The sequence below is a fragment of the Thamnophis sirtalis genome, unplaced genomic scaffold (genome assembly GCF_051295495.1).
Source record: "Thamnophis sirtalis isolate CommonGarterSnake01/CBP01778 unplaced genomic scaffold, rThaSir2_p1.2 scaffold_2, whole genome shotgun sequence".
NCBI classification, from domain to species: domain Eukaryota; kingdom Metazoa; phylum Chordata; class Lepidosauria; order Squamata; family Natricidae; genus Thamnophis; species Thamnophis sirtalis.
The window spans coordinates 127,153,156-127,295,172 of NW_028261382.1; the positions used below are offsets into that span (position 1 = coordinate 127,153,156).

The 142,017-nt window shown below is 38.4% G+C and overlaps 3 protein-coding genes across 8 annotated transcripts; all 3 read right to left on the reverse strand.

Annotated features, from left to right (window-relative positions):
* Positions 1-39,337: 39,337 nt before the first annotated feature.
* Positions 39,338-91,553, reverse strand: SLC26A7 (solute carrier family 26 member 7). Of its 2 annotated transcripts, XM_087706869.1 has the most exons (18): positions 91,093-91,553; positions 80,463-80,573; positions 78,073-78,242; positions 73,779-73,943; positions 71,171-71,323; positions 68,417-68,499; positions 66,314-66,461; positions 65,720-65,833; positions 64,006-64,083; positions 61,136-61,231; positions 58,956-59,062; positions 56,131-56,197; positions 54,697-54,837; positions 51,729-51,777; positions 49,347-49,483; positions 44,500-44,554; positions 44,299-44,402; positions 39,338-39,782 (listed from the first exon to the last, which is right to left on the reverse strand). In XM_087706869.1, exons 1-18 carry the CDS (start codon positions 91,283-91,285, stop codon positions 39,747-39,749), a joined length of 2,007 nt encoding a protein of 668 aa, XP_087562995.1. In that variant the 5' UTR covers positions 91,286-91,553; the 3' UTR covers positions 39,338-39,746. The 2 variants fall into 2 exon arrangements, with proteins under 2 accessions (XP_087562995.1, XP_087562996.1); XM_087706870.1 differs by lacking the exon at positions 64,006-64,083.
* A 12,781-nt stretch (positions 91,554-104,334) lies between these two features.
* On the reverse strand, positions 104,335-121,509 carry LRRC69 (leucine rich repeat containing 69). Its single transcript, XM_087703854.1, has 8 exons — positions 121,327-121,509; positions 118,597-118,723; positions 117,585-117,657; positions 115,333-115,528; positions 113,075-113,146; positions 111,854-111,955; positions 109,527-109,706; positions 104,335-104,448 (listed from the first exon to the last, which is right to left on the reverse strand). The coding sequence occupies exons 1-8, from the start codon at positions 121,507-121,509 to the stop codon at positions 104,335-104,337; spliced, it is 1,047 nt and encodes a 348-aa protein (XP_087559980.1).
* A 2,457-nt stretch (positions 121,510-123,966) lies between these two features.
* OTUD6B (OTU deubiquitinase 6B) lies at positions 123,967-135,292 on the reverse strand. Of its 5 annotated transcripts, none has more exons than XM_087706872.1 (7): positions 135,135-135,292; positions 132,194-132,348; positions 130,309-130,401; positions 127,427-127,739; positions 126,613-126,674; positions 124,889-124,995; positions 123,967-124,293 (listed from the first exon to the last, which is right to left on the reverse strand). In XM_087706872.1, exons 1-7 carry the CDS (start codon positions 135,259-135,261, stop codon positions 124,209-124,211), a joined length of 942 nt encoding a protein of 313 aa, XP_087562998.1. In that variant the 5' UTR covers positions 135,262-135,292; the 3' UTR covers positions 123,967-124,208. The 5 variants fall into 5 exon arrangements, with proteins under 5 accessions (XP_087562998.1, XP_087563001.1, XP_013917596.2 ...); XM_087706875.1 differs by lacking the exon at positions 135,135-135,292 and adding an exon at positions 134,880-135,086; XM_014062121.2 differs by lacking the exon at positions 135,135-135,292 and adding an exon at positions 134,807-134,831.
* Between the last annotated feature and the right edge of the window lie 6,725 nt (positions 135,293-142,017).

The following is a 142,017-nucleotide window of genomic DNA, read 5'->3' on the forward strand; positions in this document are numbered from 1 at the left end:
TTCCATTGCTAAGCAAGGTCATTGTTCAGTGAGTTACACCTGATTTATGACCTTTTCTGCTAGTTAGAATCATTGCTAAATGAATGCATGAAGCAAATCTAGCCTCCTCAATTGATTTTGCTTGTCAGAAGTTAGCTGGGAAGGTCACAAGGGAAATCACATGACTCTGAGATTCTGCAGCTGTCGTAAATATAAGCCAGTTGTCAGGCATCCAAATTTTGATCACATGACTATGGGGAAATGCTGTGATGATTGTATGTGGAAGAACAAATCATTAGTCATTTTTTTCACTGCCATTGTAATTTCAAATGGTCACTAAAGGAATGGTTGTAAATTGAGGACTACTAGTACATTCCTCATTCCTGCTTTAGAGAATGCTTTCATTTGGAAGCTCCATCAAATCCAGGGGTGTCAAACTGGCAGCCTATATGCCAGATGTGTCAGGCGCTGGCCACTCCCATCCCAGCTCCACGAATGTGGAAAATGTCATGAAACGTCACATGATGGCAACATGATGCGGTTTGACACCCGTGATCAAGGCAATCCAAAATTTGTCAACGGATTATTTCCAATTTTTATTTCTAGGTTAAATAATTTATTTAATCTTGTTAATAAAAGCAATAGGCTGGGGGTGGGTCAGGGATGTTACCGTAACTTATTTAAAAATGCAGACCTCTTACTTTGCCCTCAAGGTGAATGATTCCTGCATTGTGTACCACTGGCAGTAAAATCAGCTTTATCCTCACCAGTCTTATATTTCTGGAATTGCCTGCCACTCAACAGCCATGGCTCTAACCATTAAATCATGTCAACACCTGAGATAATAATTAGACAAAGAAGCACAGCTGTAAGTGTTTCAAAAGGTTGCAGTTTGCACATTTGAATAGTCTTAAGAAAGAAATTAAATAGCCATGGAATCAGTGTTCACAAGGAGAATGCAAATCAGATGCAAATTGACTCTTACTTTATCTGTTCTTTGTTTCTATCTAATACAAGTCAAGGTAATTGATTATGTGCATTACACCACCTCTTAAAGCTCAGGACCTCCATTATTCAACAAGATTGCCTAGAAGAGGAAGGAGTGGAAAGTTTTTCAGAACAAAATTGTTCTGTTTCTTTTAATGGAAAAAAGTATGAACATTAAAATGTAGGAATCATGTGCAGCTCAAGAAAATGATTGAAGAATTCCCATTGTAACATTTTCCAGAAAATTTTTGCCTTTTATATTTTATCCCAAGGTGACTATACTTTCTGGTGAGATTGGCATTCAGCAATAGAAAAGCAGAATTTACTAGGCTTTCAACTTTTGGAAATGACATCTCATTATTATTGTTGTTTTCTGGGGCATCTTCAACATAGTGACCAGGTTACTGGTAACTTAGCAAGACCAGTTCAATGAGGTCACAGTACCTGCAGCCACAATACATTCCAGAGAAGTGTGACCTCTAAGCAGAACAACAGACTGAAGTGGGTTAAGAGCAACTGAGAGCACCAAAGAGGTTACAGGAGCTTGTCTCTGTATGCTTAAACCCATGGGATTTAGGGTTGAGAAGGGCAGATCCTATTAGCTATATAAGATAGACTTGACTAAAAAACTCAAAGTCATTTTTATTGGATCAGCAATAGTTCCAATAGATTTTTCAAGTCTGAACGGTTCCTCCTTACCTCATTTTACCTCTGTGAATTAGGGAAAGGCTTGTCTGAAACATTTTCTCAAATTAGCTTCTTGGGATGGACTCAAGACCTATTTATCTGATAATTGCGTTGATAATAGATCTTCCTCACATCCTTCACGGTCATTCCCTATGCCCACTACAAGTCTATCCTCAGGGAAACATAACTTTTTATTGATTGATTGGTTTTTTTATTTTTTTAAGCATGAATTAGATAACATATAAATATAAATATGATTATGAATGCAAATACAAGGGAATATTAGGACAGGGACGGTAGGCACGCTGGTATGCTTATGCACACCCCTTACAGACCTCTTAGGAATGGGGTGAGGTCAACAGTAGACAGTCTAAGATTAAAGTTTTGGGGATTTGAGGAAGAAACCACAGTGTCAGGTAGTGCATTCCAGGCATTGACACTCTGTTGCTGAAGTCGTATTTTCTGCACTCAAGTTTGGTTCAGTTTACCATAAATTTGTACCTATTGTGTTTTCATGTGTTGTTGTGGTTGAAGCTGAAGTATTCATTGACAGTAGGACATTGTATAGCAGATAATTATATGTATCACGCTTAGGTCAGATTGAAAGAGGTGAACTTCTAAGTTGTCTAAGCCCAAAATATTAACCAACAATACAGACTAATAGATTTTTCCAGTGAGTGTTTACCCATTGCCTATTGTAGCTTCGTGTTAGTCAAAAGGAAGAGTGGGCTACCATACTTTTTGGAGTATAAGACGCACCTTTTTCCCTCAAAAAAGAGGCTGAAAGTCTGGGTGCATCTTATACACTGAATACAGCATTTTTGTCTCCCAAAACTCCACCCCCTTCACCAAAATGGTCATGCATAGCCTTTAGGAGGCTTCCAGAGTGCTCCTGGAGGCTGGAGAAGGCAGAAATGAGCAAAAAATGGGTCATTTTGGTCAATTTTTCCCCCTCACCCCCCAGGAGCACTCTATAAGCCTCCTAAAAGCTATGCATGTCCTTTTTTGACAAAAAAATGGGTCCATTTTCATGAAAAATGGGCTGGTTTTGCTTATTTGGGGGGGCACCCCCCCAGGAGCACTCTACAAGCCTCCTAAAGGCTATTCATGCCCTTCTTTAAAAAAGAAATGGGCTCGTTTTCACAAAAAACGGGTCATTTTTGGGAGGTCTGCAGAGTGCAAAAACTTTTTTTTTAATTTGCCTCTTCAAAGACTTGGTGCGTCTTATACTCCAGTGCGTCTTATAGTCTGAAAAATATGGTAATTTTCAAGAGGCCAGCTCCACCATAAGTTAACATAACATTGTGATAGCCAACAAGCAGGTTGGGCTAATAGGGTCATTCAGTTAAGCAAGATTTTGCTGTGTGTTAAATCTTCTATATCAATATAGTTGGTACAGACTTAATTTTGGGTGTATGATCTATTGTATTGGATTTTGGAAGTATAGTTTTAAAACCACATTTTGCAAGACTCCATCTGCAATTTTAATCTTGGTCTGAATCATGTGTTGGATCAGACTCTCAGATACTTCAAACCATCCCTATATACAGTATAACCAATAATGAAGGCTTCTCTGCTCCTTTGAGACTAAAAAAGAAATACTGACAATGGAGTCATGATGAGCCAGTACAGCTAAGATTAAGAATAAAAACAGAGGCCATATAAAAGAAATGTTCACACGCATTTGATGAGTTAGTTTTCTCCAAGGAAATCCAGCCTAACTCTGCTAAAATGAACCTTGCTCTTTCACTCTGAAATAACAAAAGAGGAGTAATAGATTGGAACTTCACTAAGATGACTTTTCTGACCAATAAGAAACAATTTTAGCTATCTATTCCAAGCTTCTTTTGCACCAACAACTCTTACATCAACCAAAGCAAATATTCACATATTTTTTTAGTGCTCTTATGCTCTTTCTCAGCAGAATCTAGATTCCTGCAGATTCTGCTAATGACAAAAGACTATTTATGGTTCTTTGCAGAACTGCAAAACATGATATTTTTATTCTGTTCTTTCTAACTTAAGCAACAAAAAGTACATGGAGTTTCACTGGATCTATATTTTGAGGCAAGATTTCTGTTTTAGGGAAAATATGATGGGCAAGTGTGTTTATTATGTATCTCACTAAGAAATAGATACATGTCCACAAGATGAGGCAAAAGAATGTGTATATTAAAACACAAATTCTGTTCCACACATACTTGCATGTGATTCAAACATGAAAGAATGGAGATCTTGACATCACAACACATATTTTATCGTCACTGCAATTAAATGCAGATGCTTATGATTACTATCAAGCCAAGATAAAAGGGGTTTGTTTTTTTATAATAAAGTTAATACATGATGGAGAGAACAAGGAAGTCTGGCTGGCAGAGTCCAGGAGAAAGGACTTTTCTGCTGTGGGTCCCATCCTTTGCCCCTTGTTTGCCCCTTCTTGCAAAGCTTCTTCTCCGGTAATATTGTATTGCAAACTAGGGCATATAAAACCTTTGGTATTCCCGAATACAGTTCATCTGTCTGGAACCTGCTCTGCATATCAGACATTTATACAATTGAGAGAGTCCAAAGATATTTCACAAGAAGAGTCCTCCACTCCTCTGCTCACAACAGAATACCTTATGTCACCAGGCTTGAAATTTTGGACTTAGACAACTTAGAAGTACGCTGCCTTCGGTCTGACCTGAGCATAGTACACAAAATTATCTGCTACAATGTCCTACCTGTCAATGATTACTTCAGCTTCAACAGCAACAATACACGAGCTCACAATAGATACAAACTTAACGTAAACCGCTCCAAACTCGATTGCAGAAAATACGACTTCCGCAACAGAGTGGTCAATGCCTGGAATGCTCTACCTGACTCTGTGGTTTCATCCCCAAATTCCCAACACTTTAACGTCAGGCTGTCTACCTCACCCCATTCCTAAGAGGTCTGTAAGGGGCGTGCATAAACGAACCAACGTGCCTCCCATCCCTGTCCTACTGTCCCCACTTATTAGTATCCATTTCCTGTATTCATAATCATGTTCATACTTATATTTGTTGTCTTATACATGCTTGATAAAATAATTTTTTAAAAAAAATTGCCTCCACCTTCTTGGCCTTCCAAAAGAGCCTCAAAGAACCTGGCTCTGCCAATTGGTCCAGGGCTCCAACAGAGGTGCTCCGTGCTAGAGGTTATTAGTGGATTAGGAGGAATATCCCACCTCCCTCTTCATTGTATCTTTATTTTTGACCTGTTTAATCTCTATTTATTTTAATATCTAATCTGTTAATGCTTTAATTTTTTGTACTTGCTTTTATAGCGTTGTAAGCTACCCAGAGTTGGTTGGCAGTGAGATGGGCGCCATATATCAGGGGACCCTAACCCCTCAGTCTGTGAACTGGCACCAGGCTGCGGCATACCAGAAACTGAGCTGCACAAACAAGCAAAGCCCCATCCATGGGATGCAGGCAGCAGATGAAGCCACACACCCTACAGTCCGTGGAAAAACCTCTCTCCATGGAACAGCTACTGGTGCCCAAAAGGTTGGGGGGGGGCACTGCCCTATGTGTTTCATATTGTGTGTATATTTAATAAATAAATAAATAAACCAGGTGTCTTGTCATTTCTTAGTGCCCATGAAAAATGTATTTTGCAACTCTGTTCTGGTTTTCCACTCTGGCTGGGGAAAAGAGGAGTTTAAAAAAAATGGATTTCAACATCCAAACAGCTAAGATCTGGATGGGGAGGGATGTCTTTTCCTTTCCTTTCTCAGGCTTAATATAAACATGTGCTTTGATCTCAGAGGATGGCCACCTGGGCAATCATGTGAGCATCTGTTGTGGCCCTGGAAGTCGGAGCACTTGCGTTTAATTTTGCCAGAACTTTATTCAGGCAAAAATGATAGAAACTAAAATAATAGAATGTTGCCTCTGGAAAGGATCTTGTTCAACCTGTACTATATTAGGATTTAAGCTGAAGATGACTGATTTAGTCTTTCTGGAAGAAAATAGCCATGAGGTTTAAGCTTAAACACATACACTGCAAGCGAAGTTGTGTTTGTTATAGCTCGTCATGCTTCCGATTCTAAAGCCAGAAAGTACTTTGAAATCTATGGGGACACTCATACAGCACCTGCCTCCCTCATACAGCAGCACCTCCTTACAACAGCTGCATCTTTTCCCAGGACCATGTGATTGCCTTCCAAAACTATAATGCAATCTCAGAAAAAGATATATTCACTTTACAAACTTGCTGACAGATGCTTCCTTCTAGCCTCCTTGTACTCACATTTTTTGCCTTCGAATATAAAGTCTTACACAGCTTTAATGTTCACTACAGCGAAAAAGAAGGGGGTTACTTAAAACTTGCAAAATGAATGCTTAATGTTCCCAATTTAAATCTAAGAAGGCTATTTTCAACAGAGAAGTCAAGGGGGCAGCAGAATTGGTTTACACATTGCCAGCGTTCTCTTCCATTGACATTATCTCTTAAAATTGTCCTTTTTTTGTTTAGTTAAGGGACAAGCTAATTAATGGACACTGTCAATAGAACAAAACACTGGGAGCAGCAGTACTGCCTGTTTCTCCGAGAATAAGACCTCCTCGGATAATAAGCCAATCGAGCTTTTGAGTGCATGCGCTAAAATAAGCCCTCCCCCAAAAATATGACCATGCTCACCACCTCCTCCACCTCAAAAATAATAAGACCTTCCCAAAAATAAGGCCAAGCGCTTATTTTGGGGAAACATGGTAGATCAATTCAGAAGCATTTATGAAGGGAATAAACATCAGCAAAAATGTTCCAATCTTTTTCTACTCTTTTGGGGGGTACTCCGAATTTAGGGTACCTTCCTCAGAACATTTAGTCACCCGAGAATAAACAGGTTGAAGATCAGCGTGAGGGAAGCACTGGTCAGCACTGAAAGCAAAAAAAAAAAAAGCCAAGAACTGAAGCGTTTTGGATGGTTGGAAGCAGGGGTGGGTTGCTAATCCCGTTCCAACCGGTTCGGTTGGAAAGGGGCCGGCGGCGTCCTCGTGCACGCGCACAGTTCACGCATGCGTCTTAGCGCCTGCGCGATGCTCCAGCTGCTCGCAGAGACTCGCGCAGGTGCTATATGTGCCATCCAGCTGCTCGTGGAGAATTGCACAGGCGCTGTATGTGCCATGCGCCTGTGTGGAAGCGCAGAAGCCTTCAAAGACTGGTAAGGAGCGCGGGTGGGCGGGTGGGCCCTTCGCCGTTCCCGGAAGTTACTTACTTCCGGGTTCACCGACCAACCGGTTCGCGGGGACCGCCGCAAACCGGTTGAAACCCACCCCTGGTTGGAAGAAAGAAAAAGCAAGCATTTGAGTGCAAAAACGTAAAATGGTTGAATATAAATTTTGCTGATGATTTAAAAAAAACAATGATTTTCTTTCATGCAATGAAAAGAATTTTTGGAATATTCAGTCACTGTTCGATCTTATTACAGGCCAGCCCTACTAAATATGAAAGGGTATCAGTAATGTTTTTCAAGTGATATTCTGTCCCACTTGATCAATCAGAAAACTGTAATATGTCAGCCTCTGGCTGTTTCTTAGGACTTGGGTCTGACGACTTCCGAAGGGTCTCTCCAAGCCACAGCATAGTGGCTCTGTCAAACGAGCAGGTAAATGCAGCTATGTTAGTGGTGACCGCATATGGAGTATACACAAGAAGCATCATTTTATTCTTCTTAATTAAGCAGCTTCTTAACTGAGGCTTAACTAAGCCAGGTATGTTAAATTAGGACTTCCAGGAGAAAGGTAGGTGGGTTCAGAGGTAATGGGAGGCTAGAAACTTGGCTGTTGACCTATCCATTTAATGGGTGAAATGTGCATGCATGAGAAGTAGGGCTAAACATGATGGGCTAACATGACCTATAGCCCATTGTACGTCTTTGCAAGCAAGTCCCTTATATTTGTTTAGTGGCCAGACTATATAAACAATGAGATTTCTCATGCTGCATTCTCCAGAGCATCGTTCTTGTTCTGAAGCATGGCTGAATTTTCCAAAATGAAATTAAAACTGAGCCAAGGAATCTAAGCACTAGAGGAAATGAAGGAAGAGAGGAAGGTGACTAATTGCAGTATAGAAATGTGAAGCTTTTTCAGATCTAGACACAAATAAACTTTAGGAGCCATAATCCAAGAATTTACTTGGGAAAAAGCATGGAAGGGGAGCCCAGAATCAAAATGAATGTAAATAAAATTATATTAAGTTAATTATATATAGTAAACATGATGACCCTCTATGTCATGGGTGTCAAACTCACTGCTTCATGTTGCCGTCACATGATTTATGGCAATGTTTTTCCCTTCGCGGAGCTGGGGTGGGCGTGGCCTGTGCATGACACATCTAGAGCACTATGTAGTTAATCATGTATTTTTATTTTCTATCATGAGCAGTGTGGTGGCCTAGAGATGGAGTTGTTGCCTCACAATCAGGAGGGTCTGACTCCAATCCTAAGGAGCGGCAGATATTTCTCTTTCTTGGCACAATAAGTAATTGCCTATTACGAACTCCATGGAAGCATCAGGAAGGGCATCCAGCCAGTAAACGCTCAGCTTCCATTAGTCGCCCTGAAGTAAGATTGCAGGGTCATTAAAAGAAAAAAATATATTTTTATCACATTAGAAATAGAGAGCCTGGATTATGCAAAGGGAGAATTATGTACTCATAAGAACTTTTTCACTGAAACCAGTTGAGTTGCTGAATGAATTGATTGAAAAATATAACTTTATAGGAATTATTAGTTTTACTTGTTTAAACACTTAGTTGGTGTGGATACTACCATTATTTAGTTTTGTCAACAGAGAGCAATAGATTTAATTTTAAAAAGGGGTGGAATCATCAATGCACATTCCCATTTTGTTCTTATTGGGGAGAAGCTTTGAGTTTATTATCTATCCGTCCGTCCGTCCGTCCGTCCATCCATCCATCCATCCATCCATCCATCCATCCATCCATCCATCCATCCATCTATCTATCTATCTCCTCTACCTACCTATCTACTTATCAACCAAGGCACACTGGGCAAGCATGATAGACTGTAATCAAAACCTTTATCCCACAGAATAGAGTTTTTATTAGAGTTTTTATTACACAGTAATTGATTTCATCTCATGAGGATAATTTCTTTTAAAAAAATCTATGAACAGACATGAATATATTGCTTCAAAAATCTGTTTAAGTAATAGAGAAATACTCTCAAATGAAATCACTGACAGCTTTACAGATTGCCATTTCCATACCTTACATTACCCTCTACACGAGATAATATTGTACATAATATTTTTATTAAATTGTATTTATAATTTTTATCTTTTAATGTGGGTTTTATATTTGTTATTTTCTCTGATTGCTGTTTATTGCCCAGAGTTGCTTTTTGTGTGATGGGTGACTGTGCACATTTGGCAAAAAAATAAGTCTTAGACTCCAAAATATTATTGTTTACATATTACATATTGTTTACATGTTAAATAACATAGTAAATAAGTGGCAACACTTTAAAAAATGAAGAGGGCGTCTTGCCAAAGATGATTTCTTATTTAAGCTTCAGTTTCAAAAAAATAAATAAATGCATCCACAGTACTTGATTCAATATATTTTGCTGCTGCTGGCAAATTTGTACAGCAGTTGTAATTCTGAGAATAAGATGAAGCTATTTTAAATTTATCTCACCAACATTTCTTTTCAACGAAGTAAAGGAATCATCAGGAACACATTGTTACAGCCTCAGTTAGGATTTCCTCCAAGAAGCCAGAAACAGGCACGTTGCGAATGAGCTTCCAAACACTTGGCACCATTCAGAACAAATGTGCATTCACCTGGGAGCCGCACTGTATCTGCCTTATGGCAGAAGCACAGCAAATGAACAATTTTCAAATGAACATAAAAATCATACTTAAAGACTTTCAATGAAAAATATCTATTTATTTTCCAGCCTCCTTCTATAAATTAATACATACCATCTGGGTTACATCTGGTGAAATGAAAGTGTTGTCTCATGAGTGGCTGATGTGCGAGAACCATGAAGCAAGACTGAATTGTGCTGGCAACGTTCAGGCTACAAAGGCAACAGTGCTCACACTTCACGTTGAAGAAACTCGCATAACCAGCATACCAGGAAAATTCCTGCACTCTTCTACTTCCACTCCTTAGGACAACTGTGTAAGACAGTGACAAACCGTCTATGATCTGGATGCAATGGGCAGTCCCTCAAGCTTATTTTTGATGTCCTACGGGCATTTCCCTGGTCCTGCCAGAAATGTGGGTGCCTCTAATTCAGGAGTGTCAAACACAAGTGGCACGAATGACATTAAGCTGGCCATGCCCCCTGGCCATGCCCCAGCTATGCCAGGTGAAACAGAACCCTGATGCGGCCCTCAATGAAATAGAGTTTGACGCCCCTGTTCTAAGGAGTCTACATCAAGGGCTGAATCAATTGCTTCAGTATCATTGAGGGCTAATTCTCCTTTCAATGATCTCAGGGCAATTGCAAATCAGTAATAAGAATAATTGAAAATAGGAAGATCAGCAATGCAACACCCAATGTCATTAGAATGTATATAATACCCCAGATGGTATCAACAAAAGCACATATATCTATTTTATTTTATTTAAAATTTAGAAATTGGTGGAATCTTGCAAGACTAGAAAATGTCACAAGAAGTCTATGGAGATTCTTAGTCATCCAGGTCATGGTTGTCCCGAACATGCTTCTCCTCCCCCCCTTCCCCCCCCCCCAAGAGGAAGCTGGACTTTCTTGTTTTTCTTTGACAATGTTTCTCTTCTCATCCAAGAAGTTTCTTCAGTCACAAGAAGTCAGAGATCTTAGGAGAGATTGCAAAATTTCATACATCCATGAACAATTTCAGCCACTTTTTCAATCACATTTTCTTTTCTTACAAGAACACAGAATTGTACTTGGCACCTAAAACTGTAATCATTATTATCCAGGAGGGTCAAAAGGAGCTGCTATACCTTCAGGGCTTACATCATCCAATACCAGTTATTTTGGGACCACACAGTTGGGTTTATATGTACCTTTTCACATCATTGCATTACCAGTGAACGTGGCCAATGGAGATGGGGATGGAAAATGTTATTATGTTAAGGTACACATGATTGCATAATGGTTCCTTGTGTGTGGTGTTTTGCTGACTTGTATGTGTATCTGCATGAATCATTAAGGCAATATACATACTGACTTGAAATCATTGTGTCTTGATTTGGGAATTTATTATTTTAATCATGCATTTGAGTGTATACCAAGGATTGGGGTAGTATATATGGAATCCATGTGATATTACATTGACATGTTGCATGTTCTCCTGCTGATAACTTGAAGATTGAAAACATGATACTCAACATCAAAATCCACCAATTAGATGTTCTAACATGTTTTCCAATAATGCAATTAATTTTTGAAACTCTGAAATAAATTAAACTTTAAACTTTAAATAAACTAAAACTTGGCAGGAGTTAATAGGGAAAAGAACAGTCCTAAAACAATGAGACTGCAATTGAAAGATTCTAAAGAGGAATGATAGGACTTTTAAATGTTTCCTTTTGATAAGTAAGCAAATTCCTAACTTCCCGCTTGCATATGGAAGGAAGGAAGAGACCTACCATGTTCATAATGGAATCACGTCTGTAGTCTTCTTGATACTCCAACAGCCCCAGCACAGGGGAAGCCAAGGGCTGTGTCCAGATAGGATGGTCATCACCACAGTGACATGGAAGCTCTGCCTGCTCTTTAGGTGCATTGCACCCATTTGGCTGAAGTCTTATCTCATTTTCAAAGACAACGTTAGTAATATTGTAGTGACAACATACTACTGAAATTTTGTTGTTCAGTACAATCTTACTAAGGTTGACTTTGAAAATGAACATAAGTGGAAGCAATGCCAATAATGCAGATCTCCTTTACCTTTTCTTAATGCATACTAATTCCAGTAACTGACTTTTTGTTAAAATGTTGGTAAATTGCTGTTATGTTTTAAATATATATACATGTATATATTTCTTTTTATGGAATTGAAGAGAATCCCATTTAGTTCTCTTTCAGAGAGAGACAAATATATCAGCCAGCTGAGGCATTCATTTCATTTCAGTATATTTTTTGTTCATAAAGGGCTGTTTTCAGTATTCTTCAGACATCAACTTTACAGTTTCAGCAGATGATTTTTTGTTGTTATATTATATTTACCTTTGTTTACAAATGAGATTATATTTGAGCTAGAATATTTTACCAGAAAATGTTGTATGCCAAATAATAATATAGGTAAAGGTAAAGGTTCCCCTCATACATATGGGGTACTCATTCCTGACTCTAGGGGGCAGTGCTCATGACCGTTTCAAAGCTGAAGAGCCAGCACTGTCCAAAGACGTCTCCATAGTCATGTGGCCAGCATGCCAAAATGGCGAAGGCGCATGGAACACTGTTAGCTTCCCACCAAAGGTGGTCCCTATTTTTCTACTTGCATTTTTACATGCTTTCGAACTGCTAGGTTGGCAGAAGCTGGGACAAGTAACAGGAGCTCACTCCGTTGCACAGCACTAGGGATCCAAACCGCCGAACTGCCGACCTTTCTGATCAACAAGCCCACTGAGCCACTGTGTCATATGTAATAATATAATAATACAATATAGAGAGTTTAGTCTAAGGATTAAGACACAAGGCTAGAAACAGGGAGACCATAGGTTCTAGTTTCACCTTAGGCATGAGGCCAAATGAGTGACTTTGGGCCATTCACTAGGAGACTGTGAGTTCTAGTCCCTCTTTAGGTATAAACATTTGCTGGGTGATTTTGGGCCACACACTCTCTCAGCCCAACTCACTTCCTAGGATTGTTGTTGTGGGGAATATAGGAGAAGGAAGGTGCATTATATATGTTCATCACCTTGAGGTATTTATTAAAATAATAAAGGCAGTATTTAAAAACAAATCTTTTAAAATATGCTATTCCTATTTACCCCCAAAAAATCCCAGGCCTCTCTGCTTAGGTGGTGTAGCCCTGACAATTCTGAATAATCAGCCATAAATCTAAAACTCGAGCAGCAAACAATAACTCTTCTTATCTTGTTTTTAGTGTCATTGGGTTGGGTTGGGCATATGACAAGCTGAACCTCTGGTTTGTATTAAGCTCACTGCTTACAGATAAGGACTAATAAGCAAAATTATCAGTTACTCTTTCCCTGATTCTACCTGTTTTCCTTATTTATATTTAATCTCATAACTATATCAACTCACATACAAGACATGGGTTTACTTTGACCTGAGTTCATACACCTCATTAAAGGACAACAATGGATATATAACTTGTTTCCTATGACACTCTAAATCACAATCAAGGACTCTGTCAGGCCTGCAGCCATCTTTTCTTTTGGATCTTCGGCCTGTCACATTTTCTATTATTCTACTTTGCATTTTCTATTATGGGAAAATGGGAGGGGGGGTTGTAGGAGTGAGACGCGATGTAGCCATAATAAAATTCTTTCCAGAAAGCCAACATCATCCTTTGTCTTTGCATTTCTGTACCTGACCGGAACTGAATGAGTGGAACTGCCAGCATGGCAGTGGATGATTGGACCATGTGAGGGACTTGTGGATGTGGGGTCAAGATCTTGAACTTTCAAGTGGATGAGGAAAACCGGGAAGCTTTCGGTTTTCCCAGATGTGCCAACATGGCTCTCTTAATACATTGGAACTTTGAGCAATACTTTGCCTTGGACTCTTGATTTAATTTTGGATGCTATTTGGAACCCTGACAGACTCCACATTACAGTTTAAGAATTATGTGGATCCAATTATTCTGATGGAATTTAGATGATAAAAAAACTCTTCAGAGCAAGCACCTGGTCTCTCTTTACTTTTTATTTTTTTAATTGACAAGATTGGTATTGTCAGTCCTTCAAATCTGTCCAGATCATGAAACAGATTCCACAAGAAGCTGGGGACTAAACTTTATTGAAATGGGCTACCTTAGCAGAATTTTGAAAGTCTGATTATGTTTCCGTCTCTCCTCAATCCAAAGACACTTGGAAGAACCAGCATAAAACTTTGCCTAATACTACTTCCTTTCCCAAAGCTTAAAGAATGCTTTGCATTTGTAACTGTTTCTCATTATTTCCCTCAAGACCATGCCTTTCTATACATATATTAACATCCACAACAGAAACCCTATTGTTATTGTTGTTATTGTCTTACAATTTAAAATAAAGCTTTTTAAAAATGATGTGCTGTTGGTATCTGACACCAGATATATATATATATATAACAGTATTTCTAATCACTGCTGGAAATATGAAAAACACGAAGGAACATTTTATCATGCATGTATAGGACTTGTGAAAAAGTGAAAAGATACTGGACACAAATACCCATGATGATGCAGAGAGTTTTAAAAATTGACATTCAGATGTAACTGAAACATTTCTTATTAGGACTTATGGACACTCCACTATTAAAAGTTCATGAACGATCGGTTTTGTATATGGTAATTGCGCTGAGATTATTATAAGCACAAAGATGGAACACTACAGAAATACCAATAATGGAAAAATGAATTGGAAAGATGGCTGAGTTTGCAGAAATGGCTAAATTGACTTATTTGATTAAGAAGGGGACTACAATGAGTTTTATAAAATGACTATTATTTATAGATCTTTTGCTTAAAATTGATAAAAATGAACTTCTGGTTTCAAGTTTTATTGATTAAAAAGGTTGGTTTACAGAAAAAGGGGAACTATAATATGCAATGTGGGAAGGCAGAAATGGTAATTACTATGTTTGTAACTGTTGCAAAGATCAGAGGACACTTCTTTGAGTATCTTTCTCTTTTGTATATTTCTTTTTCTTTTATCCTTTTATTTATCTGTTTCTATTTCTTCTTCTATGTTCCTCTGGTTTTTTTTTAATCTTTGTAAAGTTTTCTTTTAAGCAAAAATATTCATAAAAATGTTACATCTGAGAGGTAAAATGTGACATACTACAAGAAGACACACACTAGAAAGTTTTGCAATGTGCACTGTTGAGGAATATGAGCCACGGTGGCGCAGTGGTTAGAGTGCAGTATGGCAGGCTACATCTGCTGACTGCTAGCTGACTGCAATTTGGCCGTTCAAATCTCGCCAGGCTCAAGGTTGACTTAGCCTTCCTTCCTTCCAAGGTGGGTAAAATGAGGATCCAGATTGTTGGGGAAAATATGCTGACTCCAGTGACGTGCGGTGAGGTTTATGACTGGTGAGGCAGCAATTTAGACTTGTGGACTTCAACTCCCAGAATTCCACAGCCAGGCATGCTCAGTTCCGATTTAAAGCGACAGCATTTGTTTTTCTCCTTTGCTAAATAAGTTTCCTTCTTTCTTTTTCTTTTCCCTTCCCCTCCTTCCTCCCTCTCCCTCCCTCCCCCCTCTCTCAAACACATACACACACAAAGTTGCACCAGGAGGATGAAGTTTGAATTCCTCCCCCTTCCTCCGACCCACAGCTGTTCCAGCTGTTTCAGAGAGGATTTCAACTCTGCTTTTGCCTGCCATCATGAAAAGAAAAAAAATGTAAAAGGAAAAAGGCAAGAGCTGAGGTCAGGCTGGGCTAGTTGCTGCCAGAGTCAGCATGAATGACTCTGCTTAACTGTTTAAAAAAGCCTCTAAAAAGCACCCTCTATAGGAGGAGGCAGGAGAACGATGTGCCTCATCTACATCAGGAATTTCTCGGCTTTTAACCCTTGTTTAACTCTGCTCGAGTGATCATAAAAAGTCAGACTAGATGAGGCACGTCGTTCTCCTGCCACCTCCTGTAGAGGGTGCTTTTTTAGAGGCTTTTTTAAACAGTTAAGCACTAAGCAGAGTCATCCATGGTGACTCTGGCAGCAACTAGCTCAGCCTGACCTCAGCTCTTGCCTTTTTCCTTTTACATTTTTTTTTCTTTTCATGATGATAGTGGTGAGGCTCTGCCTTCCCTGCCTCCCCTGACTGCACGTCCCTGGCTGACTCTGTAAACCGCTTAGAGAGGGCTGTAAAGTGGCAAATAAGTCTAAGTGCTATTGCTATTGCTATTTGGGGGGAATTACATATTTGCTTAACATTTAAAATAAAATAAATTCATTTTATCCTGCGGCCTTAGTCACATGGAAAGTTATCAGGGAAGATGCAGCTGTTTTCTTAATGATTGGACTGGTGTGACTAAATTCAACAGAGGCATTGTGGGAAGGACATTAAAAATGCCACAAAGGTCCCACACAGATGAAATCAAAGGCTTACCCCTTTTCCACATGTGCCATAAAGGAGTTGGAGTTTTGATCACATGATCCAGGTTTTGTTAAGACTTCTTTTCACTTTCACCATTGCAATTTTTTATGCATCATGATAGCATACAGTACTGCTATTTTTACCTTGACCTAAGCAGCAATGCATCTTAGGTTTGACCAGAGATGGGTTCCTACCGGTTCAGTCCGGTTCAGCCAAATAGGTACTAACTCGGGTGGAGACGTGACCGTACCGGTTCTATGCTGGGTGCCACCATCTTTATTTCTGTTCTGCACATGCACAGAACATTCTTCGTTGGAAAAAAAATGTCATTTCCCCCCTTTTTTTAATGGTGTGCAGATGCGCAGATCTTTTTAAGTGCAAATGCATCTGGCAATTTTTCAGGCACCGAACCGTAGTAATGCTGGCAGGAACCCACCCCTGGGTTTGACCTATGTTTATAATGGACAAAGATGTAAAGTTTTCTGGGCTTTTTTGGGGGGGGGTACTAAGGTACAGCATAATTCTTAGCAAAACCAATGGACTGAGATTGTAATTGGCTGTGAGTATCCTAGTGGCATCTTCTTAATATTTTAATTGTTAAGTACATTTTACAGTATGAGCACTATAAATATGTATGACTGTTTGGAAATGAGTAGCTTAAGGAAAGGATTTTATTTTTTCTCTCTGCCCCACCAATACCACACAAGGAAGAATTTTTGGTTCTATCATTTCTGCCTTTTATTTAGAGTCAGAACTGATTCTTGGTATGATTCATATGTAAGAATGAATAACACCCCCCCAAAAAATAAATCTTGGCAACCTCACCATCCTAGGCTCACCAAACTGCTGTACTGCAGATCCTCATTAACTGATTAACTTCATATGTTACACACTTACAAGATGGTAATGCTTAGATACAACATTTTTTTACATTGGGAATGATGTACACACTTTCATTTATGCTCCATCTCCTCAGCCTTGGGCATGACCCAAACATCTGGTGGCCTAGATCAGAAGATCTCCCATCCTGGAGGGTAGTTTTGGGGTTTGAAAAGCCAAAAACCTCTCCAAACACAAAGGCATGGCTTGCAGAAACAAGAGACTTTGCAGTAGAGTGAGCGATGTAGAGTATTATTTTAAAAAAGGAAGTCCAGTTTTTATTCCGTTTGTGCTCCAGCAAATGAGGCTTTCCCTGAAAACACCAGGTAATTGCAACTGCTCCCAGCAAGACAGACAACCTGTTCCTTTGTTCTTTCACTCCCGTGCTTTCTTTGTCTCACAGTGAAACAAATATCAAACACCTTCACAAAAGTTATACATACATATTCCCACAGGTTCATGTTGTCTAGTTAAAGATGCTCTGGGTAAGAAGAGGCTCCAGCAAATATCCTTTGTGAATGAAGAAAAAAATTGAAGCTCTTGCACAGACTGAGGTTTAAAGAAAACAACAGCAATCATTGGCAAAGAGTGACATCTGTAGAATGAAAATTACCATATTTTTCGGAGTATAAGGCACACCAAGATTTTGAAGAGGCAAATAAAACAAAGTTTTTGCACTCTGCCAACCTTCCAAAAATGGCCCATTTTTTGCAAAAACAGGTGCATTTTTTGTCAAAAAAAGGGGCATGCATAGCCCTTTAGGAGGCTTATAGCGTGCTCCTGGGGACTGGGGGGGGGCAAAAACAAGCAAAAAACAGCCCATTTTTTGCTCATTTTTGCCCTCCCCAGCCCCCAGGAGCACTCTGGAAGCCTCCTAAAGGTTATGCACTGGCAGTTTTGCAAAGGGGGCGGGGTTTTGGGAGGCCAAAAATGCTGAATTCATTGTATAAGACGCACCCAGATTTTCACCCTTTTTTGAGGGAAAAAGGTGCATCTTATACACTGAAAAATATGGTAAATCTCCAGATCATTATCCTCATGTTCCTAGGGTTATTCCTGCAGACACAGAGTCCGCTTTTCAAATCGTCTAAAAGCATCTTGCACAATCAAAGCATCTGGGTTATGTTTGCATTTTGGCAGATTGTAGGTCCATTGGTTGTGACAAAAAAAAATCTGACCAACCGTCTTGTCACCTGGGCCTGATATCAATTTGGTTCGTCTTAATTCAGCACCGTCCTGACAGGTGGTCAATACCCAGCGGCACCACTAGGAGGAGCCGGTCTCACCACAAACCTAGTCTCTGCAGATGTTTCAACATTTAATCCAGAATGGGTAAACAATAATGAGGTAATGATCATATCAAAAGTGTCACTTTAGCACCCCTAATATTTATGAGAATAACAGAATAATAGAATTGGAAGGGACCTTTGAGGTCTTCTAGTCCAACCCCTTCTAGCCATGCCCACCCCATGCCCCTGAGGTCAAACACAACCCTGATGCAGCCCTCAATGAAATCAAGTTTGATACCCTTGGTCTAGAAAGAGTGCAGAAAAAGAGTGGATTGGAGGATAAAACATACAAAAAATGGCTGCAGGAATTGGATATGTCTAGCCCAGTGCAAAGAAAGACTAGGAAAGATACGATAGCGGTGTTCCAGTACTTGATGAGCTGCCACAAAGAATAGGGGGTCAAACTATTCTCCAAAGCACCAGAGGGCAGGGCAAGAAGCAATGGATGTAAACTAATCAAGGAGAGAAGCAACCTAGAACTAAGGAGAAATTGTCTGATACTTAAAACAATTAACCAATGGACTTGCCTCCAGAAGTTGTGGGAGTCCAACACTGGAGGTTTTTAAGAAGAGATTGGAAAACCATTTGTCTGAAATTTTATAGAGCAGTGGTCTCCAACCTTGGCAACTTTAAGACCTGTGGACTTCAACTCCAGAGTTCCTCAGCCAGCAAAGCTGGCTGAGGAACTCTGAGAGTTGAAGTCCACAGGTCTTAAAGTTGCCAAGGTTGGAGACCACTGTTATAGGGTCTCCTGCTTGAGCTTGACTAGAAGGCCTCCAAGATCCCATCCAACTCTGTTACTCTGTTAATGTCCAATCATGTCCAATTTGCAGAGACTTCATGAACAAGTCCCTGAAAATGTTATTAGCAAGATTTTCAGAAGTGGTCCTTCCAGGACTGAGAGAAAGTGACTGGTCCAAGGTCCCCCGGGTGGCTTTTGGTCTCAGGTAGGAGTAAAACTCACTAGATTTTCTAATTTCTAGCCTGATGCCTTAACCACTATGCGAGCAGGACGTCTGCCCTTAATTTGCCCCAGATCAACCGTGTAAGGACAGCATAGTCTACTAGCTTTGTTACCGAGACATTCAGCAAATGATGTCGGCATACTTCTATTTTGCTGCATGCCGGTGGAAATCTCTTTAAAGCAGCTGTCTGAATGAGCCAAGCTCAGGTCTGCTGTGAGCTGTGAAATGTACTGAAAACATCAGAATCAGGGTACAACTGGGAATAGGTTCAATGGCAGATTGTTGTTTGTTGCTGACAATATATTCCATGGCTTGACTCACAAATACATAAAGACAATGATTTTATTTTATGTCTGTGCTTTTAGGTCATCTGAGATGGCAGCCCCTCTGCTTCCTTCACGAAGAATCCATTTTGGTTTATGAAAGAGAAACAGCGACACCATGTGGGAGAGCTGGGTTATTATTTCTTCCTGGTCTCTTCTGATGTGAATAGACTGTATTTTGATCTGCAAGAATGAGCCGTTTGTGATTATTTAGGAATTGCACCTTGGTGAACTTACCAGGTAAAACTAGAACTTGGTTTTCAGTCTTGTTGTTCCTGATGACTTCCCATCCAACTACTAACCAGATCTGATCCCGCTTAACTGCATAGCACATTTAAACTTAATCCATGCTAAAAACCTTAATTTGGCATTTCTCAGGTATGGTTTCTAAAACATTTTTAGATAATAGGATAGGAGCCCAAATCAACCTGTAGAAATTGTTATGAATACAGTTAGGCAATCCTATGAGCCTCAGGTATGGGAAACAAACCAGTGGTAGGTTCCTACTGGTTCGGACCAGTTCGGCCAAACCAGTAGGGGTTTGGCAGCCTGGGTCACTGAAACTGACAGCAACCCAGGCCTGCCACGCTTCCAAACCAGTTCTCCTGGTGCGCCATAGGTGCTGCCATCTTGTTTTTGGCTTCTGCGCATGCGCAGAACAATTTTTATTGTACTGCGAATGCGTGCGCAGTGAGTGAACCGGGCAGTCGTGGCTGCCAGAACCCACCCCTGAAACAAACCATTATTTCCCCCCACTCAAACAGTAGCAGATATAGGTAGTTTTCAACTTATGACTACAATTGGGGCCAGAATATCTGTTGCTGAGCAAGACAGTGGTTAAGTGAGTCACACCCGATTTTATGACCTTTTTGCCATGGTTATTATGTGAATCACTGCAGTTGCTAAGTGAACCATATAGTTATTAAGTGAATCTGGCTAACCCAACCAACACCAACACCCATTGACTTCACTTGTTGGAAGTTGCCTGGGAAAGTCTCAAACTGTGATCACAGGATGCGGGATGTTGCAACTATGATAAATACACGCCAGTTGCCAAGCATCTAAATTTTGATCACGTGACTGTGGGGATGCTGTAATTGTGAGGATCAATTTGTAATTCATTTTCCAGCACTGTTGTAATTTTGAACAGTCGCTAAACAAGTAGTTGTAAGTCGAGAACTGCTTGCGATCCCTGTTCTTGCTGTTCTTGCTCATTGCTCTCATGTCCTCCTGAGCAGGGGTGGGTTGCTGCCAGAATTACTGCTGGTTCGGCGCTATAAAAATTGTGCGCGCGCACTCGCTTCGCTCCCACGCATGGCAAACGCATTTTCACCTAAAAAGGTCTGCGCATACAGACATTAGAAAAGGGGGAAAATTACATTTCTGTATAGGAAGATTGTTCTGCGCATGCACAGAACCTAGAATCAAGATGGCGCCGCTGGCAATAGAACCGGTTTTGGGGCGTGGCCTGCTGAGTTACTACTTACTCGGGTGAACCGGGCTGAACCAGTAGGAACCCACCTCTGCTTCTGAGCCAGCACAGTATATGTTCTAATTTAGTCCTTCTGCCCATCTTTTTAGTCATTAGTGTCCTCTACAAACAATATTTTTACATCAGATAATTTGGGAAGAAAAAACAACATAAAGAAGTGGTAATTTAAAAGAGTGCCGAAGAATCTCAAACACTATAGAATCTGTAGAGAAACTGATGGGGTATGGGTGGGGGAGATCTCATCCAGTGTTTGGGGGGGGTGTCATGTGAAAATTCTGCAGCCCCCTCCAAGCCATTCTTCATCTTAAAAGGCACTGGATGAAGGGATAGCAGGGCTCAGCTGCCAACAGTTAAGGAGAATCCACATTTTTCAAGCAATAAACACACATTTAATTGTTCCTACACGGATGCTGCTTTGAAAGAAAAATCACATGAATGTGGAGTGTAACAATTTGTCCTTTCTTGCAACACTTTTCTTCTTCCATTCACTCCAAAAGCCTGAATAGTATTCCATCATGCTATCAGGCAGGTTACTGCATTATCTGTTAAAGTATTTTTCCAGGTTATTCTTTATATACAGGAAAAAATGTTCAATGAAGTTATTTGAAGAATTACAAGAGCTTCTCTATGTAATTGCCACTCTGAGGGGTAATGGTTTGCAATACATTCAACTTGTTAGAAGAATGCAAACAGTGCTGAAGTTATTATGCATCTGGTAGAATTTTTACCTTTTGCTGTTAGAAGTATGGACCCGGGACTCAATTAGGCATAAAATGTAAATATGAGAGTTGCCCATGGAAACAGAAACAGCTTTTGGGATGCAAGGAAGACAAGAGAAAACTCTTTCCTTACTTGCAAAATTGCCTCCCCAACTATGCAATTAATATTGTTGCTGCTTTTCTTAAAAGGAACATAGCGGCTCTGAAAAGGCAACGTTAATAAGAAGCAAAACGTAATGTGTCCCCTCTTCCCTGTGAAGCTACTTATTGTACGTAGCAAGAAGTCGGCAAGATATGAATTCTAAATATATTTATGCAGGGATGGGCTTCAAAAATTTCAGCAACATGTCTACTGCCTGATTTCTGGATGGGTGTGGCCATGGTGGGCGTGGCCTAGTCAGCCTCCTAAACCATGGCGGTTGCGGGGGGAGGGTTGCCTTTCCCAGGCTCTGGAAGCTTTCCTTAAAGTCTGGGAGGGCGAAAACTGCCTCCCCTGGGCTCTGAAGGCCTCCCGGGAGGCCCGTTTTTCCCCCTCCCCAAGCTTCCGCGCAGACCCTGCACTTACCTTGCATCCAAAATGGGTGGCGTGTTGACTCCTGGGAGGAGAGAGGTGAGAGGGATGGGGTGGGGTGGACGGGGCCAGCCAGGGATGGGATTTGGAGGTTCTCTGAATCGGCCATAATGTTAGCTACAGGTTCTCCCGAATCCAGGCGAACCCGTAGCAGCCCACCTCTGCATTTATGCATTTAAGATCAATTTGCATTTGGTCCTTAAGACTAGATTTCTGTATTCTTGTAAGAGGCAAAGTTGGAAAAGCCACTTCACAAAAGTAAAATAGATTATTTCCATACTTCAGACCAAGGCTTAACTTTTGGCATTTTCAGGTGGGGGAAAAAATTGTCTTTCTTCCAGTACCTGTGACTAGTAAGTAGAACTGTACTATCAAACTACTAATGGACAAATGGCAGATTTTATAAACAATAATAATGCTTACATTTGTTAAACAATGTACAAACTACTAAACCAGGAATAGATGGATGGAAGCACCCCACCTCATCATTGCTGCTAGGAAATACAAAATATTGCATATATTAAAACTCAACTCTCCATTTCAATGAGCCCAAAGGTGAACTAAGATTATTTTCTTTTTAAAAGTAGCGATAAGAAATCTAAAAGCAGGGACTCTCTATAGGAAATTGAAATCAAGGCATGGTGCGCTGTAAAACCCTAGACCAAGTTGTTGCCAATTAGTTTTGGCCTAGAGGGAACCTGAAAATTGAGGTTTTCATCTCTATTTGCCCTTGTCACTTAATCTGTCAGACTTTGGGAAACTGAGAGAACGGGGGGGGGGGATGAAGACTCTGTTAAACAACAGGTTTAAAAAATTCCCCAAGGTCACCATGCAGACAGTAAAAGAGAACAAATGTTGGTTCCTGGGCAACAAACATCTGCATCCCACATCAGGCCAGATGTTTTAAATCAGGACAAACCAAAGCCAGGCCAAGCATTAATAAAAGAATGAAAGCAGCAGTAGCCAAGCATGTTTTCCCAGCGTCCTTTACTGTAGCTATAGTAAGCATTTCCAGCAATGGTGGGTTGCAGGCAGTATGCCCCAGTACGGGCGTACCGGAACCTGCCTGGAGCACCGGATACCATTCTGGTATGGTGCTCCGGAAGGGCCACCCGTCCACCCGCCCGAGCTCCTTACCTGTCTTTTAAATCTTTGCGCTTCCGCGCACACCCACAGCATGTACAGCACCTACGCGATGCTCCACTGAGAAGCTGGAGACTCGCGGAGACTCGTGGAGGCAGTAAGATGCAAGCGCGCGTCCATGTGGATGACACCGGGCCCGTTCCAGCTGTACCGGTTGGAACGGGATCCAGAACCCATCACTGATTTCCAGGCATCTTTTAGCCAACTGAATCACAGCTGGAGTTGTTGCTGAGCTGCCCAACACCCAAACATAAATGTCTACGAGGTATCCAATGTGTTTGCATGACTTTTCATCTGGAGAAAAGGGATCTTGTTTGCCGCGTAAGCATCTCAAATATCACAGGATATTTGTCTTTTCATGGATGTTGTCTATGGAGATTCTCGGTCATACAGGTCATGGTTGTCCCAAAAGTGCTTTTCTTTTCTTTTTCCAAGAGGCAAGTGGACCTTCTGGTTTTTATTTGAAGATTTTTCATCCAAGAAGCTTCTTCAACTGACTGGATGGTGAGGAAAGGCAGGGTTTATACTCCTTGCAGGCAGCTGGTTATTTGGATTCTTTCAGAGCAGGGTATCCAAACTTGGGAACTTTAAGACTTGTGGACTTCAACTCGCAGAATTCCCCAGCCAGCCCCTGTTTTAGAGAATCGTTGAGGCCACCTGGAGGTTTATCTGTGTCATCAAGGTCACCTGGGTAGTGCAAATGGGTGTAGAGCCTTTTGGGAATTGTTGAAATGACTGTGTTGTAGATGGAGATAGATGATGCCGTATCCCTCCCCCTTTGTTGAGAGAGGGTTGTTCAGTTTTGACATAGCTGGCCTCTTTAAGGAGCCGAGGTGGTGCAGTGGTTAAATGCAGCACTGCAGGCTACTTCAGCTGACTGCAGTTCTGCAGTTCGGCGGTTCAAATCTCACCGGCTCAAGGTTGACTCAGCCTTCCATCCTTCCGAGGTGGGTGAAATGAGGACCTGGATTGTTGGGGGCAATATGCTGATTCTGTAAACCGCTTAGAGAGGGCTGAAAGCCCTATGAAGCGGTATATAAGTCTAACTGCTATTGCTATTGCTATTTAACTACTCTTTCAAATCAGTGGTCCAAAACGTGGACCTTTCTGCCTTCAAAAGAGTGGTCTTTGTCTTTTAAATGCAGATGGACTGTTGAATCTTGTCCTGATGGGTTTGTTCTCACACAACTCTCCACAACCATTTGAACTACTCAGGTGAATTTGATGACACAGGTAAATCTCCAAGTGGCCAAATGCATTCATTTTCTAGCCTTTTTTATATAGATGAGGTCACCATGTCTGAGTTACAAAAATCCAGATAATGACATCAGTGGCAGCAAAGCTAATTGGAAAACTAGCTCACCACTGCCATCTACTGGTTATCAAGATTTTTTTGCATCCCAGATACAATAATCCTAATCTCAATTTGATTTTTTAATGTTCTCAGAACTGGACTTTACTATCACATCCAGCTCTCAAAGGTAACAAAAAATAGAAACACATGGAACAAACCCAAAGGTGTTTTTCAAGAGGGAACTGGACTTTCTTGCTTTTCTTAGAAGATGTTTCACTTCTCATCCAAGAAGCTTCTTCAACTCTGACTGGATGGTGGGGAATGGAAGGGTTTATACTCCTTGGAGACAGCTGGTCATTTGGATTCTCTTAAAGAGTTGTTGAGGCTCTTGGAAGTTTGTCTCTCAGGAGTAGTGCACCTGAGTAGTGCAAATGGGAATTGAACCTTTTTGGAATTGCTGTAAGGGTTCCTGCAGTTAAGAGGACCTTGGCCCAGCCACTTTCTCTCAGCTCTGAGAAGGAGGCAATGGCAAAACACTTTCTGAAATTTTGCTAAGAAAACTTGTTCAGACAGTCTCCAGAACTCAAAACTGAACTGAAGGCACACAAAAAAAGGAGAGAATTTCTTATGACACATTTTAAGAGAGAATTGTACCTGTAATTCTGTTAGTTATGGAGTTAAAATTAAAAACGTCCATGCATAATTGTAAATTATGCCATATCTTGGACAAAAACATGGATCTATAGTTTAAAATGCATTTTACCCTAGAAATATTCAGTGTCCATGAAGTCAGCAGAAGTGCCACTCAACGTAGAGAACATTTTTCATTCATGTCCTCCCAATCTTAATTGTATGTCTACCAAGCTATATCATGTCTGCATTAAGTCAGGTATTCTCTCTTTTGGATGAAAAGAAGCTTGTGTGCTTTTATGACTTGTAATAGTCTTAATATAATATAATAGTTGGAAGGGATCTTGGAGGTCTTCTAGTCCAACCCCCTGCTTAGGCAGGAAACCCTACACCACTTCACACAAATGGTTAATACGGTCTGATATTTGGATTGCTTTTTTCATTTATTTCATAGTATGTTGGTGAAAATCCCAATGTCGATTCAGAATAGCTTAAACATTTTACAAAATAAAGCCATCATTTTAAAGACCACCATCAGGGGAAGTAAGTCAGCATCCAGAGATGTTTTATATTAAAACATGTCAGTGTTCTATCACTGAATATTGTGTATTAATATGGGGAGGGGGAGTTACAGTACAGGCAAAGTGACATCTGAAAACTCTGGCAAAGCTTCTGTATTCTAGTTCTGGTGCAAAGGGAGTTCAGGAAAGACAGCAACAATTTAATGATTCCCTCAAGAAGCAGAACCAGAGAAGGCTTCACAGGGCCTGTTTGTCTGCAGCAAGCACTGGAGTCTTACCCAAGTTTTAACTCCCTTTCCTTTTGCAAGTGTTAAAGCATGAAAACTGGGTGGATGAGGTGCAGTTGGCATCCCTTTCATTCTCTTGGCACAAATTTTATCTTGGAGTCCTTGATGCTGTCTGTGGCTGGTTGTAGCAAATGTTTCATTACCTGGGTAGGTAACCACTTCAAGGCAACAGTTCAACCTTGAGCTACCTGTTTTCTCCTCTGTTGGTACAAATTTTTATCTCCCCATTTCTGTGCCACCTACCAAGTCCCAGATGTGTCTCCGGGTTGAGGAAGGAATCCGCAAGTCAATCAACAAGTTTCTTCATAAGGACCAAGGATCCATGCCACACGCAAGATACACACACACACACACATACTCCCAGTCTGCTCTCCTTACCTCTTTTCGGTGCCAAAGATGCAAAGGGGCGGGGGAACTACAGCCACGCTGGGGGGAGGGGGGCTAGAAAGGTGAAGAGCATGAGGATCTGTAGGCGGACCAAAGGGCCTTCCAAGCATTTTGTTGTCTTGCTAGGAGAGCCGTGGCGAGGGACTTTGAGCCTGGAAGAAATACGAGCCCGCTGATCAGGTCACGGTAACCATATCGGTGGGAGAGGCGCCCCCAACCATCTGCAGACAGTTCAGCAAAACCGCCTGGAACAAATTAAAGCGGTTGATTCGGGAAGCGCCTGGAAGCCACCTAGGAGGCGGGGGGGGGCACGTGGCTGAATGGAATGGCGTCCGGGGACTTTCTGGCTTTCGGCAACTTCTCTCTCCTCCTGACCCTCCGGAACATCGGTCTGAAGTCATACAGCAAGCCCGAAGGGGAGGGCTGTGGGGAGGCGCGGTGCCCGCTTGCCTCCTCCTGAAAAGCAACCAGGTCTCGTTGAAAGCTAATAATACTAGTCGCGCGCGTGGAGTGCGTGTTTTTTCCCCCCAAACGCCTCAAGTCAAGAGCCCAGAGATTGAAAAAGGCAAGGGGCGGGGGTCGGGACTAAATGCACCTTTGAATTGCACCAATTCTCTTATTTATCAGGAAGAAAAGGTAAAGCAGAGAAAGTAAGGGTGGAAAATTAAGAGTAGGGGAGAGGGTAAGAAAGAGGAGGAGGGAGGAGGAGAAGAGAAAGAGAGGGGAAGAAGAAAGGAGAAAGAAGGAAAGAAGAAGGCAGAGAAGGGAGGTTGAGAAGATGGAAGGAGTAAGATTGTTGCAAAATAAGATGGGGTGGCAAGAAAGTGACCCAAACTGTATTATATATGTGTGTGCAAAAATGATTATAGAGACTAAAGATGAACAGACAAGTATTAAATAGCAACTATAAGAATGTATATCTATGAATGAATTTGAAAGGGAAAAATAAAAAAACTTTATAAAAAAAGAATTGGGGTGCATGCCCAGTGCGTTTTCCTGCAGTGCAAAGAAACAATCGCTTGCCTATTTTTGTGAATCTGATATTGCGCCTGGTCTCTGGGAACCAGGGCAGGGCATAAGAGCACCACGCCTATTTTACGCAGCTCGTACAGATGTTGAACTTCCATCAGACGTGCCAAATGTAGTAACTGCACTGCGGTGTATCGCCCCTTTGGCAATTTTAAGAAGTGTGAACTTCCACTCCCAACTCATGCAATTCTGGGAGTGGAAGTCCACTCTCTTAAAAGTTGAATGCTGAAAATAGATTTCCACAACAGGGATTTATTTTTTTAAAAAAACAATAACGTGCCCATGATGGTGGCAAACCAAGCCACCTACGTTGCTGAATTGAGAAGCAAGGCAGGTCAAGTGTCTTCCCCAAGTGGTTATTAAAAGCATTTTGTGTACCACAATACCAAATTGCTGTCATTTCCACAGCAACATTTACACTGTCTGTCAATAAGAACTCCGTTTTTGAAGAGCAGCTCAAGAGAACGGAAAAAAGCAGTACAATGATAAAGCAATAGGATGCTTACCATTACATGGTCATACAAGAATCAATTCCACAATAATCTGCAGTCCCATCACCACCACAACATACAGTTACATTTTTTCCATTAACCTTTCTCTTACAACATATCAAAATTTGATGGAAGATCGTTGTGTTGTGTTTTGAAGTAAAAAAATATCTCTCAAATGTACACTCACCCACATGCAATCAAGTTGTTCAATTTTAACAGGGGAATTTAGCTTTAATATATGAGATTTAATGGTGCCAGTTGAGTCATATGAGATCCATAAACACATATACAAAACCAACACTTTAGGCGTACAATTTCATGAGGAAAAACACGAGATTATTTTCACCTTTCTAAAGGATATAAGTACACTTTCAACGTGTGGTCTATGACTTTATTGGCAAGCCTAATAACAGTGGGTAGTTGTGAACTAATCAATGATAACAAGAAAAAAAAAGAAAGACACTATTAAATGAGGCCTTAGTTACCCAGGAATACAAATCAAAATGTAAGTTTGTTAATAGATGACTTGAATCAGTGGTGGTTCCGGATCCCGTTCCAATCAGTACGGTTGGAACAGGCCCGGTGGTGTTCCCATGGACATGCGCAGCACGCACATGCATCTTAGTACCTCTGCAACCGTCTGCAACACTCCAGCTGCTCAGCGGAGCATCGCACAGGCACTGTACGCACCATGTGCGTGTGCAGAAGCGCCGAAGACTTAAAAGACCGGTGAGCTCGGGCGGGTGGGTGAACCCTCCGGAACACCGGAACAGAACAGGATCTGATGCTCCGGGCAGGCTCTGGTATGCCCATACCGGGGCATACCGCCTAAAACCCAGCACTGACTTGAATGTTTTGAATGGCCCTTTCATTCAAATTAAGGGCAAAACTGCTCTATTCAAGGGATCTGAAGTCTCCAAATGTTTGGAGACTTCAGTGAAGAAAATAACTACAAAATGTCCTTTCCTAAGTGTGTTTGGGAAAAGAAGATTTTTGAGGCACATGTGGGCCATATGGAGCCTGCCGGGATCCTTTCCGGAGAACTGTAGAATGAAGAACTGGAAGAATCTGTAGCCCACTGACGATAACAGAGCTGCCAGACACCAAAGCTAGAAATCCATGTGCCATTGATTATGACTTCCCAGCAAGAACAAGAAACATCTGGGACTAAAGTCAGCCCTTGCAAAAAGGAAACACAGTAGAAGGGTGGGAAATAGGGTGGGCTTTGCTAAGGATGGGATTTCACTTTCTTTTAAGGGCAAGGAGAGTTATTTTCTTTTGTCTCAAAATTGCTTTCTCTGGCTTTGAAACTTTCAAATATATTGGGATAAGAACTTCCAGTTGTTTATTCTGATATTATTGTAGTTCAAAGAATCCAAAATTTGGAAAAAGTTAGGGTTAGGGCATTTAGGCCATCAGCTCTTACATAATTAAAGCACCCTGTAAGGAAGCTTTTTGGTTCTACTTGAATATACATTTTCCTATGAATCCTGATAAACAGATTGCAATATCTTGCCAAGCACGGTCTCCATTGTTAACTAATGATGTACAGCTTCAATAGATGTGCCTGTATTATGATAAAGGATCATATGAGGTGTCAACTATGTAATTGAAGTGTTTCTATTCATAGTCATTGGACTCGCTAATTAAACGTGGACAAAGCTGTTGTTTAAGGAAATAGTCAATTTGTTCTACTTCCCCTGCAAAATCATGTATTATAGTGTCTCATATTTTCTCAACTTCACACAGACATGTCTGAAAACTAATTTAAAGGATTCACATTGCAATAAGATTTTTTTTTAAAAAAATCACAAAATATCAGGCTCACAATTTTTTTTGTACTGAAATATTGGAAGAACAAAGTAACTGAGAAAGTTTGAAATTTAAAAAGTCCTGAGGCATGATGCCTCACATCAGAATAACACTAACCAATTTTCATTGGAAGTTATGTGCAAATATCCAAAGAGAATATTCAGCATTTTGTGATTTAACATATTATAGCAGTACGTTTGATGGGTAAAAAAAAAAGCTACTATGACCAGACAAATCAATTATCTACTATTGTTGCTAGAGATTTTGGCAAGATATCTAGCTTGCATAATATTTTGGCTTTATAAACTACCTAAGTGGGAATATGACTGCTCAAAGGAAACAAAGGGAGGAGGGTGATAAATGGGTTGTAGTCCTCTAAGTCCTTCATGCAAATATAGGGACATCATGAAGTAAATGGATAAGAGGCCCTGCTTATCCATCTCAGTTTCAGGTATAGATATGAAGCTGTTCGTCACTGGAAACATATTCTACCATATCCTGAAAAGTTCTTTCTCTGTGTGTGTGTTTTATTCTTTAGAATCTTCCTTGATCATCATTCATGATGTGTTGGACATGTTTGTGTTAGCCAGGCATTTCCTTGGCTGCAAGCAACGTGGCCCACAGAGACATGAATGGTTATTAGATCCTGATGGTGGGAATTTGTTTTACTTTCAAAGGTTAGACAATATGCACATATCTGCTTGTGTTTATTTTCTTTGATTAAGATCAGATGCCATGTTAATAGGTACCAACTGCAACAAGAAGTCATATTTACTTCCTGTTTACATGTTTCTTTTTAATATAAATTGCAGACAGTAACTTTGAAACATGGTAATGACAGCTATGAGTTTGGTCTCTATGGTGTCAAATGCTTTCCCATCTGGTTTTGACATGTCTGTTATATATTAACTAAATCATTGCTACATTTCTTTCAGAACCTATCCCAAAACTACCCTGAATTTTATATTTATCTTCCTCAAAGTTATTTCACTGAAAAAGCAGTTTGAGAATATGTGTTGTGGGCTTTTTGTATATTATATTATTATTATTCATTAAATATGAAACTCAGACAACTGAACATTCAAAAATGAATTACAAACGCATTTCATTTATCACGTATCAACCATTGAATGGTGCTAATGGTTGATACGGGTTGCTGCCATCATCCTAAGTATCAATCAAGTACCTTCTTAAGATGTACGATGTTCCGAACAAGCACAGTTTTTTGCAGTTCTGCTGGTGTTATTGCAGGAAGCTGCAATTTCTTAATGAGTTTTATAAAATTCTTGGACATGGTATCAAGTGCCCTGATTACAATGGGTATCATTCTTGTTGTTGTTGTTGTTGTTGTTGTTGTTGTTATGTTTCATCACAGTCAGATGCTTTCTTGTAGATATTCCAATGCACCATTAGTATTATATTCATTATATATTAGTATTGATGCATTATATATTTCCTTCACAATATATTATATGAAAATGGGACATTCATGGTTAGGCATCAAATATATTTATTTATTTTAAAAAAGTATAACTATAGACCAAAAAAAGAAAAGAAAAGTAACAAAAACAATGCTAAATTACAAAACATTGAGGATGCAAAGTCTATTCACAGCAGGAATTAAGTATATCTGTCCAGTACTCTGACCCAACAGCAACCAAATTCTTACCATCTTTTTAGAAAGCCCTAAAGGTGTTTTCCCAAAAGGTGACGGGGGGGGGGGTTTCCTTGAAAACACAATAATACAATACAATATAATAGCAGAGTTGGAAGGGACCTTGGTCCTTGGAAGTCTTCTAGTCCAAACCCCTGCCTAGGTAGGAAACCCTATACTATTTCAGACAAATGGCTATCCAACATCTTCTTAAAGACTTCCAGTGTTGGGGCATTCACAACTTCTGGAGGCAAGCTGTTCCACTGATTAATTGTTCTAACTCTCAGGAAATTTCTCCTCAGTTCTAAGTTGCTTCTCTCCTTGATTAGTTTCCACCCATTGCTTCTTGTTCTACCCTCAGGTGCCTTGGAGAATAGTTTGATTCCCTCTTCTTTGTGGCAATCCCTGAGATATTGGAACACTGCTATCATGTCTCCCCTAGTCCTTCTTTCTCTTAAACTAAACATATCCAGTTCCTGCAACCATTCTTCATATGTTTCACTTCTCATCCAAAAAGTTTCTTCAGAGAACTACAGTCCATCAGGGGATTATAATAAATCAGCATTCAACCAGCCAGTCAACTTTTAAAGATAAAAAACAAAGAAAGGCAGAAACTTTAAAAAATGAAGTTAAAATCCAGGCATGCTTAAGAAAATGAACTGCTAAGAGGAAAGATGGGTGACCAGTGACTTTCTGACCACTCTCACAGGCAAATGCAATCTTCAAGATTCCTCCTCCCAGGTGGGTCCACTGTCATCCAAAAGCCATCTTGGACCACCCAAAACTTATCTTGGACCAAATCAGCTTTGGCAGCGCAATCAGCAGTTCATCAGCAAGAGAGAGAAAATCTCTTCCTATTCAGCAGCTGTTTTGGGGAGGAATTATGCAATCACATTTTATCGCTATTTTGCCAAAACCTGGCAGTAACTGGGTAGGCTCCACTGCAGTTATTTGTTGAGGACTACAGTATCTGAAACTCTGGTACAATTGAGTGATGATTTGATTTGTATGTTTTTATGTATCGGTATTTGTTTGCTGTAAGTTGTTGGGAGTCTTTGCAATTGAGCAATATATGCATTTACGCAAGAATAATTTCAATCAGCATCCTGCTTAATCTTCTGGACAATCAGATATAAACTTCTGTAAAGAATCATTTACTTGTGAAGGCTAACCTGAAGAATCCTTGAAGCAAAGGCAAAAAGAAAACCTCTGTGATGACCCCCCCAGACGTGTCCCCATATACCTCTCCAGATGACAGTTCAGAGGAGGATGAACCAGTCCCAAGCACATCAGGATGGGAGTTGGTCAATGGCTCTAAGCAGCCAGCTGAGAGTGATTTAGCTGAAGCACAGCTGCAGCAGGACAGCCTGAGGCTTCAGTTGGGGAAAGCATAGAGCTGCAACTGGTTATTGATGCGGAGGAACTGCCTTCTGTACTTGATTCAAGAACATGTAGGGCAGAGAAAAAGCAGGAACAGCGAAGATCATTCCAATTACTTGCAAAGAAGCAGCCTCCTTCCTCTTGATGGGTTGCACCAAAAGCTGGCTATTTAGCACAGCATACAGATAGAGACGAAGTTCATTTCCTAACTGTGGTTTCTGGTTGTTGTGATTCCTGCCTCGCTTTGGATTGACACCATGCCTTGACTTTGGATTGTGCCTTGTGAACTCTGGACTTTTCTGGCCTTGTGAATCCACTTGTGTTGTGGATTTAATTTTGCCCATCTTGATTGGGAAAATTTCAAGTGCCTTGAAAGACTCATTGGCCATTGCTCTGTGGACGAGCATTGGTCTGCTTTTGGCTGGACTTAATTGGGACAGTTCTAGGGTTTTGGCAAAGAGAATTGTGGGGAACATTAAGAAACCCACTAAACCACCATTATATGTGCATGCGAGTGAGCGGGATAGCACAGCCTCAAGTTATGGAGAAAATGGCTGCTGGTTCCATTATTTTCTTCCTTTTCTTAAGAAGGAAAGCATAAGTTTTGAGATTTAGACTAATGGAACTTTCAGCCTATGGATCCTGGTGCTGTGGATGATCAGCAGAAGCAATAGCAACATATGCCAGTCTCTGAAATGCCAGGGAAGAATCTGCAATTAGAATGGAGATGATTTGCACATCAGGTAAACTGCTAACCAGCACACCCAAAATATCTAAACTCATTGTGTAGGCAGAAAACCTACACAGAAATCAGCCCAATGCAAAAATGGGAAGAGATCTTTCCAAGTCTAGGGTGAAGGAAGATACCAAAATATTTATATTTCCTCCTTTTAATGAGCAAGTAGTCTTTCCTTCACATGTTACTATGGTGCTTCTGTCGCCTGCCTCAAACTTACTTTGCTTAGAGAATTGAAAAAGACATTTGGCCTCTGAAAGAGGCTGTCTGAAAACTTGTGTGTCCCGAGGAGAATATTGGTCTTTTGAGAAACAATAAAGTAACGTTGTATAGATAAATGGTTGGAATGGCTGAGTTAAATTTTATGGAGCAGATGTTGTGTCCTAGGGATTTGTAGCAGCATTCAGTTTATTCAGTATCAACCCCTTTGGTAACTCAGTTTTCATAATGAACTTAGCTGATAATTTACATAGAAAAATCTATGTTAGAATAATGTTAAAGGATTGTTTCAGTGTACCAAAGCAGCATTCCTCTGACAGCTTATTTGCAAAAGCAGTAAAACTGAAGGCTATTACTTATTTATTTTGGGGCAGGGGATTGATAAATAAATCATATCAATTTAGTTATTCAATTATTTGATACTATAACAATAAAAGAAACTAGAGATAGACAACATTCTCCCCTTAATTGCTGGGAGTGAAACTGGCTGGACTACTGTTCTGAATTACTACAGGAGAAGGGAAAAATCATCAATAATTTTCTCAAGGGGATAATTTCCTCTTTGTAATGATACCAGAACTGCTACTGATCTTCTCTCGTAAACTCTTTCCTTCGGATGTCATAGAAGTGTGGAAAATATAGAGACTGCCAACCTGAAAAAGCTTCTTATATCAATTGTTTCATAACTAAAAAGTATAATAACACCAGGGATGGGTTGCTGCTGGCATTAATGCCAGTTCGGCGCGAAAAAATTTACATCTGAAAGGGTCTGCGCATGCGCACATTAGAAAAGGGGAAAAAATAATTTTTTTCAATGAAGATTGTTCTGTGCATAGTCAGAACTAAAAATCAAGATGACACCACCGCTGATAGAACCAGTTTGGGGGCGTGGCAGGCCGAGCTATTACTTTATAGGCCGAACCAGTCCGAACCGGTAAGAACCCACCTCTGAATAACACACTATTCCACTCATAATAAGCGCCCATCATTAAGGTCCAAAATAGGAGAACAAACATAGGAGAACAAACACATCAGGACTAGATTCAGCAGCCCATCTGTATTTAAAAGACAAAGGCCACTCTTTTAAAGACAACAAAGTCCATATTTTAGACAGAGGATCACTGATTTGAAAGAGGAGTTAAGAGGCCATCTATGTCAAAACTGAACAACCCTCTCTCAACAGAGGGGGAACGGATACGACATCATCTATCTCCAATCTACAACACAATCCTTTCAACAATTCCAAGAAGGAACTGTCCCACACCAATTTACACCACTCAGGTGACCCTGATGACACAGATAAACCTCCAGGTGACCTTAATGACCCATTAAAAGGATGCAAATGACCAGCTGTCTGCAAGGAGTATAAATCCTTCCATTCCCCACCCTCCAGGCAGAGCTGAAGAAGCTTCTTGTATGAGAAGTGAAATGTCTTCAAAGAAAAACCAGAAAAGTCCAGTTGCCTCTTGAAAAAGCACCTTTGGGACATGTCAAAATGAATGATGACTGAACACACTGTACAAATCCACCAATTACTGCATGTCCAAATATCTATGAAAAGATTGCAGGAATAAAAGACTATAATTATGTCAGGGATGATAGCTAAATTTTACTTTGCTTTCTTTTAAGTTGGAGATAAAACCAGTGATAAATGGTGCAGGAATACATATATACTTAATTCAAATTGTATTCTTGGATACAAATACCAATAAAACAAATCATGTAATAGTTATTTAAAACTGTACCATACAAATAGAAAACATGTCGTTTTACTGCATCAAATGAAATGGAGTTGCAACGATTACAAAAAATTCTACTGTGGATAAGCATTTCAGACATATATTGCCAATGCAATAAAGACTGAAATTTCTACTTGCTACATTTTCAATGCATTTTTAATACAGTGCAATCTAAAGTTTATTGATTTCATGCGATAAACCCAAATCTCTCTTTATTTGAAAAGGGAAGTTTTTAAAAGGGAAGATAATCATACTGTAATAAAACTAATCATAAACTAAATACTCTTTGTTTGCAAAAATGTGATTATATGAAATTAGCCTGGTAAAAAAAGCATCCATTCTATTTTACTACATCAAAGCTTGTTTAGATCTGGTTAGTAATGAAGTAGTACTCTGATTTTTCTTTGGAAAGTAAAGAGCTGTTACAGTACATTTGTTCCTAATTAGAAAAACAATGTTCAAACTGATGTGCAAAATATTTAAGTAAAAATAAAAATAAATCCATGACTGTTTTGTTCCTTGTAATAATGGGAGGTAAAGAAAATTAATATCAAGAACACAGTTTTTTAAGTTAAACCATAGCAATGGTTACATCATCAGTGCTTAAATATCATAATGTACACATAATTGTTTTTTTGGTTTTTTTTGCTAACCCTTTCCCATTATGCCTGCAGAACTCTGGATTGGTTTCAAAAATATGGGATGTTGGTAGAAGGCTACAATTGGGGAATTGGCAGAAATTGGACACTTCAACACATGTACTTTTTATTGCTAACAGCTGTTACTGATTATAGATCCATAATGAAAACTGATGTGAGAAGCTCACCAATTCTGAATGAGCTTCAGAAGATAAACTAAATTTCTGATATGGACAACAGTTCAAATTATTTCATGTCCAGTTTGGATTATATTACAGCTCTAATTGTACCTGTATGTCAGGCGTGCCTCATTCAACATCCGTGAAAGAAAACCCCCAACTCCATTTAGTCAGAGAAGAGGTACTTTTACTGGATATGAAATGAAAACAGCGAAAGTAAAGCAAGATCTGAAGCAAAAAAGGGCCAACTTGTACATATCAAACATTTACCCACCCACCCACCCCGAGTTAACCCGACCCAGTCCAATCTCCAACTCCCAGAGGTGTCATGTGGGGCGCATCTTCAGGTGGCCTCATTCAGCTGGTATGCAGAGACAGTTGGCCTTGATCAAACCCAAACACGATCCATTAGCATGCGCAGAAGATGGTGAGAACAAAACTCCCTTTTCTGAGATGTCTCCACCATCACATTTCACCTCTCAAATACCATGAGCCCCCACCTTTCCCGTTACTATGGCAGCTGATAGCAAGCATGCGAGTTAGAGTCTGACATTGTACTGGAGTTTGATTATTTCCTTGAGAGACCCCTTCAACCGACTTACAAGTTTTCCAGAGTATCTCCTCTGTTATAGGAATTGTAATAAGACAAATGGAAGGTTTGGAAAAAAGAAGCCTACGGGACGATGGGACCTCAGTTTCTAAGTCCTTCCTTACCTGCATACTTTAGTGCAGAGTTTCTCACCATCAGCAACTTTAAAACGTGTGGACTTCTACTTCTGGAATACTGGATGGGCAATTTGGGGAGTTGGAGTCCACATATCTTAAAGCTGATGAGGTTGAGAAACACTGCCATAATGGAACCCAGACTGGGTTACGGCATATAAATAAGACAGATACAGACTTCAACGGATAATTAGAACTGTAGAAAAAACAATTGCAACCAACCTGCCTTCCATTGAGGACCTGAATACTGCACGAGTCAAAAAGAGGGCTGTATCTACAGACCCCTCACATCCTGGATATAAATTGTTTCAACTCCTTCCCTCAAAACGACGCTATAGGGCACTGCACACCAGACACAGCACTGCACAACTAGACACAAGGACAGTTTTTCACCAAATGCCATCACTCTGCTAAACAACTAATTCCCACAATACTATCAAATTATTTATTAAGACTGTATTACTATTATTATTCTCTTCCTTCCTAGTACCTATCTCTTCCCACTTATGACTATAACCATGTTGCTTGTATCTTTACAACTGATATTGTTTGTTTTCTAATACGATTTGATTGCTTATTAGTAACCTATGACCATCACTAAGTGTTGTAACTTATGATTCTTGATGAATGTATTTTATGCAGAAGAGCAAGAAAACTACGGCTTGGGGATAACGCAAAGTCCAGAATTCTGAGACAGGGAGGAAATTGAATGAGCTAGCCCTCCACACCCGATATAGATACATATTTTCCAGATAGTATTTTAATCAATATTATACCACTACTTTTACAAGTACACAACTGTTTTCAAAACAGCAAACAGAAATCTTGGATTCATTGCAGCTGAACCCTTTCTTCTGTACTGGGTTTAACTGAACTTCATCTTCGATAGCTTCAGCCTTAAAAAAAAAACAATGTAAAAGATTTAATTGGTGGACACCTGCAGGCTCTTGGGAATCACTGCCCCCCCCCCTCCTTGCTGATGAAAAGTAATGCAACCCAATGGGGGACCAGACAATAACATTTAATTAAATGAAGACACTACTAAATGAGGCATTTTTCAGGTTTTCCCAAGGATGGAGAACAAAGTACTTTTGTCTTGACTACACACAGAAAATGTTGATATATACATGTATTTAGTTTTATATTGTCTGCATATTCACCACATCTGATCATCAGGGTAGATCAAAAGCACATCTCCTGTTTCAAACAAACCATGGTTTCATTCAAACTTAAAGCTAAACCACAACCTTTTGATTACTTTTTCAGTTTTTCTATTGAAGGGAAGGTCTTACGGTTATAAAAATTCTCCCTGTGTAGCAGATCACTTTAGCTCTTCTCATGCAAATATATTGATATGAAAATACAGATGCTTTCCTTTACAATATAGTTTTAAAATAAGTCTCATTTAGATCCTCTCACTTTTTATTTGTACATTCCGATGAACGTAATGGTACTAATTTAATTTACATTCACAACAGCCCAAAATTAAAAAGGAGCAGTACATAATTTTGGGGAAAGGAGAAATACATAATTATGGGGAAGAAAGTAAAGTAAAACAAAGATAAATAAGGCATGGCTCTGTACCAATGGTGGGTTGCAGACGGTACGCCCCGGTACAGGCTTACCAGAGCCTGCCCGGAGCACCGGATACCGTTCTGGTACGGTGCTCCGGAGGGCCCACCTGCCTGTCTGAGCTCCTTAGCGGTCTTTTAAGTCTTTGGCACTTCCGTGCATGCACATGGCGGGTACAGCACCTGCACGATGCTCCGCTGAGCAGCTGTAGCATCACGGAGGTGCTAAGATGCATGCATGCACTGTGCGCATCCATGTGGACGCCGCCGGGCCCTTTCCAACCGTACTGGTTGGAACGGGATCCGGAATCCACAACTGCTCTGTGCACACTAAAAGTGTACTGTTTTTATTGCTTCCTTCGGTAAGGACATTTACTGGCTCAGCAGTTTTTGATGACGAAGTTTTAGATGCATGAAGTGCTAGATGCTTCGCTATAGCTACATTTGGCCTTTAAAGGTTGCAACAATCCCTTCACAACTTTGTGCGTGTAAAAATAAGAGCAATCTTTATAACCTTTCATGTATTTTTGATAGAAGAACAAATGCTAGTTAGACTTTGTTTATTGCAATGGTTTTCCTTGCCAGGATTCTATTATATAGAAACTTAAAAATTATTCTCAAATGAATATATAATAAAATTCTTTTATATCCCTCTTTAAAACATTGCAGTAAAGAGACAAAAATCAAAACAATAACTTCAGTGTATTTAGCAGAATGTGTAAGTGACAAGATATGATTGTTAATTCTAGGCATTTAACAGGAAAAAATGGCCTTTTATTGAAGTTTGCAATTGCACATAAAAAGGACAGATTTTGGATTACATACATTGCACTACAAAATTCAATGATGTTGCATTCTCTTCTGCACAAACTTATATTTTTAAATTGTAACAAGACAGCTAAAACAGCATGCACCACAGTAGTATCTTAAATTGCTTTCTATTTCTTAGCTCTTCATGCATAGAAAAATATGTGATCATTGAAGTTTATAAAAATATACCCTTCAGGAAATATAGGCAGAAAACACTGCTGCTGTTGAATTTGTTAAATATGCTTGGCAATTATCACCAACAAAATCCCATGTTTAAACATCTGAAGAAATTCTTTGGCACGATTCCTTCTGCAAGTGAGCAATTTGATAGACAGATGAATCAGACTGGCATCAAATCTCAGTATGTTCATTAAGCTTGCAAAAGTTCTGAAATGTAAAAAAAAAACATTTTATCATGTGCATATTTATTTATATTTCGTATTTCTTAACCATTGATCTCCCTCAGATGTGATGCATATTTCTTTCTATCTATCTATCTATCTATCTATCTATCTATCTATCTATCTATCTATCTATCTATCATCTATCATCTATCATCTATCATCTATCTATCTATCTATCTATCTATCTATCTATCTATCTATCTATCTATCTATCTATCTATCTATCTATCTATCTATTATCTATCTTCTCTCTGTCTCTCTTTTTCTCTGTCTCTCTCCCTCCCCCCAACTGAAATTGTTTGCAACTATGTTTTTAGTCTCTCTTTTTGGAAATTCCAGCCATCTTGGGAACTTGCCATCAGCTTCTCCTGTCATTAGAACTTATCTTTAACTGCTTAGACATTATTAAAATCCACTACAGGGCTTCAATTTCCACAATAAGTATTTGACTACACTCGGTTACTTTCCCTTAACATCAAGATTTCTAGTATTATGCGGGCACTTTCCCCAGGTGCTGCTACTTCTTTATTCTCAGCTGAAGTTCCAGAGATGGGAAAGGCAGTAGGTTTTGGTTTATAACTTCCCAGTGGTAGAAGAGAACAGTAGTTGCAGTATCTCTTCCAGAAGTCTGTCTTCTATCCTCTCATAGAAGAATAACATGGGGAGAATGGGGGGGGGCAGAATGGTGGGGGAGGTGGGATCTGCTGTTAATCAATCAACCACCTCCACTATGCTGTTCCCCCATTGGGGCCCAAGGCCAATTGGCAGAACCAGGTCTTTAGGCCCTTACAAATGGATGGGAAGTTTGGAGCCAACCTCACACCAGGGACAAGATGTTCCAGGGGACAGAGTAGCAGCAGAGAAGGCCCTTCCCCTTGACCCCGCCAGCTTTCCATTGGGCTGATCTGACCCACAGCATGCCTCCTCTGCTGGCACAAGTGGGGAAGGCCAATCCCAGTAGGGTGAGAGGGTACCTCAAGTAACTTGGCCCCATACCATGAAGGGCTTTAATTCAACACCTTGAATTGCACCTGGAAGCAGACTGACAGCCAATGCAGCTTGTGGATCAGTGGTGTTACTGGGGCCACTCTTGGGGGTTTCCTAACAGATTTGAAAATTTCAATTCCCAGAATTCTCAGCATTGGCTCCGCTGACTGCTGATAGCTAAGATTTGAAAGCCACAAATCTGGGGAAAAGGCAGTAAGATCTTGTATTTTGTGAACAGCTATCAGAATCAGCCATGCATCATGGATAACTAAACCCAAATCAAGAATATCTTATTTTATATTTGATTTTATTTATTTTATTATTTTATATATTATTTATTTGCCACCTATCTTGCAGCTCAAATTCATGACATCAATGAAGCTGGTTCCTACATTTCAAATCTTCAAGCTGCAAACCCCGAACTTCACTGATCTATTTATTTGTTAAGAAATCCATCCTTAGTAAGTTTTACTTTTCATTCCCATCATCTCGTTACCTACCAGGAGCCAACTGTGCTATTGAGTTAATTCATTCACACTTTTCAAACCTATTCCAGGCCTGTTTTGTGTTGACAACAACCCTTTCTCAGATTTTACACTCCATTTGCTAACGATACACAAAAAAAGGCATAATAATTTTTTTCAAAAATAGCGCACAAGGAAATGTCTATAAAATATATATAATCAGGAAATGAGCACATAAATCAATAGACATTTTCATGTTTGTTTATTTTTTTCCACTGAAATTGATGGAGAAACAAGATAGAATAAATATAACACTGCAAAAATGAGAAATTGAGTGAAATCCAACTTGGCAGATGTACAGTATTCACATCAGTTGCAGTGGGCCCTAGCATTTGATTGGCACTGGGCCTGTTCATTGAATTAGGTATAGATCTTTAGAGTCCCTAACAACAATTCACAATAATCATAATTGTGATTTCGAAAGGAAGGGATAAAAATAGAGTTAATTCCAATATTATTAAATGGATATACTGTAAATAACAGCTGCAGTATAATCTGTTCTTATTTTTTGCTACTAAGGGAATATTCAAAAACTTCTTATGTTTATGTAAGGAAAAGCAGAGGTCAGAATGATTGGATGGTTAAGTTTGATATGTCCTTCCTTCTGTAATACATCTAAACAAATGTCACTTAATTTCTTAACTTTGGTTGATCAAGTATGGTAACTTCAATGGGAAAGGCATAATAGTTGGGTTTGTTTGTTTTAGATAACAGGAATGTTTATGGTAATAGGATGGAGAAAAAGAAAGTAAAACATCATTAATTAGTTTTGCATTTTTCTTTTGGAGGGGACTCTGTCTTAAGCTCAGACCAACTCGTATATCTAAAACAATAAAAATGGAAATGCTCTTCATAGCCTAGAGATGTGGTTTAGTTACAGAAAATGAGCTTATAGGAGTTTACATTTCAAGGTAAATTTACGCCTTGTAAAACTGCAAACTGAAAAGCATACTTTATGTCCAATTATAGGGTTCCAACAGAAATATGCATAATGCTCCCCCCACCGCACAGAAGTTGTAAACTACTTTTATCATTTGGTGGGTGAAATGGAAACATTAATGAATGAAAGGGCAAAGCAAAGGAGATGATAGGCCCAAGCATCCAAATTGAGACCATGTGACCCTGGGGATGGTGCAACAGTCATAACTTGGATGAGGAGGAGGAGTCATAGGTCACCATTTCAAAGGCCATCATAACTTCAAACAATCACTAAACAAACAGTTGTTAAGTTGAGGATTACCTGTATCCTTCTGATCAGTTCTAGAGCCAGATGAGTGGTGCTGGCTGTAAGGAACCCTGTATTTCATTGCTAGAGAATTGTATGGTTTAGCCCTATTTCATTAGAGAATTGTATGGTTTAGCCCTATGCAATCAGAACTGACAGCAAAACTGTCAGCTCCCACAATCATAGCTCCAGTGTTGGGTGAGATGCCAAAAGAAGCAGATGGAAGGAGATGGTCTCTGATAACCACACTATTCTTGCCACCCATCCTGGACTGGGAAAAAGACTAAGGAAAGTGGCAAAAGAAAAAAAAAAAGGAATGAAATTGGTAAATACCCACTAACTCTCCAATACCATAGTGTACTTCCTGGTAACCGAAGAATTTATGAAAAAGAAAAAGAAACCTGGTTCCAGCTCTTAGAGGAGTAGAGGTAAAGTGGTGAGAGGTGGCTGTTTTGTATAGGGGAAAATCCTTGTTAGATAGAACTGTTCTCTGCCGGTTCCAAAAGCAAACAGAGCTGGAAAACTGTGCCCAGGAACCAGATAAGAGAGGTATATCCACAGCTACCTATTCTAGCAAATGGGAGATGAGTGGTTCTCAGCCACTGACTGCATCAGTAAGCCTATCATTGATGAAATGAAGATAATTTGTACGGCAAGGTAAGTGCCAGGAGAGGAAGAAAAGGCTTAGGGGCTAAGACGCTGAGCTTGTCGATCAGAAAGGACAGCAGTTTGGCAGTTCGAATCCCTAGTGCCGCATAATGGAGTGAGCTCCCGTTACTTGTCCCAGCTTCTGCCAACCTAGCGGTTCAATAGCATGTAAAAATGCAAGTAGAAAAATAGGGACCACTTTGGTGGGAAGGTAGCAGTGTTCCGTGCTCCTTCGACTTTTAGTCATGACGACCACATGACCACGGAGACATCTTCGGATAGCGCTAGCTCTTCAGCTTTAAAACAGAGATGAGCACCACCCCCTAGAGTCGGGAACAACTATCACATATGTGCGAGGGGAATCTTTACCTATCATCAGAAAGATAAGATAAGCCTGAAATGAGACAAAGAGGGTGCCATATTCTTCAACACAATGTCTTTTAAGTGGCATATGAGGACGAGCTCATAGATTCAGAAGGTGGCAGGACAGAGTGAATTGGAAAGCCATAACTCACCCTTCTCAACTCATAAACTCTCAAGACACCCAATGAAATTAGCAGGAAAATGTTTTTTTTAAAGTTCACATAATCTTTAATTCATGTCTGAACTTCACTATTGCAGATAACTATAGTCCAGTGGGGAAATTCAATTTTTTTATTGTTGGTTCTGTGGGCATGGCTTGGTGGGCGTGGCAGGGGAAGGATACTGCAAAATCTCTATTCCCACCCGATTCTTGGGGCCAGCCAGAAGTGGTATTTGCCAGTTCTCCGAACTACTCAAAATTTCCACTACCGGTTCTCCAGAACCTGTCATAACCTGCTGAATTTTCACCCCTGCTACAGTCCCACTGTCAACAGTCTAATGAGAGATGAAAAGATGCTATCAGGGGCAATGAACTATGCAAGCTAGAAACAGATCTGTTTTCTTAAAGTTCCTGAATGTTAGAGGATGAAAATAAACAAGTAAACACATATAAACACATAGACAGAAACAATAAGGGCTGAGCATTTCCTTTTTCCCTATCTGTAAATTGGATGTTCAGTTTAGAAAGAGGGACTCGAGGTAACCTCTGTTAACTTCCTAAGCATTTGTTTTTCTCATAGACTGAGACTTACCCTATTAAACTGAATGGACGCAACAGCCGAAGAAACCGATTCATAGAAGACAGAATTCTCTAATTCTAGCTTTCCGTTGAATTTCAGTGCTTCTTTCAAAGAAGCTGCAATAAGAGAAGATGGCTTTGTAAAAGAGGAGCAGGAACACCACAAGTTAAACATAATTCATAAAAATTATCTTCACTGGAAATTGATACCTGCCTTTGCAATTTGCCAGATAAACATTTATATTATTTTTTTGAGCATCCATATAAATCTAAAAGAGAAGAAATATTGATATATATTATTGAGGTTTATTAAGCATTTTTAAAACTGTTTTATGTAAATAAAAACATTAATAGAATTAATTCTTACAGCAAGTAGACAAAGGAATGAAAACATATCTCAAAACACCAATCTTTCTATTTTTCTAAATTATTATTTACCTTTCATTTTTCAATGGTATTATTAGCAATCTTTTTTCCCAAGATTCATAATATTCTTGCTATAGATAAAAAGCTCTTCAGATTTTACTAGTTTCTAAAACATTCAGCTCTTTTTTTGTTGTTGTTTACGCATTCTTTAGGTGTCTGCCTTGTTTTATTTTGGCGATAAGTGCTTGATTTCTAAATCTAATTTTCTTGCTAATTGTGAGGGTTTCTTTTTAATTACATTTAGCTGGTTTATTCATTCTCCTCATACTACTTGCTTCCATAGCCTCCTATCTCATTTGCTTTGCATCATTTTCTTTCAGAACATTTGTTAAGACTTAAGATACATTTTGTTCTGTTGCCTAAGGGCTAATCCAGGAATTTTTTTTTCTTTTCATACCAATTGCCTGGACAAGTCCACACATTTTCTTGACACATTCAGAAGTGCTTTGCCATGGCTTTCTACCTAGGCCTGAGAAAGTGAGAGTGACTTTCCCCAAGTCATCCAAATTGTATAATACAATGAATAGGTGTGTTTGAGAGGGAAAATGAAATGAATTACAGGTTATACTTACATGCAAAAAATCACAGTATTTTTAATAGTGTAGGAAGTTAGCATTCAACCCTCTCCTAGAATGAAATATTCTAGGAAATATTAAAAAGGCAGAATATTATATTTCCCTGGATGAAAAATGGAGAAACATTTTTTAGGCAGGAAGCAGACTCACTGTTAATAGCCCCCACCCTCCTCAGTAGCCCACAGCAGATGTCAGCACTTAAGAGATAAAGAGAGAGCTAGGTCTATTCATAAGCAAGTGCCCTCACCTAAGATCCAACAAAGGTAGGATTAGCCCTCTACCCATCTAGCAACAGAACTCACCACATGGCACCTGGGGAGATTGCATCACCCAGCAAGGCTCAACCAAGCCTGGGACTCAAAAGACAACCTACAAAGTCACCCCTGCATGGCCCCATGGGAGTCTGACAACCAATCAGAATACAAGCTCAAATTCAAAGCCGAACAGAGGGTATAAATCTCTCTCAACCATGTGCCTTTTTTTGCTCAGGACCTCAAAACCGTGTGGTCCTCTCCACCATTAAACCACCATTCCAAGCGGCCACCATGTTTCCAGTCTCTTTCTTCCCAATTGGAACTGAACCCAGATGGACATTTCTTCCAACAGTAGAATGTAGACTAATTTTAATATATGGATATTCTTACAGAAAAGTGCAGGTAGTAGGTGGCCTGTTGTTAGGAAAGAATGTTTGTCCATTAAAAATGGCTATGTATAAAGTATGACTGTAGTTTGGCCCCTTGTTATATGAAATGACAATTGGGTATAACAAGAAAAGTGTAGAGGTTGATGCTGTGGGAAACAGATGCTTAAGAAGTGTAAATGGTGAACAACACCGATGCTCAAGAAGGAATGGGTGCTGAATGTATGTGAATTAAATGCAAAACTAACTGATCAGTACCCTCCCCCCCAAAAAAATCATTGAATTGTCTGGTCACATGGAGAGAATCAGTGAGGAGTGAATGACAGTCAATTATATGAGATGGATGGGGTGCATAAAGCAATAATAATTCTTTTTAATGTCCGCCTCTCAAAGTTACATTTTGGCAAATGAGTACCTCATTCTGCATGAAGTTTATTCCATAATGAGACTCTGAATAAATGATTCAGCAGTCTCTCATATATCTAACATAATCTATGTTTCCTATCATGACAACTCTGTTATTCCTTGCTGAATTTGCTTTACAGAATCTTTCTTGTTTGTTTGTTTGTTTAGCAATGATTCATTCAACAAATGCCCATGAATTTCAAAGCAATGAGCTGAACAGGCACACGGTCGAAAGTCATAATAGCATCTACAGTATACTGTGTCCAGTGGTGGGTTCTGGCTCCCATTGCAATCGGTATGCTACAATGGGGCCGGGCGTCCACCATGTGCACACGTGCAGTGCGCACATGCATACCCACCGCCCACGACGTTCCAGCTGCTCGGCAGAGCGTTGCACAGGTGCCATATGCCCCATACGTGTGCGTAAATACCCCGGTCGGTTCAGGTAGAGGTAAGGAGAGCTAGAGTGTGGGCCCTCCATAGCACCATACCGGAACGGTACCTGGTGCTCCCAACAGGCACTGTTACGCCCGTACCTGAGTGTACCCGTCATATCCCACCACTGACCATATCACATGCTTTAAGTTCAGGAGTCAAAGAACAAAAAAAATCAAGAAATAATCTATCTGAAATCAGTTCTTAGGTGCGGAAGAAAGAAAGGCATACCAGCATTGGGAAGGATTAATAGAATGCCAAATATGTAGCTACTAAATGAAATCCGGAGACAAAATCTAGCAAAATATTAAGAATATGAAAGAGTAATTTGAATGGTAGTTTACAAACTAAAAAAAGGATGCAGTATTTGATTCAATGGTTATATGGTCCACTAATTATGTATATAAATATTGAAAACAATTAACATTTGTTCTGGACTTATTCGAAGGTCTTACCAAATACATTGTAGGTTGAGGGGGGTCACAAGCTGTATTCCAAATAGCCACTAGGGGGAGGTGTTCTATAATATAAACATTCTCTAAAATACAGCATGGTTTTTTAAAACTCAAGATTTAAAAAAATGCAACAGTACAGTAAATGGTTTGATGGAGGAAGGTCTGTTCTACCTTTCTCGGAAAGCCAAAAAGAGTGTGTCATTAATAATTAACCTGCAGTTGTTCCCTACCTAATCTGCAGTTAATATTCAAAATGTGACTTCTCTATTGAGTGACTTTAAATGCTGGCATAAGTTGTTGGTAGCTGTGCTGATACATGAGAATACAATTGGGGGATGGGGATTGAAAACAGATTACACCTATTCCAATGGTATACCAAGAATTCCCTCTACTTTTCTTCCCCGAGTTAAAACCAAGCCTAAAGTTAAAAATTAGACAGCTTCTGCTGGGACAATATATTCTTGAATATCTCCAATGGATGGGAACTGACAAATATTCAAATTATCATTTTGAAGGCTAATTGTAAGTTTTCAAGGAAATGTGTATGGCTCTTATTATTATCATTGCTGATATTTTCGGGGAGAGTGAAACTGCTCAGGCAAAGGTTGCTTAATGGGAAACTTTACCATCTTTAGACTGGCAAAAGTTTTCAGAAACACCCACCCCATATAAAGTTCTCCACAAAAACAAATAAAATACAAACAAGACATGTCATATGGCTTGAATCTTTGACTGTTTCTCTCTCACTCAATCACAAAGCAATAACAAGGACCAAAAATGCCATGTCTCACTCCTCAGATTTTATTATGTAAATTTCCCAGCAGCTATAAATCCAACCCAAGGAGAAAGGGAATTACTGGAGCAGAAACTGGAGAGGGGGGGGGGGCAAAAACAGATTTTGTCAAAAAGTAGAAGTCATCATCATTCAGAAACAATGAAGAGATAACCTATTGATAGGTTATTTCTGTGATCAGTTTCATGTTCATCCATTTCTGTTTTAGATTGTGAATTTGAAAATAAAATAAAATATGTATCTGATAATGTGTTTGGATAAAACACAAAACATATTCTATTCGCACTATATTATAGTATAAATTATATCAGTAGATAACTTCAAAATTTGATACAGTGTGGAGTTTAAAAGAAAAAAAGTTCTGGTATGCCTATTAATTTTACGATGCTTAGAACAGTGGTGGGATTCAAAAAAATTTACTATCAGTTCTGTGGGGGTGGCTTGGTACTGTAAAGTCTTCATTCCCACCCCACTCCAAGGGAAGGATACTGCAAAATCCCCATTTCCTCCCAATCAGCTGGGACTCAGGAAAAAGAGAATAGATGGGAGCGGGACCAGTCAGAAGTCATATTTACTGATTCTCCGAACTACTCAAAATTTCCACTACTGGTTCTACAGAACTGGTCAGAACCTGCTAAATACCACCTCTGGTGCAGATTTACTTGGATTCACTCTAATACCACTTTCTAGAGAAGGTGATTGAGAACCAGCTGCACTGCAGCTCCAGAGGGAATGAGATGGATTACCCAGATCCTCCAGTGAATTTCAGGCCTACATATGGGACAGAAATGACATTGGTCACACTTTTGAATGACCTCTAGTGGAAGCTATTTTGGCCTAGTGCATCCATCTCATATCTTCTTGACTTCTCAGTGGTTTTCCAACTGCTCTGCTCAATCAAATGTAGCTCATTTTGCAAATATACCTTTAAGATTAAGATTTCATTTCCATGTATACCTTTGTCAATTTATGTCATAAAATGACTCATAGCCTGAAGAGTAAATTATTCTCTTGAAGCATATTTTACACGGAAGAGGTAATTTAATATTGTGATCATCAAGAAATGAATCAGACTTTCTCTAAAATCCAATAATAAGAAATATCACAATAGTTCTATGACTATTTCAGGAACATCAAGAAATATGTGGAGTTGCAATATTCTTGAAGTAAAGATGAATCTTTCAATAAAAAAGGGAAGCAAGTGTATTAGGGCACTTCGTTTTAAGTACCAGTCTTCTGACTTCGGTGGCAGCTTCAACCAACTAAATGTAATGTAGAATGGGGTTTATTTAAAAACTAGATGAAAGTGAAGACATAGAAGATCATAAATACCTGAATAAGTACAGCGATACCAGTGTAGTCAAAGAAAGTCAAGCCACTGCAGTCAAATATTAGATGGTGCCTTTCACTGGAATGCTGTTGTAAAGATGAACATCTTAGATCAGCAAATGCAGGATCTATATTCCCTTCTAGAAGAAGTAGAAATTTCCAAATGAATAAACCTTTTCTAGAAATTGAAAAATATCTGCTTTTCTTTCCAAAATGAATCCAACCTGTGTTACTTTGGGTTTTCTTCCAGGTCACAGACTCTGTATGTTTGTTAAGCTGCAGAGGCCGCAGTGAGAACAAAGTTGCAGAGATAAGCCGTTTTTCTAATTCTCCACAAGGTCAGTGACATAGAAGAACTGAAGGATGAACAAGCAACCCATTGCTCCTAGAAGTGTAACCCATGAAAATAAACAAGATCCAGGCAAATATCTGCTTTAAGTGTGGATGCATAGCAACAGCAATAGCTCTTATATACTGCTTCATGGTGCTTTATATGCATCTCTAAATGGTTTACAGAGTCAGCATATTGCCCCCAACAATATGGTTCCTCATTTTACCCACTTCAGAAGGGTAGAAGGCTAAGGCAACCTTTGAATTGAACTGTTGGTTGTTGGCAGAATTAGCAGCAGTACTGCATTCTAACCACTGAGCCACCTCGGTAGTAGTCCAAGAACGTCAGATACTGATACTATTAGATTATTCTAAGCAGTAGGATTGTTCCACTAAAAAAGGAAATACTTCTGAAATTACTCTGGAGGACATGCTAGTCTGAGGGTTATATGTTATTGAAGTCCCCACTTCAGAATCGAAGAAGCTTCTTGAATGAAAAACAAAACATTTTCAAGGAAACAAAGCAAGGAAGTCCAGTTGCCTTTTAAAAAGCACTTTTGGGACTTCTCATACATGTTTGTTGCTCTTTCACTCAGTCTCAGGATTCTTCAGTTTTTATCATTTAAGAAAAACTTTAAGAAAAACTTTAAGAAAAGTCAAGCTCTTCTTCCACCACAACTTTTTCCTCAGATACAATAGGGATATCAGCTATAGGTCTACAGTACTAGGGAGGGTGGTCTCAATGAGAACACAATGTGACAATACTTCTAAAATAAACTAGGAAGAAAGCATACTTTACTTTAGCATATAAAATCCAATAAATTACAGAAGGAAGCATTTTTGAAAATCTTGTACATTTATACTTTGAAAATTTCCTATGTTGCACTTGGAAAAACTTTGAGCCAACCTTGTAAATAAGCGCACAAAGATATTTTCCTGGAAGAATGTTGAATGGCCTCCTGAGAGTTGGCATAGGAGAGACAGAAAGCTTTATATTCTTTTATAGAACTCCATTAAATTCCTATGCTGTGTGTTAAGGAGAGTTTTTTCTATCCATAACAGTCTATTTGGATTCTGGACTGCACACAATGGAAGAATGAATATTATCAATAAGCAATAGCAATAGAATTATATACCACTTCACTGTGCTTTACGGCACACTCTTTACAGAGTCAGCATATTGCCCCCAACAATCTGTGTCCTCATTTTACCCACCTCAGAAGGATGGAAGACTGAGTCAACCTTGAGGCAGTGAGATTCGAACTGCTGGCAGTCAGCCGTCAGCCAAATTAGCCTGCAATAATGCATTTTTAGCACTGTGCCATCACGGCCCTTACGTTACTCTTCTACAGTATGCTCACCCTTGCATTCCTTGTCTCCTATGACTTCCACATAAATTAATAAATAAAAGGCTCTTTAAATTGAATGGTCAGCACAATCCCTTCCCTCAACTGAGGGTACATGAATTACACTACAGGGAACAATCCAGGGGTGAAATTCAGCAGGTTCTGACAGGTTCTGGAGAACCGGTAGGGGAAATTTTGAGTAGTTTGGAGAACCGGCATATACCACCTCTGCCTGGCCCCAGAGTGGGGTGGGAATGGGGATTTTGCAGTATCCTTCCCCTGCCATGCCACCATGCCACTCCCACAGAACTGGTAGTAAAACAAATTGAATTTCACCACTGGAACAATCTGATATCCACCTTTTAAAAAAAATTCATACCACACAGACATGCCTTCTATGCCACTGTTTCCCAACCTTGGTAAATTTAGGTTCTGTGGATTTCAACTAAACTTCCAACATTGCTGTCTGGGAAATTCTGGGAGCTGAAGTCCACAAATCTTCAAGCTGCCAAAGTTGAGAAACCCTTTTCTAGCCCTTTTCCTTCCTATGCCCGATGGAAGATATGTGGACAGCAGTAAATTGGATTCTTTCCTATGATACAACAACCTGACAGTCTCCTTGATGGAAAGGGGCAATCTAAAAACATGAAATATAAATAAACAAATTAACAGGAAAATTAACTGATTATTTCTTGACTTATTCACTCACCATGGCAGTTTCCATTGGATAATGAAGTGAGCAATATGTTCTGTTCATACTGAAACAAAAAGCACAACAGCATAGTTGATTGCAATGCTATTTCTTATTTTCTGCTTCAAAAATGGTTATTCTGTTATGAATACAGTGTGTATTTGCCTTGCGAACAACCCCGTCAGTTATTTTTCCACTATTTTTGAATCCATCGAGTTTCTTTATGATAGACCTTCAAGAACTTGGCTGCCAGAGCAACAATATTGTCATTTAAAAGGGCATATTATATACAGATCAAACAAAAACAAAAAGACAATTTGAATACAGTTTCATTGGAAGCATGTTTACAGGAACAGGTTTCCAAGAATTGCTAAGGCTATGGGGAAAATTTACAGCATTGTTATTACCTGGGATGCAAAATGTAACCCATAATGAAAAATAACAATAGGAAAGCTGCATACTTCCCAGTGTTTGTTTATTATTATTGTTGTTGTTGTTGTTATTTACTGGCAGCAGTGTTGAAACAGAGGCAAAACCCAATCATTTTTATCTGATTTCTTTAATTCACTGTAGCAACATGGATGGAAAGTATTGATTAATTTTAAAGTTGACTAAGAGACTTTGCATGAAATAAGCAATATGCTTCCCTCCAGATGTAGATCTATCAGCATTCAGGCATACGCACACATGCCTGATTGATTTATAAGTAAAATCATGCTACTGTTTCTAGATCAAAAAGTCTCATGTTTATATATCCCACTTTCCAGCAACACTGATTCCCTAGCTCCATTCTTGCTTTGAGACACAATGCTTGATGTGTTTCCTTTGCAAAGGAAGTAAGTTTTTATTCTAGTGTTTAATCATTGTGCGCAGGTACATTTAAACCATAGTTTATCAGATTAGAACAATAAATACGTTTAATTAAACCTTCATGTGTAGACCTGGTCTTTCAAATATGCCTTGAAAGTATGCCCTGTCTGACAAGACATGTATCTTGCATCAATACTAACTGCATTTCAAGGGCACTCTTTTCTAGACAAAAAGAAACAATAAAGTTGTGCAGGCAGATATCTCCATTTGTGGATTCATATTTTGCCCCTCGGTCTCTTTTTGGAGTACAATATGCTTTCTTTGGTAATAATTGGACAATTGAAAAGCCACATTTAAAACTGTTACAGCAAAATATGCTTACGTTCTCAAGCTTTAAATAGAAAGAAACTTGCTTCCATTTGATTCTCTCACTTCTATTTCTATAGCTATCTACTACATTAAATGCCAAATCCATTAAGTTTTAGAAAACAGCTAAATCATTTCTGGAATCTCTGAAAGGTTATAAAGCACTTATTGTTGTCTCTTCAGTAGATAACATCCACTGGTATTATGCCTGAGGAAAATGACACTGACAGCTTCTCGTTCTATGAATTTGCCTAATAATTTTCAGAGGATAAATTCTGCCCATTAACAACCCACTCACAGCATCCCTCATGTTTAATAGAATTCTTGAATTTACAAGCTTTACAACTCATCTCAATTTGGACAATTTCAACAGAGGCCTTATCAATCTGCATGTGTCTGTGTATGGGTGTTCTTGCTGAGTATCAGAATTATCTATCTTAATTTCTTGCCCGATTGGATCCTAGCTGCTAGTTCTAATCAGATTACTGTTTTAGGGCCATTTCAAATCTTAATTGATTTAATTTCATATCCTCAAAAATTATTTTTAGGGATAGAGGGCATTTGTACAATCAAAGTCTTTGCTTATGATGATGATCTGCTGGTTTGAAAAATCCATCTTATTTTTTTACAACCATATTTAAGTGAAATCAGCAGAAACATTTCTGTAGCAATAGAATTAAATGCAGATCCAGAACTGTTTCACAAGAACAGAATTCATTGGAGAAGGGGAAAGAGGCCAATGCTTTTCTGTAATAGCCAGCATTGTTCCGCGAATAATTATCTATTTATACCTCCTCCCATATTTACACCTCCTTTAAAAGTAAAGGTTTTTCCTGCCCAATCGTGTCCGACACTAGGGGATAGTGCTCATCTTAATTTCTTAGACTACAGAGCCAGCATTGTCCAAGACATTTCTGTGGTCATTTGGCCAGTATGGCTATACGCGAAAAGCGCATGGAATGCTGTATCTTCCTACTGAAATGGTACCTATTTATCTACCTGCATCTGCATGCTTTCAAATTGCTAGGTGGCAGTGGTGGGATTCAAAACTTTTTACTACCGGTTCTGTGGGCATGGCTTAATGGGAATGGCGTAGCATGGTGGGTGTGGCTTGGTGGGCATGGCAGGCAAGGATAGTATAAAATCTCCATTCCCTCCCAACTCCAGGGGAAGGTTACTGCAAAATCCCCATTTCCTCCCAATCAGCTGGGACTCAGGAGGTAGAGAATAGGTGGGAGTGGGGCAAATCAGAGGTGGTATTTATCGGTTCTCCAAATTACTCAAAATTTCTGCTACCAGTTCTCCAGAACTGGTCAGAACCTGCTGAATACCACCTCTGCTAGGTGGGCAGGAGTTGGGGCAAGTAACGGGAGCTCACTTTGTCACATGGCATTCAGGTCTTGAACCTGGACTGTCAGTTTTCCAGTTGACAAGCCCATCATCTTAACTGCTGAGCCACTGCACCCCTCACATCTCCTTTAGTCAGATATTTCAGAAATAAAATTTGAAAGTAGGATAGAGTGAATAGGAGGACAGAAAATGCCTGGCAACAAATGAGTCTAGGTACAATCTCAGACAGATTCATGTAGGACTCTTTTCAGAAACTTGGAACCTGCTATAGGTCACTGTGAGCAAAAGTGAGCTAGGGCAGAAGAGAAGTCCAACTCAGCATTGTAGGCACCCTTTTGACCTTGTGTGAAATTTTTAATCATTACCTCTTCCCAGCAATACCAAATACAATCATTTAAATGCAACTCTAAAGGCCGAATTAATTTTCACTTTTCCCTTCCCTTTATTAAGTGCATCTTACCTTGTTCATATCTTCCGACAGTTCCCTTGCACATGTCCACTCCTTATAGATTATTTCTGATATATTGGCATAAAACTTCTTAGCATTCAGAAAGACTAATGGGTTATTCACTGACACTATTTTCACTGGTTGTGAAGATTCCTTTAGAATAAAAAAAACCCCAAACTTTAGAAAATAAAATATTTTAAATGCTTTATAACATACAACCCCTGCATTATCCACATGGATATTAGGAGCACAATCAAATGCATTTTCAAATAGGCCAATGACAACATGATTTAGATTAGTACTGGTTAACAAACATGTAAACACACAAACACAAAACCTAGACGTACACCACATTTACACAATACAATACGAACAGGAGCTTCCTGTTCTAATAGCAATTTATCAATCGATACCGCTCACCTTATATTATTTCCCTTTCTATTGTATTTCATTTGGATTTCACCATTCTTAACCCTCTTATTTTACTCATAACTATTATTTTTTGAGTTTTGTTATATTCCTTCATTGATTCTTGTTTCTTTCCTCCATCCACCTGGATTTTTTCCCTGGATTTTTTTAGTTAGTTTGTCCATTTCAGCACAATCCATAACCTTTCTTATTATTTCATCTTCGCTTGGAATTAATTTGTTTTTCCATTTCTGGGCAAAGACAATCCTTGCCACTGTAATTATATGTAGTATTAAATACTGGATTTCTTTTTTATATTTCGCAGACATTATTCCTAATTAAAAAACTTCAGGTTTCCATTCTATTTTAACCCCTGTTATTGCCTCCAGCCAATTTTTGATCCTTTCGTGGAGAAGTTTTTATATTTCTTGGAAATCTGGATTTTTGCAGCCTTGCAAAATCTGATATCCCTACATTTATTGACTGAACAATTGTTCTAGATACATAAATTCCTCAATAATATTGTTATTCTCTCAGAATTTGTGCTTGCAATTCTACATTTTTGTACAGCTCCTTTAATTTCATAGTTAGATTTGCTGTTTTATTTATGGAAATTACTGTTTATCATAAAGTTCAATAGACTATACAATATAAAATATTATCATCCAAACCCAAAGGAAATGAAGCAGAGACATCAATTCACAGCAAGTTGGCAGCCACAAGTTAAGAGATTCCAGACTTCTCCCCAATAATTTTGTCATACTTTAAGTTGAGGGAATGGCATGGATATGCCTGGAATTGCCATGAAATAGGATTGTCACTAAATTGTGAGTGAACAGGTGAGATGAATAAAGTCACATTTCTCTCATCACTTTGGAGTACATACAGGATGAGCAAAGCCTGAACACATACAGCCCTTGCATATTTGGCCATCTGGAAAAAGAACTGAAACCTTTACATTTACAACTTCAGAGGAGGAAGAGGAACAAATAATTTTTACCTAAGAAAAGAAAAATATAACAAAAAAAATAACCTTACAAAGTCTGCTTCTGTTTTGAATCTGCATTCTGTTTCATTCATGTGCTTCAAGCTCAGTGTTGTTGCTCTATAACAAATGTATAGAGGAATGTGAAACAAATACATAAAATAGAAAATATTTTTAAAATCAAGTATTTTTTTCTTGTGGTCCTTTTCCAAGTGTCCCAGATGCTGTAAATTACTTCCTAGCATAAGGTGCTTGCATGTGTAAACTATAGCATTCATATTATACTCTAAGAATGCTTAATATTTAAGTTAATCATAGAAGTGGTATATTTATTTAAGTTGTCTTGCTGGTCATGAAAGATAAGCATTCTCCCGGTAGATTTTATATAACTTTTTTATATTTCCGTGCAATTGTTAGGGTACTACCAATAGCAATAGCACTTCAGTGATGACAAACCTTTTTCGTCTCGGGTGCCAAAAGCATGTGCCCTTGCATGCTCACCCCCATAATTTAATGACTCCCCACGCTGTGCCCACTGCGCATATGCTCATAACCCTACCCCCTGCTGCCACACAGCCTGTGGGCATGGCTTTCTTGGAGCCTGGGGAGGGTGAAAACGGCCTCCCCTGCTCCCCCCGGAGGCCCGCCGGAGGCCAGAAACAGCCCATTTTCCAACTTCCGGTCTGCGTGTTGGCCTGTTTTTTGCCCTCTGGAGACTTTAGAGGAGCCTCCTGAAGCCTCCGGGGGGCAAAAAATGGCCCAACACACAAACCAGAAGTTCACTTTGGGTGGTTTTTCACCCTCTGGAGGTTTCTGGAGGCTTCCCTGAAGGGCAAAAAAATGGCCAAAAATCAAGGCTGAAATCAGCTGGCCAGCATGGGCATGCACGCTGGAGCTGACAGGGCAATGCCTCACATGCCCTCAGAAATGACTCCGCGTGCCACCTGTGGCATCTGTGCCATAGGTTCACCATCACAGACTTAGACTTATGTACCACTCCATAGTGCTTTACAACACTCTCTAGGTGGTTTACAGAGTCAGTATATTGCCCCCAACAATATTGACCATAGAAGGATGGAAGGCTGAGTCAACCTTGAGCCAGTCAACATCGAACTCCAGGCTGTGGGCAGAGTTAATCTGCAATACTGCATTCTAACCCTGTGCCACCATGGCTCCTTGGAGTAATAAAAATTTAAGATGTTAAAGAGCTATTTAGAATCACTATTTACTTTATTACTATAGTGCATTAGCACTACACAGATGTCTGAATTGGCCATCCTGAGATCATGAATCTGGAAAGTTGGCCTAACACTGGACTATAAAAAACACTGTTCAAAAGAGAAGAAGTGTAAATATGAACTGGTGATGGGAGATTAGATGAGCAACAGGCAGATGTTTAACCTTTTCCTTGATTACCATGATCATGTTTGAGTCTTTGTTTGCTTGGGAATCTCACATTTCACTTGCAATGCTTACTTCGATCCTTGCAATGGTCCTCTACTTTGGAAACTGACCTTCTGAAAAAGAGTCAAGGGCCAACTAATGCCTACTCAACTCATAATTCTTAGTCATTGTAGCTAAAGTCACACAAGTAAATGTGGGAATTAGTTCTCATGTGATCAAAAGTAAAAGATGAGGGATCAGGTCTGTCTGTTACCAAAGCAAGGAAAGATGGATATGGTTTCACTCACACCCCACAACAAGTATAAGTAGTCCTTGACTTACGATCACAATTGGAACCAGAATTTTGGTGCTAATTGGTACAGTCATTAAGTGAGTCATCGTGTGACCAGACTCAGTTTTACAATCATTTTTACTGCAAGTCCCTAAGCAAATCATGTGGCTGTTAAGTGAATCTCATGGTGATTAAGTGAATGTGGCTTACACAATTGACTGATTGTTGGAAGCCAGATGGGAAGGTTGCAAATTATGATCACCTGACTGCAAGACATGGCAACTGTCATAAATGCAAGCTGATAAGCAAGCCTTAAATTGCAAATTGTGTGAGGCAAGTCACTTTTTCCGAGGCCATGATATCTTTGAGCCGTTCTGCTTGAACAGTCTTAAGTTAAGGACTTAAGTACAAATAGGTAAAGGTGAAGGTTCCCCTCGCACATATGTGCTAGTTGTTCCCAACTCTAGGAGGCGGTGCTCATGTCCGTTTCAAAGCTGAAGAGCCAGCGCTGTCCGAAGACGTCTCCGTGGTCATGTGGCCAACATGACTAAATGCCAAAGGGACCCAGAAAGCTGTTACCTTCCCACTAAAGATGGTTCCTATTTTTCTACTTGCATTTTATATGCTTTTGAACTGCTAGGTTGGCAGAAGCTTGGACAAGTAACGGGAGCTCACTCCGTTACTCGGCGCTAGGGATTTGAACCGCTGAACTGCCAACCATTCTGATCGACAAGCTCAGCATCTTACCCACTCAGCCACCACATCCCTGTGTTTATATATGTACAAATTCAGAGCTGGAATTTCTAACCTCTTTTACAGAGCAGGTAGGAAAATGAGGCACAAGAATTTGAACCCTTATTGCAGTATACATAGAACTGGCTCTTGAAATACAGCAGTCACTGAAATTCTTCTTTAATACCTTCTTGACTTTGGTACAATAAATCAGAGACTCTTGGGTCCTTATGGGCCTATTTATCTGTTCTAATCAAACCTGTCAAGAATAAATCTGACTGAAATAGCAGAATAATTATACTTCCAACTCATTAAAACTTCCAGGATTATTTGTAGGAGGTAAAAAAAACAAAACTGAACACTTATACATAACAAAAGCAATTTGTAGTATACATTTGTCATGAGAAGAAGACAAATCATTGAGCATTTCCAGAGATTATTTGCTTCTAAAAACATTTTAAAAGTCCTGACCTTGAAAAACGGAAAACCACTATCAGTATTGTGCAGACGACACCATACAATAACCCTACATTAGCAGCAAAGCAGATTGTAAACACGTAAGTGCTGACCCAAATACTCTGAAAGATACAAAAGAGGAAAACATATTTCATAATTAGATAGACACAATTCTTTGTGCTGGTGGTTTTATTATATAATTAACATGTTTCATTACTTTAATTAGAAACAAACAAATGTAAAAGCTGAAAAGATATTTTACAAGATATGTATTTTAAGTTTAAATAATTTAACAATAATTTACCTCAGAAGATGTTGGCCTTCTAAATTGGTAAATGAAGAATATTTCATTCTCTAGAACAGGGGTGTCAAACTCAATTTCATTGAGGGCTGCATCAGGGTTGTGTTTGACCTCAGAGGGATGGGATGGGTGTGGCCAGGGTGGACATGGCCAGCTCGATGTCACTTGTGTCAGGGACACCTGTGGTGGCCTGAGCACTCTGCCAGCAAAAACGGGCTCCTGAGCTCCGTTTTTGGCTGCGACAGCTTCCTGCACCCCTCTGCCAGTGAAAAGAGAGCCCCTCCCAAGCTCCATTTTTGTTGGCAGAGGCATTGTGAGCTCCTCTTTCACTGTCTCCATGGCTGGATCTGGCCTGCGGGCCTTGAGTTTGATACCCCTGCTATAGAACACTGAGTATCTGCTAAAGCATATATGAAATTAAGGCTGTGCAAAGCATTCATAATGGGGTGCTTTGCAAACCAAGTTAATGAAGCCCTCCAGCCCTCTTTCTCAAAGCACTGAAGCAATTGCATCCTCTGAAAATTAGAAAAGCAAATGTGGATCCACATACATGTGGAAACAACCAGAGAAAGCATGATTTTATATATTCACAATATATTTTTATGCATGCCTCTTCTGCTTTCTTAGATCATGTCCGTATAAGGTTGACTGCTTGTACTCAAAGACTATATAGCATTCTGACATCCTTTTGATTTCTTATGAAACAAAAATATCATAGCATAGAAAAGAAGGCAAAATCACGAATGCAAAATTAAAAGTGCCTTTTAACAAATCTGGAGTTAAGCCATATTAATTTTTTATTTGCTTGGACATGTTCATATATTTCTTATTTTAATGCTACTGTATTTCAAAATCCTTGCTTTTCATTTCAAAGCATAATTGTCAAATTTTTACTATAAAGTCAGAGGGAACACTGAGTAAAACATTAGATTCTAATCAGAAAAACCAGCTATTTGTGTTTAGAAACAAAACAGAAGCTGGAATAGTCAGGAATTATGACGAAGATCTACTTCATCCCTAACATATGGAATTTTAAGGAAATCAAAATGATGGGAAATTATCCTCTGGTGAATAATTGACATTTGAATGAGGCAGTCTGATTATTTTCAATGTCATATTGTGGATTAATTCATATATAAATCATATTACAATGCATAGTCCTTAGAGCAAATTTGCCAAATTGAAATTATAATCACATCTGGAGTGAAGTCATTTCTTTGCAAAAACACTGAAGCATAGAACTTGGGAAAATGACTGGCTCAGCACTTACATATTAAAATGATGACTATGAATTTCAAGTAGAAGACAAGTAGAAGACAAGGAAACAGAGGCTCAGGAAAATTTTATACAAATTGTGAAGAGCAAAAAAAATAAAAATCCCAGTTTGAAACGAGAACCCTGGCTAAACACTCTAATGATGAACCATAGGAGAAAATTAATTTTGCAACAATATTCTAAGTGGTATATACAGGATGGGATCTGTAGTAGCTGCTACCTGATGTTGAAAAAATGATTAAAAAAGCAACTTTTGAGGCCTCCCAGTAATGTCCCAAAGCTGATTTTTCAAAAGGCAATTGGACTTTGTTTTTCTTGAGTATCCTTGAAGATGTTTCGCTTCTTATCCAAGAAGCTTCTTTCATTCTAACTGTTAGAACTGAAGAATCTTCTTGGATGAGAAGCAAAATGTCTTCAAGGGAAAAAAAACAAAGAAAAGTCCAGTTGTCTTTTGAAAAAGCACCTATGGGACACAAAAGGGAGGATTTATTTATTAAATTTATATGCCTTCCATCTCACTGTCAAGCAACTCAGGGCAGCTACAAGGATAAGGAGATGAAACTTTTAAGATTACTCCATATCCTGAAAAGATTGTGCAGTAAAGTTCAGCTTTACTTACCCATTCAGTTTTATCCACACTCCAGTATTTTTTTAAATCTCGGAACTGCATCAGCATTCCCTTCAGGCCCACCACAATAATACTTGCTAGCACACCCTGGGATGAAAGAGACATTTATTACAAGGTGAAGTTCATTATTCTGGAGGAGTTATTTGTCAGAATATTCATGAACTGGCAGAGACATGGTAACAATGGGAGATGATACAGTCTGGACTCTTGAACATGTTTACAATCTCTCCTCTCTACCACGTTGAAAGAATCTGCTGTTGGTATTGTAACAATGGGAGCTGAAACAGTCTGGAGTCTGGGTGTGGCTTAGCTCTGAACTGAAACTACAAAGAACTCATTCTCTGTATACCCTGTCTGTGTTTGAACATGCTTACAATCTCTCCTCTCTACTATGTTGGAAGAATCTGCTGTTGGTATTGTACATTTATTCATGTGTTTTTATGAATATAAAGAAGTTAATGAAACCTGCTGAATAAGTTATCAATATGTGCTTTACGGATTTGATTTTTGCAACAAACTCCAACAGAAGTATTTTGGAAAAACGATTGGCAAATCACAAGGCAGGCGCAGATATTGTTCATACATATATCTTTCCCTTTCCCCAAATATACATAATGCAAAATTAAAAATTAACCCAATAACTAAATATATTTAGCTGAATGCAATTGTTACACTTGTATCTACCACATGTCCCTATTTCTGCTCTGCCCCAGAACTCTGTTTGAACTTTTTTTAAAAGGTTTTCATCAGAAAGAGATTGGTCTTACATTCAGGTTCACCTATTTTCCTTTTTTTTTTTTTTTTGTACTATTATAGGATACAGTATCTGAACTATAGCTTCCTTTTCTCTGTCTGGACTTTCAGGACCAAAGTAGAAATACAAAAAGTTTAATACTTCTAATACATAGGGGAAAAAACAGGTTGGATGAACATTCCTGGCCCCCTGCATGCCAATTTCCAGCAAGCAACAATTTCCACAGGGCAGTATCGAATGTCTAGACACTTTAATGAAATTGAGGTTATGTTCAATGTGATAGGTGAACCCAGTCTAGCTCCATTCAGCTGGTTAATCACAATTCTCCCAATGAAGAGAACGATGAATTTTCATAGGTTTTTACAACTAAAATTGGATCAATGTTTGTTTTTATCCAATTTTATGTGCTGCTTTTGGTGATGTTAGTCAGAAATATCCATCTTGTTCAGTTCCAAGCTGGGAGAAAGACACTGGAAACATGAAGGCTGATTGAAAAGATGGTTTATTGATGAAGCAGAACCACATGGATTTGTGGTTCTGGGCAGTTGACAAAATGGAATTGAGAGTGGGTGGGTTTTATAGTTTATTTGGGCTTTCCATTTGAGCTTCCTGTTCCTGTGCAAGAATGTGTATATTATTTGCTGTTAGATTCCTATGAGGTCATGTAGGGGTCATAGCTAGGTAAAAGAGGAAATGCAAATCCTAGGTGTTTGTCTGAGCTAAGTTTGGTTGAGGCTTGGACTGCCGTGGGAGTGGTGCAATGAACGGGCTTGTGTTCTGAAAGGGTGTTGGGCAATTCCTATTCTGGCTTAATGGCTTTGTCCTGTGTTGGTAATCCTACCATTCTGGCTTTGTTCAGACTTTGCTGCAGAGAGTTTCTAAATATCCTGTCTTAAATGGGTCTGCATTTCTAAAAGTTGCCTCCTCAGTTTCTGCTTTGGGGCAGGGAGATTGGGGCTGCTTTCTGCCTCTAAAAATATGTTTCTCCATTTCTCCCTTTGGGGCAATATAATATTCTGCTTTTTAAAAATATTTCCCAAAATATTTCATTCTTCTAGGAGGGGTAGGTGCTGACTTTCTGCAGTGAGATCAGCAGCTAGATAAATTTGATTAATTAATCAAATAATGTTTTATAAGCTCCAGCTATTTCCTTTCTTCAGTGGTGGACAACCAAAAGCAATTCATGATTAAAATAATGAATTACCTGTTGGCAATCATACCTTCCACCTGTGTATCACAGCCTTCTTGAATTTTATGATTGTTCTTGAATGAATTTGCAATCTATGTGTACTTATATATGTAAAAATAAGCTCCATTGAATGCAGAGGGATTTTCTTCTGCATATTATAAAGAGTATTAATTCCTTTGAATCAAAGCTGGCTCTTGGCGACTATATTCAGTGCACCTTGATTTCTGATTGTTCAGTGCAACAATATTTATTATTTCCCTACAATGATGTCCCATCTTTCCACCAGAAACTTAAAACAACATATGACAAATGGCCATATGGAAGTGGTTGCTTCTGGGATTATTGTTTTTAAAAACTTCCCAATGTAGCCTATAGCTCGGGGATTTTTAGTGATCTCTCATCAAAGTTCTAAGCAAATCCAACCTAAACCAGAAAATAGCTGAAGTAAATTATCCTACAGTTGCTTTCATTTCTCCTGTTCACCTAAATCTCTTTGCAAGCATTTTTCTTACACAAAAACCATTTTCTTTCTTAAGCAAAAAAAGAAAAAAGAAAAAAAAGGCTTCACGGTTTATACACTGGAAGAATAAATTGTATTCTTGGGCTGAGGCCAAAAACCCCAGCTCAGCCTTACAGCCTATTTTAATCTTATATAGTAGGCACACAATATCTGAGCTTCTTATCCAAGCAAAATAAAAAGTACTTTTGCACATGTTTTTTGTTCTTGGTATGCAGCAATAGAATGTCCTTTCATGGAATCCTAAAGAAAAGTGGAATGATCATTTTCAGAAATAATAATTTCAGCTAAGTAGCTATGCAATCCAAATAATAATAGTAAAGAACTATAGTAATAAAAGTAGAATAGTAATTAAATAATAAGCACATAATAATAGTTAAAAGGAAAAAAAAGAATTGTACCATGGGTAGCCAGTATAACATTGGTCCTATTGCATAGATAACCACAAGAACCAATATACAAGATATCAGACAAGCCACCTAAAAAGAGTTGGAAAGAAAAAAGTATCATATTATTCAGATTCCAAAACTCCTACAAATAAAAGTTCTTGGTTTTCTCAAAGTTGCTGAGCATAACAAACCACTGCAGACATATAAAAATTAACAGAGATGAGAAAGGGAATTTTGGCTCTCTCACAATCTAGAATTGGAAACATTTGAGAATAAATTAATATTTTTCTTGTTATAGGTTATCCCTACATTACGCAAGAAGAAAATGCTTGTATCAAATAACAGGATATACAACATAAATTTAAAAGTGGCACATGTTATTTCGGATACCTTACCAAATAAGAGCTTTAAAGGAGAAAACTCAAGGATGTAAAGTTGTATTTTAAAAAAATAACAATGTGTTCGCTGTCTACTTGCATCTGTATAAATGTTGAAATCCACAGATATTGGTCTATACCCTCATTTCATTTAAATCATGTAGGGTGGATTTGCATTTGTACAGATGCAAACGTAACAAAACCATCTCTTGGAAGCTACCATGGCTTTTGACTGTGGTGAAAAATCTGGGAAATATTGTTCTAATATATCTATCTGGAAGTCTTCAGATAGAGAACCCACCTCTAGTTATTCCAGCAAACTAATGCCGGAGCTATACAATGTTTCTATATGTTAGTCAGGGGTGGCTTCTTGCTTCTGTAACTGCCGGTTCGTTCAGGGATGTGCGCATGCGCATGTGCACAAGCAAAAAACAAAATGGCAGCACCATAGGTGCCGCCGATACAACTGGTTTGGGGACATGGCCGGCTGAATTACTACCTACTTGGCCGAACCAATAGGAACCCACCTCTGATGTTAGTGAATTAAATCTTTACTTTAAAAAAAATATGCTTCAGATTTGATTTGTATGAGCATAATTTACATTTTCTTAAAGAAGTTTCCCTTTTGCTTTGTTTTACTCTGTCTACGAATAGAATAGAATTCTTTATTTGGCCAAATGTAATGGGACACACAAGGAATTTGTCTCCAGTGCATCATAAGCTCTCAGTGTACATACAAGCCGCAAGTGAGAAATCATGATCAAGCTGTATACCAAGTGGTGGAGTATGATAATCCCTAGTTTGATAGTGAAATGCCTGCAAGAAGACAACCAAGATCAGAAAGCACCAAGGACCATGCAGACTGTAGAGTACTTTGATATGACCAACTCACTCTTCATTTTAAGTAAACTTTGTTTTGACTTTAAGAATTTTACATTGGATGACACATTATGGAAGATATATGACTGTCATCAAAAACAAGTAGCTCTTGTCATTTTTTTCCTCTTTTTTCTTCTTTTTGATATTAAAAAAGGACTATGTGATGATTTTTGTGTCAAATGTTTCTCCAACATATAGAGCATCATTTTGGCAAAGAAGTAAGGAAAGGAAAGGAATTTCTATTTTTTATAGCTATATACCCTTTTCATAAATGTGACTCTGCTCTAAATGCCAAATGAATGTACTATAAATTTTAAAGTTTCTTTGTCATGCTGATTTGGTTCTTAATTACACTATGATTTGCAGGATTTTTAAAGATGATGTATTAAAAGCTAATACTTCTCTCTGAGTTGAATGATCATTGTATATAGGCCACTGTCCCTACCCATTTATCATGGCAGTAGGAATACCTGTGTTTTTGCTCCAGTGTTGTACAGAAGTACGGTTCGTCCCATGGCTGCTGCACTTGGTATGCAAAAGAAAAATGAAGGGATCACATTGCTGAGGCCATGAGCCAAGAACTCCTGAAAAAGTTGTTTCAAAAAAATAAAGAAGGGGCTAGGTCAAAGTGCAATCAAATATCCTCAACTGAAATCAACTTGCCTTCCCATCTCTTATACCAGGGTGTCAAAGTTAAGGCCCATAGGCCGGATCCAGCCTCCGGGTTGCTTAGATCCCAGGCTCCATTTTCGGCCACAATGGCCTCCTACAGCCCTCTGCCAATGAAAGTGGAGCTCGGGGGGAGTTCCATTTTCACTGGCAGAGGGCTGCAGTTTGGGAGCCCGATTTCATTGACATAGCGCTTGGCCCACCATAGCCATCCCCAACACGACTGATGTCAGGCTGGCCATGCCCACCCTGGCCATTCCCAACCCAGCCTCCCGAGGTCAAACACCATCCTGATGCGGCCCTCAATGAAATAAGTTTGACACCCCTGTCTTATACCATCGTCTCCAAAAAAATGTATCCTGAAGGCAAATTTTAAGGCTACTATCTTTTTTAACCTGGTTATCATCCACAGAGTAATGAAATCTTTGTGCAGAGTCATGGGCCAGAGCTAGAGATGCCACATAACCGACTAATGCAACTCCAAAAGCCTCTGTCACTACTTCAGGGAGGATCTTCAAAGGTGGAGATCTTGGTGCTGGTATCCTGCAAAAGTAAGGACACTTTTAGGTGGCAGAAAATGTCCCACTAAAGAATGTGGCAAAACTGTTGTGAATATTAAATGGATATCCCAGATTAATCAGATGTACTGTACATTATTCTAGTATTACAAATATCATTAGAACCTGCAAAGCACCATGCATTACAGGTACTGCATTTTTTTCTTCTGTTCAATCATGTCCAATTCTCAAAACTGAATCTATTTATCAGTTATCTGCTCAGTTCTGTACTCTTTAAAACTGTTAAAACATTAGCATGGCTAAAGATCATGATCTGGATTATGCAGTTTAAATTTGAACTCAGTCAACAGTTTAATTTGTTGATAACTGTATGCAAGTCTCAAAGTCAAATGCCACCATGTTTTTTCTAATGTTAGAATAATTTAACTGGTGTATCTTGCAGCTTGTTTTTTTGTTGATTGATTAGTTTTGCTCTGTTTCATTGGTGTCTCCATAGTAATTCTGTGTGAACGAAGTATGCAATTAGTACGATAATCTTTCACCTACAACAGTTCTTTCGAAAATCGAAATTACAAAGGCAATGAAAAAGGTGACATACTGTTTTTCACATTTATGACCGTTGAAGCATCCCCATGGTCACATGATCAAAATCCAGACACGTGGTAACTGACTCATCTTTACAATGGCTGTGTCTCAGGATCATGTCATCACATTTTGCAACCTTCTGACAAGCAAAGTCAATGGGGAAACCAAATTCAGTTAATAATCGTATTACTAACTTAGCAACTGCATTAGATTCACTTAACAATTGTGGCAAGAAAGCTCATAAAATGGGGCAAAACTCACTTAACAAATGTCTCACTTCACAACATAAATTTTGGGCTCAACTGCCCCATTTTACCATCTTTATTTGCCACAGTTGTTAAGTGAACCACGTTGTTAAATTAGTAACACAGCTGTTAAGTGAATCTGGCTTCCCCATTGACTTTGCTGGTCAGAAGGTCGCAAAAGGTGATCGCATCGTTGTACGTTTGAAAAACAGTCATGTTACTTTTTTCAGTGCCATTGTAACGTCAAACAGTCACTAAATGAATGTTTGTAACTCAAGGACTACCTGTATATACACAGAGAATGTAATTTTAAATAAAGTGACCAAGCAAGCCACGCAAAGGACACAAGGTTTTTAAGAAGCCAAAGCTTTAACTCGTCTCTTTCAAATGCTGCGCACAAGTTTTAATAAAAATTGTATTCTTATCTTATTCTTTGTCAAAGTGTCATTTAATAAAACCTAAATGTGGGTGCTGGGAAAACAAAATGTTCTGATAAATCCAATCCCTTGTCTGGTTATATTTTTCTTCTTTCAAAAAACATTCCTGCCCCCACAAGATGCAATGAAAGGAAATATATTTATAGCGACTCCTGAGCTTATTTCAATGCATTTCAGGTACTGGGTATGTGTGGGGGCAGAGAACATTCCATAGCCTTCAAATTTCCCACCACTGAAATAAATTACTGTAAAAGAAGCAGAGAGGCACAAGAAGTAGATCTAATGTCAAATTTCTCAACCCAAGATTAAGCCCCATCTGTGACCAGAAAGAGAATAGTCTATAAGTGAAAAACAAAGGACAGATTATTTTATTATTGAATGTATAAATTTAAAAGCATTTGATTTATCCCTTTGAAAACTCTCTGTATGAATTACAGAAAGTACACTCAAAAAGATGCAGAAAACATTTGCCAACAGTGATATGTTATTAAAAACAAAATTATTAGGTACCAGATTCTGATTTCATTTCTTCTCCTGAGATGTTATCATTTGTATTAATACAAACTGTGCACTTTTATTTTAATTCTTCAATTGTTTTGTTGCTTAGTTCACATTAACAACTTAAACCTACTGTATAAAATCTGGGTAAGAAATAACTATATTTCCATATGCGGATACATGTATATAAACACTATTTATAGAAGACTCATTACCCTTTTGGAATATGTCCCACAACTTCCAGGCCAAAACTGCGCTCCATGTCAGCAGAATAGCAGATGAAAGAGGTAGCAATTACCTATTGTCAAACAACAATAAAGATTAAGTGATTTGAAACAAGGTTATATATATTTTTTAAAAGTACAAGAAGTAGCATAACTGTTTTTCTACTTTCTTTGAAATATGGATTAAGACCAACTATACAGCCAACTATGAGATGGGATCACTTGTTGAATACCATAATGATCAACTCAGGTTATGGGTTCAGGGAGACATAAAGGAATGTTCTTTGATCCAAAGGCCATATGGTTTCTCGTAAAAAACAATGGGAGCCTTGTAGCCATACTTCCTTCAGTAACATGTCTTAATATGTTTCAGAATTCCAAAGGTGTTCCCTCCATATTCATCAGCATTTTACATAACTCATTCAAACCACTGAACTGCCGACCTTTCTGATTAACAAGCTCAGTGTCTTAGCCATTGAGCCACTTAACGGAGTGAGCTCCCATTACTTGTCCCAGCTTCTGCCTAGCAGTTTGAAAACATGTAAAATGCAAGTAGAAAAGTAGGAACCACCTTTGGTGTGAAGGTAACAGTGTTCCATGCGCCTTTGGCATTTAGTCATGCCAGCCACGACCATGGAGACATCTTTGGGCAGTGCTGGCTCTTCGGCTTTGAAACGGAGATGAGCATCGCGCCCTAGAGTCAGGAATGACTAATATGTGTGAGGGGAACCTATAACTCATACAGGGACATGCAGTCACTAGAGGCAGGGGAGGCGGGGCTTCACCAGTCTCCTCAGGAAAAGGAAAGAATTTTAAAGAATTTTTTAAAAATAATTAAAGCCAAGGTAGTTGCTACCAGACTTCAAGTCACAGTGGTTTGGAGTCTGCTTAGTGTTAACTATAGGAGGAGGCAAGAGAACTAGGGGCCTCCTTTGCATAAGGAATTTTTCGCCTTTTAAAAGTTAAGCAAGGGTTAAAAAGCGAAAAATTTCGTATGCAAAGGAGGCACTGATTCTCCCGCCTCCTGATCTGGGAGCAGCAAATCATGCCTTGCACTTGAGCGACTGCGCAATCTAGCAGCAGGAGCCGTGCTTGTAAAACGTGCCTGTGTGAGCAAGTTCAACTCTCCACTTCGCATCGTGGGAGCAGAACCATCAGAAGACTTAGAGGTCTCTTATTTCCCCATTAACCTGCAATATCTTTAACTAGCTAACATTTAATATACATTTAAATTTGTATTGAAATATTTGTTTTACAAGATTTTTTATATATCAATATTTATTTTAGTTTAAATTAATATTTGTAGAGAATGATTCTCAAAGTATTCATACAGCTATGGCTATGGAAAATGATAAGATGTTAGAATGCATTCCAAATAATTGTCCGGCGGGGCACTTTGCATCGCGGGAGCCGCCAAGACCCGGGTCTGCAGCAAAGGCGCTTGGCGGCTCCCGTGATGCAAAGTGCCCCACCGCCACTGAAGCTGACATTCACGCCGCTGCTGATGCTGCGAGTGGGCGGCGGCAGCGGCGTGAATGTCAGCCTCAGCGGCGGTGGAGCACTTTGCATTGCGGGGGCAGCCAAGCGCCTTTGCTGCAGACCCGGGTATGGTGCTGGGCTGGCCCGGGTCTGCAGCAAAGGCACTTGGCAGCTCCCGCGATGCAAAGTGCCCCACCGCTGCTGAGGCCGACATTCACGCCGCTGCTGCTGCCGCCACCCGCCTGCTGCCCGGCCTGCAGCCAGCCCAGCACCGTGCCTCACCAGCCATAAGCTTCACCGCACGTCACTGATACTCATATTACTGAAGAGAATCTCTAGCCTTCCAGAGACACATTCTGGAGTCCAGGTGGTTGTGGGACCTTCGAAAAGGTAAAAGTCATATAGTCATAGTACAGTCATCCTTTCTAAATATGTAAAAATCCAGGGGAAGGATATGGTAAAATCTCTGCCTGGGCAGCCCTAGACTAGCCTGCCTGAAGATGGTGATTTGGCAATAAATTTATACATCTTTACTTTGGAACCACAATATATATTGATTTAAAGAAAAAGTATCAATGTAGCTAGCTCATCTGACATTTTTAAGAGAAACAAATTGGGGCATTCTTCAAATTAATTACCTTAGCTTATATATCAGAACATTGCCTGACTGACATTAATGGGCACAAACAGTATGGATTAAATCTTTATTACCTTTTTCTTTCATAAGAATGTAATATTTTTCTCAGAAGTTTTATGAGAAACAATATACAAATCTTGTGGCAGTGGACTTTGAAACATGCTGCTTATCAACATCATTTTATTTGATTATTACAGGCAGAAGGAAAATATTTTTTAATGGTCAAGATTTCTAGAATTCTTTACTTACGGTGCTTCCTGGGAATTTAAATTTTTAACTATCCAGCAACATGATTTATTATATTATAAAATAAAATTGTAGCTTGTTTGTGTATTTGTTAGATATTTTTTTAAATCATGCCTTTCCTTTTAGAAATGATATATAGCATAGCATTCCCTCCGTCTTTCTTCCTGCCCTGTCGAGTACCTTCATATATGTCCATGTGCATGTATGCGTGTCGGTCGTTCTGGCAGTTGCCATGGCTGAGAATAGACTTGAACTGATTCACAGCAAATTTATTACAACATCATTACAATGATAAATCTATACATATTTGTTTCATGAAATAAGCAGAAAGCATCAGGAACTGTAGCAAATTATCAATACAGTACCTAAGAAGTCATACTTACCAGAACCAAATCAATAGGAAGCACTATTTTAATTTTCTTCTTAAATTTTTCATTTAGCTCTTTAACAAGAACTAGTATGGCAATACTAGATATAGACAATAGCACAGTTTCCAGCTGAATGGATCTGATGTTTTCAAAAATGTAGGCATAAATCTAAATGGAAAGAAAGATCATACCTTATAAATAAGCAATATTTAAAGATACATTCAGGTATGGAGAAGGTACTGATACTGAGACAAATTGGATCCAGCAATGCCCTCCACAAACAGTAGAGTTTCTTTTGTTTTCTGAAGAGGTGCATATTCAGTTCAAATCTTTATTAGAGAAAAGAGAGGAGCTTAACTTCTGCTAAATGTTTTATCTTTCCTGTAATTTCCAGGGGGCTCCTTAATCTTCTGGAATATAGTATGAATCCTTGATATTTGCTTTATATGCCTATAGAAGTTTAGATGAACACAAATAAATACTATTTAATAGGTGAAAGATATATGGTAGATAACTGACATGGTAAGTTGAATCAACTATGCTTGAAACAGTTTCCAAAATTAATATTAATTTTAAAAACATCAATAATTATGACATAGAATAGCAGGGCTAATAGCCAACTAGCAACAGAAGAATCTGCTATTAATGGCAGAGAAATAAGAATGCCTAGTTTAAGAAACGCAGTAATATCAAGCTCTAAGGCTCACCTTCAACATACACACAAATAGGATCTAAGCAAAGACAAAAGCTCCATGGGAATTCAGAGCAAAACAGAATAACGGAGCTGGAAGGGACCTTGGAAGACTTCTAGTCCAACCTACTGTTCAAGCAGAAGACACTATATCATTCCAGACAAATGGCTGCAAAATGAACCTAGATAGAATCCTAATGATAATTCCACTGAAGATAATCTCTAGAAATAAAAAGGTAATTTGGTGGGTTTTAGGTTGCTGTGAACTCTACCATCAAGCTTAATTGCTTACTCTTCTTATTAGCTATTGCTCTTGTCCAACAACACAAAGAAACTGAGACTGTCATTTCTAGTTTTCCAGAACTGAATTATAGAGGGATAAAATCTCTTTGTCAACCCATGCAAGTTGTTGCGGAGAATTTTGGACTTTTCAACAAAAATGCAATAAGACACTTGAGGACAACACTTGGTGAGACCAAAGGACAGCAAGGTTATTTTTTGTTCCTTGTTGACATTTAATTAAATCATAATCAATTCAACAGATCGTCACAGCAACACAAAAAGAATCACCTGTTGCATAGATAACATTTTCAAGACTAATGCAGACATGTGATATTCATCCAAAGAAAAGCAAATTCATCTCAGGACCTCAAATCAAAGTTTATTTTTGGAATGGTAATGCCCAAATAGATTTTCTGAACAGACAAAGGATAAATCTGTGGCTGATGAACATGGCAAGACTGAATTGGCAGAGTAACCCCCCCCCAACAGAGATGCACATTAGAGATCCAACAATTTTATAATTCAGCCACATAATTGAATAGTGTATACTAAGACATACAAATGACATCATAGAGTTAGTATGCCAAAAAGTATAACTGCAAAGAAAAGCAATTAAGGTTGAAGTTCTAAATGGGTACAGCTATCAAAGCAAACAGATTTATTCAGAAGATTGGAACCTATACTAACAAATCCAATTTTACAGGCAGAAAGCCCCCATTAAATTGCTAAAAAGTACTTTTCTCCAACATTTGGCAGCCAAACGCAACACTGATTTACAATGAAATTGCTTTACAAACATAATTTAAATCTAAGTCTTGAATCATCTAATTCAGAAACTTGTTCCTAAGAAAAATAAGAAATCAGGTCCTAAATATGAACATTCATTTTTAAAGAATTATTTATATATTATTTAGCTTGTTCTTATTTTTAGAAAATGTGCTACGCAGCATTTCAGCTGTCAAGTGGAATCCTGCCATGCCTTGTCTTGAAAAAGCTGGTTTGGAAGTTGTATACTTTATTTTTAATATTGCATATCTCAACATTCTGCATAGCCAAGTACAGCTGGAAAAAGCTACTTTGAAAAATGGATGTGACATGATCCTTTCCCATGTAAGTGGGAAAGGATCATGGTATCTTTCTGGAAGATACTTGCCAGGCTAATGAGCTCATATTTTTGTTTTTTTATATATATAATTTTTAGTAAGTCTTTTGAGACAAAGATAAAAACTAATAGGAACAAACATAAAGTAAAGAAAGAAAAAAATAGAAAGCCAAAAGTATAAGAATTTTATTTATTTATATTTCATATTTCTTAACCACCTGTATGTCTCTTAGAGAATGAAAAGAAATAAAAATAAGTTGCTTTCAATTTTCTTTTACAGCAATTATACCTAAAATTATCTCCTATTCTATGATTACAAAAAAGAAATCACTTTTTTTCCTATACCTGGGCTTCAGAACTCATGGCAAGTTCCAGATAGCATCAGATAGCAAAACTAGAACTGCATCCAGAATTGACTTCAATTAGAGATAACAGAGTCAGGCCTGATCCAAAAGGTCACAATAGTATTTAGAGTTTATCCTGCAACTTCAATAAGCATGCAAATAAAGACAAAACAGCACAGCAAACATTTATCAATATATACTCACGTAAAAGAATCCCAGAGGCCCTGAGATATATGGCATTTTCATTCCCAGGAGATACTTCACTTGCGAAGTCACAACATGCGTAGCTGCCCCAGTTGTCATTGCACTTATCACTGGCTCTGTTAGCAAGAAGGTAGCACTGCCCAAATGTAGCATAAACATTGCTACCTGAGAAACCAGAAATATAATAGAGATTGCCTTCAGACGCAGTTACTGATTCTAATGTAGAAATGAGAAACGCTAACTGGCATTTTTTTAAAAAAAAAACAAAAAGGAGGTGAGAAAGTTCCATGAGCCAGTCAAGTAGAAGTTAGTTTTTTGGGGGGTTTCTCTTTTGATTTTTTCTTTTCCCACTGGTGTGGGCATGTATTGTTTAAGAAACAAAAATTATTATTATTATTATTATTATTATTATTATTATTATTATTATTATTATTATTATTATTATTATTATTATTAAATAATAATTATAGTCAAATGAAAATGGATATATGATGATGGTGATATGTATGAATATTTGAGTTAAAATGCTCGAGTTAACATGAATTATGTTTGTTGACTGTGAAAGAGATGCACGAAAGTCTATTTGTAACCAACTGATATACTTTCTATAGCATGTAAAGAAAGATGTTGTATTTGTTTTAAATTAAAAATTAAAAAATTTTAATTAAAAAAAAAGAAGTTAGTTCATTACTCATTGCACCCATGAATAGCCTTTCAACCCATTTTAACTTCCATACATTTATTAAATGCTATCTCTCTTGTGTTTACACAATATGTATGTATGTATGTATGTATGTATGTATGTATGTATGTATGTATGTATGTATGTAGCACATTACCCTTAAAAGTTACTATATAGGTAATCCTCAATTTACAACCACAATGGCCCCAAGGTTTCTGTTGCTAAGCAAGACCATTGTTAAATGAGCTGTGCCCCATTTTATGATCTTTTTTGCCACAGTCGTTAAATGAATCATTGGAGCTGTTAAGTGAATCATGTGGTTGTTAATTGAATCTGGATTCCTCCATTAATTGTGCTTGTCAGAATCCAGCTGGAAAGGTTACAAATGGTGTTCATATGACACAGGACAGTACAACTGTCATAAATAATCTGATAGATAAGGATAACAGGATAATGTGATTGTGGGGATGCTGCAATTGTCCGAAGTGTAAAAACTTGCCATAAATTACTTTTTTGTAACTTTGAAAGGTCACTAAACGAATGGTTGTAAGCAGAGGTGGTATTCAGCAGGTTCTGACCAGTTCTGGAGAACTGGTAATGGAAATTTTGCGTAGTTCAGAGAACCAGTAAATACCACCTCTGACTGGCTCTGCCCTCATCTATTCTCTGCCTCCCGAGTCCCAGCTGATTGGAAGGGAATGGAGATTTTGCAGTAACCTTCCCCTGGAGTGGGGAGGGAATGGAGGTTTACAGTATCCTTGCCCTGCCACGCCCACCAAGCTACCCCATGCCCACCAAGCCACGCCCACAGAACCGGTAGTAAAAAAAATTGAATCCCACCATTGGTTGTAAGTTAAGAACTGACTGTATTCAATTTATAAAATTCAGACTAACCCATTTGAAATGTAAAAGGTTAGATTTCTAGATATCACAACTGGAGGGATAGAAGAGAAGTTGCCCTGCCGTTGCCAGCATGTTTTTTAGCAGGTTTCATATTCTTCATGCTTGCACAGAACAATCTGAACTGTGTGCGAAAGTGAAGCAAACCATTAGCAATGCCAGTAGGAACCCACCCCTGATAACTTCCACTCATTTTCCTCGACAACAGCCTTGTGATGTAAGTACTTTTATCAAGCCCTGCACCAAGGGTATCATCAAGGAAAGAAGAATCACACAGACTTCGGTAAGGCAATAATTAGAGCCAAAATACAGAATCCTAAAATGTGTGTTAGAAACCTCCAATCCTAATTTGATAGTGAGTTCATTAAAGCAGAGGTTGTTTTTTTTAAAAAAAAAACATTTTCAATCTATTCCTGAGCTTGGATTAAGGAGCCATTTTTGAGATGGCCCCTTAGGCCCAAAGTCTACTAAATCAAGGCCCATTAAACAGAATTCAAGGGCGGATGGAAAGCTTATATGAATTTTATTAAACATCTTCCATAAGATAATATTTTATTAATTTATTAGCATGCAATATACATTTACACAAACACACACACACACACACACATCTATCTGTTCATAGTTAAAATATGAAGATCATATTTTGGGAAGTCAAGAGCTTTAGCAGCTTGGATTTGTTCCAGATCCTTGCCATACTGACTTTGAATTATTTGATACTTTTTTAAAAGAAAAACTCTCAGCGGAGCATGAATGCAGCTATTCAGAACATCTCGACAAGTTTGGCTTTTGGCCTTCCTTTAGAACAAAAACATCATTTACCATTTGTGCATTGCGCTATCTGGGCTATGAGAAGTTAAAACATGATTTGTGATATAAGCCGCAGTTGATCGGGTTCGCATAACAAGGTTAACCATGAAAATGATGTCCAAAACAAATATCAGCGGGGATTAGTGAATATGATCCCTCTTCAATCACATGTGTTTAACAATTGTCTTTTGCTGTGTTTAAAACTATGGTGTGCTTATCACCGTTTGGAGATCTCTGGGAAGATGTGCTGTAGATGATGAAAAAAGAGAGAGTAAGGTAAAAAGAAAAAGACCAAAATGCTGAGAGAAGATTGAATAAAAAAAGAAATAAAGATTTCCATAATTCCGTACCCAGTGTAGGTCAATTCAAAAGCATTTCTCCATTGGATAAACAAAGATTAGAACAAAAAATGCTGATTAGTTTTTGTGAGAATAAAATATGTTTTCTTTCTGATAATATTTATCAGCAAGTAATGATAAGTCTTTTAAACATACCCGGACCTAGTGTAGAAAACAAAAAAGATAGCTAGTTCAACTGCTAATATATTTTCAACTTCTATTACAATAACATTTCATTCAGATATTATATTCAAAGGTGATTCAGTTGAATCTCATATTAGAAAAACTGAGTGCCTCTGAAACCAATGTAGATGCGCCTACACAAATACACTTCTTTTCCAATCAATTCTAAATATTTCATAATTCAATCGATGATTTGAGCTGGACGTTGTATAATTTGCAAAGCCTCTAATTGACCCAAAAGAAAGCATATAAATAGAAGCTTCTGAGACTCACTTATTATAAGATTTTGATAAAAATAGTTTTCATTGCAAAACTGGAATACTCTAATAGTTCATTATGGATATGATCCATGCACACATAACATTCAGCAACACAAATCATTCTTCATCTTTCACATATTCACATTTTTTAAAGACTGAATCTGTACCAGGAAAATGGAAGAAGCATAATTATCATTTCCAGATATAAGAGCATACATGCAACTGATTATTTGAGCTTATTTATAAATGATATAAGCAAAGTCACTAGAATTATTGAGATGATTAACCTTTTTTTATGAAATTGTGCATGGTAAGTGTGGAACATGCAGTCATACACTACACTAATGTTTACTATGCAAGGTGAAAGAGAAGATGGCTTTTCCATTCATTTCGTGTACAAAAGTCATCCAAATTAACATTGCTGATACAGCACTTCTTCTCAAACACAGTTGCCCCATTGGTGGGTTATAAATCATGCTAAGCCAGAGAATTGGCTTAAAAGTATACAGAGCAGAGGCATTTAGGATATTGAGAATTACAGCTTCCATCATACCTCATCGTTGGCTATCTTCCCTAAGAATGGCAGAGTATATAATTTATTAGCCTCTGGAATGCACAGATTATCTACTGTACTCCCACCAAGCAGACTTTGTTCAATTTTAGATCAGTGTGTTGTGAAAGCCTAAGTACTGTGATTTGTGTGCCATATTTATATTTATTGCGTTAAATGAAAGAAATCAATTTAAATTTAAATTACAAGTCATGATTAAATAATGTTTCAATATAATATGTGGTATATAATCCCAAATTATGTGGCCTGTTTCTCATGGAAACTGTGGTGGTGCAGGGGTTAGAATGCAGTACTGCAGGTTACTTCTGCTAACTGCTGCCAGCAGTTCAGCAGTTCAATTCTCATTGGCTCAAAGTTGATTCAGCTTTCCATCCTTCTGAGGTTGGTAAAATGAGGACCCAGTATGTTGGGAGCAGTATGCTGACTCTGTAAAACTGCTTAGAGAGGGCTGCAAAGTACTGTAAAGTGGTATATAAGTCTAAGTGCTTTTGCTACTTTAGTACAAGAACTAGTTTTCTATTTATAAAATTCAGCTTTCTGAAAATCTTACTTGAATCAGTCCTCCTAGTAGTGAAACTGCTGCAGCAACTCCAATCCTCTGCATCTCAAACTCAGATAAGCCCAATACTTCAGATGTATTGTCTGAAGTGAAATTGCTTATGGGAGGAACAAGACGCTCAACAGCATTTGCAGAAATCAAGGAGGTCAGAGCAAAGGTTCCTGCAAAAGAAGAAAGAATTTTTCATCTGTTTAATTCCTATAAGATGACTTTAAGTTGCTTAGGAAGAAAGAAATATCTTTACAGCTAAGCCATGATTCAGTTTGCTTGGTTTGGAGATGACATGTTGTGTGAACCCAACCTCTGCATTTAAATATGTCTTATTATGATGATGTTTGATTTTTCTCATTTATAGCACATTTAACAAAATCATGGTTAAATAAACCATAGCTATATGATTCCAGACTATGTCCAACTAATGCTAATTCTCACTTGAATTCTTTGAGCATGTTATGTTTTATAACCATTTTGAACTTCCGAAAGTTGTAAGATCTGGTGATATTGATTTATTAACTGATTGACTGAATTCTAATTATTGTCAGTACACCATAGCTATATCCACATATCCTATGTCTTTCCGGCATATTTTTCTTTCCTCCCTCAGAGCTGACGCCAGCCAGAGCATAGAAGTAGGGCCAAGATCAGAAGATGTGAAGAGACCTGACTCAGAGAATCGCCAAGAGTCAGACAAGACTGAATGGATAACATCATCATCATTTTGCTTTCTGCAAACATCACCTTTATACATGTTCTCTTGCCATAGACATTCATTTCCATATTGAGAACTCCATTGTACGTTATACAAATTCTAGGCAACAAACTGTTCACTGTTTTTTTTGTATGTACATGAGTCGTATGACTGCATATATATGCAATCTTTCTGCTGAAGCTTATCTGAATTTTTTTTAAAAAAAATTTCAGGGATAGTTGGATGTCCAGCAGTGGTCTAGACTGCATAAATATTAGCATAAAATAAGGACAAAAGAAATAGTTTAGAATGCCATAGGTAGAAGCTGATTCTTTGCATGAGAAATCAGTTGCTGATTGTGTGTATAAAAGAAACAGCATGCAACAGAAAAGACTTCTATCTCAGTTTTTAGAGGGTTCAGGCACACAGTTCAGACCAAGGTGGACAAATAGTTTAGCCTGCAAAACACACCTTTCCCTTTTCTATAGACTAAATTTGCATCCATCAATCATGGATGAAAGAATGTCTTCTTATATGGTCCCTTCGTAATGGGTGGAGCTATTAACTGCACATTTTTTATAGCACGACCAACAAGTATGTTAACTGAAAATTATGAAAGTTGGTACCTATAGAAAAAAAAGTCATAGAAAGATTTAATTTATATTTGCTTCATTTAAAATCAAATATCATTAACATGGTCCTTCCTTCCTTCCTTCCTTCCTTCCTTCCTTCCTTCCTTCCTTCCTTCCTTCCTTCCTCTAGTCAGACAATTACAATTTGGTAATTCTTAAAGATCTTGAGAAGTAAAGTCAAGGATTTTGAAGCCCCTGTATAGCCCTGAGGCCTTGGGCTATTCATCTCCGATATATCTGAGACTTTTACAATAAGCACATCCTTAATGAACCAATAGATACTTAAGAAAACATAGCAGTTAAAAACATATATATATTCATATATAAATATGAACATATAACATATTCTGCTGACTCAACATTATCATCACTTCCAAAGAACTCGCCACAAAATTCAAATCCAGCTTGCCAGTGAGTGGCAAGAGACCTTTAACGAAATGCTTTGGATACATTCCGATGCAAATTCTATGTACTTTGGATGGGGTGTTGCTATCCTAGCAGACCACATGGCTCCCACAGGGCTGTTAAATGTAATGCTGAATGCACTTTTGGCACACAGGCTATTTGCAAAGAGCCACACAATTACTCAAAAGAACACAACTGCTTCTCAGAAAGCATAATAATAACCAGAGAGAATGTGCATGTAGTTGAGCTTTTCAGCCCGAGGGTTTGGCTTTGTGGGAGGTTCCATACAGTTCGGCATTTTAAGTGAAGAGACACGGTCCCCAATATCAGAAAGACACAATTCTTTATCTTCCTCCATCATGTTCAACCCATATCAAATTATGGGAGACATGACCCCATACCCAGATCCATTGTTTTCTGCAACTAAGACCAGATGGTTTCCTCTTCCATGAAATAAGCCTGCTTCACATGCTAAGAAGTCAATGTCTTTAATTATGAAGTTGAAGACTGTCATTGTTTCAGAATAAATGAAATACAGAATAGTGCAACAAACCTAACTGATCTGTGCTTGTTGGTCTTCATTACATACTAAGATATCAAAAGGAAAGAAAGAGGTAAGATTGCTAAGTTTTTCAAACTGAACCACTAGGACTTACCTGGGGCAACATGACGACCCATTCCAAATATGGCATAAATAATAGCAGGAAAGAATGATCCATATAAACCAAACACCGGATGCACTGATGATAGAATAGCAAAAGCCAGCCCTGTAGAAAAGGTACATTGGGAGAACAAGATACAGTATAAGCCATTAGGAAAATATAAACATAACTGATGGGAAGAATTCCCTTCAAGGGCTATTTTAAGAGGTATAAATAGCTATATTATAACCCTGAGAATTCATATTTCCTGCAGTCTGGCCTTTTCTAATAAAAGATCATTTTTGGCCCTTGAAAATTTTTGCTATTTGGAATAATTAATGGCATTGCATGATATTGCACACAGACATTCCATGACTTACTCCAGATTCCAATATTTTTATGTATAAGGCTGCACTATTTCTCAAACTAGCCCTATATTTTTTACCATATATTTGCAACCCAGATCTAATATCCTAAATTCAATATTAAAAATACAAGGGCAGGTTATGTGAAAAAGCAAAAGAAATTATAGTTACACCTTATTCGCTCTAAAGAAAGACACATGCAAAGTTACTCATTCTGTAAGGATTTAAATGCGTGAATGAATATTCTAAATTACATAATGGAAAAGCCAAGTAATGAACTTTCATGAAGTTGGGACACAAGCAACAATAGAAAAAAAAAGGCTGTGGTAATCAGGACACTTGCCAAACAAAACTGCAATGCAATTTGCTGAAAAATACTTCCAAGTTGTCCGTATTCAAAGTTATAACTACAAGGGCAAAAAAATCTACGGTACTTAGAACAACATCCAGGGTTAAGGAGCACATTAGTCATTCATAATCTGGAATTTGGCCTTGTATTCTATAATTTTTAAAAAAAATCAAAACCTTAACCAGCTATAATTTAGGAGCAAGGGGAATCTTCTAAATTTGTTTTAAATTTACATTCAATCTCTTAATGTCTATAGAGCAGTGACGTGAGGTGAGGTTTATGGCTGGTGAGGCAGTCCTCTCCCCTGACACCCCACTGACTAAAGCACTTTCTTTTGCCCGCCTGAGCTCGTGGTAGCCCGCCTGAGCTCTGCCGCAAGCACAGGCGGGCGAAAGAAAGTGCTTTAGTCAGTGGCGTGTCGGGGGAGAGGAGAGAATGCCTGAGCATTGCATTTATTAAAGAAAAAAGAAAAAAAAGGAAATTTGAAGGAAAAGAGGGAGCGTGGGGTGGGGGGCATCAGAAACGGAGAAAGAGTGGAAGAAGAGTGAGCGCGATGCTGCAGCTTTAAACAGAATGACAGAGTTGAAGCCTCTAAAAATGCGTCCTCTACTATGAGGCAGGAGAACTGCGTGCCTCAACTATCTCGGGGTTTTTTAGGCTTTTAACCCTCGCTTAACTCTGCTCGAGCGCCTAAAAAATCAGACTAGATGAGGCATGCAGTTCTCCGGCCTCATAGTAGAGGACGCTTTTTAGAGGCTTTTTTAAACAGGCAGTTATTCACGGTGTGGCAGCAGCTAGCTAGCCTAACCTCAGCACTCGCCTTTTCCTGTTTACATTTTTTTTTCCTTTTCATGATTGACAGTGGTGAGGCTGTACCTACCCTGCCTCCCCTGACTGCACGTCACTGCTATAGAGATTCTCAGTTATGCAGGTCATGGTTGTTTCAAGAGGCAACTGGACTATCTGGTTTTTCTTTGAAGACATTTCGTTTCTCATCCAAGAAACTTCATTCAATCTCTAGAATGGAACAACTTGCCTCCAGAAGTTGTGAAAGCTCCGACACTGGAAGTTTTTAAGAAGATGTTGGATAACCATTTGTCTGAAGTGGTGTAGGGTTTCCTGCCTAAGCTGGGGGTTGGACTAGAAGATCTCCCTTCCAACTCTGTTATTCTATTCTATTCTTAATTGGTACATGTGCCAGGTCCCTTCCTGAAACACTTTTTCTGCGGTCGCCTCATCCTGTGGAACGTCTTCCCCCAATTGATTCAACAGGATCCCTAGAAGGCCATAAAGACCTAGTTGTTACCGCTGGAACTTGGGTAAACTTTGATGGGAGTCGGTGGATGGTTTTGGGGGCATCCCAGCAGGATTATTGAGCTATTTACGAAAAATAATAAATGTGAGATATGCAGAAATAAATAAGGGGCTTATATGATCCCAGGCTCTTTGATTTTGGCCCTGGCCAATTTAATTTTCTAAAAAAAATTTAAAAACTCACCTGGGAGGCACCACAACTTTGAACAACCTAATGCACATTTAGGACATCATTTTTAAAAATCCAGTTAAAATCAAGCTCGGTTTAAGCTAGGGCTCAGTCCAATGGAGTATATCTAATTAAATTTAACAGGGATTTTTGTTTGCTGAGACAAGTATAGAAATGCACCGTTAAGTATTTAATCCAACCAATTTCAGAAAAATGTAAACATTCCTAACTTCCTGCAGGTGATGCACTGAAGAATGAGAGAGCCAGCAGAGCTAACAAAAATGCTAGTATTTACAAAGAATATTCCGCTCCAGTTTTAACTCAAATGATTCCCCAGCTTTTTAGTCCTCACCTTCTAAAATGTCAAGAAGTTTCTAGGCAACCCATGTCTTGTTCAGTCATCATTTCAGAGATATTTGAATTACCATATTCCTCAATGTTTTCAACAATGTCAGAATTTCTAATGTACTGCCTCCACTGGAAAAATTCCTTAAAATTCAGGGAGATTTACAGAGATGCATCTGTCTTGAAAGTAGCCCATGGTGAACTGTTTATCACAATCAAACATCAGGAGTTGATCATAATGTTTTAGGATATTTTGTATTATAAAAATTATTTTAGAAAATTGGTTAAATTTCAGTTCCAGCCGAGTCATGGGTTCTAGATTTAGACACATGCTGTAAATTAATCTATTTGAGGAAATTTAATTCAAAATTTCAACAATGCATCCTTTCTCCCCTTGCTGACAAACTGAAGAGTTTTAGTGGTATATGCCATCTTTCATTTTCTGTATACAGAGTTCTGCAGTTCTCTTTTAAATGGACATACATGTTAGTACCGTGCTTAAACTGACAATTTGGTTACACATGTTTCAGATGACCAATGCACAAGGCAATTTATAGATTGAATGAAGCTCTCATGGATACATATGATCCATTTCTCTGATTTTTTTTTATAGATTGAATGAAGCTCTCATGAATACATGTGATCCATTTCTCTGATTTTTTTTAAAGTACACATTTCAAGTGGCCCAAGAAAGAATGCCTTTGCCAACTTATGAAGCCTTTAAATTCTTTGACTTTCTAAGAAACCCATAATCCAAAGGAAAGATAAGTGAGCTTCATTAGGTAGCTATGACTAAATCCTTTGCTAGAAAATTCTATTGTGAAAGCACAGATTAGGTGCTTTTAATTTAGTGGAAATTACTAAAGAGCAGGGATAGGAACTAGTGAAAACTTTAAATATATATATATTAATAAGCTACCATATTTTTCGGAGTATAAGACGCACCGGAGTATAAGATGTAGCCAAGTTTTGAAGAGGCATTTTTTTAAAAAAGTAGGTAGATAGAGGGATAGAGAGGGAGAGAAAGAGAGAGAAATAGAGTAGGTAGATAGGGAGAGAGAGAGAGTATTTAGGTAGGTAAGTAGATAAAAGGATAGAGAGAGAGAGAGAAATAGAGAAAGAGAAATACAGTAGGGAGGGAGGGAGAGTGTGTAGATAGGTAGATAGGTAGAGGGAGAGAGAGAGAGAAATACAGTAGATAGGGAGGGAGGGAGGGAGAGAGAGTAGGTAAGTTGATAGGTATATATGTAGATAGAGGGGAGAGAGAGAGAGAAATACAGTAGGTAGGTAGGGAGAGAGAGAGTAGGTAGGTAGGCAGGTAGGTAGGTAGGTAGGTAGGCAGGCAGGCAGGAAGATGTTTCCAGGTGTATTTATCCATGTGCTGGAGAAGGAAATAGCTGACAACCTGTAGCACCTAAAACTTTGTTCCTGCTGGGACAGCACTTGATCAATGTAATTCTCATCAACCACTCTAACTAAACAGCTTTCCGAAAAGGGGGGGGGTGTTGCACTCTGCAAACCTCCCCAAAATGGCCCGTTTTTCGCAAAAACAGGCCGGTTTTTTTTTAGGCATGAATAGCCTTTGGGGAGCTTGCAGAATGCTCCTGCAAGGGGGGGGGCAAAAACGAGCAAAAACGAGCAAAAACGAGCAAAAACAGCCCATTTTTCACAAAAATGGGCCATTTTTTGGTCAAAAGAATTGCATGCATAGCCTTATGAAGGCTTATAGAGTGCTGCTGGAGGCTGGGGGGGGGGGCAAAAGATGGCCGTTTTTTGCTCATTTCTGCCTTCCCCAGTCCCCAGTTGTCAGAAAGCCTCCATAAGGCTATGCATGGCCATTTTGATGAAGGGGACAGGGCTTCAGGAGGCAAAAAATGTTGTATTCAGTGCATAAGACGCACCCAGATTTTCAGCCTTTTTTTAGAGGAAAAAAGGTGCATCTTATACTCTGAAAAATACGCTATGTTACTTAAAATGAACAGCTTCAAAGGAATCTGGGGATTAAAATAAACCTCTGTCTCTGGCACCTATAGCCTATAACAGTGATGGCTAACCTTGTTGTCCTCAGGTGCTGAAAGTGCATGTGCGCGCACGACAGCATGTGTGCATGTGCCCACACCCATAATACCATGGGTGTGCAACACCCTACTGTGCTCCCCGCCACCTGCACATGTGCATGCAACCTTCACTACTCCCCACCCCACCCCGCACATGTGTGCATGATCCCCCGCACCCTGTTTTGGGCCTAGCAGGCCTCCCTGAAGCCTCCTGGGACCAAAAATGGGATGCCTCACTCTGTCCCCACCTGCATGCCTACACTGTTACATGTGTTATGTCCGCCTTGTATGCAGCTTTATTCCTCTCTAGCATTCATCTCCATTGTTCAGTGATGCATTTCCTGCCTCTCTAGGATTTATCTCTATCTGCTCCTGTGAGGCACTTCTTGTTCCTGTTGGACGTATATGGTTATATTCTCGATGGCTTGTATAGTGTTTTAACTGTATTTTGATTCAACAGCACTTGCTGCAGAGACCCGAAAATCAACTGGCCGGCAGGAGGTACATGCGAGGTGGAGCTCAGCTGGGGTGACGGCTCGCATGCCATTAGAGAGGCCTCTGTGTTCTACCTGTGGCACGTGTGCCATAGGTTCGCCATCACTGGACTATGATCTTGGAGAAAGTGATTTAGAGAAAAATCAAAGAGAGATATAAAACAATTCTATTTTATTCTCAAGTCAGAACATCTGGTCAAACAAGTGTTTGGGAATCTAGTGAACTCCAATCAAGTTAACATATACAATTAATTACTTTTCTAATCATAGGTCAATCAATGATGCCACAACACGAATCTCTCAAACAATTTACCTTCACCATTCTATTGGAACAGTTCGTATAATTTTTCTTGGATAAGAAAATGATTCAGAGATTTGTAGAACTGTATAATTGTAAAAATCTACTTAGTTAAGAATAAAATGATATATGATAATAAAAAAGTTAAAATAATATATTCATTTAAAATATTTAAGTCCAACTACTTGCACATTGCAAATTAAAATATCCCTGTTCATATCCTTTTCAAAGATACCTCTCATGGGTGGAAACAGTCTTTCTTGGGTCTCTATTCCATGAATTAATCATTTTGTTCAAAATCCAAATTAATTTAATCCTCTGATTATGGAAAGTGTCACCAAGCAGCATCAAAATTAGTTCTTTAGAGACTGAAAAAATATGGCCTATTGCATCATTTATCTGTTAAAAGATAAGCAGCAAGATTATTTTAACAACTATTCTTATAGTATTTATGAAACAGTTTTGATCAACTGATGTAAGCATGTTGATAGCTCTCAAAATGACACAAAGATTTTGGGGCTGGCGACAGAGACAGAGGAAGAATATTAGTTGGGAATTTTTTAAAAAAAAATCTTAACTCAAGAGATGAAATGTAATCATGCAAAAGAGCATGTTATATTTTCTTGAGGCATATAGCTTCATTTATTATGTATGATTTTGCTGAAGGAAGAATGCACCAATACACTTTAATTTGTTTCAAAACTATTGTAACTAACCAAAGATTGAATCCATTCAGGTACTACTAATTTTTGTATTCTATTCCATAGTTCTGCCAGGAAAGCAAAAGAACTGACCTCACAGTATCTTTAATATCTGCCTTAAATCTCAATTCTTTACCAATTACCTTAGCAGAACATATGCCTAGGCTTGGAGAATGGTAACTATTGTATGCGTTTGATTGCTTATCAACATTTGCAGCAGACAACGAGAGGATTTGAAACATAGTGGATGGCTATGGTTGGAAAGGCTGCAGGTGATCCTCCTGAGATCCATTTTCCTGGCAGGGGACTTCAGGAGGCCGTTGCAGCCACAAATGGAGCTCCGGAGCCTGTTTTTGCTGGCAGAGTGCTCTGGCCATCACAGGTGTCTCCCAACATGAGTGACATCAAGCTGGCCATGCCCACCCTGGCCACGCCCACCCCAGCCCCCTCGAGGTCAAACACAACCCTGATGCGGCCCTCAATGAAATCAAGTTTGACACCCTTGCTTTAGAGGATGTAATCAAAGCAATGCTTATTAAATTTTAATGAAACCAAACTAGTTATATTAGCTAGCACTTTAATACCTTATCTTAGTTTAATACTGTATGACTTCAACAGGCTTAAACAGCAGGCAAATTCAACAGGATGACAGTCAATGATTTTGTGTCCAAATAAGAAAAATCATCTGCATTATCACAACATTGGAGAGACCTGGCTTAGCAGGAGTACATACGAGAAAGATTCAAGAGTACCAGCTAAATATAAGTAACTTATGTGATTCAACAGTTAAAAAGTCAATATGGTGATAAAGTAGATGATTTTCATGAAATTTCCCAGGTTTAACACCTGACGTTTTCAGATTTACCGGAAAAGATAGACTGCAACTGATGAAACCAAAATTCTGCTGTGAAGTGTATTGCCAGTCAGAGGGCACAGCCAAAGAACTGTGCTTTTCAATCCTCTGGTTTTTGATTTGGCAGATGTATATGATAATAAATTATGCAATCCCAATGGATGAGCCCTAGACAGCCTCATTAAGGAGGCCATTAAAATGTTTAATGTGGGACAAGTTAAGGAAAGCAACAAGCGGATTCTACCAAGTATCAACTGCAGGTAGGAAAAATAAACACCTATCACTCTCTTTAACAGGGCTGGTAAAGCACAGTTAGGCAAGCATAGGTGAATGTTTTGAATAGGTTAGTCACCTGTCAGATCTTGAGTGTCTGACCATTTCAGAAACCCTCATCTCACAGATCACAGGGGCAGAGAAGGGATTGCAAGACACACTGGAAATTCTCTCTCTCTCCTACAGAGCTGCCTCCTGCTTTATCCCATGCCCATCTCTATGCCTGCAACCTGGCAAGAAGCATAGAGAGAAATGAAAACAAACAACTGATAACTAGTGAGTTCTGTTCTGAATAACTGTTGTTGTCAGCAACAGCAAATGGCAGAAACAAAGGACAGGCAATTCTGCTCATCTCCCCAAAGTAGTAAAAACAGTGCAAGCTACAAACATAAAACCTATTTTGGGGGTTAGAAACCCAGTTATGTATTTATTGGTGACATCAGTAACACATAGATGGCAGGTTCAAGTCATACAGCATAGGTTAGCTCATTCATAAAAGCAACAGGTTCAGTGCTCATTTTCAAAGGCTACTAGTGTGTGTGTGTGTGTGTGTGTGTGTGTGTGTGTGTGTATGTATGTATGTATTTCTCAACATATGACTATAACAAAGTCTGCCCAGTAAGGGCATAAGTTGTAACAGTTGTAAAATAGTTTGGTCATTTGACCATCCCAATTTTACAACTTTTTTGCAGGGATCATTAAGCAAACACCATGGTTTGCTATGGGCATAGTTTTGCCAAAATTTGGAAGTGCCAATTTTCAGTACAACCATCATAAAATATGGTCATCTGACTGCAGGATGCTGTAAACAACTGCAAATATATCTGGGATGCTGCGTGCTCAAAGTGCAGTCATATAACCATGGGAAATTCAACTTTCCGAACTTTGGATCTAGATCTTAATAGCCCCAAGGTAAGTCCATCATAATCAACCAGACCATGGTTGGGTTTCTGCCAGTTCTAACCTCTTGAGGTTCCACAAATCTTCAGTGCCGTTTAGAACCGGTTCCAGCTCCCTCCCCCCCACCCATCCGCACATCATCAAGATGAAGAGCGAGAGGAGGAATTCTGGGAGTTGAAGTCCACAAGTCTTAAAGCTGTCACGTTTGAACACCCTTGGGTTTTTTTTCTAAAGGGTTAGGAGTGCAAGGGTCTTGTAACTTGACAGCTTTAAGACTTGCGTGCTTCAAATGCCAGAGTTTCTGAGCCAACATTTTGGTTGCTAAGCAAGAGCGTTGTTAAGTGAGTTTCACCACATTTTACAAGCTGGCCATGCCCACCCATTCACATGGCTGGCAAGCCACTCCTACCTGGTCACATGGCCAGCAAGCCACTCCCACAAAGCAGGCCACACCCACAGAAGAGGTTCTAAAATATTTTAAAACCCACCACTGAACCAGACATAAGTTAAGAACTACCTGTATAAGGAACCTGTGTATGTTTTGATACCTACAATAATCCAAAATAGCAACCCAGTTGCCAAAGGTTAGATAAATGCCAATCCATGACCATATTTATTCTAAATTGGGTTTACAGCAAAATCTATGTTGGGGATAAAAAGGAGCATGCTACATCCTAACTGGACAGCTAAATATAACTTCCGGTTGCATTATCTACAGGCTGGGTTTATAACAAAATCATAGGACATATGATATAAAACATTTATTGGGGAATGTTTATGGCATGGTTAGGAAACAAACTCAGAGTAAACAGCACTGAACTAGATAAATGTAAGTATATAAATCAGTTTCTATGTTTTTAAGGAAATCACTTTTTTCCAGTATCAGATATGTTTTTTTAAAGTTTAACTCTTCCATTCATATAGTGCCTTTCTCACTGACTGAGAATTCTGGGAGTTGTAGTCCCAGCACATCTGGGAAGAATTAAATTGGGGAAAGCTGCCATAACTAGTAAAAATCCTGCTCTGTGGAAGTTCACAGAAAGGACAGAAATAAGTACCCATGTCGCCTTTTTTTAAAGCTCATTATTTTAGTTGGCTTCTAAAATATCATTACTAGCACCATTTAATATGCTATTCTTTGTATCAATATATCAGAGAACAAGGTTTTTTTTATAGTACTACAGTATTAAGGTCTTCAACTTAAATCATGTCAATGCAGATGTTACTAATTATTCCAAAAGTACAAGTACGTACACAAACCAGATGATTCCAGCTGCAGAATAATTCAATTAAAGGAGTGCTTATAATTTCCAAGACATGAATGAAAACTAGACCAAGCTGTTAGGGAATCTGAAAAAGCAGCCATCAGAAAGCTTTTGCTTCTGAATGATTTATATTCCATTTTAATTTTTGATCCCAGGCAGAAATCCCCCAAAATACCATAATGTGAGAAATCTTTAGCTATTGTATTTTTTTTTTTATCTATCACCTGCACACACACAAAATGGCATATATAGGCCAGGATTATTCTTATCAATGGTGATTAACTGAATTGGACTGCTATCTTTGTTTAGTTCTACAAGAAAAGATGTCATTGTGATGATGATATAGGGTAGTTATTTAGAAAAAATAAGGCATCACAGCCTTGGCCTTTTATATCCAGAAAGTTTATGGCTTGAAGGTCACCATTTTCAAAGGAATACCAGATAATGCTCAAAGTAATACTTTTTTTATTTTATTGTTTTCATAGTTTGAGGAAGAGAAGGAAAACTACTACATTAAGAATGAAATGCTGAATATTCATAAAACAGTGTTTTGCAACATTCTCTCTCTCTCTCTCTCTCTCTCTCTCTCTCTCACACACACACACACACACACACACACACACACACACACACACACACACACAAACACTATTTCAGTATAATTTCAACCTAAAGCATAAGCCCTTTCACTAAGGTTTAGATCAAAGGCATAATGCTAGGTATCTACAATCCTCTTTTTGATGTTGCACAATGCAGTTTTTCAACCACAAATAAAATAAAAGTAATAAGATTATGTAACTGGTTGCCTAATAAACTATTATTGAAGTTAGCCTTTCTTTTATAAAAACAAAGATAAACCTCTTTGCACAGATATGAAGAGAAGAAATTGAAAGACAAGCTACATCTATTATGTAAACCACCACAATGATCATATGCGTGTACATGTATGTACACAGAAATGTATGATGAACATTGTTTGCAAGTTATAGAGGTACACTGTTGTTCAATAGCCAGTCCATAAAACTGTTTTAAGTCAACAGAATCAAGAGTAATTATTCCCATTTAAAATTAAAATCGCCCAAAATAAGGCCCAATAAATATAATGCGAGATGCTTCAAGAGAAACAGAGGTTTGGAAAAGCAAAGGTGCCCATCTCCATTTTTAAAAACCCCATTAAGTCAGCAAACAGATCTTCTACTTTCAAGGCTAGAGCAGTTCAGTTTAAACAATACAAGTCACTGACACAGTTTTTAACACAGTACCTTGTGTCACCTGTTGAACTGCCAACATCATCCCAGAAACTATATCAGGCAGCAGGTCCATTTTCCAACAATAGTGTGGTGCCCACTCCAAAAGAGGCAGCCTGTTTACACACCAGAGTTTGAGGTTTTTGTAGCGAAAGGCATGGATCTTCCTCCATATGGCATTTTCCTGTTTCCTCTTTGCTTCTGTCATGCTTTATTTCCACTTTCCTCCTTCCCTTGGTATATTCCTTTTTTCTGTGAAGAAGGGGGGAAGGAAAACACACCTCTATGGAATTGCACCAGATTTGTGTGAAGCTTCTATCAGATTATAGTTTCAGACCACAAGAGAAACACAGCATTTGCTTGCTTGCTAAGTATATTTTCAACTGTGTAAGTATCTAAAGTCTTATAGACAACATAGAACAGAAATACTCCCAGTGCTATTACAGTTTATGGCTCGCTTTGCAATCATTCTCCTCCTTATATTCACTGTAGTGCTTATGCTTTTGGCCTGGATCCAGAATTAAAATGAAGTTGTGCTGGGCGTTTGTTCATGTGGGATGAGCTATGCTAATGTAATCAGGAAGTGCCCAGTTAGACATGAGTTTCCTTGCCAACCATTATTTTAAAAAAAAAACCTGTTACTGTGAGAAAAAACAAAAGCAAAAATTTGCCCATGGCAAAGATTCATCAGTGCATTAAATTCCAATGCTACTAAACATATTTTGCAACTTTAGCTGGATTCTGTTTTCTCGTTTTTTTTTTCTTTCCTGCAACATGATAGGTTACTTAAAGCATTCCCTTTTGAAAAAAAAGAGTTGAGATTACTTTGTTCTTGGCACAGTTGATACCTGTTGAAAAGGCACAGCAGTTTCTCTGGTAAATTGGAAGAAAAAGTAAAATGTTGGGGTTGTCATTTGGTCTGAAAAGATGAACTCTCACCTGGCCTGTTTCTGTGGGTTTAAAAAAAGGCTTGTTATGAAGAAATTGTCAGGCGCTCTGATCTTGACCAGTTCAATATTAATATGGTCATGTATCTATAGTTGCCACTGATTAAAGTATCAATAAAGGAACAACTTGAAAAGCTGCTTCAAAAGCTGCCAGGACAAGAAGTCACCTTATGCCAGAATCTGAGTCCTAGTCCATTTTGGCTGCTGTGAGGACCCAAGCTCTCTGCTCTGAGGACGAACTGATAGGGCTCAGTAAATTTCAAAACTGGTGTACAAAAAAAACCAGTCAAGCTGAGCTCTGACTCAGACAAAAACAACCTTAAGATCAACCAGTCATTTCCTTGTGACTTGGGAACAAGAAATTAGAAAATAAAAAATAATTGAGTATGGAAGACAACAGGCATCCCTACTTGCAAGGGTGAAATTCAACCAGTTCTGACAGGTTCTGGAGAACCGGTAGTGGAAATTTTGAGCAGTTCGGAGAACCGGCAAATACCACCTCTGGCTGGCCCCAGAGTGGGGAGGAAATGGAGATTTTGCAATATCCTTCCCCCAGGATTGGGGAGGGAATGGGGATTTTGCAGTATCTTTCCCCTGGAGAGGGATGGGAAAGGAGATTTTGCAGTATCCTCCCCCTGCCACACCCACCAAGCCATGGCCACAGAACCAGTAGTAAAAAAGATTGAATTTCACCACTGCCTACTTGTTTTGGCTTCAACTCTGTGACGCTGTAAAGTAAAACGTGGCGGGGGGCGTGTTAAATAAATGCTCGAAAGGTTTTTTTTTCATAAAAGGGTTGTTTTTTTAGTGTTTTAATCCACCCTATTTCTTGTCAATTCTGGAGGTATTTCTAACCTGAAGCTGTCCACCATAGAATATACCTGTTCTGTTTTAAATCAGGAAAAATACATTATCACAAGGTGTAAATGTCTGTTGTCATCTTAACCTGATACCTGCATATTATCCTTTCATGGTGAATTGTGCTTAAGATCGGCATTTTTACCATCTGTGATGGTGAACCTATGGCACGTATGCCACAGGTGGAATGCAGCACCTCTCTGTGAGCACACGAGCCATCACCCCAGTTCAGCCCGGCTACGCATGCGCCTCCCATCAGCCAGCTGGTCTTCAGGTCTCTGCCACACATGCATGGGGTGGGTCGCATGCACTTGGGGGCTGGAGCACATGCGGTGGGGGCTTGTGTACACATACATGCGTGAGGGGTGGGGTGCATGCACAGGCCCATGTGCACATTGCATTTTGGGGGTTCAGATGCGCGCACACGCATTCACTCCCACACATGCACATTTTGGACACTCGGTCCGGAAAAGGTTAGCCATCACTGATTTATGGTATTTCCAACACTGCAACTCTTCTTATCCAGCAGTAATATAGCCTGACAAAATTCTATACTGCTTTTCTGTCAATTGCATCCAGGCAGATCCAGCACTGATTCCTGCTCATGCAGAACAAAGTCAGCAGTTTCCCACCAACGTTGGTGGTACCTATCAATCTACTCCCAAACAATGCTTTCAAACTGCTAGGTGAGCAGAGCTACGGACAAGAGATGGGAACTCACTGTGTCCTGCAGAGCTAGACTCAAACCACTAGAGTGTTGGCAATTGATCAGCATATCTAGCATCTGCTTTTCCTGCATCAGATGAGGAGAGCATATCTTTCTCCTTCTGTTCTCTTTTCTGATGAAAGCAACTTTTGCCAAAAGCACCAAAAACTGGTTCAATGATCGTGGGATTACTGTGCTTGATTGGCCTCTCCATTCTTCCTCCATACTTTGGGTCCTTGGTTTCCAAATGAGATGCAAAAGTTGCTCTCATCAGAAAAGAGGTATTTGGACCACTGAGCAACAGGACTTTGGACCACTGTGCTTCATTAAGACTAGGGTCAACGCAGCTGTCTACCAGGAGATTTTGGAGCACTTCATGCTTCCTTCTGCAGACGAGATTTATGGGGATGCTGACTTCATTTTCTAGCTGCCCACACTGCCAAAAGCACCAAAACCTGATTCAATGACTGTTGGATTACTGTGCTCGATTGGCCAGCAAACTCACCTGACTTGAACCCCATAGAGAATCTATGGGGCATTGCCAAGAGAAAGATGAGAGACATGAGACCAAACAATGCAGAAGAGCTGAAGACTACTATTGAAGCATCCTGGTCTTCCATAACACCTCAGCAATGCCACAATCTGATAGCTTCCATGCCATGCTGCATTGAGGCAGTAATTGCTGCAAAAGGGGCCCAAACCAAGTACTGAGTACATATACATGCTTATACTTTTCAGAGGTCCGATATTGTTCTATGTACAATCCTTGTTTTATTGATTGCAGGTAATATTCTAATTTTCTGAGATGGTGGATTTGGGGTTTTCATGAGCTGTACGCCATAATCATCACAATTATGACAAATCACGGCTTGAACTATCTTGCTTTGCATGTAATAAGTCTTATCTCATATATCAGTTTCACCTTTTAAGTTGCATTACTGAAATAAATGAACTTTTGCACGCTATTCTAATTTTTCGAGTTTCACCTGTATTTAAAGCATGCATGGGGGTAGTTTTTGTATTCTTATTTATTTTATTCATTTACAGTATTTACTGAAGCTTCTACATCGCTTCAATCAAACTGACTATAAGCAGCTTACAAGCTGTTGATAACACAAGTTAAATGTCAGCTAAATATGGCAAAGTTACAATCCTCAGACAAAGAACATAGAAACATTGTAGGCTTCCCAGAGACTTTGTGGAATCAGGCCATCGTAACAAATCTAACAAATAAATACTTTTTTTTTCTAAAGCAAAGCAAGATGAAGGAAAATGATTACCTGGATGAAGTGCCTATGAATTACATGCATAAGAAGGAACACAGAATATAAGCAATGTGTAAATGATACCAGTCATTCTCACCTTGTACACCTATTTAACAAGAGTTTGTTAGGATTTTGAATTTGGGGGAATATCTGTAGCTATAGAACCTACTGTAAAGTGTTTAAAGTGATAAACTTATAAAAGTAAATATCAGAAAATGCTGACATATTAGTTTGTCTACTTGAAGAGATGGATATTGTATCTGTACCTTGCAATATATTTATAACTGTTAAGAATTACCAGGAGTTTAAAAGACATCCAGTGGAGAGAGCAATAGACTGCATTTGTTATGATGGAAAAATTGGGATTTACATAGTATAATAATGTAAATAATTGAAGATACAGTGTGCCTTGCAGGGTAACTAATCTAGCCTTGATAAGTACAGCTACCTAGCTACACAATTTCTAATATGCAATTTGCACCCAGCATGTCTTATTTTATAGCTATTTAATCTCCTCTCCCCTACTGGAAGTTTATACAGCTAATATGCTTTCCATGGAGACCATTCTCTAAATATCTTTGATGCCTAGCTATTTCTTATTGTCCCTAACTTAAATACTTTCTTCCAGATGTTATTCTATTGAATATATGATTTTACTATAAAAGCCTAGGCATTTAGGCATTGTACATTGTATACTAGCATCAAAGAAAGAAGGAAATAAAGGCATTTTGTTAAAAGTATATACTATCCTTTTGTATTTACATGTAATGGAAACGATTAGGTAACTTCGTGAATGTCAAATAATCTAGGATATAGAACTCATTAAGGATTTTCTCCACCATCCTAATATGTAATGAACAACATTCAAATTAATCTGCTTTGCATAAAAGTCATTCATCTTTTTCTAAACTGCAGGTTTTAATTTTGACAAACTTCTAATCTTAGGTTATAGGAAACACAAGGCATCACTGATGAATGCACACATAACATTGCAAAATACAACAAGAGACAGATTATGGAATATAGATGCAAAAAGAATCTGAAGTTTCTTCAGTCTAAGGATGTCAGAAAGATTTATTTCACTGTTTCTTATGCTAAATGCAATTTCACATGTGGAGGAAGCTGAAGATGGACATCCTAGATCTCTTTCAATCAAAGTTCAGACCTGGATACTAGATAGAAATAATACTAATTGTGCTTATACATGCTTTTCAACTGAGCCTCCTAGTTCTTTTAAATTTCTTAACAGCATATACAGAGGTGGGTTGCGACCAATTCGGCTGAACTGGTAGTGGCGGTGGCGGGAGGCATACGCAGAAGCATCACGCGCAACAGAGAGCATGCACATGCAAAAGTGAACAGGTAGTAAAACCGGTACAAAGCCACCACTGAGCATATAGTATAATTGACTATAGCACTATTTCTCAACCTTGGGAACTTTGAAATGTGTGGGCTTCAGTTCCTGGAAGCTGGTGGTGGAATTCTGGCAGCTGAAGTCTACACATCTTAAAGTTCCCATGGTTGAGAAACACTGGATTGGAAGTATTCTTCTGAATTGCCTAAGGATTAGGAATTTATTTTACTTCTTCCTAAATTTATGTAGTTCTACTGGTATTAATGGAAGAAGAAAGCTCAAAACTATGATCCAGTAAGGATCTTAGGCATTCTAGATTATGGCAAAAATTTACTCAGTTAAAAGAAAAGCTTTCTTATTGAAGACAAAAAATTTCCTTTTAAAAATGAAGCATTACAGAAACTTTATTATACAATAAATAGATAGACAGAAGTTTAAATAAGTGATGTTAGATAAGGATTTCTTAAGTAAGGATGACTTGTATGTGCAATATGTTTGGTTGTTGCATTATAATTATTGAATCCTGAAAGGCTCCACAATCATTTTAAGATTTCATTTCTTCTGCACAGTGCTGTGGCTGCATAAGGGCACATATTTCGTTTAATTAGAAATTATATGCTATATGTGTTGATCTATTCACCCTTAATCAAATGCCACCAAAGCAGGCAAATATATCCAAGTCTCAATCAGAAATTATTCTTTAACATTTCCATTAAAGCACTTTCACATATTGCTGTCATGTGCTCTTTTCATAAGTGACTTGGACATAAAACACCTAAGTACTAATTATTTACACAAGTTATGTAAGTATCAAAATGTAAATAGCTCAGCAGCTTAAATTATATCACAAAAGAACATAAACTATGTAAATACATCTCCCAAAAGTATTTGTTCATTATGCCATTGAGGAAGTCCTTTTCTGATAATGAAAGCATTTTTACCTACAATTACACAAATACTTGATAACTACATTTGTTCAGAATGCTGAATCTCATGCAAGACCACATGGCTTCCAGTTTTGATTACAAAAGTGGAACCAAATTAGAAATTTTCCTGTCAATTTAAGGCAAAAATATGAAAATTTGTCCTAGATATTAAATGTGGACATAAATATGTCCTAGTTATTAAATATCTAATGCTAAAGGTATCTGTCTTTCTAAACTGTAAGCTTTCATGAGAGATGAGCAACAGCGACATCCAGTGGCATTTATAGATAAACTGATTCATTCTTCTCTAAATCAGTGTGATTTCTACTTTTCTGAATCTTGAATCTTGAATTCAAGATTGTCCAAGTTTGACATCGTTCCCCAGCTATCCAATCTACTACCATCAGTTGATACTGGAGTGTGATCTATAAAAAGAAAGAAGTATTTACTTTTTTTTTAAGTGAGTCAAGTAAAATTAGTCCCCACTAAGAAAATGAGTCTTAGCAGGACAAAGAAAGAGCCTCTGGTATTTTTTTATATACCAGACAAGTAACGTTAATGAAACACAATTATCTAAATAATAGGATGGATCAAGAAATTTCACTTAACAAATACTGGTTGTCATGGGCAGAAGACTGCAGGAAGACAATTAATATTCTCTTTAAATTAAGTAAATTTTAGAACAAAATGCAAGGATTGCAGAATAAAAGGGGAATTAATGAATTATTTTCCTACTTATTTCTTTTACAGAGGAGTTTCATCTGGATGCCAGAATCTTCCCCCTCATTTAATGGTTACTTTTTGATTCCAATCAAAGTTAAGCATGCATCCTTTTTATATGTAAATGTATTCATGGCCAAACAAATGTTCAGATTTCTCTTATTAAATGAGTGTGCATGTTTCAAAAATGTATTTTGGAGTCACCCCCAGGGTCTGAAATGCTTTTGAAATATTTCATCAGAATTTCTGCATGATTCTTTTTTCCTTGAGATCTTGGATTTCCTTCTTTGTAATTACCTCATATAATAAATCACAACATCAGTTAAGCAAGAGAAAAACAAATCCCCAAACGATTATTAGCTATGAGAGTTAAATAAAATCTTATTATCTAATGGAATTTTGCAGTACTGTTACACATGGTTGTGAATAGCCACATCCCTGTCTTGCAATGATAAATGATGCCGGTCAACATTAATAGGATACTTCAAAATTCAAAATAGTCCATTTAATTATTCAGCTAATACCTTTTCTAGAGTTTTGGATGTCAGATTAGTCATGCCACAACTTCTTGGAGACAATGAACTAAGGCTGAAAACAATAACTGAGGATGATTTAACGTCTAGTATGCAGAACAATTAGAATCCTCTGGGCTCACAGATCTTCCTGTTCTGTTGATAAGTGTAAAAGACCACCAACTATTTTGGAGTAGATCAAAACATTTGGCCATAGCCTGCTCATTTATGCACATTTGTCATTATCTTGCCCATCTAGGAGAGGGTGTATTTCCTTTCTGTAAGCAGAGCATGATATTTTAAAATAAGGGAATGTCCATGGGGTATGGTTAAAAAAGTAAAGATGATAACTACAAGAGTGTGATACTTGTAAAAAACCAAGAAGAAAAATTTAATTGCATCATCAAGGTCACTATTTTTTTTTAAACTACCTCCTGTGAGCCCCACTGATAGTGTGTGAGGGCCCTGAAATTATATGGCCTTATAAATCAAATGATGACGTTAATAATGATAATAACCTATTATAAACCCTCTTTAATATAATATCTCAGGCAGGCAGTGGTTTAAAACAATAATTCTTTCCATTTGTCCTTTTAATGTCCTTTAAATTTCCCTCTACAGAGAAAATGACCCTTTAATTGTCCCCCTCAGAGAAAATATATAACCTATCTCAAATAATGTGAATTTGGCAAATTCAGTCCCCTTCCAGCTTCACCAAACATAAGTGGATAATACGAACTCTTAGCTGCTCTTCTTGAACAGCAAAATTCCCCACATATGGAAAACTAGTTCTTCAAGCAATCAACCATGGAGAATCAATATCCTCACATTTTCTCCCAAATTAAGTTTGTAACTAAGGTTTCCCTATCTCTATTATTCTCTTTCTTTGCTCCCTTTTGTCTTGCACAATCATAGTTTGGAAAATTAAACCCAGAGATCCAGGAGAATGAGGGGAGAAGAGTCCACCATAATCAACTCTTGATGACAGCCTGTTACCTTAACATGGATCAGTGGCAACTTCTAGCCTTCTGTCCTGGCTCAATGATTTGGCCATGATTTCATTCTTGCAGTCAGTTGACCCCAACAAGCCAAAGTTCATTAGGCCTTATGAGCATGGGGAATTCTGGGAGCTGGAGTCCACACATCTTTAAAGCTGCCAAGTTTTTTTTTTTAAAAAAATAGCCTATTTATTTATCTATCTATCAAACTTGTATGCCACCCGAGTCTCAACAACTCTGGGTGGCTCACAACATTTAAAATGAGGACATTACAATAAACCAACAAAAGTAAAGGGAAAAAAAGAATGCAAGAATGACAATTATATTTGCATACATTTTAACATAAGATTTTAGGCTATTTTGTAGGTGTCCTTCACTCAACCTGTTTACTAATGAAGTACTGTGTTTGATGAAATGTTTGTTTTCCAACTGCAAAATAAAATAGTGGTTGTTTGCTATTGTTTGACTGTTGCTTGACAGGCATGCTTCTGCGTCTCAGGAAATGATATTGTTTAATACAATGTTTCTTAAAGGATTCCTGAAGGTTCCCCCAATATTTTTCTCAGGGATCCTTGAAATCAAAATAACTTGCCAGTCCATGTTGAAAAATAAAGCATTATTAAAATCTCATCAGTTTTGAGCAGTAGCAGAAGCAAATGTGTCAATTTTAATTTAAACAGTGAATACCGATAAATATAACCTCTACAAACAAAACCTTTTTTGGGGTCATCCATAAGTGGAAAGTGGTCCAAATATTTAAAAAAACAACAACACCTGGTTTAATCAAAGGGAACTGAAGCACATTAACCCTGCAGGATCTAATCAGCTGGGAAGATACTATTGGAGACAGGTGGTTGTTTCAGTAGTCAGGCCTTGTGCCATGTAGGCCTTTATAGGTAATAACAATAATATCTTGAATTGTACCTGGAAACAAACTGGCAACCTATGCAACTTGTAAAGCAAAGGTGTTATTACATGAGCTGGAGTAGCCAAACAATACTGTTTGTAGCACAGCTTAATATTATATGAATTGTTCACAAATCTCTAGATCAGGGGTGTTAAACTCAAGGCATGGAGGACCGGTCTGGAAATAGCAAAAGATTGGCCTGTGGTGCTTCTGGCAGCCAAAATGGGGCATGAAGGGGCACACACAGCCCCCCTCAGCCCCGTTTTGGCCTGGACAGCCTCTTGTAGCACTTTGCCAGCCAAAACAGGGTGCGGGGAGGCTCTTCTTTTTTTCCTGATTTCAAAATCAGGCATTTTATATTTATTCATGGAGTGGCCACACGTTTTATTAAAAAAGAACAGTTAACTTATTTCAGGAAACCATTCACTAGATTTTTCAAAAATTCACTTTTGCCCTTTATTTTGCTCATTATTATACAGATGGTACCACACTTTCATATGCAGGTGAAAAATACAGAAAGTGAATTGTGTTTTTAAAATAAATTTGAATATAGTGTTTGATTTTAATAGAGTATGTATTTCTTGGTTTGGTACTTTGAAAAGCAAAGTTATAAACAAGTAAACTTTTTTATCCTTCTGAACCTCCGTCAGGTTTGTCCCTTTTTCAGGTTATATTTGCCCTTTATTTTTTTCTAAGAAAAGATATGCTCAGTCCTCCTGATCAATTCAGTTGCTTCTCAGAGCATTCTCCAGTTCATTAATTCTGTCCTATCAGGACAATAGTCCTCAAGAAACATGCCATTCCACCAGACTGTAGTAGACCAATACAGGTTTAAAGGTAGATCGTTCCATGAGCCCAGCTGAGGGAGCAGAAACCAACATAGCTTTCACTTTTGCAATTTTTAAGCTCTTTTCCATTAGATTACAAGTTTGATATTACAAGCATCTTTGATTTCATCAATACCATTTTGAAAACAACTGTAGAAGCAGAGATTGTCTGTGGAAAAAATTCCCACAGGCAAATTTACCATTTTCAATATTATATATTTTAGCACTTCATGCCTTGCACCCATATTTACCCATTTCCTATCCAACATAGTTTTTTATTGTTTTTATGTAAAAAGCAAAAAGGGAAAAAGCAATGAAAAAAATTCAGACTAACAGCAGAATAAGGAGTTATTTAAGTTTATTATTAAGTAATTATTTTATATTGCATTTACAGTATATCACACCTTTCCCAGAAGAATTCAAACCAGCGTATGTGACGTCTTTTCTAACTTTATCACCGTAACACTGCTCTCTGTAAGACAGATAAGGCTGAGAGTAACTAGCTCCAAATCATGCAACAAGCTCTGTGGTTGACTGAGAATTTGAAATTGGAACTTGCTGGTCTAAGACCAAACCCTGTTTTGCAATGAGGTTTGAAACATTAACCCCCAATAGGAGTCCCATATTTTGAAACATCTTAAAATAGTTGGCTCTAAGCAAAGCAACAATAACAGTGAATGTGCATTTATTTGACCTTGCTGAGAAACTATGGTGATTTGTGAGACCACTTTCAGTTACAAAATAGAGCAGCAGCTCTGTGATTTTAATCCATACCTTTGCAGTAGACCGAGAAGAACTTGGGAGAAACTTTTGCATTGATTTATGGTTGCTTGAGTTTTGCAGTGGTTTTTTTGCGTAATCTGCTGTTCTGAAGGTGTTGTTTAAAATGTAACAAATCTACTAACCAAATGTTTTAAAAATAAATGCAATACTGTTCTATGAGTTTTCAATAGGAATTCTTTTACTTTTATTGATTGGTTGATTGAGTAGAAATGATCATGGAAAAATAAAACTTTTGCAGAAATTATCAATAACATCCAGACACTGTGACTTTGTGTTTAAAGGTACAGCAGATTGTTTTCATTCCTAATGCCACAAAACAGTTTGTACAAATGCAATGTAAATGTGGTTTTCAAAGTTCTAAGCAAAGAGCGTGCAAGTGCAGATGTCTTTTTCTGTAGAAGAGAAAGAATCCAAACTATTCAGAAGCAGCTTCAGAATTATTTCCAAATTATTTCATTGGAATTATCTGTTAGTTGAATTATCTGAACGGTAACTTTAAATTTGCTTGAGATTATGTTTCTGGCATTTTTTTATGAATTCCAATTAAAAAATGTCCATTCAGAAGAATGGATTGGTTTAACAACCGCAATGACTCACTTTACAAATGTTGTAAAAATGGTCATACAATCAAGTCTGGTCACATGGTGACTTGACTTATGACCCCAACAATTTACAACTGAAATTTCAGGCTCCATTGTGGTTGTAAGTTGAAGACTGCCTGAAAAAAAAACTCTTCCTACAGTAGGTAGGAACAGCCTAAATAGCTAAAAAAAATTGTAAATTTGGGGAAGTGGAAAAATCATTCAATGCATTCTACAGATATCTATAATTTTGTACGGTAATCTCTTTCCTACCCTGTTTCCCTAAAAATATGACATGTCCTCATAATACAGCATTGCCACATTTTTCTGGTGGGCAAAAATATAAGCCCCCCCCCACCTATAAGCCCCCTGGACAACTCCCCACCTCCGTCCAGGCAAAGTGCAAGGCAGCTGGCCCACAACCATAGAGTGTGCGCCCAGAGGGGCCACTGTCAAAAGACTCGGGTTGGAAGCTGCGGAAAAAGCCAGACTGGGATGGCGGCGGAGGTGCCCTGGGTCCGTAATGAGAGCTGGCCCATGCATCGTGAGGCTGGGAGGCGGGTGAGCAAGAGCGCAACAGCCGCTTGTGCAGCCCCCCCCCCTCTCCAGCCATGCAGAGTGCCATTCACTGGCATTTAGAAGGCACCAAGCCGCGGGAGCCAGGTGGCGGCAAGCAGGCACTCACGCGGGTTGGCAATACCCCTAGGTCAGTGAATGGCGCTGTGCGCTGCTAAGAGGGTTTGCCGGGTGGCTGCTCATGAGCGTGGTCGCTTCATGGCTGTTGTGTTGCGCTGCTGCGACAGCTCAACACAGCCATTCACCCATGAAGCTGTGCCCGGCTCTTTGGGAGCCTGCTCACAAGAGAGCAGCCGCCCGGCAACCCCAAAACAATAAACCCTCCCCCCATAATAAAGCCCAAGCCATATTTTGTAGGTAAAAAGAAAATAAGACCCTGTCGTATTTTCGGGGAAACACGGTAATATAAATGCTGAATATCATTTTTTAAGTGTGTATTGCTACATAATTTTTCAATAAGGTAATTGTGCTAAATGGAAAATGTCCACACTTAAGGCAATCACGTGTTTCTACTTATCCTTTTGCATGATCTCTATATGTAAACTGTAAATGTTTATAATTAAGGTAAGCTTGGTATTCTGTTAGACTATAATTAGTGACATGAGATAAGCATCCTAGTTAAAATTTTGTAAGACTTACAATATAGAAACATTTGTAGAATTTTAAAACCCTTCATATAATAATTGGAAAGGCAAATAGGCATATATATTTAACTTTCTGTTTCCTTGCAGATTTTTTTTTCAAAATCTGTCATCATAGACATAAGATTTCTGAAATCAATGCACCTAAGAGTGAAGAAATCCCTTATACCTGCCATCTCTCTTTAAAATCTCCCAACACGTTTTCTCCAAGTGTTGAAAGTTCTACATGTCAAAGTTATAAACATCTAGAAAACAGGATTTAAAGTAAAAGTCAATCACCCCACATATGCAAAGAGTCTTTTGCATCATTAAATTCTGACCCTAGATTTTCAGAGAAAGAAACATAGAATTTCACATTAGTTTGGATGGATAGAAGCCAAGAGAAATAATATAATCCAGATCAGTTAGCTTACATTATAAAACATTACCTGAAAGCTAAATAATGCTGCTTGCCCAACTAAATCTACTCTCAGAAATGGAGTCTAGTTTGCCAAAACACATTATCAGCTATCACTTCTCTGAAATTATGCTTCCAAAAAAACTATTAATTTTTAATTAAATACTGATGTAGCAATAAATACTGGCTTCAGGTTTTAAAGGTCTTAGGGAAACTGTAATAGCTGCAAGTTGATTGAGGTACTCTTTCACTGTGTGCTCTACAATACAGAGATTCCAAAGACTTCATGATCACGGTGGTAAAAACATGTGTATGAACATAGTAGTGACTTCACAGGTAAAAGCTTCAAGTTTTTGCTTGTCTTCATTCGCTTCTAAAAATAAATAGAAGAAAATGTGACGTTTAGGTTACAGAATTTTGCATTTCTTTTTTGTACATTATAATTTACTACAAAAATATCTTTTAATCCCTCTCATAATATAAACACTTCCAAACTTCATATTTTCTGATAAATGATATAAACCACATCTGCAGTTAAGGAATTTTCTGAAGTTGCCAGGGATTCTGAATATGTAAAGAACAATCTAGTTCAATATAATCAGGCAAGGAAAATAGGTTAACAAGGGAAAACAAATTTACTGAATGGCATTTAAAAAGTAGCAATTAGAAGAACAGAACCTAAACCTAGAAATCAGGATTTCATATTCTGAGGTTGTATTAAGAAATAAAGTCTACTAAAACTCATGTGACCTCAGATTAAAAATCTTAGAGAAGGAGATTGGCAGATAGATATACACAGACACAATCCTTAATCCTCTACATATCTATACTATACTGCCTTCCTGGAGTAAGTAGATCATGAGCTTGTGAAAATTCTGTCCCACAACTCTATATGTTTTGTTGCTTGCAGAAAGGAGAAAATAAAATACTGTTCTCTTTTTAGCCACCATTTAAATGCATGAGGATTATTAACAAATCACTACATACCATGAAGATAGCATGGACATTTTTGAGGTTGTTCTAATCTAAACAGTAGGACAGGCAGCTTATAACCCATAACTGGTTTCATTCAGACAATCAATAGGATGAAAAGGAGCAGCAGTTTGGGACAGGGTAGGCTGGAATGATGTATGAGAACAATACCTAATTCAATTTTGAATTTCTGTAAATGGATGTCCACTTCTATATCAAGAGTAAATATACAATTCAATCAAATAAAAATAATTTTTCTCCTTATGCTGAGTAATGTTGCAACTTATTATAATAATAGCTTCCGATGGTCAGTACAATCACATAGATACTAAAACCAGTACCTCTTTTGATTTATTATATTTTTCCTCAGCTTTCCCACACTAACCCAAAGAAGTATTTTGTCCTTTTGACAACCATAGAAGGCCAATGTAGTTGACTTCCCCAAAGGTAGATTAAGTCAATAAACTTTGTAGCTTAATGGAGATTCAATTTGTTCTTCTCACATCTATGTCCAAACTTTTAGTTCTATTCTACAGGTAACTTATATGAAAAATAATAGCACTGCTTCCCCCCCCCCCCCAATTTAACTTGGAACCAGTAAAATTCAGGATTTTATATTTACAGTGTCAAATATGAAAATGACTTATATTTTTAGGAAATTAAAAATCCTTCAAAATGCCATTATGTGCTTTCTACTTTATTCACACAAAATGCCAACTCTGCAAGATAAGAACTGAGGTATTAAAAAAAATATTGGTTGGGTCAAAAGAAATTAAGTGCTCGCCTGAGGGGAATTGTTTGTTGTGTTTCACAAACAACTCTCCCATGTGGAAAAGACACTCAAATATAGTTTGCAAAATGGCATGGAAGGTTTTTTAAAGAATTCCATGTGTTCTTGGGAACTTAGCCAGAGTAATTGGGCTGCTTCTCATAAAAACATGCATTGGGTAGATGGATAATGAATATCTGTAACTGAGAGAAAATAGATAATTTACAAAACAAAAAATATTTTGTTTATATGACGTCTGTTTTCAACTTAGTCCAAGAGCTTGTTTATAGAAGTTGTTGTATAAGATTTTAAACCCCTACTAAAATGTATACATTATATGGGTGGTACTGCTCCTATTCATTATTTCTTATGCAAGAATGTAATCTCTGAAATTAAACAGTAATGTTCTGCTTGTTCTTGTACAAAAGTTCACAAATGCACTGATGTATTTTCACTTCGGGTCGCTGAATTCTGCATTCAAGCCTCCATTTTGTAATACCCATGTTTAAATTGGGGATAAGTCCAAAAATTTAAGTACTGTTTGTTTATTTTTATAAAACATTTTTTACTGTAAAACTTATTTCTTGTTATAATTATGTACAAAGTTCAGTGTCCCGATCAAAGAAAGTTTTGGTATTCCCTGATTTTCTCCCAGAATTTTCTTTTCTACCCATTCCCAATGTTCCAGACACAGTCCAACTGTGAAATTGGAAATAATCAATTACAATATAAATTTAATTTATGCTTGTTAAACTGCTTTCAACTGAATATATGACTGAACCTTGTGCTATTACTGTATACAATTACATTAATTTTCCAAAATAGACTTTTCTAAGTCCAAAACTTTAAACAACATTATCTTTCAAAAGCAATTTTTGATTATATTACAGATTTTCTATGGAGATGAAAGCCCTCAGGCAAGCATACGTAGAATTTATTCCCTGTAGGTTATCTATTTAAAAGAAACTAAGGATGTTTTTACAACTGCAAAACTCATCAGAATAACCATGAATAAAGAAATGGACTAATGATAAAATTAAGACAATTGCCCACCTAAGCAGGCTTAAGCTTCTAGAGAAAAAGATATCAATTTAACAAATAAAATAAAATTATGTCCTTGTTTCAGATTCTGGTCAATCAGATTTTGAAGCATACTTTAATATTAAACCCAGTTTTTCCTTTATAATAGCAATAGCAATAGCAGTTAGACTTATATACCGCTTCTTAGGGCTTTCAGCCCTCTCTAAGCGGTTTACAGAGTCGGCATATTGCCCCCACAGTCTGGGTCCTCATTTTACCCACCTCAGAAGGATGGAAGGCTGAGTCAACCTTGAGCCGGTGAGATTTGAACCGCTGAACTGCAGATAACAGTCAGCTGAAGTGGCCTGCAGTACTGCACCCTAACCACTGCGCCACCTCGGCTCTCCAAACATAGTTTTTCTACTTCCAGGTTCCCTTTTTTTACATTTACACTCCCTTTATATTCTCCTGGAAGGGTGGAAATACCATATTGCCTAATTTGTATTGCTTTCCAAAGTTTATCCTATATTTGGTGCAGCTACTAAGGTGCTTTATTGTTTACGTGAAAATAATACACTAACTTCTATGAAATGTCAATAAATATTCTCTATCATATGATCAGCTTTGTAGCATGTTAAATTTTGCCCTTCTATTTGTAGAACAGTGCAATTACTGGTACTGTCATCATCTTCATTCTTGGGTGCTGAAATAGCAATATTAGAATGTGGATGAAGGCATGGTTTTTCTGTACTTTTATTCCATAGCTGTACAGGTTCTCAGTCATCCATGTCATGGTTGTCTGGAATGGATTTCCAGAGAAAAATTGCAGACTACAGAAGCACTACTCAGGTGACCCAAGGACACAGATAAATCTCCAACTACTTCAGCTATCCTTTAAAAGGATGCAAATTACCAGCTGTCTGCAAGGAATACAAATCCTTCCACTCCCTATCCTGTTGGAGCTGAAGAAGCTTCTTGAATGAGAAGCAAAACATCTTCAAAAGAAAAAAAAAGAAATGTGTTTTAAGAGCTCTATTCTTAATTTTAGACACACCACTGCATTCCTAATGACAGGATATTTAATAGAGTTATGCCACCTAAATGTTCCTCTACTTTAGCTATAGTTGTACATTAAAAAAAAATGAGAAACTCTTTAAACCATTGTTTTGCTCATTTAGCAGTTATATTATCTTTGCAATGTGTATGTTAAGCCAACTGCTGCTTTAATCTTCGCCTTCATCTTTGACCAAACCTCTACGCTATTGCTCTTCATTCGATGGAAAAAAGAATGAATGTATACATGCTGATGGGTTGTTTCAAAATTGATTGTGTTGCTCATAAAGCATTATATCCATCTTCTATTTCAATAAACATATTCTGAATTGACCGAACTGTGAAGGCATCAAAGTTACCTAGGGGTTCAATATCAGTCTTCTGATTCACATTTGTAAACATTACCAGCGATCTTTGGCATACATTAATGTTTTTTAAACTTCAGCAACTTTAAGATGTGTAGACTTCAACTCATAGAATTCCTCAGCCGGTATAAGTTCACACATTTTAAAGTTGCCATGGTTGAGAAACACAGATGTACAGTAATCTCAAGGAAATCATTATCTCAATGTAACCTCAAATAAGAGTATAGGTAGCCTTCGACTACAATTGAGCCCACCATTTCTGTTGTTAAGTGAAACATTTGTTAAGAGAGTTTTACTCCATTTTACGCTTTTCTTGCCACAGTTGTTAAGTGAATCACTGAAATTGTTAAGTTAGTAACACGATTGTTAAGTGACTCTGACTTCCCCATTGACTTTTCTTGTCAGAAGGACACAGAAGGTGATCACATGACCCCAGAATACCGCAACAGTCATAAATATAAGGGACCAGTTGCCAAGCATTCAAATTTTGGTCACATGACCATAGGGTCATAAGGGTGGGAAACGGTCATAAGTCACTTTTTTCAATCCTGTTTTAACTTTGAAGGGTCACTAAATGAACTGTTTTAAGTTGAGGACTACCTGTATATTGTATGGATAAATTGTTACTCTGGAGGGGTGTAATAATGAAAAAAATGATAAGATCCAAATTAAGAAATTATGGCTGCACTCACACTTACCTGAGAGTATGTCCGACTGAAGTCAATGGAGTTTACTTTTGAGATACTGTACCTATTTAGAACTACACTCCTGACTGAATAAATTGATTTTTAAAAAGCACAGAGTAATCACAAAGAGCAAAATGTATAGGAGTATAAATAAGATCTGGTTGGTCATTGATAGAAAATTAGTTCTCGACCATATGCAGTCTTTCCTTAATTTATCAAGATTCTGCTTGGAAGCCAATTATTATTATTGATGAAATGCAGAAGAGAAACTGGCATAAGAAACGCATATGGCAATAAAATCAAGTTAAAGTCTTAAAATTGCAAGAGTCTTGGTGGTGCAGTGTTTAGAGTGCAATACTTCAGGTTACTTCTGCTGACTGTCGGCTGCCTGCAATTTGGCAATTCGAATCTCACCAGGCTCAAGCCTTCCATCCTTCCGAGGTGGATAAAATGAGGACCCAGATTGTTGGGGGCAATATGTTGACTCTGTAAACTGCTTAGAGAGGGCTGTAAAAGCATTATGTAGTGGTATATAAGTCTAAGTGCTATTGCTATTTCTATTGCTATGTGTATCAAAGTAACTTACCTGTTTTATATCTATGAAACGCACGCATTCTAGCCACATACTCAGAAAGCTGTGTCCACAGTGTGCACATTCTTGCCTCTGGGAAAGTAAATTCTGTGCTTGTGGGTTTTGTTTTACTGCTCTGCATAAAAGAGGGTTTTCGTTTTCTAGCTGAGTAAAAATAAATCTTGCTGTTATTTCCTGTGGAATTAAAAGACAAAATAATAAATATTATTGACAAGAATTGTAATAGAAATTTAAATATGTCACTTGAGGTTTTAATTTAGAAAAATTATAAGGCACTGTCTTTTCAATTGCACAGTGCAGCTGAGAAAAAATACAACAAAACCATTATTAGAACATAATTAAGAAGGAAGACAAAAAAATGAAAACCAGTAGAGACCTCATACTAAAACATCAAAAACTCTGCATAAGTACAAATATTTGTAACCCCCTCCAAACTTAATAAGGAGATAGATTGTACTTTTTTCAAGTAGCAATTTGTTTTTTGGAATGGTCCCTGCCAAGGGAAAGAAAAAAGTAACTACTGGTGTTAAATGCCTCTGTGCTGAGAATTGCAGAATGTGCTCCACTGATATCTAAAAGAATGGAGGAGACTATGTGGGAATAGCAGTTAGAAATATACTGCTTCACAGTGCCTTACAGCCCTCTCTAAGCAGTTTACAGGGTCAGCATATTGGATCCAACAATCTGGATCCTCATTTTACTGACCTCGAAAGGATGGACGGCTGTGTCATCTTTGAATCTGTGAGATTCAAACTGCTGAACTGCTGGCAGTCAGCAGAACTAGCTTGCAATACTGCATTTCAACCACTGTGCCACCATGGCTCTTAGAATATGTAGACAGTGGTGGGATTCAGCCAGTCCGCACCACTTCAGGAGAACCGGTTGTTAACTTTCTGAGCAGTTTGGTAAACTGGTTGTTGGAAGAAATCATTAGGGCAGAGAACCAGTTGTAAAATTATTTGAATCCCACCATTGTACGTAAGTAAATCTGTAGTTGGCTGGACTTTAAGCCATGCAATACTTTATGCACCAGTAGGAATACTTTGAATTGAGGGTGGAAGGCAACCCATAGCCAATAAAGCTGTTTCGATACATGGATTTTGTGGGACCTTTGAGAGACAACATTCAGCACTCATGCTGCTGCATTCTGCATAATTTCCAAGCATGCATTAATCAAGGCATGCACACTTGATTTAATAGCAGCCTATTTGGTGTAGTGGCTAAGGTACCAGGGTAGAAAACAGAAGACCGTGATTCTAGTCTTGCCTTAGGCACAAAGCCAGTTGGGTAACCTTGGGCCTCTCATTCTCTCTTCCCTCTAGGAGGAAAGCAATGGCAAACTATTTATGAAATCTTGCCAAGAGACCTGTTCAGGCAGTTGCCAGGATCGAGACTGACTCAAAGATCGCACCGCCCCCTCAAAAAAAATAACCACCCAATTTATCAGCTGAACCTGATAAAAGGTCCGCCACCTCAGTGGTGGGATTCAAATTTTTTTTTACTACCGGTTCTATGGGCGTGGCTTGGTGGGTGTGGCATGACTTGATGAACATGGCTTGGTGGGCATGGCAGGGGAAGGATATTGTAAAATCTCCATTCCCTCCCCACTCCAGGGGAAGGTTACTGCAAAATCCCCATTCCCTCCTGATCAGCTGGGACTGGGGAGGCAGAGAATAGATGGGACGGGGCCAGTCAGAGGTGGTATTTACTGGTTCTCCGAACACAAAATTTCTGCTATGAGTTCTTCAGAACTGGTCAGAATCTGCTGAATACTACGTCTGCTCTACCTGCTCTGTTCCTTAAAAGAATTCTTCCTCCTTAGAGGATACCATTTACATTTGATGCATAGTGTATATCAAAAATGCTCCTTCCTTCTGAATTATTGGCTGATTCATACATTTTACTGAGTGATAAGATGTCTTCTTTTATTTTAGTGTGAACCCATCTAGTTTATTTCATAAATCATTACTTATATAGGTTGGTGTTACGTGAAACCGATTGTTTACTGGCCCATGTTTTAAACAAAGGATTATTTAGGACTACACTTCAACCCAACCACTGTTTTAATTGATGTTTTAATCATCTCAAACTCATACAATTAAGGATTTTAGTACTATGCTAAATCATTTCAATCCATTTAACTTGAAAACTAATATACAGTACTCATATAATTAAGAATAACTGTCAACATATGTCCCAGGTTACAAAATAGTTATTTGAAATTGTTTGAACAACAAAATATAAATTTGAAATCTAGGGAAAACATCATGCTAAAGCAATAGTTTCTTGAACATGTACTTCTGTACTTGTTCTGTATGAACCTTAAGAGTGAGAATGTCCTCTTCTTGTATGGCACTAACTGGGTTTTTCTGAAGCAATGGATTATCTTCACAGTAAAATTCTTCAAGCTGAAGATATCCCATCTATTTAAATAACAAAATAACATTTTAAATATAAAACAATATATTTAGTATTTTCCCATTAACATCATTTATTTGCCATACATCTTACGCCTATAGTTTGGCTTTTGCCCCCTGACAATTTTGGGAGTACTGTTAGCTATTTGCATTTTTTCAAATTATAAGCTGTCCAGTGTCTTTTGGGGAGTCAAGTGCCCTCCAAATGAGATAGATGATAGATAGATAGATAGATAGATAGATAGATAGATAGATAGATAGATAGATAGATAGATAGATAGATAGATAGATAGATAGCTGAAATTCAGCAGGTTCTGGAGAACCGGTAGCGGAAATTTTGAGTACTTCAGAAAACCAGCAAATACCATAGTAGGGTGGGAATGGAGATTTTGCAATATCCTTCACCCAGGAGTGGGGAGGGAATGGGGATTTTGCAGTATCCTTCTCCTGACACACCCACCAAGCCACGCCCACAGAACCAGTAGTAAAAAAATTGAATTTCACAGATAGATAGATAGATAGATAGATAGATAGATAGATAGATAGACAGACAGACAGACAGACAGACAGATAACATAAGTAATCATATTTAAACAAATAAAAGAACAAAGCTACAAAAATAATTGGAAAAAAGTATGTTTTTTTTTCTGCCCAGATTGAAAAGGTCTCTTGTATTGCAATCTAAAAGCACCAAAAAGAACCTTTTCTATAGCTACACTAAAATGATGGGGGTCTGCTTAGAGATCTATTTCAATGACTTATGTGACTGATTGTACATGATTTGTTTTAGCAAGCCTTTGATCTGGCTGATTCTACCTGTAATTCTTTACCATCTGTGATTTTGTGTAAACTTGTTAAATTTTACTAAGCAACAGTGTGTTTTTACAACAACAAAATGGTAAAATTCATGTAGAAAAACAAACTGGTGAGACTGAAATGCGATAACAGCATATACACAATTACAAAACTATAATATCAAAAGTCAAGTAAGGGTCCTTGATATATTTATATGGCACTCTTGGAAATGCATTATATTTGAGTATTTTCTAGGCCAACCATTAGACTTCAATAGAAGATTGGTTAGGGAGGTTTCCACTGAAGAGATTGATTAACAATCATACTTACTGCATTGGGAAAAATCTGAATATTATTTCCTGCAACATCAAGAATCTTAAGTCTCTCCAGCTTGCAGATTCCCTAATTAAAAATGATAAATATGAATTAATAATATTAAAATAAGTGTCCTTCAGCGCAAATCTAAGTAGACCTACTTTGATTGTGCTGCAGAGTGTTCCCAAGTGAACATGCATAAAGTTACTGAATTCCTGGAATGTATTTCTAGAGCATCCTCAGAAGTAAGCATCAAATTTCAATTTTAATGTGAAAGAACGAACAATCATCATTAAATAATAAAAGAATAACATGGAGAATAATTAATACAATTCAATCATGTTTAAATGTAACCCAAAGAATATTAAATTTAGTTTTTTTGCTATTACGGTATCATTATTTTGTTCCAGTCTTTGCCTATGGAGATTCTCAGTCATCCAGGCCATAGTTGCCCCAAAGGTGTTTTTTCAAGAGCCAACTGGACTTTCTGGGGTTTTTGGGGGGAGACATTTTGCTTCTCATCCAAGAAACTTTTTCAGCTCTGACCGGATGGTGGTCAATGAACGATTTATACTCCTTGCAGACAGCTGGTCATTTGCATTCTTTTAGAGCAGGCAGGAATGTCAAACTCGTGGCCCATGGGTCAGTTGCATCATGCGCAGGCCACGTCGACACTGAGTTTAGCGGAAGGGGGGGAGAAGTCATGATACATCACGTGATAACTATGTGACAATGTGAGTTTGACGCCGCTGTTTTAGAGAGTCGCTGAGGCCATCTGGAGGGTCACCTGGGGGTTATTAGGGTCACCTGAGAAAGGCAAATGGGTGTGAAGCCTTCTTGGAACTGTTGAAAGGACTTGTGTTATAAACTGGAAATAGATGATGTCATATCTGGTCTTGTTCTATCACCTATGAGGCCATCTATGTCAAAATTGAACAGCCCTCACTCAACAGAGGGGAAAGGATTTGATCACAACATCCTCTCAGCCGTGTGATCAAAAATCAGGTGCTTTGGAATTGGAATGTATTTACAACTGTTGCAGCATCCCAGAGTCACGTGATCGCCATTCAACAACTTTCCAATCAGGTTCCAACAAGCAAAGTCAATGGGAGTAGCTGGACATGCTAAACCACCACAGGTTTCACTTAACTGCAGTGATTCGGTTAAGAAACATGGTGAAAAAGTTGTACAATTGGTCACCACTCAGTTAATCACTGCTTTACTTAACAATGGAAATTCTGATCCTAATTGTGTACATAAGTCAAGGACTATATGTACTTTGCATAAACAAAACCTTTGACTATTGTTTCCCTAAACTTTAGGGCAATGGCCCCCAAGGTTCTGGGCACCAGGGACCAGTTCCACGGAGAGAGGTTTTTCCATGGACTGAAGGGGGTGTGGTTTTGCATGCTGCCTGCATCCCGCGAATGGGCTGTTGCTTGCTTTCATGGCCCAGATTCTGTCATGCTGTGGCTTGGTACTGGTCCATGGATTGTTACTGGGGACTCCAGTTTTAGGATATACCTGCTGCATATTTACATACCAAGTAACAAAACTGATCAATGCAACTTTTAAGATGAGTTAACTGTAGGAATACATAAAAGATCACCTTGCAGTAGAGTGAAAAACTTCACCCCTCCAAATGTTGCTGAAGAAGACTCTCCAAGCTCCATCATCATTAGCTCTTTTGATTGAGCATCTGAAGGCCTGTTTCATTTACCTATCCAATTTCTAAAGCAGGGGTCCTCAAACTATGGCCCACAGGCCAGATATAGCCCACCAAAGTCATTAATCTGGCCCATTCGGGACCACGGGGCTGCCCCACTCACATTGCCCCACCTACCCACAGGCCCTTACCTGCCTTCTGGACACCAGGGAGGCCAAAAATGGGACGTGTGGAAGCTTCGACTCAATTTGGCCTTCCCAGCCTGCAGAAAGAAAGAGGGAGGGAGGGACACGGACATACACAAACACACCCACACACACACGGTCCCTCATACACACCCCAAGGCAGCCACATCCCTTCACTAACCTGCTTTCCACCCCCAGGAGCATAACAAATTAAAGTTTAATTTGTCTGTATTGTTTGGACTGCTAAATTGGCCATGCCCGCTCAGTCACATGACCACCTAGCCTTGCCCACCCAGCTGGTCCGGGCCACCAACAGTCTGAGGGACCGTGAATTGGCCAATTTAGGACTGTTTATGTCCTAAAGGCATAGCTTTTTTAATGATCACAATATAATACATTGTTTTCCAAGCATAGCTACTCACATCAGGGAGCGATTCTATTTTATTTCTTGACAAAATCAAGATCTTGAGATTTTCCAGATGTTGGATGTCTTCAGGTAATGAGGTGATGAAATTGTGGGATAAGTGAAGTTCATGCAAATTCGGAAGGTAACAAAATTCCTTGGGAATCTTTTCCAATTTGTTATTCTCTAAACTCACACATTCAAGATTTTCAAGCCTATTGAAAGAAAGTATTTGAGGATATTTGCTTTTAAATATTTAACAACTATTTATATATGATGGCCTCTAATGTTGCATATAAATCAATTTTAATGAAATTACTTATAGTATATTCTCAAATCAGCCTTTCTAGCCTTCAGCAGATATCAACTCCAATAATTCAACTGCACCACATTGGCTGGATATTATGGGAACTGATATTTATCACTATTGAACAACCTATCTATATACTACTTGTTTTGTTCCTGTAATCTATAACTAGACAAAATGTTACATCATAGACAATTTTTGAACCAAGGTATCTCAAATGGGCTCACTTACAGAATGGGTGCAAAACAGTGATGGTATTCAGCAGGTTCTGACCAGTTCTGGAGAACCGGTAGCAGAAATTTTGAGTAGTAAATACCACCTCTGACTGGCCTCACCCGCATCTATTCTCTGCCTTTTGAGTCCCAGCTCATTGGGAGCTAATGGGAATTTTACAGTATCCTTCCCCCGGAGTGGGGAAAGAAAGGAGATTTTACAGTATCCTTCCCCTGGAGTGGGATGGGAATGGAGATTTTACAGTATCCTTCCCCTGCCATGCCCACCAAGCCACACCATGCCCACCAAGCCACGCCCACAGAACCACTAATAAAAAAATTTGAATCCCACCACTGATCCAAATTCTAGAACGCAAGACTCCTGTGGAATTGAAATTTGACAAATATTTTAAAATATTTTGATATAAAATGGTCATAAAACACTTTATGACATAGTACAAAATGTCATAAAACATTTCCTATATCTATGTTTATGACTGTTCTATACAGTTCAACATGGGCAACTCTTGTTCCTGTAACATTTAACTGGATGAAACAATGCATCATAGGGCAATCTTTTTTCAACCAAAGTATATCATATAGGCTACCTTACAGAATATGTCCAGATGTGCAACACAGAGCTCCCATGGAATTAAAATTTGGCAAATTTTATAAAACAGTTTATAGAAATTATAATATATTATGGGTTCACCTTGGTTTATAGTGCTTAAGCAAAGAGAAAAGTGATCTGGATCAGTGTTTCTCAATTTTGGCAACTTTGAGTTGTGTTGACTTCAACTTCTAGAAATCCCCAGCCAGCATAGAGTCACAAAACTGCAATGTTGAGAAACACTGATCTACTGTTTATAAATGGAATGATATATAAATATCTTTTTTCAGCTACGATCTGAAACTGTAGATATAAATAATTAACTATATTCTATTGTTAAACATAACATCAAATATAAACTTATCTTACATTTCATTCAAAAACACCTATTTTCCCCCATAACCACCTTTTGAGGCAAACTAAGTGAGAATGACTGACTGACTAGCTGATCCAGTTTAGAAGATCCAAACCTAGATCTTCCTATTCTATATCCAACACTTTAGCCATTACATTGCACTGACTTGTAATAATGGCTCTCCTTTAATGCTAATCTAAGAGTTTGTGTCCTTTCTATTGACTTAGGAAAAGTATTTATATTCTTTGTTAAGTAGCTTTTTTTGTAAGATAAACATATATTCCCCTCAACCACACACGTACAGTCCAGTCTTCAAAATGTTAATAGAAATTACAGCAGGATTATAGCTATATATAGTATTGTTATTCAATAAAAGAAAGATCCTACAAATCAAGTGTGACTACTGCAGTCAAACAGTCCAAATTAAATTATATTTGAAAATTAAGCAAAGATTGCAAAATACATTGTTATGGTGAAATACTATGAGAAAGATATGGATCTATCTCAACACAATGGCATCCATAGATGGCAGCAATGAGGGTCAAACTGTTATAAAGACCAAGACACCATCCCACATGGTCCATGTTGTACCTGCCTTAGGATGTCTCACACAGAGAGAGGCATAGCAACAAAAAGTATGGATCTTGCAGCAAGCATCACATTGCAACACTGCTTTCATCATTCAAAAGCTGCTGATGCTCCCAAAAATAGTGATGGGTTATTAAAACTAACTTATCCATTGCAGCCAATTCAGGAAAAACCTCATCCTGATATTTATCAAATATACCTGTAAATCTCTGGCGGAAGATCATTTAGTTGGTTCTTGTTCAGATTGAGAAGTTCTAAATTCTTCAATTCATCTATAAACAAACATGGCCTTCAAATAAAGCTTTTGCAGAAATATGAAGTCTTATATTATGCCTATTCTCCTAATGTTCCATTTTATTTATATATCCCTGGTGGTCATAATGCTATTTTTAAATAACCAAAAGTACATATAAGTACCATTCCGCTATGCATTTATTTTTTTAACCTTCATTTCTACTAAAAAAAATATGTTTAGTAAGAGCATTCACAGAATTCTGAGGGCTGTACTTGGAGTTTTTAAGGATCACACCTAACCTGTTTCTGCATCTCTGCATTAGCTTTGTTAGGACCAGTTTCAGTTTAACTACTGGCAACAAAGAATGCTTAGCGGACCGAGTCTCCAGTGATTGAAGACAGATAAAGCAGCTTATAAGTAACAACTGTTAATAAAACCATAATAAACATTTTCGTTTAAAAAAAGGAACAGAATCCTTTTCAAAGAGCATAGACATGAATCTTCGTCTGTCACCCCAACATTATTCGCTGTATCGTCTGCAGAACTTTGCAATTCCCTCCGGAAGTGGATTTGGAGTAGATTTTTGGGATGGTGACTTTGTTTTCTTTCTTTTTCTTTCTCATAAAAGATTCTTTAAAATCCCACAAAGTAGATATTTTAGAAAACACATTCCTCTTTTCTCATGACAGATTTTTTTCTGAGATTATATCAGTTAAAACATTGACCATAAAATATCTTTCTTTTAAAACTCTTCATTTCCTTCATACGCTTATACAACAGAAGTTATTATAATACACTTGAATGGACATGTAAATTAAAAGTGATTTCAGTACAGTGGGATGAGGGTAGCGATTTTATCATATAGCATAATTTGCTGCTGAGTAAATAGCATAGCACATATGTGGCTATATATCTGCTGTATAGTAAATACGGTAGTAAAGTATCTGATTTTGAACACAACATGATATGCTCTTACCAAATATTAAAGGTGACAGTTTGGTGATCTTGTTTCCAAACAAATAAAGCTTTTGCAGAGATATGAGATATTTCAATTGCTCTGGAACTTCCTCAAAATTATTATTTCCCAAATTTAGTACCTTCAACTACAATCAGATATTTGATTAAATCATGTTAATCAGTTCTCCTCTAAGGTTGAAAAAAGACACTCATGAACATTTAGTACTACCTAATTTTGAACTATCATGTTAAGAGCTGAAACTATCCCGTGATTCAAGTATACTAACAGAAATTCTATCTCTTAAAACAAAACTGGGCATTATTGTCAGTTAAATTGAAATTGAGAAATGGTCTACAAGTAAAATCCTACATTATTATAGCAGGATACCCAAATGGCATGGAATTATCATAAAAAGATTTTGTATAGAATGGAATGGCATGCAAATTCCTTGGAATGGTCCTTATGATTTTATTAAAGAAATGAAAGCTTTCAATAAAAGCTTTCATTCAGGAGCTCAAAGTACGGATGAATACAGTATTTATGTTTTTATTTATATCCCATCTTTATTATTTTTACAAATAACTCAAAAGTGACAAACATTTTCCTCCTATACAAAACCTTTGCGGTATTTAAACCTTTGCCAGACCAATTCTCGATTACAGCTCGTCTGCCTGGAATCCACATTGTATAATAGACATTAATACAATTGAGCGAGTCCAGAGGTATTTCACGAGAAGAGTACTCCACTCCTCTGCTCGCAATAGAATACCCTATGGCAAAAAATTTTGGACCTGGACAACCTAGACTATGCCATCTACGAACTGACCTAAGCATAGTACACAAAATTGTCTGCTACAACGTCCTACCTGTCAAAGACTACTTTAGCTTCAACCGCAATAATACAATAGATACAAACTCAAAGTGAAACGCTCCAAACTCTGTTGCAGGAAATATGACTGAGTGATCAATGCCTGGAATTCACTACCAGACTCAAACCCCCAAAACTTTAACCTTAAACTATCTACTGTGGACCTCACCCCATTCTTAAGAGGTCTGCATAAGCGCACCAGTGTGCCTATTGTCCCTGACTTGCTGTTCCCATCTATTTATGCTCATTTCTTATGTATATACGTATACCTGCTTATACATATGTTTATGTTATATTCATACTTATATTCCTTTCTCATACATTCTTGACAAACCAAATAAGTAACTAAAAATTAATAAAATAAATACTATTTTTCCCACAAGAACACTGTGAGGTGGGTTAGGCTCAGTGGTGGGTTTCAAATCCCGTTCCAACCAGTACGCTCTGCGATGCTCCAGCTGCTCCAGAGCGTCGCGCAGGCGCTGTATATGTCATGCGCCTGCGTGGAAGCGCAGAAGCCTTTAAACACCAGTAAGGAGCTCGGGCGGGTGGGCCCTCTGGAGCACTGTACCGAAATGGTATCCAGTGCTCCAGCTGGTTGCGGTACGCAACCCACCACTGGTTAGGCTGAACAAGAATGACTAGTCCAAAGTTATCCAGCTAGTTTTTATGGCTAAAGGCTAAGTATAGTTAGGTATTAAGTTTGGTACAATGAAATTTTATATCAAGTAATACTGGGTTGACATGTTGCCCCAAGTCCAAGTTCATTAATAAATTAGCTGGATAACACAACAAAGTGATCTATAAACTATGAATTACAAGCCATAATAGCAATAAAATCATATCAATGCAATGAATGAAGGTATCTATCTTAAGATGCAATAATATGACTTTGCTGAATATCTGTAGAGACTTTCACTCATCCAGGTCATTGTTGTCCCCAAAGTATTTTTTCCAAATGGCAACTGAACTTTCTTAGTTTGAAAATATTTTGCTGCCCATTCAAGAAGCTTCTCCAGTTCCAGATATTTAGATTTTTGCAAGCCCAGTAAGTAGCCTTTATTTAGAGGAGAGGTTTAAATTGAAACTTTAACAATGATCAAATGTTGATTCTGCCATGGGTTTATACTATTACAATTGCAGCATATTTATTCGTTCACAAAATAATATACATTTTATCACCCCCCCAAAAAATGCCATGCAGCAAAATTGTTAAAATACTATGTAGTTCTCAATTGTTTCAAAGATGTTGAGCAAAAGACCTAAAATGCAAATCTATTTTTTTCAAAAGAAGAAAAATTCATTTTAAAATGCTTCTTCATTCCATGTTAGAGGATAACTATTCCTGCCTTAACCAGAGTCACATTCTCCCACTTTAAGAACCCACTATACCATGAAACAAATTTTCTTTTTTTGGGGGGGGGGGGTATTACAAACTATACTATTTTTTTTTCAATAAAGATTTTCCAACAGCTTGGCTTGCAAAATTATTCTGGATTGAAAAAATATTCATTCAAAATTCAGCAGTATCTTGTTTACAGCTGAGATTACCAAGATTATTTAAAAAATTGTTACAGCATCAGTTTAAGGATAGCTTCAGTGTAATAATATAGATCCTTTTTAAAAAAAAATTAAGAATGGAGTGAATGTTTTCGCCTTGTTCTTTCTTTGTAAATATCAGAGGTTCTTTAGTATGGAAGAATGGTGATTGCTGCAGGAGATCATTCCATAGCAATGCAAGAAGAGCCTGGCTGGACCAGTCACAGACCTCTTTAAGCCAGCATTCTGGGTAACAAAGCTTACAATCGGGGTAAGCGAATGATAACCCTGCTTCACAATTGCGGTTCCAAGCCAGGATCTCGCCCTCTGCCTCCCCTCACCCGGCTCAGAGCCTCCATTTCGTGAGAGAGACTGAACAGTTGGTTGTCTCGCAGGCTCAGGCGCTCCAGGTTGCTCAAGCTGGCCAAGCCCCGGGGCGGGTGCTGCAGCCCCCGACGTGCCAGGGAGAGCGAGCGAGTCCCGGAGCCGCCCCGCAGCACGCGAAGCAGCTTCCCTTCCGCCATCTGCGGACTGTCCTCCGGGCCGATCGCGTCGCTGTGGAGTTCTTTCTTTCCGTTGTCTTGGCAACGCCGAAGCCTCAGCTGGTTCTATGGGCGGGGACAGAATTGTGGCGATTGATACAGCTCGGCGGTCATCTGTCACAGTCATTCATCAGTGTTCATTTATGACGAATAAAGATTTTTTTTTAAAAAAAAATGCGCGCTACGAAGTGTGGGGGAGTGGGCAACACACCTATTGGGAATAGAAACATGGGGTGTACGAACATAATTGCCGTCGCTTGATAACGTTGGAATGCCTGATCAGAATCCGGAGAGAGAAATACGATAAATAATGATGTTAAAACGTACCAGATTATTTTCTAAAGTAAACAATAGCTGTGCAAAATAACAGTTGACTTAGATCAGCATCCAGGTGCAAATAAATTCAAGTGTGACCTTGGCTAATTTAGAAAGTCAAGTGGAGTTTTGCTGGTTAGATCTAGGAAGAGTTGTTCTTTTGTTTTATTTATTTTTTAAAAAATACAAACAATACAAACATAGTAACTAAAAAAAGGAAAAAAGGGAAAGGGAAAAAATTACAGTGCACCCAACTAGACCTCCCCCCACCTTACATTTCTTCATCTATAACAAAAAGATTTAAAATATATTCAATTGTGTCCTTATCCCCTCCAAAACAACTTATATTCCTCAGTAGATTTATTCCCTTTGCTTTCCACCAACATTGATTTTATAAAATCCCCTCATATTTCATTATAATTATTTGCTTTGATCATCCCTTTTTAAAATTTAATTTCTGTTAATTTATCATTTGTTGTCATACTCCAAATTTCATTATACCACTCATTTCTTTGAATGAAGAACTGTTCTTAAAGGAGACATTGCTTTATAAATATCAGCGTCATTTCAGCATATCAATTTAGTGTCGTGTTTAAAATGCTGGCTTGGAAACTGTAAATTTTAGGCCACCCAGGCATGAAAACTGGAAGGGTGACTTTGGCCCAGTCACACTCCTTCAGTTTGACCCACCTCATCGGGTGGCTGTTGTGGGAAAATAGGAAGTGCAGAGGTATTAGGTTATGTTCCCCATCTTGATTTAACCAAATATAAAGGTGGAATAAAAATCTAATCCTCCCTTGCCTCTAGTGATTTGTACTTTATAATACTAAAGTTAATTAATGAACTTTGGGCCTTTGCAAAATACTTCACTGCAGCATTAAATGCATTTACACAGTGACCACCGTATATTGTACCCTGACAAAATAGATTGAAGGGGGCCATTCCCAAATGGACAATTCAGAGGTCAAGAGGAAAGGACATACAACATTTAACAAATAATACTCGTAGCAAAAAAATTCCTGTTTCTAAATATTGATCAGTTCTGAAGACCACTTGAACTTTTTTAATCAGCAGTGTATAAACTCCCAGTAGAGCACAAATAAAAATCTATCTATTCCTTGGGTATTAAATGCATGTATTAGATACAATATATGAGTGATCAAAAAAAGTATTCATTAAGGAAGTCAGACTTATTATGAACCATTTTAATTATAAGAATGTTTTAAATGATATATAAAGCAGCACATCTCAATGAAAGGGATGAAAATAATTTAATTGAAGTTTTATATACTATCATTATTACCTAAAGTATAAAATGGCCTGCAGGATCATAGTATATTTATAAATGATGCTTTACAAGGGAAACTGTTTCATTTCTTGAAATATATTGTCATTGTGTGATCTATGTGGAGATATGTATCTTAGAACAATATTATAATCCACTCTTCCTGTTTCAAAATAATGTGATAAGTAAAATACCTAGGTGGAGGCACTATTTTATTTTAAACTGGACAGTATTCATTATACCAGAGCTTTTTAATACCTATCTAAATAGATACTAGCACAATGAGTCTTCTGCAGATATTCTACTTACATGTTCCATAAGGAAAGGTTTATCCTGTTAACTAAGAAAGATCTTGAAGCCTTGAAAATTAAAGTTCTCCTTTGAAAAGGAAACATTCTAATTTATTGGAAAACATGTGCTTTGCCTGCAAAAGGTTCCTGGCAATTCCAAGGTTGGTTGGCAAAGTATCTCTTTATACTGATTACTATTACTGTAAACTGAGCTAGAGGAATCAATATGGTAAGACTACTTCCTATACTTTAATAATCTGAGAGGGAGGTTTTTGCATTTCAGAATCAGGTACTCTTCTGCCACAATCCAAAATAAAAACAATATGAGTGTTTCAGTAAATGGATTCAATACTCAGAACAAATCACCTTGAAAATTATTATAAGACCTCAGCAATCTCTGATGATCCATATGTCAGTGGCTTTTATAATTATTTTATGATTGGTGTCCATAACAACTTAACCACAATGCAATATTGTATGTCTGTGCATATATGTATTGTGTACACTGGCTTTTCTATTAAAATAAAAGAATAAAGCAAACGAAGGAAATATAACCCACAATTTATTATGAGATACATTAGAAACACATCAGATTTTTTTTAAAAAAAAACATGATTTAAACTGAGTAGTGCTGATAACAGATCTCATATATACACACACACATACCATATATGTGTGTGTTTGTATAACCCTGTATGCCTTATTAAAGAATTGAAAATTCATTTTAAGACCTATATAGAGACACTTAGTAAAATTGTAGCCATCATTCTGGTCGTCTGATGATCTGTGTATTAGCTTTCATTTTCTGCTGTGTTCTCCAAAAGAGTTTTTACAGAATTATAATGTTCTCCTAATCCATATGCATGTCTCATGTACCTACAAGAAAAACATACATGAAAAATACAAGAACTTCCACCAAACTAAAACAACACATGAACACTTGATATAAGTTACCACATTATTTAATTAAAAGATTGCATGGCTGCCCAAAGTTGTATCCTAAGATATGGGCGGTGAAACAAGTATCTTAAATAAAAAAAACTTCACCTAAAGAGTAAGTTCATAAATAGAATGAGAAAATTCAGCTTTCGCCACTGAAAGTTATTACTACAAAACAGAAAGACATTGCTTAAATCAATATTCTCTTTTCTTAAACTGAGCTCATTTTCTATAAGAAAGTAGACACTTTTATTCTTGGGGTGGTTTTTTATTTTTTTTAAGAAAGCAGGTAGCAACCTACTGATTTCTGTTACTTTATAATATTATCAAAAATGTAATGAAGGTGGTGATCGCATCCTACAAGTTTGTAGGCTAATATTAAACTTCTGAACGTGTTTCTAAACTATGAAAAAGGTGCCACATTAGAGCTCTGTGGTTTTATAATTTGTAGTTCATTTCTTAATTGCATTGCAAGTATAAAGCAACCAAACAAAAATTGTTTTGAAGTTCAACATTTAACATATTTACTCACACAAGTATTAGTGGTTTCCTACTGTATTCTTCACCAACAATAATAGGAGGGGAATCCATCTGAATTACTTCAATTGGTGTTTGCAAGATATGTGATAAAGCTCTTAGCTGTAAAGCAAAATTACATTTTAATTTACATTTTAACCTTATCTTCTTCACTTCTGTATCTCTAAAAAATATGTTTCTACAAAAGCTTACACGATGCATAATTCTACTAATACAGGTAGTCTTTACATCTTTGTAAAGACTACCTGTATTATTTCTATAGGCCAAGTAAGAGCCTCAGCAAACATGAGAAAAGTAAGCATCTAAACATACAGTATATCACAGAAGTCTTGCTGCTTGTCTGCAACAAACAGTTTGCGGGCTTTCTTATGCATCATCTTTAGAAGAGGCTTCCTTCTGGGACGACAGCCCTGCAGACCAATTTGATGCAGCATGCAGGGTATGGTCTGAGCACTGACAGGCTGTCCCCCCTCCCTTTCAACCTCTGCAGCAATGCTGGCAGCACTCATACATCTATTTCCCAAAGCCAACCTCTGGATATGACACTAAACATGGGCACTCAACTTTGGTTGACTATGGCGAGGTTGTCCTCAGGTTACAACAGTAATTGGGATTGCAACGTCTGTTATTAAATGATGCAATCATAAAATATGATGTCACATGACTGCATCACTTAGCAACAGAAATCCCAGCAGCCCCTGTTGCCATCCTTAACTGAATCCCACCAGGGGTTAGTAAAGGATCCACCCTGACCCAAACCATTCTTGCCTTGAGCCCAACCAGCTCTGAGACTCAATAAGGTAAGGGACTGCCTCTTCTTCAATCCCCCACTCCCTATCTCCCATCTATGCCGCAATGCTGGCAGCACTCATACATCTATTTCCCAAAGCCAACCTCTGGATATGACACTAAACATGGGCACTCAACTTTGGTTGACTATGGCGAGGTCTGTTCTAAGTGGAACCTGTCTTGTTAAACTGTTGTAGCGCCTTGGCCACCGTGCTGCAGCTCAGTTTCAGGATCTTGGCAATCTTCGTATAGCCTAGGTCATCTTTATGTAAAGCATCAATTTGTTTTTTCAGATCCTCAGCGAGTTCATTTCCATGAGGTGCCATGTTGAACTTCCAGTAACCAATATGAGAGTGACAGCGATAACACCAAATTTAACACACCTGCCCCCCCTTCATTCCTGAGACCTTGTAACACTAATGAGTCACATGACACCAGGGAAGGAAAATGGGGCTATTTGGGCCCCATTTGGACATTATCACTTAGGGGTGTACTCACTTTTGTTGCCAGAAAGTTAGACATTAATGGCTGTGTGTTGCGTTATTTTGAGGGGACAGCACATTTACATTGTTATATAAGCTGTATACTCACTACTTTACATTGTAGCCAAGTGTCATTTCTTCGGTGTTGTTGCATGAAAAAATGTACTTAAAATATTTTCAAAATGTGAGGGGTGTACTCACTTCTGTGATATACTGTATGTTTCCAAAATTTCTCTGTGAAACAATATAAAAAATGTTTTTTATTTTCAACACAATCCTCAATGCCTAAGAATTTTGCCTAGTTCTTTTAAAGACCTTGGAAAATCCTAAAAACTGTAGGTCTTCCTCTTCTGGAAAAGAAACTCAGCTCACTAATGCTTTCTGTAATTCATATCTCTCCTATAATATCATAAATATTTAATAAGAAAGTATAGCATGTCATACTTACTTCTAACTGACCACCCCATGAAGCAGTGTTTGCTATATCGGAACAGTATTTTTCAAATTCCTCTGCAGGAAAAAAAGCATCACATTTTAAAAAACATAAAAATTGGGGGGAAAGGAAAAATCTAAAAAAATTTAAAAAAATAGAATGGCAAAAGTAAGCTTGTAGAATATAAACACTTGTGAAATAAAACACAAAGCAAAAGTAAAATCAAAGATTTACATACACTACCACTCTCAAAAAGACAAAACAGATAATGATGACAAAGGTATGAAACAGGGGGAAAAAATGAAAGGTTTAATTTGATAAAGTTTAATAGTAAATTTTTATTGTGCCTAATTAGTAAGTTTTCATGTTCTGAGATGTATCCCTACCATAAATATGGTTCAGAAAAAGTACTATAGATATCATTTTTGCCATCTTTTTTAGTTATGAACAAAGATAATACATGCTGAGATTTGTTTTTACTTAAGACTGTAAATAATGGGTTTTACACAGATTGATTTGTTTACCTCTACCCTAAAGATGTTGGATGTACATATACATACATATTTGTATGAATGTGGCAGAGAGAGAGAACATCAATAAACATATTAAGACAGAAAAGTGGGCTGTGTATTTATAATAGGTAGTTGTATATAGGATGGGGAATTCTGGCAGTTGATGTCTACACATCTTAAAGTTGCCAACTTTGAAAAACGCTGTTGTGCAGATTATACAACACAGCTAAGTATCTGAAGCATATTGAAACTAGTGTTCTCTGTAATGACATGTTTTTAGCTTTTATTTATTTTTTAATTAGGAGACCTTTACTTACCTTGGCTGTACAAATCTCCTGTATTTGGGTTTGTCAGAAATGGAAGGAAGTCATCCACGTGACTTCTCATATACTCTGCAGTCTGACTTCTGAGTGTTGAAACTGTCCACAGATTTTGTTGCTCTTTGAGCTGATCTTCAATAGCTCTATATAGGCAATGACCATCAGATGGGATTTGCTTAATTTCCAATTGCCTTAAGGCTAAAGTGTTTGCAAGTTTCTGGCTTTCAAGGTGCCTAGCACCTGTTAAATTTTCTATCTCAGCTTCTGCTATTCTTTCTTCTCTTTCCTTTTCCAGAGCTGCTTTTTTATCCTGCGATGAAACACAGCAAAACACTGCAGATTTACATTAGTCCATGCTATATTTTAATTCAGCCTATGGAGTTTAACCTTCTCGGGTATTTATGATATTATATTAGACAACTTGTACCCTGTTGGATCATCATTTTAGAGATATTTCCTTACCTAAACAGAGAAATAGAATAGCTAAGGGAAGTCCAAAAAAGCAAGAGCAACTTCTGATTCCGTAATGGCTTCCACATTGAGTTTCCTTGTGGGATATGGCAGGGAGCAAGGAAAACCAACCATCCTTCCTTTTCTCCTTTCCTTCCTTTGCAGGAAGGAAAGTGACTGCTGCTGGGTGGGGAGAGAATGAGGGATTGCGAGACTGGCTTGGAAACTGTTACGGAATGCTGAAAATGAAGATTACATGATTACAGCAAGAGCAGCCCAGCAGCACTAAAGCAGCCATAACATTCCCAAATTTCATTCCCTCGGGAGTCGTGGCTTCCAGATTTTGGACACATTCTGAATGTTAGTTCATCTAAGGTACCTTGGTTCAAAAACTGTTGCCCTATGATGTACTACCCCAGTTAAAGGTCATGACAACAAGAGTTTTAGTAATATATAGATTCAGTTTGGCTAACAAGGGTTGAATAAAATGAGCAAAATACTAAGTCATAATATTGTTTGTTCAATACTGTACAGACCTTTTATCAAGACATTTCAGTTGCACAAAGTCTGCTTTTCAGAAGAAACTTTCAAATAAAAGACAGTCATGTACTTTCAAGTCCAGCTTGCTGAACTGAAGAGCAAAATCAGCTTGCCTGAAGATTTATCCTTTGTGATTTTTTGTCCTTTACTATTCATCTCAGAATAATATTTCACAGCATTTAAAACTACACTTTCCGGAGGGATTCTAATGATATAATGTGTTGTTAAATGTGTTTCCTAACAATGTTCTCTTTGGTTATTAATCAGTGGCATTTATTTGGCAAATTAGTATGTTTGTCACCAGTAAAGTACAAGCAGAGTGCTGTAGATATTAAGCTTAACGGATTTTGGCAGTCCTCTTATAAGCAGTTGTCTTATTGTTACTTCATGAAAAAGAAATTGGAAACATTTGATAGAATCCAGAATCACCTTTAGCAGAAATATGCCTTTGGGATTGAAGGAATCTCTCCATCATCCTACAGCAGTGATGGCGAACCTTTTCGGCACCAAGTGCCCAAACTGGAACATGTGTACACCGGAGTGTCAGAAACCCAGAAGACCAGCTGGCCGGTGTGGATGTGTGTGCCAGCTAGCTTGCCTTTGGGTTTCCAGTGCACGCATTCACGCTGGCCGGCTGGTCTTGGTATGTGCTGGAATGGCATGCACACCCGGCCAGCTGGTCTTCGGGTTTCTCGTGCCCCAGCGCACGTGAAGACCACCTGCCCGGTGCGTATGTGCATGCTGGAAAGCAGAAAGGTAGGTGGCAATGCCACACGTGCCCACAGAGAGGGGTCTGCATGCCACCTCTGGCACGCGTGCCATAGGTTCACCATCACGGTCCGACAGTCTCTAGACTGCTCTCTGGAGGCATGGAAAATCATCTGGAATAAAACGAGGAATAGCACAATGGGAAGAAGTAATAGGAAAGAGTACATCCTTGCTCACATACCTCTAAACCCTCAAATATGGCAGTCGTAGATTGGAAAGTATCTATTTTACAAGTAGTCCTCAACTTTTGACCACAATTAGGACCAGAATTTCCATTGCTAAACAAAGTGGCAGTTAATTGAGTTGCACCTCATTTTAGGAGTTTTTGCCATAATTATTTAGTGAATCACTGGAGCTGAGTGAATCGTGTGATCATTAAGCAAATCTGCCTTGCCCTACTGACTTTGCTTGGCTTTGAAAGTTGCAAAGCTGTGGTGGTTAGAATGCAGTACAGCAGGCTACTTCTGCTATCTGCTGTTGCCAGCAGTTTGGTAGTTCGATTCTCACCTGGCTCAAGGTTGACTGAGCCTTCCATCCTTCCAAGGTCAGTACAATGGGGACCCAGATTGTTGGGGGCAATATGCTGACTCTGTAATCTGCTTAGAGAGGGCTGTAAAGCACTGTAAAGTGATATGTAAGTCTAAGTGCTATTGCAATTGCAAATGGCATTCACGTGACTCCAGAACACTGCAGCTGCCAAGCACCCAGATTTTGTTCCCGTGATTATTGGGATGCTACAATAGTCATTAAGTGGGAGGACTGGTTGGACATCATTTTTCTCAGTCCATTGCAACTTTGAATGGTTGTTAAACAAATGACTGTAAGTCAAGGACTATCTGAATTTCAGATGGACAAATGCAGGCCAAACAACACATAATTTCACTTAATTATTTCTGTGCATATTATTTTTCCCTTTAATTGTGAAACAATGCAACAGATCTGGGGAAACCATTATATGTTTCTCTCTACATTAATTCAGTGTCTTGTAGAATAATCCTTGGGATTTGGGACTGGAATCAGGTTCTAGAATCATCCCATAGATACCACATTAAAGATTACACCTTGCACTTCATTGTAAAACCTACTCACAATCTAATGAATTAACACTGAAATAATCTTACCCGCCTCTTCTGTGCTTTTGATATTCTAGCAGGCTGGGTCTGTTCTCTGCTCTCAATTTCCAGTTTTGCAATATTTAGACTTGCCAGATATTCCTAAATAATAAATAAAAATTATTTAAGATATTTCACAAGGAATTTTTATAGCCCTTCAATTTTAACAGAAGTTATGTTTAAAGTTTCATAATCTTCACTGTCTCCTGATATTTTACACCATTTCTACTACAGCCATCATTCTCTTTTACATGATTCTGTGCTAATTCTACCTCCCAGTTAGTTTGAGAGACTTTTTTTCTTCTGGCAAGTGGCCAACCAGAGAACCCTAACTATCAGAAATTCTCTTAAATCCCATTATATTTGGGATAAAAATGAAATAGACAAGTTTTACATTTCTGATGCACCTGATCCCAACATGCAGCACTAAGTTCCTACTAAAATCAGAAAACTATAATCCCAGGGCTAATAAATATAGGTTGTCCTCAGGTTACAACAGTAATTGGGATTGCAACTTCTGTTATTAAATGATGCAATCATAAAATATGATGTCACATGACTGCATCATTTAGCAACAGAAATCCCAGCAGCCCCTGTTGCCATCCTTAACTGAATCCCACCAGGGGTTAGTAAAGGATCCACCCTGACCCAAACCATTCTTGCCTTGAGCCCGACCAGCTCTGAGACTCAATAAGGAAGGGACTGCCTCTTCTTCAATCCCCCACTCCCTATCTCCCATCTATGCCCTTTTACCCTCCCTGAACAGTAGCACTTCTAGGCAGTGGTGGTGCTAGAGACCCATGTCCTTCAACTCTTCAGCTGCCAGTGCTCTCATACTTCAGTCTCAGTCTCACCAGCACTGCCACTGTTGTTGAGTGCCACCTCAAACCCCGTGCCACTGTCAGCCATCCCAGTGCCACAGCACAAAGGCCCCATTGCTCTGGACTCAGCAGGCCCTGCTGCCCCAGATATCCTTCACAGTTTCCTTCCTTCTAAAGCTGACAAAGTGCACAGCCTGGCCTTATGTAAGGTAGTGGCGGAATAGGAATAGGGTAACAGAGTTGGAAGGGACCTTGGAGGTCTTCTAGTCCAACCCCCTGCTTACGCAGGAAACCCTACACCATTTCAGACAAATGGTTATCCAAATCTCTTCTTTAAAACTTCCAGTGTTGGAGCATTCACAACTTCTGGAGGCAAGTTGTTCTACTGATTAATTGTTCTAACTGTCAGGAAATTTCTCCTTAGTTCTAACTTGCTTCTCTCCTTGATTAGTTTCCACCCACTGCTTCTTATACTTCCCTCAGGTGCTGTGGAGGATAGTGTGACTCCTTCTTCTTTGTGGCAGCCCCTGAGATATTGGAACACTGCTATCATGTCTCCCCTAGTCCTTCTTTTCATCAGACTAGACATACCCAGTTGTAGCAACCGTTCTTCATATGTTTTAGCCTCCAGTCCCCTAATTGACTGGCTGTGCTAGGCCTTCTTCCTGAGTCCGTGTGCATCCTTTTCCAAATCTTTTTCTGCCTTCTTGCAATGGCTGATTTTCTCATTCTCTTTCAGTTAGAGAAAGAATGTTTTACTAAGAACAGTTACTTCCATCTAACCTTAAGGTTCCATCTTGTGAGCTCTAGAACTGTACGCCTACTCTTCCACAAAAATTACCTTATTCCTCCAAACTTGTGTAAATTTTATACAAAATCACTGCAAAGTGTCCAACTGTATTTCCCAGTGATTGCTCATTTGTTTTACTTATAACAAGTTGCCCACAAACAAGTTCAAAACACAACAATTTTCAGAATGAAAAAGTCCTTAGCAATACTTTAAAAACACAAGACATTTTTAGTAACTAGAAATACAACAAACTGAAGGTATCTCAAAAACAAAAGCTGCATACTTTATTCTGTTCAGGTAATGTTTCTTTCAACTTCTTTAATTCCTCTTTGTGCTTCTCTTCCAACTCAGACTCCAGCTTGCCAACATCATCCAACAGCTGTTTTCTTCTCTTTTTATCATTCTTTGGAACAGTGTTTTTCATTCCCTGGATTTTGGCTACAGAAGCAAAAACAGGTGAGATCAATGAAAAGCATCTTAAATTATTCTTGTCATTATTCATGATTTGAGTTTAACAAAAAAAACCTATCTTACACATGCATATTAAATCAAATAAAACTGCAGTAATTGAATTTCAGAAAACATCCTTCTCAAAAGAATGAAAAATTATCTTGTCTTACTACTATATTACTTCCTACTAACACAATTCAAAACATAAAATGAAATTTAATTCATGCTGATCCAATACTCTTAATTTTCAAAAATCAAAGGCAATTGACATGCATGATTAAAACTAGACTGTATTATGTAGCTCTGCATTTTATAGTCAGGATACAATTTAGCTCATTAGTTTGAGGTCCCTGTGTTTTGATGGGAAATGGTTTCCTTTTTTGTAAATAAATATGTGACACAAGATATTGTAAGTACATGTAGTTGTGGGTCGTGCAAGACCTGATCTGAATTCTTTCAGTCTGTCCTATGAAGACAAAATGCTAACTGGTTACAATAGTTGCTTTTGCTAAACTTGAAATTAAAGTGGAAAGAAAGAGAAAAAATAGTACCATGTTAGATAGATTCAATTATAGTAACATTGGAAGTCATGAAGGACCAGGCTGGTATCTGTCAGTTCATTGATAATGAAATCTATCTATGTGGTTGCTAAGACTTGACATGACTTAATGGTGCATAATCAACAGAAAATTATAGAATCAAAGGGGCTGCTATTAGAAATAACATCTTGTTCTAAATAAAATATTACATTTTTTTCAACAATTTGTACAATTCCTAGTTTTTGTAATTCCCCTTCTTATTTTAAAAATTGAGTTTGAGAGGTATATGTGTATACAGAAATGGTTATTTACTTATTGAGCAAAGAGGCCTCCTAATCTACAGAACAAAATACAAATAATGTGCTTTTGAATATTGCAAAATTCTTGACTCGTGGCTACTGCAAAAAGTGGTATGCATATAAAAATAAGAATTTTTAAAACCATATTCTATTCAAAAGATATGGAAGGTCTGATTAATCAAAACTAAAATAAAGGTGTCACTTTTGCCCCAAATACTGCAATGTAGCAAGGCCTGCATCTTAGGACAGCTTCTCATGTCATGTGACAGCAGGAAAGCAGCAGTGCCATCCTTCTCTCCCCTATATGGGACAATGCAGAATAAGTGACGATGCAACAACATGAGTTTCTATGATTCCATTCCTGTCATATTGGTGCAATAACTCAAGAAAATGCCTGTAATAGCAGTTCTGACAGGATCAGTTTAGGATGCTATTTTTCAAAACACTCAAAATTCATTTAAAGCAATTAGTAAATATTTCATGATTTAAATATTTTCTACATTAAAATAAGAGTTTAATTTATTTCACACTGCAATTTAGATTTGGAGTCCTAGAGCCAAAAGGGGCTATTTCCATTTGTACCCAGAAAATCTGAAAGGGTCTACTGGGTTTTTAATATTGTCCTTTCTTATGTTAAGATTTTTATCAAGACATTTATTTCTGTTACCTTTATCCATTGTCGGTATTAAATATTAGTATGAGGCTAGTATTATAATCAATGCATTTCTGCTGTTTTTTTTACACGGCCTCACTTGAGAACTTCTATGCCATTTCTTTTTGAGCCTGGACCTTGTGTGGAAATCTGTTTATACATGTACAACACATATGCTGTACACTCATTGTATGTTCACAAATGCTCTGGAGAAACACTCTCCCAGGAACCTTTTTTGCAAAGCAACATGCTTTTTGGTTATAAAAGTGAAGCAGCCATGTCACTTGCTGGTTCAATTCACACTTGCAATTGTTGGAAGGTGCGGCTGCGGCTGTAGAGGTGCCGTACAAGATGTCTACATGCCGAAGCATCCAGACGTTTCTTCCAGCTTTTGCAAGTGCTCTGTCAAACTATGTCAAAAGCGATGATATGATGTAAAGCGTCTCATTGAGGCATCTCAAACCCCAATGCAGAGACTTCACATACAGTATATACCTGCACGCTCTCACTCATAAGAACAGGCATCTCATGCAGAGCCTGAAACCCACAAAAGCTCATTAGCCTTGGTACACAGAACTCTGTCCCTCTGCTTAAACGACAAACGTGCCACAAATAAGCCAATTACAACTGAGCTTTCCATACTATGCATCCAACCAACCAAGCAACCCATAGTTAGTTTATAGCTTAGCGTGTTACATTATGAATTTAGCCAGAGCGATACTATGATTTAATGTGGTCAAGCAGATCTGGAGAGACTCCAAACCAGGTGCCCCCCCCCAAAAAAAACCTGGAAGCCCACAGGATGCCAGTACTGTTTGTTCTCCCCAACCAACCTACCTATCTACCTGTTCCTACATTGAAGAGGGACTGCTATATGTTGAGCAGCAAGCAAGATAAGATCTCCTTCAAGTTGAGCCAGGTTTGACATTCTCATGTCATCCCCTTGCCAATATTACCTGCCTTCATCTTGGAAGCAGTTTCCCATCTAACCCCGATGTTTCCTTGTGGTCTCTCATTCCAAATATTAACCTGATTTCAACCTATTCAGTTTTTGGGGGGAAACCAGCCACGGTCATTCTAGAAGTTGCCACCTTGCCCTGCCCTGTAAAATATAGCAGGCTAACAATCTGATAAAACTGGGTGGAGCAAATCCTGGGTCAGCGTGTCTTGCCAACATAGCACAGCTGCTCGCTTCGGGATGCAGGTTTCCCCTGCAAGCTTTAAAGACCATTTCTGCAATTTTCCTCCCGCTGCCCGGGTTTGCTCCGCCGCCGCCGCCCTCACCCTGCAGCTCCCGCTTCTCCTTCCGCTGCCGCCTGGCCAGCAGCTCCAGCGCGCCGCCCTCCTCCTCATCTTCCTCCTCCTCCTCCTCCGCCACCGCGGCTGAGCCGCCTCGCCCGCGCCCGTCCATGGCGGATTCAGCACCACCGCCCGGCTGGCTCTGCTACCCACGTGCGGATGAATGGGGCGGAGCCTGACGAAGGCACGCCCCCCTACGCACGAACCGTCCTAGCCCAGCCACAGTGCAAAGAGATAAGAAAGTGGGAAGAGCCAGGCTGGGGATTGATAGAGCTAGCAGTTAATTAGAGAGAGCAAACTTCAAGGCAAGTTTGGGAAAACGGGTATACTTCAGAGAAAGTTGTCTACCAAGAAATCCCAAACTCCATAAAACTGGGTGGAGGGGAGGGGCGGGTGAACGGGGACCTAAGTGAAAATAAAGTTATTCTATTCAATTGAGGCTTTCCTCTTGAAGGTGGCGTGTTTTTCTGCAAATAATTAATCTGGTTGCGCTGCTGTGGAGCTATGGCAGAATAAATTGTGATGGTGGCACAATGATAAATTGTGAATATTTCTCCTCCCTCAAACTTTGTTGTTACTTGAAGTGAAAAACTAGAGAATTAGAAAAACTAGAGAATTGGCTGGAGAATTCTGGGAGTTGAAGTCCACAAGTCTTAAAGTTGCCAAGTTTGGGGACCCCTGGTCTAAATAAATGTTTTTCAACATTGGCAATTTAAAATATGTGGACTTCAACTCCACAAGTTCCTCAGCCAAGCATGCTGGTAGTTAAAGTCCACACGGCTTAAATTCAAAACTTTAAAAAAAAACCACTTATATGAGTTTATATATCTATGATGAGAAAGGAAGGAAGAGGGTATGCGGCTAGGGAAAAAAAAACCTCGGACTAAGACGGCGCGCCACCGTATGGTTGTTTGAGATATTGCAACTTCAAGTGCAGCTTCTGCTTTACAGCTTCAAATAAAGATTCCTTAACGAAGATGTAAACGTGGCAATGGAGATTTACTGAATTTGGGTTTAAAAATACTTCTTCTCCGAACCAAACTAGAAGGCGAGGCAGGTGAAGAAAGCTAAAACATGGGCATTTTAAAAGGATAAATAGGACTTCAATGATTAGCATTACAATCCTAGATGGATCTAAGAAAATTCTAGTGAACTCAACAGGAATAGAATTCTTACTATAATTTCGTACATATACAAATTCATAACAAGAATACAAATCCACATTCTAAAGAAAAATTAAGACGTTACTAGTCTGTGGCCCTTCAGATGTGTTAAAAATTAAAGATAATACAGTTACCCAACGCTATTGTATGAATAGCAAGAAACATATTAAAAGAGTTAGAAATAAGAGTGGATAAAAGCAAGCTTTAATGGGGTGGGGGGCAATTGGGTGAATAGGTTGACTCACATAGGGGATCACTTTCAAGAGGAAGAATGTAGAAGCAGCTCCAGAAATATTTTTAGATTATAGTAACTATTTGCAGTGTTAGATCCAGTTCACATTTCTAATGAGAACACATTTAAGCCTCAGGACTGAATGTTCTCATATGTATCTAAAAATAACTTGGGAAGAATAACAGAAGGGTTAAAAAGCCATGACAGAAATGCCATACAGAATAAATAATGGAAATGCTACCAAAAACTATAGCAGGACCATGTCATAACACCCTGGCTTATCCTATATGTTGTTGTCAGCATGCAATGATATAGGGCACTGAGGACCTGGAGAGGAAGCATTTTAGTTAACAAATAATAGAATAAAAGAATTGGAAGGGACTTTGGGGGTGTTGGAGCATTCACAACTTCTGGAGGTAAGTTGTTCCACTGATTAAGTGTTCTGTCAGGAAATTTCTTCATAGTTCTAGGTTACTTCTCTCCTTGATTAGTTTCCATCCATTGCTTCTCCTGCCTGAGATGCTTTGGCAGCCCCTGAGATACTGGAACACTGCTATCATGTCACCCCTAGTTTGTTTGTTTTTTCATTAAACTACACATACCCAATTCCAGCAACTGTTCTTTATATCTTGGTTGGTAGCTGTAATAACGATTATCCACTTAGCAATAGCAATAGCATTTAGACTTATATACCGCTCCACAGTGCTTCACAGCCATAAGTGGTTTACAGAGTCAGCATATTTCCCCAACAGTCTGGGTCTTCATTTTAGTGATCTCGGAAGGATGGAAGCTGAATCAATCTTGAACCAGTCAGGATCAAACTGCTGGCAGTCAGCAGAATTATCCTGCAATACTGCATCCTGACTGCTTCATGACCACGGCTCATGATCATCTAACAGAGAGTTCCTCAACCTTTCTGGCTTTGCAGCCTGGCCGGAGGTGGGGGAGAAGAGATGGTTACGTACAGATGGTTTCCGGCCAGGGGAGGGAGTGAATGGTTCCACCCACCGCTTGCATAAATGGAGCGTGCATGCATGCTCTCACCCACTGCTCTGGGGCTCTGCAAGCTGATGCACATGCTTGCCTACCACATCCATGACCTGGTTCTGAATGGCTCAAGGTTCGGTAGCTGGCTGCAGCCTGAGGGTTGGGGACCCTGATCTATCATATCTAGTCTATAGTCTGCCTGCCTGCCTGCCTGCCTGCCTGCCTGCCTGCCTGCCTGCCTGCCTGCCTGCCTGCCTGCCTGCCTGCCTGCCTGCCTGCCTGCCTGCCTGCCTGCCTGCCTGCCTGCCTGCCTGCCTGCCTGCCTATCTATCTATCTATCTATCTATCTATCTATCTATCTATCTATTTATCTATCTATCTTCCTCTTCATTCATTCCCTCTTATTTTATCTATTTGTGTTGTTCTTTGATTCCCTTCCCTATAAATATAAACAATTTCCCTGCCCCTCCAACATTCACACATGCTATCTTATTATTTATATAGGATGATAATGACCTTTATCCATTTGCCAAGCCCACCTAAATTAATCAAATTGCACTCCATAACCCAACAATTGCATCATCTACATATGCAACCTTTCAATTTTTCAACATTCTCACAGCATTTATGGCTTTCCTTTCCTCATGTATTCATTCGTCTGATATTACTAATATTCTTTATCAAGCAGTACTGCACTTTACATATAACGCCTGATGTGCGTATATAATATTTAACAGCTAAAGATTACAATTACTAATGACTAATTATCCAGAATCTTGAGTTTAACTCGATATGTGTTTTCTTGTGACAAGTTCTCTATTTTTGACATTGTGTTGTACAGTACCTTGGAAGAAGATTGAGACAAGAAATATACTAAGTCTTTAGTACAGTGAAACTCTCATCCTGGGCACCCATTTTTTGAACTATTACCATTTGGCAGATAGTACAGGATAATAAAAACAAGGACAAATAAGCTGAAAAACAGCTTCTACCCCAGGGCAGTAACCATATTGAATTCTATGGTATAGTGCAATATCGGGGTTTCAATTTCAATTACATAGAATGTAAAGGATGTATGTTTGTGTTTTTATTTTTATAATTATAATGTACACTGTAGACATTTAATTTTGTTGTACCATGTGCAATGACAATAAAATAAACTAACTGTTGTCAAGAATGGATGTTCTTTCCCCCCCCACCGCCTTGCATTATAAGAGAGTGAAGAAGAAAACATGCTAGAAGATTGTGGTGAAGAGAGAAGGAGAAGGGGGCAGGATTGGACATCCAATACAACATTTCTCAACCTTAAATTAACCACTTTAAGATACTTCAACTCCCAGAACTCCTTAGCCAGCAAGCTGGCTGGAGAATCCTGGGAGTTGAAAACCATATATTTTAAAGTTGCAAAGGTTAAAAATTACTAATCCAATAGTACCTTATTTGGAAGCTTCTCCTGGCTGTGTGAGAACCAGGACCTCCTGGAGCACCACTACCTACATGATATTCAGCAAATCAATAAGAGTTTCTAATTACCAGTAATCTAATAATAGCAACAACTGCAGCCTTTTCAACCACTCTGAGAAAGCATTCTTGGAAGGAAAGCCAAGAACAGCTGTGTACGGTAAATGATTTTTGCCTTTGATTGGAATGTATCAGCTAAAACTCCTGAAATCAGTATGTGCTAAAGGGCCCGATATTTTTAGTATAACTGTGCTGGTCTTTAGACTACTAAGGTCTAACCACTAAATGAAGGGGTCCCCTTGGATCGGCACAGATCACAGCATGCCAAAAACTGGGCCGCATAAATAAACAAAATTCCATACACGGGATACAGGCAGCAGCAAAACCACACACCCTCCGGGTCATAGAAAAAGCTCTCTTCACGTAACCAGTCCTTGATGCCCAAAAGTTTGGAGGCCACTGGTTTAATAGAAAGCAATATAGAATCTCCCATTTTAATATTACTTGATGGGTCATAATTTTAAAAAATCTCTAATTAACCTACCTGTAATGTTAAGTGGCTCAGTGGCTACGGGACGCGCTGTCTCAGTGGCTTAGATGCTGAGCTTGTCAATCACAAAGGTCGGCGGTTCGAATCCCTAGCGCCACGTAATGGAGTGAGCTCCCGTTACTTGTTCCAGCTTCTGCCAACCTAGCAGTTCGAAAGCATATAAAAATGCAAGTAGAAAAATAGGAAGCACCCTTGATGGGAAGGGAACAGCTACAAATAAATGGGGACAGTAGAACAGAGACGGTAGGCACGTTGGTGCGCTTATTCACACCCCCTTTACGGACCTCTTAAGAATGGGGTGAGGTCCACTGTAGACAGTTTAAGGTTGAAGCTGTGAAGGTTAGAGGATGTAACAATGGAGTAAGGTAGAGTAATCCAGGCATTGACCACTCTTATTGCTAACGTATTTTCTGCAATCGAGTTTGGAACGGTTTACCTTGAATTTGTATCGATTGTTTGCCCATGTAATTATTGAGGTTGTAGCTGAAGTAGTCATTGACAGGTAAGATGTGGTAACAGACAATTTTGTGTGCTGTGCTTAGATTATACTGCAGGAGACGCAGTTCTAGATTGTCCTAGCTCAAAATTTCAAGTCTGGTGGCATAGGGAAATTCTATTGTGAGTAGAGGAGTGGAGTACTCTTCTCATGAAGTATAGTAATTTAGTACTTTAGGCTAAATATGTATCCCTGAATTGCTCTATTTGATGAAAATGCTAGGCAAATCAGTAACATTTTTCATTCCATTTTAACTTTCAATACTTAAGTGGGCTGACCTACTTCTTTTTTAGCCCTTGTATAGAAATCATGAATCATCCATGGTTTCTTTCTTCACAGTCTGCTTACTGATCATTTCCCAATCTTCTATTGGTTTTGCTTAGAAAAAGAGATAACAATAAGCCATTAGTCTGCCAATCATTTTAAGCCTGTTCACAAAGAGCCAGAATTTCCATCATAAATTCTGACCCTTTCCTAAAGGTAAGGTTGTCACTTATCCATTAATTGCAAAATGCAATCAGAAGCGTTTTTCAACAGCCTCCCCACCCAGGTTCCTTGCAATTCCTTTGTTGTTTAGGTTATTCATCCACAGACTATTAAAGTGGAATGAATTATTCACACAAACTCTTCTTCCACTTCACATTCACCCTGCTTTTCTATATGTGTATATGTCCCATTCATTTTAACAGTTCAAGGCCACCTCTTTCCATTTGCATCCTGGACAGGTGAGCTCTCTTGCCCCTTGCATTTTCAGTTCCTCGCCATCATACAGCCTTGACTAAGGTTGCCTACGGAAGAGTGCCAGGGACTCCAATAAAGAAATTTTGCATAAGAAAAGTGGCCCAATAATTTTTCAAGATAAAGGTAACCTTCGAATTATAACCATTCATTTAACAGCAGTTCCATGAACTCAGGAAAAGTAACATGCCTCGAGCCGTCCTTGAAATTATGACCCTCGCACTATATCTGTGGTCACATAATCACAATTTGGGCACTTGGCAACCAGCTCGCATTTACAAAGGTTGCAGTATCTTATGGTTACTTACATGTCAAAATCTGTGACAGGAAATTACAAACGCATAAATAGAGCTCAAAGCAGAATTGTTCCTTCTGGGGATTATTAAGGGCAAGTATACAAAAGAGATAAAATATTTAATTTTGCACATAATTACAGCAGCGAGACTAGCGCTCACATAATGTTGAAAAAGTGATGCCATGACGACAGACTGCTTGATAATTCAAAAGATTCTTAATTGTGCAGAGATGTATAAATTCACATTGGAGTTAAGAGACAAGGGAGACTCAGAATATTATAGAGTTTGGGAAAACTGGTATCAATGAATAAATAACAGGAACATGAAATGTACAACTTAGAAACATAAATGTATAGATGTAGGAAAAATTAGGAATGTATAAAATGTATTTGAATAACAAAAGGTTATGTTAGTAGTGTCAAAAAAGATTGTAGCTTATATAAACTATTTTTAAAGATATTTGTATTTTAATGTTTTAAATTTTCAATAAAGGTTGTTTTTTTTTAAAGAAAAATCTGTGACTTTCCCAACTGGCTTCCAACAAGCAAATTTGCCAGATTTACTTCACTGTGTGATTCACTTAACAAGTGCAGTGATTTGCTCAACCACTTCAGTAAAAATAGTCATACAGTTGGTCTGGTGATATGACTTGATTAACTACTGCATCACTTAGCAACCAAAATTCCAGTCCCAATCATCATACATTGAGGGCTACTTGTATTCTAGTTAACTTAAAAAACTAGACAATTCAATGAGGTTTTAAAAGGCTGTTTTTTATTTTGTTTTTTGCTGGCTGATGTTCTATCCAGCATAGCCAACGGTGTTGATAATGGGCAGTTGTAGGTCAGTGGTATCCCAAAGAAACTAAATTCCTCATCCCTCACCTAGTTTCTAAGGCAGTGTTTCTCAACCTTGACAACTTTTAAGTCCTGTGGACTTCAATTC

Coding starts and splice junctions, on each gene's coding strand:
- OTUD6B (XM_087706872.1), bottom strand. CDS start 135,261: ATGGACGGGCGCGGGCGAGGCGGCTCAGCCGCGGTGGCGGAGGAGGAG. Junction 126,675..127,426: donor AGGAGATTTGTACAGCCAAG/GTAAGTAAAGGT, acceptor TTTTTCCTGCAG/AGGAATTTGAAAAATACTGT. Junction 124,996..126,612: donor CATGGGGTGGTCAGTTAGAA/GTAAGTATGACA, acceptor TTTGCTTTACAG/CTAAGAGCTTTATCACATAT.
- SLC26A7 (XM_087706869.1), bottom strand. CDS start 91,285: ATGACAGAAGCAAAGAGGAAACAGGAAAATGCCATATGGAGGAAGATC. Junction 68,500..71,170: donor TTCCTATTGATTTGGTTCTG/GTAAGTATGACT, acceptor GTTTGACAATAG/GTAATTGCTACCTCTTTCAT. Junction 59,063..61,135: donor GTGTGGATAAAACTGAATGG/GTAAGTAAAGCT, acceptor TGTATCTTTCAG/AGTATTTGGGTCAGCACTTA.
- LRRC69 (XM_087703854.1), bottom strand. CDS start 121,509: ATGGCGGAAGGGAAGCTGCTTCGCGTGCTGCGGGGCGGCTCCGGGACT. Junction 117,658..118,596: donor ACTGTCACCTTTAATATTTG/GTAAGAGCATAT, acceptor GTTTGTTTATAG/ATGAATTGAAGAATTTAGAA. Junction 113,147..115,332: donor AAATAGAATCGCTCCCTGAT/GTGAGTAGCTAT, acceptor ATTTTTAATTAG/GGAATCTGCAAGCTGGAGAG.